The sequence below is a fragment of the Meles meles genome, chromosome 1 (genome assembly GCF_922984935.1).
Source record: "Meles meles chromosome 1, mMelMel3.1 paternal haplotype, whole genome shotgun sequence".
NCBI classification, from domain to species: domain Eukaryota; kingdom Metazoa; phylum Chordata; class Mammalia; order Carnivora; family Mustelidae; genus Meles; species Meles meles.
Window position 1 is genome coordinate 197,519,397 of NC_060066.1, and position 139,369 is coordinate 197,658,765.

The window sequence follows — 139,369 nt, forward strand, 5'->3', positions numbered from 1 at the left end:
AGTTAAATTTGGGTCTGCTGACTCTGATGCTTACTCTCCTCACTGCACTCCAAAGGCCAGGCAGACAAGAACCTGGGGATCAAGGCTATTTCTCACAGCCAAAGCTCTAGGTGCCCTGGGGGTGGGGGGTTCCTATTGTACTAAACAGGAGAGGTAGAAGCTTGAGGGACAATGCAGTGTTTAGAAGGATAGACCTAAAGGCCCAACTGCTCAGGTTCAAGCCAGCTCTGCTGCCTCCTATACCTCAATTTTCCCTTCTGCAAAATGGGATGAAAATAGTACTTGCCTTACTACAGGTATTGTAGGGATGAAATGAGGTACATAGAAAACACTGTGTGGGGGCGCCTGAGTGGCTCAGCAGGTTAAAGCCTCTGCCTTTGGCTCCGGTCATGATCCCAGAATCCTGGGATCGAGCCCCATGTTGGGCTCTCTGCTCTGCGGGGAGCCTGCTTCCTCCTCTCTCTCTGCCTGCCTCTCTGCCTACCTGTGATCTCTCTCTGTCAAATAAACAAATAAAATCTTGAAAAAAAAAAAGAAAACACTGTGTGTCATTATCTTCTTTTCTGTACCCCTCTGCCCGGTCAGGGGCTCCCGTTCCTCCAAATCTGGCCAGGGGTGTTCACCAGGGAGTTCGGGGTTCCTCCCTGCTCTGGCCTGGGGACCAAAGACAGGAGGAGGTACCATTTCTTATCTCCATTTTATTAATGAGGAAGCCAGGCCTCCGAGAAGAGAGATCACTTGCCGAAGGTCATGGTCAGGGACAGAGTCAGGATAAGAAAACCCATGTCTGGGATTTGGCCACTGCACTGCCTGCTCCGCACCCCCCCCCCCCATGGTGCTGACCCTCTGTGGGCAGGATGGAAAGACCCAGAATCCCCTTTTTCCAGGCCCAAGTTAGGCAGAAAACCCATTATCTTCAGGAATGAGTCTCATCCCCTCCCCCATTGCCTGTCCTGGGCCAGACCCTAGCCCCACACTGTCGCTCAGGAGCCTGTGACCAAGCCGCCCTCTCCCATGCCAGTGACCCCCGGGGATGTCCAGAGGTGGGCAGTCGGGGCGCAGAAGGCAGGCCGACACTGGTAAGGAGAGTGGACCGTGGGTTCTGGAACCCCGTGGCCCTGGGTTCTTCAACCATGGCCAGCTGTTCTAGTTCACTAGATCACTCCGTCGCCCTGAGCTGCATGTCATCCAGCCGTAAACTGATGGATGGAATAAAAGGTCTCATTAGGACTCTTGCAAGGTGGGTATCTTGAGGGTGGTGCCCGTCGGCAGCCGGGACCTGTCTGTCGAGGGGCTGCCCGACTGACCAGCTGCAGAGAAAAGCTTGGTTAGCCTGGGGCCTGGCGGGGCACTGGCGGCTTCTGGGGCACAGCTTCTCGGGGCCGGGCCCCACCGCTTACCAGATCTGACCTTTTCCAGCCCTTCTGTGCTCTCTTGCCCGGGCCCTCAGGCTGCCACCCCGGGAGCTGCTGTGCCCCCCACCCCTGTTCCTGGGCAGCCAAGCCCACCCCCAGCTTCTGAACATGACCCTCACTGTCCCAGCTCTGGCCCTGCTTATGACCTCAGACCTAAGGCTTGTCTCTCGTCAACATCTCATATTCGCCTAACCCCAGTTCACCTGTTCTCAGAACAGGTACTGTTCAGTTCCTGCATAGCCCGCAGGTGAAGGGGCCGGGATGGACACGTTATAGCACAGTCCCACAGTCCAGTCGTGGGAGATCCACAGTCGTACATGATGGTGGCACCTGCGGGTGGGCTCAGAGTGCTTGAGTTCAAATCCCAACTTGACCACTTACTTACTCTGTGACTTTGGGGAAATTATCTAACTTTACTCTCCCTCAGTTTCTTCATCTACAAAATGGGGTCATAATAGTATCTACCTGATAAAGTTATAAGAAGATTGCAATCTAGAATGGATGTTTGGTAAGAGTGGGATTCTGGTCTGTTTTGTTGGGCGCGGTATCACTGGTGCCTGACACAAAGACGCTTATTCAACAAATATTTGTTAAACGCGTCTGTGCCCTAGTGAGGTAATACATAGGAAATGGCGAAGAAGCACTAATAGAAAGAAATACAACACAAGCCACATATAATTTTAAGATTTGCAGAAGTCATGTTTAGAAAAAGTAAAAAAGAGAAAGGTAAGATTAGTTTTAATAATATATGTTTTAACCTAATGGATCATTGCAACATGATATCAATATAAGAATTATTACTGAGGATTTTTTTATCTCTATGCCCAACATGGGGCTCAAATTTACAACCCTGAGATCAAGAGTCTCATGCTCTACCGACTGAGCCAGCCCAACGCCCCTGAGATATTTTCTGTCCCTTCTCTCCTACTAAGTCTTTGAAATCTGGTATGTATTTTACCCCATGACATCTTTCAGCTCTACAACAATACTGTAAGCGATGTCCTGCCAAAAAATAAAGCATATTTAACAAATATTTTTGTTTCCAAATTTAAAGTAATTAAAATTAAATTAAATTAAAAATTTGGTTCCTTTCTGGTACCAGCCACATCTCAAGGGCTCTGGAGCCTCATGTGGCTCGCGGTCACCAGGCTGTGATGGTACAGGTACAAAGTGCCCAGGGCCTGAGTTAGGTTCCCCGGGGAAGTTCAGCTATGATTATTAGTGACCTGGAAGATGTCTGTGCTTTCAGTTGAGTGGAACAAGAAAGCCACTGAGCACCGTGAGCACCGTGCACAACATGATTTCACTTGTGCAAACAAAGAAAAACTGCACCCCCACACTATTTCTGTTTGTTAAATATGTGACCCAGATGTAAACAGAAGCCTCCTCCCCTTGTGGGAGCTCCAGGCCCAGTCCGTGAGAGCAGCAGGAGAACATGAAATGCGCCACAGATGTCTGCTCAGGAGAGTGGGCCCAGAACAATGGAGGGCCTTTGTGTTAGGGCCAAGAGGGGCTGACCCAGGTGCTGGGGGGCTGAATTGCTTGGGTTAGGAAGGGAGGAGAGTGTGAATTTCCTGAGGGTCAAGGTGGTAGAATGAATGGGGCAAAGAGCCAGGGAGCACCCCTCCATGGGAATGGGGAGGCCTGAGAGGGCATGAATCCATCACAGAGATGATACAATGGTTTGCCATGTGGGGTACAATGTGAACACTTCTGGGACCCCCAAACCCTCTGGGAAGTCTGTTTGACTGACCGATGTCTGTGTGCGTGAGTTTTAGGGTAGAGTGCAGAAAGAAGCTGACCTTTCGTCCGGGTCAGAGAAAGGAGATGGCCAGGGCAGAAGCAAGAGCCGGAGACTGAGGAGACCGGACACATAAGGGTCCCCTTCTTTCTCCCAACACCATTCTTGGGACTCAAAGAGGTGACTGTCGACCTCTCATGATTCACGGGGGTGAAGGTAGGAGTCCCTCTCAGCATGTCTCTATATCTCAGAGGCAAAGGGGGCCTCAGAACACATCTGGACTCGTCCATGTTTGTAAATAAATGCCCAGGAAAAACCCAGAAGGGTCCGTATCCACATGATGGGGGCTGCCTCTGGGAGGAGAGTGGGTTTGCAAAGGTGAAGATTTTCATGTTTGCCTTCAGTATGTCTTTATTGAGGTGTTTCAAAAAATGTTTTTATACTGAGCCAGCAATACTGTTATGTTTAGAAGGAAAAGAGAACACTGCCCTGCTCCTTGCTCCAGGCCCACCCAAGGAGTACAGGGCCAGTGTGGAAAGTTCAGGATGTATGGGTAGGTAAGTAGGAGTAAGAAGCACGAGTCATTATAACTCACTGCCTAGCAGGTAGTGCTAACTCTCCCAACTGCTGCTGAAACTCTGGGGAAATGTCTGGCCTCTGGGCTGGCCCTCTGTAGTGCAGGCCCTAATAGGCCTCGCCATCTTGCCCCAACCTCAGACAAGCCAAAGGTCAGAGTAGCCAAAAATGTTGCCTTAGGGCCCAGGGCCATGAGGGGTCTCGGTATTGTGCCTGGAGTGCCCTGGTGAAAAATGGGACCTTTGCTTTGGCATGGGGACTGCTGTGGGCCTTGGGCATGTCTCTGTTCAATTTGGGAACTATGCAGGGAACCCGGGAGCCCTCCTGTGGCATTGAGGACACCGCCTTCTCATGACATAGAGGTCAGGAGTTTGGTCAACTCACTGGGAGCAAGTTACTTAACCATTCCAGGCTTCTGTGTTCTTTTTTGTAAAATGTTCTGAGGGTTAAATGAGATAATGCCTGCCATACGATTGGCATAAAGAAACCTTAGGAAGAATAAGGATATTCTAAGAACAGTCTTTGCTCAGCTAAGTCCTCTAGCCCTCATGAAGGAGGTGAGAGGGGATGAATTTTTTTCTCCTAAGGGAGTGGGAGATGGAGATCGAGGGCCAGTGTTCTGTCCGGTTGGAGTGGGAAGAGTTGTGACTCCCTGTCTTGGGGCAGCAGCACCAGCAAGGAAGCAGGACACTTCCAAAGGTTCATTGGTAGAAAATGGTGGGTAGTGGGGTGGCGGTTCGCTGCTTTAAAGTGTGGTGCTGATCCGGGGACCAGACCAGTGTGGAGGCAGGTGTGGATTCTAGTCTCCACTCTGCCCTCAGTGTGGCCCAGGACGTGCCACTGGGCCTCAGAATAGTGTGGAGGTTTCTTATTTTTTTTCTAAAGATTTATTTATTTTGGGGGCGCCGGGGTGGCTCAGTCAGTTAAGGGTGGAACTTTGGCTCAGGTCCCGGATCCTGGGATCGAGTTCCGCATCGGGCTCCGGGCTCAGCTGGGAGCCTGCCTCTCCCTCTCTCTCTGCTGCTCCCCCTGTTTGTACTCTTCCTCTCTGTCAAATAAATAAATAAAAATCTTTAAATTAAAAAATTGTTTAAAGAGAGAGAGAGTACGTATGAGTGGGGGTAGGAGGCGGAGGGAGAGAATCCCAAGCAGACTCCCTGCAGAGCCCGACATGGGGCTGGATCTCACCTCCCTGTGATCATCTGACCTGAGCCAAAATGAAGAGTTGGATGCTCAACTGATGGAGCCACCCAGGCGTCCCGTGTGGAAGCTTCTAGAGCCGCCTTCCTTCAGGCTCATTCCATCCAAGTCAGATGAGGTTTAGTCCCTCACCAGCTATGTAATCTGGGGCAAGTTACTTAACACTCCTAGTACTTCAGTTGTCCCATCGGTAAAGTGCGAGGCATGATGATACTAGCTTGTTGTGAGAATTAAATGTGCTAAGTCCGGCACGTTCTGCAGAGGCTGGGAGGCTTCCGGCAAGGGCTCGCTAACCATGCGGACTCGTTGGCATTGGCTGGTTGCGGCATGGATGTGGCGGGTGATCCTTGGGGTTCTTTCTGGTTTGGGAAGTCATCACCTTTCATGTCTGACCCAGCTTCTCCGAGGGCAATCTAAGAGCAGTCTCCTCCGGATCCATCATCTCGCGTGCAGCCCGGAAGAATGACAAAGCTCTCCGATAAATGAGCAAACCTTCTCTGCCCCCTGCGTTGCTGTGGGAGGAGGAAGGGAATTTTTCTGCTCTGGCCAATCGTTAATGCTCCAACTTCTCGGTCCAGAGCCCAGTGCAGGCTCTGATCATTTACGTTCCCATCTTCAAAGCCAGCTCACTCATTCGCATCGCAAACGCCCTCTGAGTATCTGCAGAACTGAGTCACGGGTCACAGAGTGGGTCCTGGAGCCAGATGGGCCTGGACTGGACTCACGGCTGGATCCCACTGGCTCTTCCAGACCCTGTTTCCTCACCTGTAAAATGGAGAAATTGTTTCCCACTTCTCACGTGAATGTGAGGATAAAATCAAACAATCTCTTGAATCCTTTGGGGTTGTCTTTGGCTGTTAAGTGATGGGTTACGTGACAAAACGAATCAAGGCATTTCATTCTCTCCCAGAAGGGTCTGGATTTGGTAGCTCTGAAGCTGGCTGGGCAGCTGTCTCAGGCCTGCTCTTTTTGCTTTGCCGTCCTTAGGGTCTTGAACTTATGATCCCAAAGTGGTTGCTGCAACCCCACACTCCGTATCCTCATTCAACACATTCAAGCAAAAGGGCGCCTGGGTAGCTCAGCTGGTGAAGCATCTGCTTTTGGCTCAGGTCACGATCCCAGGGCTCTGGGATTGAGCCCTGGTCAGCAAGGAAGATGCTTCGCCCTTTCCCTGGCGGCTCCCCCTGCTTATGCTCTCCTGCTCTCTCTCTCAAATAAATAACTAAAATCTTAAAAAAAAAAAAAAAAAGAAAAAGAAACCACACTCAAGCAGGACCAGCGGGAGTAGGGGAGAGCAACAGCCCTTCTCCTCTAGAAACTCCTTTCTTTCCTTGAACAATCTTTCTCCAACTTTAGCAGGCACAAGACTCAGCCAAGCAGCTTGTCAAATCCCGGAGTCCCAGGCTCCTTCTCTAGAGATCCGGACTCCAGGAGTCTGGGGCAGGACTCAATAACCATATGCTAAGCTCTCAGGGCTGCGGAGGCCCCAGAGTTCACCATGGCTTGCATTGGGGAATGCATCTCCCCCTAGTGCTAACTTTGGTCCTTAAGAAGGAAGAGGCTGGGGCATCTGGGTGGCTCAGTAAGTTGAGCGTCTGGCTCTTGATTTTGGCTCAGGTTGTGATCTCATGGTCCTGGGATTGAGCCTCATGTCTGGCTACCTTCTCAGCAGGGGGTCTGCTTCTCCCTCTCCCTCTGCCCCTTACCCCTGTTCATGCTCTCTCTCAAATAAATAAACAAAATCTTGAAGGAAGGAAAGAAAGAAAAAGAGAAAGAAAGGAAGGAAGGAAGAAACAAAGAAAAGAAAAGAAAAAAGGGAAAGAAAGAAAGAAAGAGGCTGAGGAATGGGTCCAAGCGCTGGTCCTTTATTGGGAAGGTGCAGGCCCAGGGAGCTGGGGCGGGAGCGGGGCAGCGGGGAGGGTGGGAAGGAAGAGACAAGCAATGAGCGGTCCAGGCTGCTGCTTCCCGCAAGCACAGAGAGGCGGGGCTGAGCACTGAGCAAGTGCAATAACGAGCACAGACCCTTTTCTGGAAAAGTTGAAGGGAGGAGTTTTGGAGAAAAGGAGGCAGTTAGCCCTGTTCCCTCCCTTTCCACCTACCATTTGCCGCTGGGGAGCTAATGTCTCCACAGTTCTGGACTGAATCACCTAGGCATTGGCGGCCTCTGAAGAAGTCGGATCTCATGGCCCCTTGGAGTGGTTTTTCATCCAAAACCGAAAACGGAGGGGGGACTTGGTGCAGGTTGGGATCCAACAGGGAGCATTAATGAGGCAGCTGAGAAATCTGTGGGAAGCCACAGGCTTCGTGTCCGCTGCAGGCGGGATCGGGCAGACCGTGGCAACTAGTTGGGTCCAAGGCAGATTTAAGAAAATTGAGCCAATAGGATTTATTGATGGGTTGATAATGGAGTGTGGGGGAGAGGAGGAAATTAAGGTTTTGGTGGATGATGGTGCTGTTTACTTAGATGGGGAAAGCCTGGGCTGGGGCGGGGGGAGTTCCTTTGTGAGGAAAATGAATTTTCTGCCCGTGTTCAATGCGTGACGTCTAAGTGATCTAAGCCTGGACCTGAGGGGGGAGGTTCTACCTGAGGATCAGAGTTTGTGTCCCTGTCACATCCATGGTATCTGAAGTCAGACTACTGGTCGTGGTCACCTAAGAAAAGAGGCTGTTTGAACAGAGGAGGGAGAGACGAGGCGGAAACTGTGACTCGGTCGAGCTGCACACACGGTGGCCTGATTCACGGGTGGTGGGAGCAAAGCCTCCTCATCTGGGTGGGCTGAGGAGAGAATGGAGGGTTGGGAGTGGTGATGGGGATTATACTTCTTTGGGGAGCTCTGCCAGAAAGGGGAGCAGAGAAATGGGGCAGGGGCTCAAGAGGGCCAAGGTAGGATGCTTTTGGTGTCTGCGGGTGGGAATGAGCCAGCAGGGAGAAGACGGATAATGCAAGAGGAAAAGGGGAAGGCTGCCTGCATTGAATCTCAAACCTAAGAGGGATGGAACCAGACCACAAGTTGAAGGCTCGGCTGTAGAGAAGAGAGGGGATCCCCCCACAGTGGGGGATGAGGGGTGTGGGCACTCTGCCCTGCAGGCAGGGAGCAGAGGAAGGGGATGATGAAGTCACTCCGTTCTGACTCTTCTGTGACTGAAGTTGGAGTCACTGAAGTCATTGAAGAGGGTGTTGGGAGATGGGAGAGGAGACAAGGATGAGAAGCAGGCTTTCCGGGCGAGAAAAGGTGACTATTTCAGGGAGTGTGGCAGGAGAGCCTGGTAGCGTCGGGGCCCACTTGAAGTGCAGCCCAAGCTATGAGGGGAATCGGGTTAGCATGGTTGGCGGGTTCAGCTGCTTGGGTGGAGGGAGCTGCCGGAGTGCGAGGGGGAGCCGGGACGGAGTGGCCAGAGTATGCTTAGAGCTGGGCAGTGAAATCTGAGCCCAGGAAGGGAAGTGGAGACAGGAGAGAAGAGGTGACTGGTGCAGAAACGTGCAAAGAGGTCGGCTCGGTGGGCTGGAAATCTCAGTGAGGCTGGAAGAGGGGAAGGTTCTTCTAAAAGGCAGTGATCAAAAGTTAACCATGGGCCGGGGCGCCTGGGTGGCTCAGTGGTTTGGGTCTCTGCCTTCAGTTCGGGTCATGATCTCAGGGTCCTGGGATCGAGCCTGCGTCGGGCTCTCTGCTCAGTGGGGAGCCTGTTTCTCCCTCTCTCTCTGCCTGCCTCTCTGCCTGCTTGTGACCTCTCTGTCAAATAAATAAATAAAATATTAAAAAAAAAAAAGTTAACCACGGGACAAAAACACACCTTTCAGAATACCAAAACAAACAGCTAAAAGAAGAATGAAAAGAGGGGGCACCTGGGTGGCTCCTTTGGTTAAGTGTCTGCCTTTGGCTCAGGTCATGATCCCAGGGTCCTGGGATAGAGCCTGGTGTTGGGCTCCCTGCTCAGCCTGCTTCTCCCTCTCCCTCTGCCACTACTCCTTGCTTGTGCTATCTTTGTCAAATAAAGAAAAAAATTTTTTTTCTTTATTTGAAAATATATATATGAAAATATATATTATATATTTATACATAAATATGTATTATATTTGAAATATATATATATTTATTTATTTTTAATATTTTATTTATTTGACAGAGAGAAATCACACCTAGGCAGAGAGGCAGGCAGAGAGAGAGGAGGAAGCAGGCTCCCTGCGGAGCAGAGAGCCTGACCTGGGGCTCGATCCCAGGACCCTGGGATCATGACCTGAGCCAAAGGCAGAGGCTTTAATGCACTGAGCCACCCAGGCGCTCCCTATATTTATTTTTTAAAATCAAAACGGGGTCGCCTGGGTGGCTCAGTTGGTTAGGCATCTGCCTTTGGCTCAGGTCATGATCTTGGGGTTCTGGGATTGAGCCCCACGTCCGGATCCCTGCTCAGTGTGGAGTCTGCTTCTCTCTCTCCCCTGACCCTCTCCCCTGCTTGTGCTCTTGCTCTCTCCCAAGTGAAAAAAAAAAAGTTTAAAAAAAGAAAAATGAAAGGAGGAAAAAATAGGCAACAGAAAACTGTATATAAAAGACTTGGGATACATGTAAATATAACAGAAAACAGTATGATGGATCGAGGCCAAACATATTTACCATTTTGTGCCGCTGTAGAACTGAGGAGCCTCTACAATGGATTTCTAGAATATATTGGCTTGTTTTTGTTTTTTTCTAAGGTTTTATTTGAGGGAAAGAGAGAGCATGTGCAAACTGGGGGTGGGACAGAGGGACAGCTGCTCAAGGAGACTGTTGTAGGGTTCAGTCTCACACCCCCAAGACAGTGACCTGAGCCGAAATCAAGAGTCAGATGCTTAACTGACTAAGCCACCCAGGTGCCCCCCGGATATACTGTTAAGTGGACATGCAAGACAGAGAAATGTATTGTATGCTTTTTTTTTTTTTTTTAAAGATTTATTTGAGAGAGAGAGGGCGAGTGAGTATGGGGTGGCGGTGGGGCGGAGGGGAGGAGCAGAGGGAGGGAGAGTCTTAAGTAGACTCCATGGGTGAGCCCCGTGGGGCGCTTGATCCCACCTCCCTCGGATCGCAGGGTAGAATCCAAGAGTCGGGTGCCTACTGACCACGCCCCCCAGACACCCCTAGATGCTCACTTTATATAAGAAAGGGGAACAATAACATATTCATCTCTTTAAATTAAAAAAAAAGATTGGAATAATTAAATCAAATAAAAAAGGCCACTAAATGGGAAGGGAGGGAATAAGGTGGGAAATTAGACTTTGAAGAGTTCTTGTTTTGTAGATTAAGACTTGGAACTCTAAATATTTTATGTATTAAACTAGGAGAATTTTTTTTTTTTAATTCTGTAAGGAAATGCAAGTTGACATTTTCTCATGTCCGAGACATGTAGGAAGGATGGATCTGCACGTACATTTCCAGGTGTAACTCCACTTTGCTCACGTGTCACAGACGGCTTTACAGGAATATTTTTATCGTGACATTTCATCATTTCCTTATTCAATACCGCACATCGTGCTTTGGTTCATCGTTCCCTCTGCGGTAACCCACTGAGTGCGGCACGGGGCATGGAGCCCCTCCCGCATCTGCGTGGCATCCTCCCACAGCGCCTGTGCTAATCTTCTCTGGGTTGTTCCAGTTCTAGTCTGTGTGCTGCCAAGGGCAGCCCGAGAAATTCTTTTTATTTTATTTTATTTTATTTATCCATTTGAGCAAGAGAGAGAGACAGAGACAGAGACAGAGAATGAGAGGGGAGGTCAGAGAGAGAAGCAGACTTCCTGTGGAGCTGGGAGCCCGATGCGGGACTCGATCCAGGGACTCGGGGATCATGACCTGAGCTGAAGACAGTGGCTTAACCAAATGAGCCACCCAGGCGCCCCAACCTAAGAAATTCTTTAAAAAATGGAAAAATACATAAAATGGGTTAATGTAAATGCGCATCCAGTGAGTAGCAAGCCACACAGAGGAACCACAGTAAACTGGAAACACCGTGAACCGACTAGCTGTGTCGCAGGAAATATCCCCCAAACAAAGAATTACAAACAAAAACCTTAAACTCCCTTTTGTTATTCTGATACTGTTGTATGATATGGAATATAGCAACTGAGTAATTGTGATTATCTATTTCATAATTCAGGGTACAAATGGGAATCGGGATTCTCAATGTTGGGGGAAAACATACAGATGGAAGATACAAGAGTTAAGGAAAGTCTTTTTTTTTTTTTTAAAGATTTTATTTATTTATTTGACAGAGAGGTCACAAGTAGGCAGAGAGGCAGGCAGAGAGAGAGGAGGAAGCAGGCTCCCTGCAGAGCAGAGAGCCCGATGCGGGGCTCGATGCGGGGCTCGATCCCAGGACCCTGAGATCATGACCTGAGCCGAAGGCAACGGCTTAATCAACTGAGCCTCCCAGGCGCCCCAAGGAAAGTCTCTTAAGTCTTGAACTTGAATGGAAAGTACAGATGTGTTTTATCTTAAGAAGAAACCATGTCAAAAAAAAAAAAAAAAAAAGAAAGAAAGAAACCATGTCCTAGCTTCATCTACCAAAGGCCATAAATAATGACCAATAAAGCAGCAGACTTTCTAGACCTTCTTAGGACCTTGATTTTGGTGTTGCAATGCCATTCACCACTAAACGGAACTAGGATTTTGTTTTTTTCCTGGAAATAGATGACCGACCCCAGGTCTGGAGCAGGAAATGTACAATCTAAATCTGGAATAGCCTATCATACTAGTTAGGAGGGGAGTTACCACACACTACCATCAAAAGCGTTCTTATCAAAAGGACTCGGCAGCCACTTGAGGCCCCCCACTGGACAGAAAGAACAGTTTGAGCATCATTAAGTGTAATTAAACTACAATGAACTGAAACATATAAAATGTTTTAATTCAGTGACCATGAAACTAACAACATTAAAAAACCACCCACTGGTCACTTTCGTTTGGAGGATGCTAGTAAACCCAACTCATTATTTTGGAAACTGGCCAAAGATTTGGGCATTTATCCTTTTTCCGATACGAACTCTAATTCCAGCTAACCAAAGAGCAAATGAGTCAAAGTTTCTCTTCACGCTGGTATTTTAAGCATTATGTGAAGAAGGGATGGTAGAATTAGAGGATCCTCATTTTGCAACCCTTGATGAATTAATCAATCTAGGAACTGATCTTCAAGGGCCACAGTATCTAGAGACAACCAGGCGTGATACGTCTCCAGCACACACCGCTGTGCGGTTTTCTTACCACTAAATCTGAGCCCAATCACACATCTGGATCTACTCCTATTTAGCAGGAAATACAAAGGATAAAGAAACCTGTGAAATAACACCATGGAGACAGAAGAGCAAAATCCACACTGGGAGAAAGATGGAGGGAACTTACAAGTGCCAAGAGATAAGAAATACGCCAGCCATTTGCAATACAGAGATGCTTGTTCATACAAATAAATTACCAAGAAAAAAAGCAAAAAGACATCCAATTAGAAATTTGAGAGTTTGAGGACTTCATAATATTAAGGAATTAATGTTATTTGGGTATGCTAATGGTATTATGTTTTCTACGAAGTCCCTATTTGTGGGTGAAATGGTGTGTCACGTTATGGTAAGGGAGAGGAGCCAGTGGATAAATTAAGGGAACTTAGCTACGAGTTGATAATTGCTGAAACTATGTAATAGGTACATGGGGTCTTGCTCAGTCTACTTTTGCTCCTATTTGAGGATTGTTTTTTTTTTTTTTTCTTGGAAGATTTATTTTAAAGAGATAGAGAGTGCACATGGTGGGGATGGCAGAGGGAGAGAAGCAGACACCCCACTGAGTGAGGGACCTGATGCAGGGCTCCATGTCACCACCCTGAGATCATGACCTGAGCCCAAGAGTCAGACGCTTAACTGATTGAACCACCCACACACCCCTAACTGAAATTTTCCATGACACGAAAAACAAGAATTTCCAAAGTCAAGTCATCCTGATTTAGGCTGTCCCTGGAAACTTGTGATGATGGGGAGGAACGAAGGTATCTGGGCTATCTTTCAGGTTTCTTGCTTGAGGAACAGAACGGGTGCTGGTTTACTAAGTTCTGGAAAAGTAGGGAGGTGGGGTTGTGAAGCACAAGAGGAGTTCCACCCCGTCATGCTGACAGGGTGCCTGTGGGCCATCAGGGTGGGACCGCACAGGAGCTTGGTGGAAATACTGAACTCGAGATGTGGGCAGGGGATGAAAACTATGAGTCACTGGATGACATCACAGGGAGAAACTGCAGAGAAGGGACTTGAGACGAGGTCAATCAGACAAAGAGTATCTTGGGAACTGGCGGGCCCCAGAGAGGTCTAGAACGGTTTTAAAAAAGAGGGGAATACTTGAGCCTTACCTCACACTGTATATAAAAACTTAAAAAAAATTTTTTTAAAGATTTATTTATTTGACAGACAGAGATCACAAGTAGGCAGAGAGGCAGACGGAGGTGGGGGGGGGAGCAGGCTCCCTGCTGAGCAGAGAGCCCGATGCGGGGCTCGATCCCAGGACCCTGGGACCATGACCTGAGCTGAAGGCAGAGGCTTTAACCCACTGAGCCACCCAGGCGCCCCTAACTTAAAATGTTTTAAAAAGACCTCAGTTTAAGAATTAAAATTATTTAAAACTCTTAGGAGACATCAGTATAAACCTTTATGACCCTGGACTGGGCAACGGATTTAGACAGGACACAAAAAATTGAGTAAAATTGAGTAAACTGGACTTCACCAAAACTAAAAACTGTTGTGACAAATGACACTATCAAGTAAGTGAAGAAAACCCAGAGAATGGGAGAAAACATCTGCCTATCATAAATCTGGTAAGACTCTAATACCCAGAATATATAAAGAACTCCCGCACTGCACCAATGACAAGATAAATAGCCCAATTAAAACATGAGCAAAAGGGGCACCTGGCTGGCTCAGTCTCCGGTCTTCTCCAGGCTCAGAGTGTGGGCCTCTTGATCTTGGGGTTGGGAGTTTAAGCCCCACGTTAGGCATAGAGTTTACTTATCAAAAAAATGGGCAAAGGTTTGAATACATTAAAAAAAACAAAAAAGATATACAAAGGTTCATTAAACATGGAAAGATGGCATCCTAGGCGTCCTAGGACGAGGAAAATACAAATCAATACCGCACTGAAAGATCACTGCATACCCACCCGGATGCTTATAATAAAAAAAGAAACGGGAAAGTGCGTGCTGATGAGATGTGGAGAAATCGGAACCCTCGTGCACGGGGGCTGCCAGGAGCGGAACCCAGTGCAGCTGCTGTCCCAACATGGCCCCGCAGCTCCTCGGGGAGTGGCGGAGCCTCAAGACCCCACAATCCTACTCCAAGGTATAGGCCTGCAAACTGAAAACGTCGCTCCATGCCAACAGTGTGTTCCCGGTAGAGAAGGCGTCAAAACAGCCCTAAAGTGGAAACAACCCAAATGCTCTCAACTGATCAGTGAATAAACAAACTCTGGTAGAGGTCTGCCCCACTATCCGGAAGCGGAGCTCTCCCATGAACTCACAGACCGAACAAATCCCCACTCATATAGATGGACACATTTGTGAGTTTTCCTGGACCCCAGAAACACCACCTCTCAGGCTGGTCTGAGACCCGAGGACATGCTAACGTATACACAAATTGAGATACGGCACGGATGCTCATGCAGTTCAGGTTATGAGACTGACGCGCTGCCTACTGCGCTAAGAAGGCACTGTGCTCACGCAGTTCAAGGGTGTTCTGGTGCTTTGGTCTGGAGTGTCGACTGTGGGGAGGGAACTTGGCAGGGCCACCCCCGCAGCTCAGGGGGAGCATTGCCTGGAGAAGGGCTCAGGAATGGCTCAGTGCTGCTTTTTCACATTTTTTTAGGTTTTTTGTAAAAGCAAGGTGACATAATGTGAACTTTCAAAAAGCGGACGAGTGTTATCTGTAAAAGGGAGTACTTGACAAAAGGGATCGAGCATGCGCTGCAACACCATGAACCTCCAGAACCTCGTGCTACGAAGCCAGTTACAAGCCTACACTTTACGGAATTGTCCAGAATAGGCCAATCTAGAGAGACAAAATAGATTCGCAGTTGCCTAGGCCAGAAGAGGGAATGGGGAATGACTGCTAAGTCTGGGGTTTCTTTTTTGAGTGATGGAACATTCTTCAATTATATAGTGTTGTTTCACAACCTTGTGAATATTCTAAAAACCACCGAATTGCATGCTTTAAAAATGGTGAATTTCTAATGCAAATTCTAGTTCAACCTCGGGTTTCTGCTCAGCAAATGCTGCAGTGAGGCCAGTCCCGGGGAAGCCTGGAGACAGCGCGGGCCCTGAGCCCGGGCAGCGGCTGGCCACTCGTGGCACCTGTCCTCTTCTGTCATCTCTCCCCCGCCCCCCAGTTAATTCCAGCAGCTCTGGCCAATCCGAAGGAGAATCTGTGGTTTCATCCCTCTCACCAGGATTGGTTTAGGGGCAGGCAGGTGGTCCACGTCTGCCCAAAGAAACCCCGGTTGCTGAGAGGCTTCTGGGAAATCTTCAGGAGAAACCAGTCTTCAGCCTCTGGACACCAGAGTGTCGAGCTGAGGCCTGGAGCAGCTGGGGGGAGGTGGGGCGGGGGGTGGGGTGGGCTGGACAACATGCCAAGGCCAACAGGGCACAAAAATTAGAATCAGCTGGGTACTTAGAACTACCTGAGCTCAGGACTTCATTTAGGGAGATCAGTCTTCCTCCTTGCAAGCCATTTTCTTTTACTTAGAGCCCAAAGCACCCATTCTATCTAGTCCAGGTTATGGTCTAGTCCCCAGAGATGGGATAAAATGGGCTTGGAGACACGGACAGGGCTGGCACGAAGCCTTATTACAGCTGGCTCAAACAGCCTCACCAGATGTTCTCAAGATTGGGTTCCTGGTCTGTAAGCCCAGGTACTCTCACGGTCCAGGGCTAGTCCACTCATCAAGCATTTCCCATGAAGGAAAAACGAAGTTCAAGCTCACCCTACTCATCCTAATTCCTAAGGAACAGGAATAGACGGTTACTACTGGGTTTAACGTCAGCCAGTCACTTTGCGTTTTAACTGTAGAATGGGGCTAAACACCGAATTTTTGACACAAAAATTAAGAGGCTTGGGCTGAGGTCCTAGCATGGTCCACAGCTGAACACATCTGACTGAATCTGAAGTCCTGCAAACACTGATTAAAAGTAACCCCAGCGGTGGCTCCCTCCAACTCTGCAACTTCTGCTCCAATACCAGGCTGTTGTCTCCCTGACAGGGGTAATGTCCCCTCCGCAGAGGACACCTTCCCCGGAATAAAAACTAGGTGTACAACCTAGAACGATTTCAGCAACAGAGAAAGCAAGTGGCTGCAAGTTGCCTAAGCGGACAAATTATCCAAAAGGTGCCCCCAAACAGAAGTCAGAGGTTATTTTTGAATAAAGCTGGGAGTCTGAACCCTGACTTTGCTACTCACTCTTGTACACAGGACCCTGAACCAGTTTCTTCATCTGAGCTCATTTCCTCACTCATAAAAAGGGCGTTAACACTTGTGTTACACAACTGTCCCAAAACCGGAGACTAGAGAAAATGCACCAGAAAATGATCAAGAAAGTGCTTCATGGAATAGTGCTACCTTTCCAAGGGGATAGACAAAGCAATGTAAAGTTGCTTTTTTTTTTCATCTCCACTTTGCTTTATTTCTCCCGAACGATAGAGGTGACTTGTGAAAGCACATTCCAATTGTGAGCATCCATTTATTACAAGCTCTATTTCCCAAGAGTTTAACTTCTTGCTCCTTCCTCTGGAGGAAAGGGGGTTCACTGCAGGGTCTCTAAATGGAAGAAATCAGAGTCTCTGGTTTGCAGTTAGAGGAGTCACGAGCAAGGACAAGAATGTAGTTAAGCAGAGGACTTGCGCGTCTGTTTTAAGAACAGAGTGCCAGTCGGTCTGACACGTCTATGGCCGATTGTACAGACACAGAAGCACTTTTTCCTGACACAAGGACTGTGGTTGGACCTACTAATTTTCTAGTTTTGGGAGATTTTAAATGTGAATGAAGTGGAAAGGCTCTTCTGCTGTCCACTACCAGGCCAAAACCTCAGACCTACCCAAACTCTGCCTTGAGAAATACACTTCAGGTAATGCTGCACAACCAGGTACAGAAACCGCTCCTCTGCTCCAGGCCTCCACCAGCAGTCCACTCCAGGGACCTTTCCTAGCTGCACCTAGCACTGTGTTCTCAGACGGACTTGAGAGCAGATCGGCTGGACCGGAAAACCTCTACACCTCACACCAGAATGCGTCCTGTCCCAAGAGACCTGGAGAAACCAGGCTCCCCCACTCCTGGGAAAAGATTAGAGGCAGCATTCCAAGCCAAACTGTATCCAGCTTTATTAAAGATACTTTTCATAAACAATCATGGTATTTCAGGCAGGACATGGGCAGACAATCGTTAACAGTATACAACAACTTTCAAACTCCCTTCTTCAATGGACTACCAAAATCAGAAAGCCACTATAAAACCCAATGCAGTCTTCATGTGATGCTCGGAGCAGGGAAGTTTAGAGTGAGGGCGGACAGTTCACATTTAGCATGTTGTTTAACAACTTTTCACAAGCCGACCCTGACTTTCAGGAAATGAAATGAAAATGGCAGGATTATCCATCTGAAGATCCACGAGCTAAAAAAGGAACTCTTTTGAGGGACGCCGTCTCAGTGGTGACACTTTGTCAAGTCCAGATTGCCTGACATACTGGGAACCATGTCTTGGGGGTCAGGTTCCAACAGGTCTCTGGGTTTAAGGGAGTCAAGTCTATGTTGAAGGCAGAGAGGGAGAAGAGGACATAAAAACTGAATTTTAGTTTTTTCCACGCCACCAAGGGATTGGTGCCCAGGCGGTTCACGTGTGTCAACGCCAAGGAACCCCTCCTCCTGGGAGCCAAGAGGAAGTTTCTCATAACTAGGAGGGAAAGGTGTTTTTCCCTTTGTGTCAATCTAGCTTCAGAGATAGTCTATTAGTGACATATGCCCTTCCCCCAAAACAACAATGAAGTGTTCTGTGTGCTAACAACATAGCTTTAAAAAAAAAAAAAAAAAGGTAAAACAAAATTCTGCATTTTTATAAAACTTGATAAAAAATAGTATTTCAAACTGTACAGTCACCAGAAGTACACAGTTATCAAAAATGCACACCCTTCACTTGGCATCTCCAGCACCTTCAGCTTTCTGTGCCTAGAAGAAGAAGATCAATACAATGTCACCACCTACAGATTTGACACGATTTTCATTCACATCCCATCCCTAGCACTACAGTTGCGCCCACACCCAAGTTCAGATTTTAGATCCTTCCAGACTCAGTCCTTGTTTTGACGAGCTTGGTAACCTTCCCTCTGGACCTCACTGGACAACTGGGGAAGGGGGCACATTTGCATCAGAAGGAGTTTATCCTCAGCTTGAAAACTCTATGGCGTAGCGTGAGCTCAGAACACGGAACTCACACTACAGTGCCCATTATTAGGAATCCAGAATGTAAGCTAACAGAAAAACCATAAGCAAACTCTGGGCTGAAAAGCACACTTGGGGCGATACAGGTGCAGGACAAAGATAACAGAAGCTTTTGGGATTGGTAACTAACTCCGAGCCGGCTTCACAAAAAGTCGGACAGCAGTGGTACCTGGTCTGTTTTGGCATCTCCGTTTTCTGCAGGGTTATTCCCATCCTTGCTGGCATCAGCTTTCCCCTTTTTCCCTTTGGGTACCTTCTCTCCCTTCTAAAAAGGAGAAGGGAGGGGAAAAAAAAAAAGCAGTTTCCTCAAATTTCGCCTGAGTAGGGTATGCTCTGCAAAGTTCTGTACGACACAGGTTTATCAAAGATAATACACCCACAGACTATAAACCCTCCCCCATTGATAAAAATGGATCAAAACAAGACCAAATTATCATTTGCTGTGGTCTTTAGTATACAAGTTTTTATTTCAGTGTAAAAAATAGAAGAAACAGTGCCTCGAATACTCGGGTTTAATATGTACAACCTCTTGTAAACTGTGGACTCCCCCGCCCAGAACCCTGTTGCCCAATTATTTTTATCCTGATAGAGTTCTTGATTAGAAAACCAGTACTACAAAATGTCAGGGATAAATAAGGCAAAGCTATCAAAACAAGTTAGAATGTCCATTAACGGGGTCATCAGTCTGCTGAATTAGGACACTGGAGGACAGGCCTCATCCTGCAAAAATGACCAATTCCAACATAATTTTTAAGGCCCAGTTCAAATAACTTTCTCATATCAAGTCTGTATCAATGGATAAAGCTGTTAAGACAGTAGAACTGCCACAATGTGGGAAGCCGCAGCAACTCCGAGGAGCATCCTGGTCTCTCAGTTCCACTCACCTTTGCTGGGGCCTTTTTAGGCTTGGGCTCTGGCTTTGGAGGAGCAGGTTTCTTTTATTTCAGGAAAAGAGGAAGAGAACATTAGTATGATGGACCAAAGAAACATCTACCACCAAACCACAGAACCACTGGCACAAAAAAGTTTCTCCTATCTCCTAAAGCCTCTGGGGTTGGCTTTCCGTTAGGAGTTTCCAATCTCCAGGAACCCATTTCAGGAACATGCCAAGGTGTCCCACTTTGGCCACAAGCCACCTGAATTTCAGAACCAGCAAATATCAATTGGGTGACAGCCCACAAGAGAAAAGATCATTCAAAAGCTGCCACTAACCATAACCCACGGGAAACAAAGGGAATTTTTAATGCTTTTTAGTTTCAGGGATAAACATAGTTTAACAGCAGACACTTACAGCAGATAACCTTGCAGATCTTCTCTGTGGCTATTAAAAGAAAAAAACAAACAAACAAACAATTAGAAACAGGACAGTTAAGGAAAACCAAAAGGAAAAAAATTCTGTTATCAGTTTGGTCTAGACTACAGGAAGTGCAGAGAGCGCAGGGAAATTCCGGACTAGAGGTGTGATTAATTATCAGTAAAAGGAGTCCCAAAGCTGTTTAAGACTCACCTCGTCCTTCACCTTGGCTTTATCTCCTTTAGCATCCCCCTCAGCCTGTAAAAGACAGACCAAACCTAAGAAAGTTGTAGCTTCGAAGGCAATTCTTACGGACTCACTAAGCGTTAACAGTCCTAAGGAAAAAAACTGAAGGGTTAAGTCTTGCACACAACTTTTCCAAGACATACAAATCTTCCGGTTTTAGCATCCCCAGCTCCTATGAAAATGCCCTGAACGCTCAGCAATCTGACTGCTCCTCTGTGCAAGCATCACGCCCGAGATGGCCCAAAGCGTGCAGGAAAATCGGGTGTCCGAGCCCCAGGCGGCCTGGAGCCACCGCCGAGCCGCCCCGGGCGGCGCGCGCTAAACTGGAGCTCCGAGCTCGAAGGAGCGCAGTTCGTGCCGCGGCGCCAAGCAGAAGCAACAGCTGCAGATGGTGCAAACAAACCCCTCCGGAGGCGGGGCCCGGCCGCCGTTACCATGGCAGCCGTCGAGGGCGGGAGACTGGAGGCGCGCGCAGCCGGGGGAACTCGTGGGCGGCAGTGGCGCGCACCGGCGCGAGTCTCGTGCGCCGGGGCCGTGGGCGGAGGCGGGGCCACACAGCGAAGCCCCGCCCCAAGGGACACGGGCCCCGCCCCCTCACGGCGGCGGTTTTTTGGCGGCAGCGCGCTCCCCCGCCCGCCAAGCCCGAGCACCGCCTTCCCGCCCTTTCGGGTTTGAATTGCCCGCCCGCGGGGAGGGGAGGGGGCATGGTGATGGGGGAGGGGGCGCGGGGCGGGCACGGCGAACCCGAGGGGAGCGGGATAAACAGCCGCCAACATGGCTCCTCCCGCCGCGGCCGCCGCTCCTCCAATATGGCCTCTGGCGCCCGCGGGCAGCCGAGCCGCGCAGGGTTAGCCCGGGGCAGCCTGACACCGTCTCGAGCTCCTGTGTAGGGCGTCTGAGCCTGCTCCAGCCCGGCACCGATTCTCGCGCCCCGAAGCCAGTGAAACGGCGGCGGCGGCGGCAGCAGCAGCGGTAGCGGTAGCGGCGGCGGCAGTGGCGGCCCAGCGCCTGGGGCCCTCGCGCCACGTACCTTTCTCTTGGGCATGGTGGCGACGGCGGCGGGACGTAAGCGCTGGACGCGGGGATGCAGCGGCGCGCGGGCTTTGGCCGGTCCGGGGGTCGTTCTCGCCTCTTCTTCACACTGCTCGGGCTCCGGGGGGTTTATAAAGTTTTTATAGCGCTGGGAGCCCCGGACCGGTTAGAACCGGATTTCACCTCCCGCCGCCGCTCATTGGCCCAGCTGGGGTCACGTGGGCGGGGTTTAAACTCACCTCCTCTGAGGGAGTGAGGAGGGGGGTACGGGGGGGAGGGCGCGCGAGACGGCGGCGCGCCTAGGGGGTGGGGGCGCAGTGGGGGAGGCGCGCGTCGATGGCAGTAAACGAGGAGGGGGTGTGCGATTCGGCGGGCTCTGCGTTACAGCTCCCGCCAAGCGCTGGCTTTTGCAAACTACCAAGTTCCTTCCACCTTATGCAACCCAGCTACCCACTTCTCCAAGCCATGCGACACTTAGGGCGCATCTCGGCCGCTTTCCTTCCTGTTCCCGCTGGGGGCCCCAGAAGAAGGGTTTTCGAGGCCTGGCCGCACCGCCCTTCTCCGCCGGAGGCGGGAGGAAGCGCGCGGCTTGGAGGCACAGGCTCCAGTTCCCAGGGCCAAGGCTGACGCTGAAGTGGGGAAAGAGCGGGGAAGCCAGCTTGGCGCACCCGGACGTGCATCCTTCCAAGCTGCCCACTCCGAGGAATCCTTTCGTGCTCTTCACCTGGAAGGCGGTCCGCTCGAGGTGGGGTGGGGGCTCGAGGGGGGAGACTTTACACGCAGAGGTCCCCTTCGGGTGCTGTGGGGCAGGTAGGAGCTGTCCTTTCAGCACCCCTTTCCCAGCCGCCTCCCCAAATGCCAACGAAGCCCCCCCACCCCAAAGCCTGTCGAGTGGCTCCCTTAGGTCCCTGTATTCTCGGACCTCGGAACCTCGCCACAGAATGATGGAGACCAGCCGCCTAGGCCTACTAGCACTCCCCTCCCCCTACGCTCCACCCGCTCTGGAGACATCAAGCTCAGCTGCCCCCACCCGACGCGGCCACCAAGCCTGGGCGCTGCAAACGCAGCTGGCGAAATCCCTCCTTTCCACACTGGCAGGCTGGCTTCCTCTCACTTGCGGGAGGACAAGGAGGGTGGACGACAGCGACCCGGGATTAGGAAACAAGTAAAGGAACAGGTGTTGCAATGGCAAAAGGGCTCTTCCACTGGCTCCCCCACCTCGCACGCCCCCCAAAGCTGGGGATCGTGGAGGTAGCCAAGCGCACCTGAGGGAGGGCAGACAACTGCAGCGGCAAAACCAGGTGTTCTTCTGTTGTACTGTTTGTAGACAAGTTTTACATCTAAGAATTTTTAAAATTCTATTTGAAACCCAGGAGAACACAAGAACACAATAAATATCAAGTGGGGGACTAGCTCACAGGTGAGAGGACATTTACACAGGTCCCATCTACTTTCTTGAGGCAAGGATTGAGCCGGTTTGTACAAATTCTGCCGGTAGGAAGCAATCACAATGAGTTCCTATCTGCAGCTTCTGCACCTCGGCAGTAGTGGTCCCTCAGGCTCTGCCCGTCCCACTCTGTGTACCTTACCCCGAGAATACAGGACCTAAACCCAGAGACATCAGCTTCATTCACCATCTCTGCTGCACCCCAGTCATATTAGGGAAAGTCAGACACAGAACGGAGACAGGACTCAATAGTCAGGCTCACTGGGCAGATTCCGTTTGTTGCCTCCAGCCCCTCATTCCCGCCTTAATTGTAGGGCTCTGCATTATAGCCGCATAATTCATGCCTCCCTAATTAAGGCTGTCAACGGCCCCATTGTAAAGCTGGAAAATGTACAGCACCTGCTCTCTGGGAGCCCTGTGCCAGGGATTGGTTATGGGGAATGCCAGGTGTGTGTAGGGGGCTTGCCAAAGGGTGCATTGATTGACTTCTCAATCGCAGTGTCTGGCATTTCTGCCTGCTTCTGGGAGCAGGGATGATGGCCAAGGGTCTCTTGTGCCAGGTATCCTGGGAAGTTAGGTGTTTCAAGACTGCTAGAAGCACTGCTTGCAAGACCCCACCGCTCCCCTAGAGGGAGGTGCTGAGGAAACAGTTTGCAGAAAGTAAAACGGGGAGACTGAACAGAGCGGTGGTGTTTGGTTGGTGTGAAAGGCTGGTGCTTGCTGCTCTGGGCACCTGAAGCAGAGCTGCTCAGGCAGACAGCTCTTCAAAGGCACTAATCCTCTCAGCAGCTCTGCTGCAAGACCTGGCCGGGAGACGTAAGGGATAGGACACAGCCCTTGACTTGGCCCTCCTCTCCCTGCTGGACAGCGTTGGCCCCCTGACAAGGTGAGACTCTGCCACGCTGAGAATAAATCGTCTTGGGAGCTACTCAGGGGGCTGGGTCAACAACTGAGAAGCCTCAGAGACTGAGGTGGCAGGAGGCAGAGTCTGAGATGGTGAGGACAGCAGTCAGTTGGGAGAAGTGCTTGTTTCTACCCTCTGGGTCCTGTGACGTGTTCCAGGGAAGGAGGCCTGTCGTGGATCAGACTCACCAGGGCCTATGGGCCCTTCTGTTACCCTGTAGTCATGGACTGGGCGGTCTCTCAGGGGCGTGGAGCCTGGCCCCATCCCCGCAAGAGGAGGAGAAAAGCTTGTGTGGGCTGAGTCGACAATAGGTAATTGGATTGTAATCACCCGCCTGGCTTCCGCGCGCCATTGGGGGCGCTGAGCTTTCAGTGAGCAATCAGCACTGTGCGGTGGGAGGGGGGTAGAGATTCAATAGCAAATCCCAGGTGGAGAGCCCAGGGGGAGGAGCAGCAGATGGGCAAATTTTCTTTCTGTCTCTCCCTCCCTTTCCTTGCCCAAATAATGCTGGCTGCCTATTAGCTATTTACCAGCGAATCCAAGGTGGAGCCAAATCTTTTGTGAAAGTCGGGCAGAAGGTTAAGATGGATTGATAAAGGGCTAGGGTTTTGGGGAGACCTCTGCCCTGAAATTCTGTGTGTTGAAGGATGTGCTGGTGAAAAAATAAAGTGCATTTGGTGGCAGAAGCGGCAGAGGCGGAAGGATCAGGCAGCGAAGACCTGGGGCTCCCTGCTCTCCAAACCTACTGGTGACCAGATCTGGCTTTAGTGTACTTGTGGAGACTCTAACCTCAACCCTCCCCAGGGGCCACTGGGCCAGGCGGTCCAAAAGGTGTATCTATGGCCAGCAGACTGGGCCTCTGGGGCTCCCTTGCCAAGCAAAGGAAACACAATTCATCATTAGGAGGGAGGGGCCTTTCACCAAGAAAAGAAAGGGGAGTGGGGCCCTGGAGGCAGAGGGCAGGGCAAAGTGGCAGGAGGCCAGCCTCACTCAGGCTGATGCAGTGCCCAGACGTGCCAGCCAGTCAGCCCGCTTGAGTTCCAAGGCCTGCAGGAAGCCCTGGACCCGCTCTTCCCGTCTGGCTGTGAGTTTGTGCAAGCGCGTCCGTCGGAGCTGGGCGTCCCCACTGGCCTGGAGCCCCTCGCGCAGCAGCTGCTCTGTCACTGCAGCCTGGTCCCTCTCCAGCTGCTGCCTCTTCCGCTCCTCCGCATACATGTCTCGGGCCTTCTGCTGGAGAAAAGTGGGGATTGGGTGGGGAGATCATTTTTAGGTGTGAGTGCAACTGGGATGGAGGCGGTAGGGGGGTGGGGCACCCAGCGGGCCAAGTTAAGCGGAACAATGGAGAGTTTGTATCAGATCGGAAAGAGCTGGGGAGTCGGTGTGCATGGGTGGCACCCAGGAGGCAAGGGCCCGGGGCCCTGGCCCTGGCAGCTCTGGGTCCAACGTGGTTTGTTCGGGGTGGGAGCCTCTGTCTTTCATGAAATTCTTCTCAGGCCCATACCTGGAAAGGAACCAGGCGAACGTGGGTCTGACTTCTGGTTCCCCCACCAGCTAGCTTTGTGGCTTTGGGCAAATCCTCTCCTAACCTCATTTCTTCATCTGTAAAGTGGGGGTTGTGTCTACCTTGAAGAGTGGTTTTAAGGATTAGAGATAATATATGCAAAACCCTCTCCCGCATATTAGCAGGCTCTCACATGGAAACAGCAATTTCACAAGTTTACTTTCTATTCTCTGCCCCAGAAAAGGACCTATTCTGCCTGGGGCACAGCCACTGGGTCATCTCCTTTGGCTTCCAGGGTCACTCTACAGGTGCCATTGTCCCAACCCCCTCAACTGTTTTTTCAAGTTTGGCTCCAGACTTGCCTCCTGTAGGGAGACGGACCTGACTCTTCCAGCAAAGGATGCTCATAGCAACATTGTGAGAAAGAGCTTCGGCTCTCTTAAGCCACTTACTGCATTCTACTGAGTAGAACAGGTGTTAGTGTCCACAGTCCACTTTCCTGTTAGAAAATAAAGCACATGAAGGCTTGCCCGAGCGTCCAGGGCTTCTGGAACCAGCTCTGACACCAAGGAAGGGATTTATGCTCGCTGGCAACATTTCTCATTCACCTGTGTATCTTCAGACAAACCATCAACTCCCAGGAAGCAGAGACCATGTGGCCTTTCCTCTCTGGCACCTGGGCACCCGCTCAACTGACTGACCAGGTGACCCTAGAAGGGCGGGGAGGAAGCTCCTGGCGAGGGGAAAATCCCCCTGGAGCTGGACCAAGGCCTTGCTGTGCCTCCCTGACTGGCCATGGAGCCTTGGCACCAGAGCTCCTCCTCCAAACCCATTCCACGTGTAAGAAACCACACTCTGCCGATAACTTGGCATTCTACACCGATGACCCTTACCACATGCTACCTTCTAGTACAGTACTTGTGTACCTGTGTCCTGCTCAGCCTGTAAACCTGGATTGCTCTGTCCTCTCCCCTTTAAAGACTATCTTACATATGCACAAGCACTTGACCCTCTCAGTGGAGCTACTTTTTATCTGTTGGAGACAGACATAGAAGGTCAGAGTAGGGAAGTGATTTGCTAGGGTCTCAGCAATAAAGGTTTACTGCAAGGAAAGATGACAAATGGAAATTCTGGAAAATCCCTCCCTAGGCTCCTGTACAAACGTAGGCATTCAAGGGCACTCTTCTGCTAGGGTGATGAGCTTATACATGGAGCTACGAAGACCAGAAGGGTTTGAGAAGCTGCTGTGAAGGCCCTCCATCTTGCTAGAAGGGCTTCTTCCTGGACTTGGTTGGGAGGAACCCCGGGTTTTGCGTATAGGACATTACTAGGCTATGATGTACAGGATATCGTCTCAGCAATCCATGTGGGATTGGCTCCTCAAGACCCTCTGCCCATGTGGGCCAATTAGGACACGGATCTAAACACAAAGTCCCATAATACAAGGCAGAGAGGCAAAAGAAAAGGTCAAGCAGCTCAGAGAAGAGAGACATTGTTGCTGATGAAGGTCAAGGAACAGTGACGCTTCATGGACAGGCAGAATATGACCTGGGCTTTAACCAACAGGGAGGATTTGGATAAAGTTGGGGTGTATGGGCGGAGGAGAGTATCAGGTAGTGGGAATAATGGCAAAGACACACGGAACTGACTGAAGAGCTTGACCAGGCCAGAGTGAGTCTTCTGCACAATGGGCGGCTTAAGGAAAAATGAGAAAACGGGAGCCAACGTGGCGGCTGGCTAGTCACGGTCAGCTGCTCTTCTCTCACCGCTGCTTGTGGCCAGAGCTAAGTAGGTAAGTTTTGGCAGGACAGAAAGGAGGAGAGCACCAAGCCACAGAGGGAGGAAACATGGAGCTGCTTCGTCACTGTGTGAGGCTCAGGCTTCTTCTGACGGCAACCCCAGACTGGGTGCCAGGCAGGAAGGCTGCAGTCAAGGAAGAGTGCGGCCCCTAACTGCCAGGAATCAGAGTCACTGTTAGCATGACAGAGCCAGGGGAGCTCCTCAAGACCCTCTGCCCAGCTCCCCATTGTACAGACAAGGACACCGAGGCTGGGGTGGGGAGGGACATGGCCTAGATCACAGCAGACTGAAGTTCCACTGGTTTCTCCACTAAGGCAGCTTCCTGAGAGATCGATGGGCAATGTGTCTCTGGAGAAGCAGCACTGGGTAGGGGTGGTGTGGGGCATCGGTGCATGTAAATGCCGTCTGTCCGGCCTCCACATAGTCTGGATCTACTGCCACGTTTCAGACGTGTTCAAAGTCTTCTCAGGCACTCAGCCTCAGACAGTCCAGGCTCAAGAAGTCCTAGCAGTCAATTTCTCTCTCCCTGACCGTACTCTGTACTGTCCCTGGGTAACACCCAATCAGGTGTGGGGGTATTAATAATTTCCTTAGAGACTTTTTGTACAGACCGTATGCCATCCTGGTGCAAGGGCTCCACGGAGCTTGCTTGGAGAAATGGGCTCTGACCTATTCATCCAGACCTCTCCTGAGCATTAAGGCTCTCTGCTCTTGTTCTCTCCTCAGTAGAATTACGGAGCAAGATGTAACAGCCCCTCCAGAACATAGATCCTCCAGTCCTCCGCTACACTGTCTGGGCCTGCAGAGAGGCTGTGGGCACTTGGTCACAAAACATGCATGAGCCAGGGACAAGTCCTCCCAGAAGTCCCCATTTGCTGCCGCCAGCATGCCAGGGACAGGGGATGCATTTTGGAGGGCTGCCTAGACAGCTACCCCTGCCAGAAACACCACATACTGAAGCACCCAGGGTCTCCCTGCCTAAGGAACTGTACCGGGACAGGACGAGAAGGGTGCTCCGAGCCTATGGCTTTTCTGAGGCCAGGAGAACTCTGACGAAGAGCTCAGAGACACAGATGCGAAATGATACCGGTCACACCATTCTCTTAAGACAAACTCTGTTCCAGCAGGGCTCTCGGCACTTTTGCTATATCAGCTTACCACACCCTAGCACAAACCTGAGGCAGGCCTTCTTCTTCTTCTTTTTTTTTTTTAAAGTAGGCTCCATGCCCAGCGCAGAGCCCAGTGCAGGGCTTGAACTCACGACCCTGAGGTCAAGACCTGGGCCAAAATCAAGAGTCGGACCCCGAACCCATGGAGCCACCCAGACGCCCCAAGCAGGCATTCTTACTGACACCACTCCTCTCATTTTACAGATGAGGAAAATGATACTGTGTCGGGTGAAGTCACTGCCAGTCAGCCCCAGAATGAGCAGGATTAACAGGCAGCGCCATGATGCAAAGTCAGGGATGTCTGAGACAACAGTTCAAGCTTTTAACTTTTCCTAAGGAGAAGACAGCGACGACCTGAAGAAATAAAGTAGAAATAAAGCAGTCGACTGATCCAGCCCCCTGTTTAATCTCTGACAAATGCATCAAAGGAAGTGTGGTGGGAACACATATCTTCTGTAACACCACTCTTACAGAGGAGAGGGACCAAACACTTACTGTTCACATCTGTCTGTGACCCCTCATGGACCTTCCATCCCTGCAGCTTGTAACGGAGGCTCAGTGGCTCTGCACTGCCACCCATCCCTCCCCTGCTGATGCTCCCTCTGTCCCACTGCATCTGAGTCAAGACTTCCTCCTTTTACCAGCCCCCATTTTCCACAGCTGATGGGTGATCACCTGAAGACTGCCAAGGTCCCTTCAGGTACCAAGGTCTAGCCCCACACAACTTGTGGCTGAGTCCCTGCTTCGCTTAGCCTGCACCAGGGATGATCAGCCCAATGAGCTACTCTAGGTCTAGAAGTCACCTCCCTGGCCTCTGCCCTGGCTCCCTGCAGGAACAGAGACACACTGTGCGGGGCTTAGAGATAGAGCAGCTCAGATTTTCACAATGGGAATTTGGGAAATGGGATAGGAACACAGATATGGAGGTTGGAAACTGAAGGGCAGGATCCCGAACAAGGAACCACGAAGAGTCTAGTTTGGTCATGAGACAGGGTACATAAGAGGGAGACCCTGGAAAGACCGGCTTTCTGGTCTGAGGCCAGACTGGTGAGGATGTTGTTAATCTGGAATCTACCTTAATGCTTCTGCTGAGGTGCTGAGATTTCTAGAAACAGAGCTTTGAGGACTCCTGGGTAGATAGAGCCTGGCCAGGATCCCCAAGGGGCCCCCTGAAAAAGCGTTCAGGACGGTCAATATCTCTGTTTTAACTTTGGTTTCCTCACTTTAAAAATGGTGGCAATAACCATGGTATTGACCTTCTAACACTATAAAGAATCCATGTAAAGGATGCCTGACATGTGGTAAGAACTCAGTAAATGTCTGCAATTAGGGTTCCCAGGTACAGGATGGGACTCTTTAACGCTTGTCCTCAAACATGCCCCCCTCACCCCAGGAAGGAGAACCATCCTCCCAACCATCTAGGCCAAAACCTACATGTCTGGATTCCTAGTAACATTAATATTTGTACTCACTTTGTTTTATCCTCCGAGATCCATGAGTTTCAAAATCACATCATCAATATTACCACTAACAAAAACCTCTTAAAAGTAATGGTTAAGTTTCCTTTCAGTTTGTATTCTAGTCTCTCTCACTAAAGATGTACAGTCCGAGAACTATGTTCAGATAATCTGAATTAACTCTTTTCTCTAGGGGTTATATTATTAACTTTCATTTGTTTCTGTTTTAACATTTGTTTTTCCAATCTTGGTCCACTCAGCCTTCCCCCTCCCTTACCGCCAACCCCCAACCTCGCGGCACATCCTTTCACCTGGACCACGGTAGGAGTTTGGTCCCCCTGACTGCTGCCCCCCACGCAAAAATCCTCAATGACTGTTACAAAATAAATCAGATCCTGTCATTCCTCTGATCAAAATTCTTCAGCTGTGTCACCATGGCTCATAAGGTCCTATACAACCGGAGGCCTAACTCACACCCAGCCTCATCTCACACCCTTCTTCATACACGAAGGCCTCTTTGCATGTTCTTCCAAGATCCAGACTTGATAACCTCAGTGTCCTTGCACTGCTGCTCCTCTTGTACAGAATAATTCTTTATCACCAGATTTTCACACATCTGGCTGCTTCTCGTCTTTTGTATCATGGCTTAAAAACCACCTCTAAGGAAAGGCCTTCCGTGACTGCTCTGTTTAGTACCTCTTGGTTCCTTCATTACTTTCTAGCATATCACTCTGTCTCCTTCACTGCCTTATTACAGTCTGAAATTATCTTATATACTTGTTTATTATCTATCTCAAGGAAGACGATAAGCTCCACGAAGGTAGGAATCTTATGTTTAATATAGTCCTTGACTCATAGTTGGTATTGTTTGTGCAATGAATGAAAATAAGTCCTCTGACAGCCATGTAGGAAAGCACCTGAGAAACCTGAAATGAGGGGCGCCTGGGTGGCTCAGTGAGTTAGAGCCTCTGTCTTGGGCTCAGGCCATGATCCCAGGGTCCTGGGATCGAGCCCCACATCGGGCTCGCTGCTCAGCAGGGAGCCTGCTTCCCTCTCTCTCTGCCTGCCTCTCTGCCTACTTGAGATCTCTGCCTGTCAAATAAATAAATAAAATCTTAAAAAAAAAAAAGAAAGAAAGAAACCTGAAATGACTATAAAGGGCTTCTGAGCAGCCAAATCTGAGATAAGAGTATCCATGCACCAAAGCTCACGCACCAACATCCTCTGGGCTTCAGAGCCAGTTTATTCTAACTTTACCGACCTTTTTCTAGCAAGCCGGACTGACTGGTTTCCTTGACTATAGCCAATTTAAAACAATAAATAGGAAGAGGAGGAGGGATGCTGTCAAAATTAGCCATTGACGGTGGTAGAAAATGCGACGGAGGATGTACGGAAATATACACGAAATCCCAAAGCCAAGTATTTGGGGGCCATCTAGCTTAGGGCAAACAGTCCCACCCTCCATGGACATCACTGTCCAGTGAAGAGCTTTAAGATGGCAGTTGCCATCGTCATTATTGGCAAGTGCCTGGTATGTACCAGGCGTTGATGATTATGTACAAGACACATTTCGAAAGTTTTCCAGCAAAAAGGGATAGAAAAAAAAAACTCTGGTTCTTAAAGGAGCTTTGGTCATGTGGAAAAATATGATACTCATTTCTCACTGATGGTGGATAATTGAGACTCTGCTGTTTTTCCTTTCACTTGAACAAAACCCCCTCTTTCAATTCTTCGTATTCTAATGACCAAGCACAGGACCAAAGCTCCATGAGTTGACGGACTTATTCCAGGAGTTCTGGACTTGGGATTAATGGACAGACTCCAGGGGTTATGTAAACCCCTGACATCTGTTTCGGTGATGAGTACAATTCTATGCAAAACGCCGTGTGTTAAGAATGATCTGTGCAATTTTTCTAGGGAGATGGTCTACGGTTTCCATCAGATTCTCCAAGGGGATTAAGAAGCCCTGAGTTAAATCATTATTTCCTCCTGGTCATTGTCTTTCTAGACTCAAGAAACAGCAGCAGCATCTTTGGGTTTAAAAGCCTGTGGCATTGAGACAGTGATTCCGCCCCTCTGTTTCCAGATTTGAGAAATGCAGATACCAAACCTGTGAGACTGCTGGAAGGGTTAAGTACGGAAACATACCGGAATACATCTAACGCACTAACAACCACACACACTGCCCTTATTATCAAGAATTCTAATCAGATGCAGGTGACTCTGCCTCCTATTAAAACCTGTTTCCAGATGTGGTGATCAAAACCGAAAGAACTTCAAATGTTGGCAGAACATATTTTATATAATAGAAAGACAGTGCCACTTTGTTCTTAATCCCTTCTGGAAGAGGATTGAATTTTGCATACTTTCACTTCTACAATCTTTTACTAGCGTAATACCATGAGGGCATAGCCAGTCTCTCTGAGAAGTCTCCTGTGTTTCTGTGCAAAGAGATTAGAGACATGTAACTTGAATCCCAGTTCTGTCTCTTATTGGTTATACATCCTTAACAAAAAAATTTTGCTGCATTCACTTAAACAAGTGCGGTGGATGATACCTAGCCCATTTGGGATCTGGGGAGCATTAAATGAGATAGTACCTATAAAATGTCCACAGCGCCTGACATGTAGTAAACAAGGAGTAGCTCCTATATTCATTTACATGCCTATTAGCAAGTGCCTCGTGTAAGTAGTAGGCGGTCAGTTGAAGCTAACCTTTTCTTCCATCACATCCAGTCAGACCAGCCCTGAACTCTTTCTTACCTGGAGCATGCTGTGGTTCATCTGGTACTGCAGGATGGCCTCACAGAGGTTCCAGAATGTGTATTCTGGCCACAGAATGGGTTGGAACACCAAGCAGGAGTGGGAAGTCTGGGAAAGCAGGGGGAAGGAAGACAGGATAGTTTAGTAGAATGTTGCTGGAACATACTCCTGGTTCAGGCTTCCAAAGAAGGAGCAGGCTGAGCATGACCCAGGGGCCCAGAGCTGAGAGGGCCCAGGCGCCCTGAGCTGCAGCTACCGCCGTTACCAGCCCCAAAGTGCCTTGCTCATGGGGAGGGGTCATCTGAGGCACCTGTGTAGTGAGGCAGAACTACAGCAAGACTAGATCAACATTCCCACCAGGATTTTTCTAAGAGCCAATTTTAGGACTATGAAATAACATCTGGATTATGTTATTGGCTCTTGGCCCTTAGAGGTCATCTGGGAGATGATATAAGTCAGCAATGAACAAATGGTAGCCAGGGGTGTTATTTTTAAGGAACAGAGCAGGGCACAGTGGCAAAGAGCTTGGGCTCTGGGGCCAGACTACCCACCCGCCTTGGATCCTGGCTCCACCATTTATCATCCATGTGACCTGAGGCAAGTTACTTAACCTCTCTGGGTCTCGGTCTCCTCAACTGTAAAACTGGCTGACAGGAGTACCTGGTTTTTAAGGTACGATGAAAATTAAACAAGATAATGTACACAAGGCAGTCAGACTACAGAGCTGGGTGAACCCTAATAATAATCAGTAATGTAAGAGTTCCTTCTGGAACATTCTTGACAGCCACTGCTTGATACCTTCAGTAGTGAGGAATTCAGTTCCTCAAGAGGGCTGACTTTAGGGGCGCCTGGGTGGCTCAGTGGGTTAAAGCCTCTGCCTTCGGCTCGGGTCATGATTCCAGGGTCCTGGGATCGAGCCCCGCATCGGGCTCTCTGCTCTGCGGAGAGCCTGCTTCCTCCTCTCTCTCTGCCTGACTCCCTGCCTAGTTGTGATTTCTCTCTGTCAAATAAATAAAATATTAAAAAAAAAAAAAAAAAGAGGGCTGACTTTAGTTGTCCGATAGCTTGTTCTGCTAAACCAATGACACCTTCCCTGGAACTTCTACCAAAGTCTCAGGCCTTTTCTCTGGAACAGGTCTGTTTCTTCTTCAAAGTGACATTCTTTCAAATATTTGAAGGCAAGATTAGAGCTGCCTGTTATTTGTCCCCAAGGTTGTCATGACTTGTTCAGTTTGCCTTTGCCTACAAATGATACATTTTAAGGCAGCAGGGATTATCTCTGACTTGGTCATTGCCATATTCCCAGCACACAAAGGAGGAACTCAGTATTTCCTTCTCAGAAAATGAACTGTCACCATGCCTCCCTTTTTCAGACCATTATCCTTCACTCATTCCTTACATGGCATGAGTTCCGGATTCCTTGCTATCCGGGTTGGCCACTTGTGCTAAGTCCTCCAGTTTGCCAATGAAGTCTTTTAAAACTCAGTGCCTGGGGGCACCTAGGTGGCTCAGTGGGTTAAAGCCTCTGCCTTTGGCTCAGGTCATGGTCCCAGGGTCCTGAGATTGAGCCCCGCATCAGGCTCTCTGCTCAGCGGGGAGCCTGCTTCCTCCTCTCTCTCTGCCTGCCGCTCTGCCTACTTGAGATCTCTGTCTGTCAAATAAATAAATAAAATCTTTAAAAAAAAACAAGGGGTGCCTGGGTGGTTTAGTGGCTTAAGCCTCTGCCTTTGGCTCAGGTCATGATCTCGGGGTCCTGGGATCAAGCCCCACATCAGGCTCTCTGTTCAGTGGGGAGCCTGCTTCCCCTCCCCCGCCCCCCGCCTGCTCTCTGCCTACTTGTGATCTCTCTCTGTCAAATGAATAAATAAAATCTTAAAAACAACAACAACAACAACAAAACTCAGTGACCGGAAGTAAACTTTCTGGACATCATCTGACCCACAGAGCAGGCCACCGAACCATAACCTGCACATTATTTCTTTCAATATAGCCAAAGACCAAAAGTATCTTCAGTAGCTAAATCTTTTAAGACTATGGTCCATCAAAATTTCCAGAACTTGCTACAAAGCGGAGTCTCTCCAACCTCTCCTTGAATGGTCATGTGCTTCTTAGGGGCCAAGTTAACAGATGATGGGAGATGTTCAAGCAAAAGCAAACTGGTCTGGCTATGAGCTTTCAGGGGACCACAGGGGTAACCGAGCTAAAAGGCAGCAGCAGGCCCCTAAGAAAGAGTCTACATATAGTTTCTATCCCTTGTGGACTGTGCTTGCATAGACACGGCTGCTTTCTCTGAAGGAGACAGACCTGTGACTGTAAGGCCAGGTTCTAGCCCAGAGGGGCTGGAGTAGCAGTTGGCAGATTACCAGGGCAGTAGCTTATGCTCAGGAACACAAGATAGAAGTCCAGTGCTTTGAATAGGGGCACAAGTGAAGTTTTCACCATAGCCCGATAGCCTTGATTTTCTTCTAGGCACTTCGGAGAGCAAGAACATCCGGGCTGGCAGAGCCAGGGACAGAAGCAAATGTGACCAGGCACAGCCAGATTTCTCCAGATTCCCGCCCCCGCCCCCACCCCCACCCCCGTCCCAGTTCTCTGGTGCCAGCGAGGCTACAAGTGGGGAGGAGCCCTGCTACAGCCATCGTGCGGGTGCGATCACAGTTCTCAGGCTGACACAAACACAACCGTGGTTGCAAACTGCTTACCTGCCAGAGCAAGAAGTCGCTGAGCCTCACTTCCCCAGAAGTCCGTATCAAGATGTCAGGGTGCGGAGAGTGGTTGGTATAGAGGCACTTATCGAGCAGAGACTCAGAGATATCACTAAAGCGAGTGGGAAGAGACAAGCGTAAGGACACACCTCTTTTCGGATTATTCTCTTGGTGAACTCCTATGTCAGGCTTCCCAGTTATCAAACACCATTAGCCAATATAGGCGGAGGCCCTAAACGTTCAAATGAATGTATGATTTTCGTCCTCACAACTACAGAAAGTATTTCGATCCTCATTTCATACATAAGGAAACAGGCTCAGAGGAGATAAATAATTTGCCCAAAGTCATTTCACTGCAGGCCTAAAACCAGATGCACCCACTAGAATGTGTCCTTCACTTAAAACACCTTATTTTCTAAAATGTATACATCCGGGGCATGTGGGAGGCTCAGTCAGTTAAGAGTCTAACTTCAGCTCAGGCTATGATCTCAGGGTCCTCCGATGGAGCCCCGAATTGGGCTCTGAGCTCAGCAAGGAATATGGTTCCCCCATTCCCTCTCCTTCTGTCCCTCCTCTGCTCATCTGCATACAAGCACACTCTCTCTCTCTCAAATAAATAAAATCTTTTTAAAAAAGATTTTATTTATTTATTTGACAGAGATAACAAGTAGGCAGAGAGGCAGGCAGAGAGAGAGGCGGAAGCAGACTCCCCACTGAGCAGAGAGCCTGACGTGGGGCTCGATCCTAGGACCTTGGGATCGTGACCCAAGCCAAAGGCAGAGGCTTTAACATACTGAGCCACCCAGGCGCCCCTAAATAAAATCTTAAAATAAGTAAAATAAAATGCACACATCTGACCTTGCAATTTGATACAATACTAATTAATGCAACTATTTCAATAAAGATAAGTCTAAATGCACTGACTGGGAAAGATCAGTGCTAATATTAAATGAAAAAACAAGCTTCAGAAAATATACAGTGCAGAGGTGCCTGGGTGGCTCAGGCAGTTAAGCGTCCAACTCTTGATTTTGGCTCAGGTCATGATCTCAGGGTCATGAGATCAAGTCACATTTTGGGCTCCACAATGGGCATGCGTAAGCCTGCTTAAGATTCTCTCTCGCCTTCTTCCTCTGCCCAACAACTCCCTCTAAAAAAAAAAAGAAAGGGAAAAAGAAGAGATATGAGTACCGGGACATCTGGGTGGCTCAGTTGGTTAAACACTTGCGTTTGGCTCATGTAATGATCCCAGGGTCCTGGGATCGAGCCCCACATTGGGCTCGCTACTCAGTCCGGAGTCCGCTTCTCGCTCTGCCCTTTCCCTCATGTGTATGCTCTCTCTCTCCCAAAAATAAGTAAATAAATACAAATTTTAAAAATAAAAATGAAAAATAAAGAAAGAACAAAGTTTAGAAAGACATAAACACCATACTCTCAATGGTGATTACTTTTGGAAGGCTAGATAAAGAAGGAAAAACTATCTGTTTTTTACTTTACGTACTTCTGTTATTGTTTGAATTTATTATAAAGAACATTTTTTAGGAGCACCTGTCAGTTGAGTAAGTGTCTGCCTTCAACTCGGGTCATGATCCCGGTGTCCCGGGATCGAGTCCTACATTGGGCTCCCTGCTCTGCAGGAAGCCTGCTTCTTCCTCTGCCTCTCTCTCTCTCTCTGTTTCTCATGAATAAATAAATAAAATAATTTTTAAAAAAGAACATTTTTAAAAAGATTTATTATTTGAGAGAGAGAGGGAGTGAGAGTGTATGCGCGCAGGGTGGGGGGGGGTAGCAGGAAAGAGGGAGAGAAAATCTCAAGCAGACTCCCTGGTGAGCGCAGAGCTTGACCCAGGGCTCCATCCCAGAACCCCAAGATCATGACCTGAGCTGAAATCAAGAGTCAGCTGCTTAACTGACTGAGCCATCCAGGTGCCCCTGAATAGCACTTTTAAAAACTTCTAAGTCATGAGAATCTTGAAACACTGCAAAAAATCCATGTTCCTTAAGATTTTAAAAAACAGCAAAATGATCAGCCCCTGTTAATAGCTACTTTCCCGGGGCGCCTGGGTGGCTCAGTGGGTTAAGCTGCTGCCTTCGGCTCGGGTCATGATCTCAGGGTCCTGGGATCGAGTCCTGCATCGGGCTCTCTGCTCAGCGGCGAGCCTGCTTCCCTCTCTCTTTCTCTGCCTGCCTCTCTGTCTACTTGTGATCTCTCTCTGTCAAATAAATAAATAAAATCGTTAAAAAAAAGAGCTACTCTCCCAAACAGACAGACATTTAGAAAGGAGATGGAATGGAAGAAGAATGGGGACTGCTACCATTTATCCGAAGTAAAACACTCCTGTCCGTGGAAAGAAGGTATTTGCAAGGCTGGTTGTCTGCTGGTTCTAAGACCACTGTTCACCTGTCCTACCAAGCACCAAGAGGCAGAATTTGGAATCTGTTAAGTGGTAAGACTTGTATCTCGGGAGGATCTAGAAGATAAAATTTCTTCATGGGAACATTCTTCAAGTAGCACAGTTAAAAAAGCAGGGATCTGGGTTGTCTTTTTCCCAACCCCCATCCCCCCCACCCCGGTAAGATTTATTTATTTATTTGAAAGAGAGAAGAGAGAGGGAGCACAAGCTGGGGAGGGGCACAGGGAGAGGGAGAGAATCTCAAGCAGACTCCCTGCTGAGCAGAGCCCAACCTGGAGCTCGATCTCGCAACCCTGAGATCACGACCTTAGCTGAAATCAAGAGTTGGACACTCAACTGACTGAGCCACCCAGGCAGCCCTGGGCTGAGTGTTTAAAATGAGACTACATTTACCCACTGTGTGCCTTTAGGTCCTCTTTTTGCAAATCACAGAGGGAGTTTTATTTTTTGTGCCATCACAAGGGAAACAGTTTTCACTAATGAACTGTAAGAAGAATTTCCCTGAAAATCAGATTTCCCTGAAAATCTGATAGTCTCATCTTAGCAGCATGGTCTTAATTCTCTAAGAAATCTGAGACACTGTATAATAAATCTAATTTCTCAGCTCTCTTTTCTTTGAAATGGGCATATTTGTCCTATCTACTTATAGGTTACTGTGAGGGTCAAATCAAATGAAGTAACAGGGACACCTGGGTGGCTCAGTTGATTAAGTATCCAACTCTTGGGGCACCTGGGTGGCTCAGTTGGTTTGGCGTCTGCCTTCAGCTCAGGTCATAATCCTAGGGTCCGAGGATCAAGGCTCGAATCCGGTTCCCTACTCAGTGGAGAGCCTGCTTTGCTTCTCCCTCTCCCTCTGCCTGCTACTCTGCCTACTTGTGTGCTCTTTCTCTGTGATAAATAAATAAAACCTTAAAAAAAAAGTATCCAACTCTTGATTTCAGCTCAGGTCATGATCTCAGGGTTGTGAACTTGGCCCTGTGTCAGGCTCCTCGCTGGCATGGAACCTGCTTAAGATCTCTCTCTCCCTCTGCCCCCAACCCTAAAAACCAAAAACAAGTCAAATAACAGATCTGAGTGTACCTTAGGAAGTAACTATAAAGTATTATATAAATAAAGAAGAAATGTTATTTCCCAGTCCCACCACTTTGCTGTGTGACTTCAGATCCCCACTTCATCTCTCTGAGTTTCAAATATGTATGCAAAAGGTTTGCTCCATCTACTTCAGACAGTGGGCAGAATTCTTACCGAAAATGAGGTAACTCTAAGGAGGTAGGAGGAGATAAAATCAACAGAGTGAAAACAGAACATCTGTGCTATGGCCAACAAAAACTCATCCTTACATGGCATTAGCTGTCTGCATGAAGACTTTAAAGAAATGTTTTTCTTTTCTTTTCTTTCTTTTTTTTTTTTTTTTTTTTTTAAGTAATCTCTACACCCAATCTGGGGCTAGAACCCACAACCCCAAGATCAAGAGTTTCATGCTCTACCGACTCAGCTAGTCAGGTGCCCCAAGAAGTAATTTCTATTAAATAAAGTAAAATATCAGCTTTCACCGACGAAACTAGAGTAGTTTACAATTTTGTTTGGCAAGAATAAGATGAAATGGACACACCCAGTCCTGAGGTAACAAAGCAAAATGCTTTTAAGAGTTAAGTTTATAGGGGCGCCTGGGTGGCTCAGTGGGTTAAAGCCTCTGCCTTTGGTTCAGGTCATGATCTCAGGGTTCTGGGATCGAGGCCCACATGGGCCTCTGCTCAGCAGGGACCCTGCTTCCCTTCCTCCTCCTCTCTCCCTACTTGTGATCTCTGTCTGTCAAATAAATAAATAAATAAATAAAATCTAAAAAAAAAAAGAAAAATAGTTAAGTTTATAGACTTCCTTGTAGCATTATTTGTAATAAAGACAAATTAGAAACAGCCTAAGTAACCAACCACTTGAATGATTAAGTCAATTAAAGTAAGATACATTCTGCAGCCATTATAAATAATGGTAAGACAAATGATTAAAAACATGAGGCATAGAAAGGCATAGAAAAGTGCTCATATTACAACATCGAGTGAACAAAAGCATGATGCAGGTCGTAATGTGTTCACAATGTGATTTCTTTTGTTATAAATATTTATGTCATTATTGGGATTTATGTTTTAAAAAGATGATTCTGGGGGTGCCTGGGTGGCTCAGTAGATTAAGCGGCTGCCTTTGGCTCAGATCATGATCCCAGTGTCCTGGGATCGAGCCCCACATCAGGCTCCCTGCTCAGCGGGGAGCCTGCTTCTCCCCTGCCTGCCGTTCCCCCTGCTTGTGCTTGCTCTCGCTCTGTGTCAAAAATAAGTAAAATCTTAAAAAATAAATAAAACAAAACAAAATAAAATAAAAAGATGACTGGCTGAACTTTGAACAACTGATCACTGCTTTCATCACATCAGCTTGTGCCCTGCACATCCATTAGGGTGACCCAGCAGCACAGGTGACTTATGTGTGTACATGAACCAGACTGGGAGCTGCCCGAGAGCAAACCCCATGAAACATTCAGCTCTGTGTTCTTGCCCTTCTAGCATGGCACCTTCTTGGGACAGAGAAAGACCTGATACGTGTTTGAATAAATGAGTGAATGAATCACTGAAAACAGATCTCAGAAACAAATACATGTTGGTTTTCTGAATGTGAGAAGCTTATAGGCTAAAAAAGTTTTTGACAACTTACTTGCCAACAACCTAGAACGTACACACAGGTAACAGACATTGTCACAACTTGATGGGAAAAATCAACTCAGTTCATTAAACTCACACACACATATCTAAGCAAACACGAAGACCTAAAACAGTAAGACATCATAAAAATCAAAGTGTTACCAGGAGTGTTGCTGATCCTGGAAGACCTAAATTTTCATCTTTCTATATTCAGTAGTTTGTAAATCCTCTCTGATGGAACATGCATGACCTTTATAAAAGTATGTGCATATTGGGGCTCCGATTAGCCCAGTTCAAGTAGAACATTAACCTTTCTAAGCTTGCAGCCTCCTTCCCTGGCAACCCTGACCCACTCACACTGTATCTATCTGCTTGACTAATCCCACGTAGGCAGGTTCCTAAGCCACGCAAGGCAAAGAAAATTAATATGGGAAAACTTCCTGGGCAAGAAAGATGAGATAAAGGTCAGTGGTTGTCGCTGTGGTATGAGTAACAAGAATACTGAACTTAGAGGCATGATCAGAGTTCTATTCCCAGGCAAGAATACACACAAATCTACTGGCCAAAACCTTTCTTTCCAGCATAAACATTTGTCTCTTTAAATGAAACATTAACTGTAAAGCACAATAATACTGTGAACAACTACGAAATCACCCCACAGGTCAAGAATCAGAAAATCACAATAACCTGCATCTACTCATACAACCCTGTTCGTCTCTCATCTTCCTGCCCACCCCCCACTGACTTAACCAGCATCTTAATTTCTTCCCCAACACTTCACTTTCAATCCATAGCTTAATTGACCTCTCTATAGCATTCGACACTGTTGCTCCCACCAACGCCCCCTTCCTCCCAACTTGTACCAGCAAACTCCCTCTTCTCTTGGCTTCCATAATACCGACTGCCCGGTTTTCTTCCTGCCTTTCTGGTTGTTCATCCTCTTTTTCCCTTAAGGTTCCTTCTCCTCTACCCAGCCGGCACAACCCAGAGTTTCTCAAAACTCCATCCTTGGCCCTCTCCCCCTCTCATTCTAGACTCTCCTCGATGTCCTCATGCCCTCTTTGCTTTGGTTACCAACGACTCACAGGTGACCTCCACGCCATCAGGTCCAGCCCCCACCTCTCCTCGCAAACTATAGACCTGACACCTACGTTCAACATCTACAGTTCATCCCAAATCAAACTGCTGACCTTCTTTCTCAAACTGGATCCTCCCTCAGAGATCCCCAGCACAGGGAAAGGCACCGCTATGCACTGTTTCGGAAGTCAAAAACCCCGGTGTCTCACATAACACATCTTTTCCCCAGACCTGGCCCATGAAGGCCTCTCAATTTTATCTACTTCATAACACTCGATGCAGTCTACTTGACTTCTTCCTCCTCCACCAACACCATGCAAGCTCCATTCCGGGTAATCTCTACCTGAATTATCCCAACAGCCTTTGTGTAACCGACAACCTCCTCAGACTATTACTGCCTCTTCCCTGGGTTATTGCTTTTCCTTCCTTCTCTGGCCACTTATCGTTTCCCTGGCAGAGCCTTCCCTACCAGGTCTATTCCTCTTACTCTACATTCTTGTTAAACCACGCACTGATGCTTTTGTAGCATTGGTCACCATTATAATTGTATGTCAATGTGTATAATATTGATTATGGTCTGTTTCCTTTACCAGAGCTCCCTGAGCACAGGAAATACATACTTTTATTTTTGCCACTGTACCCACTCTGTACAACAACGTGCTTGGCCTACATGTATGTGGCATTTTTAAAATGTTTGTTGAGTGAATAAATGACCGATTGAATGAATGAGCTATGTGGCACAGAAAACCGCCCAGCTTTTGGAGGGAAAAAGGATTTATAGAATAGCCTTAAAAACAGTCTCCTTTTGTGCTTATCTAATTCCACTCTCACTGAGCAACTTTCTGATTGTTAATTTAGTTTCACAGAAAAATTATACCCAAGAAAGAAATCAAATTCCTGAGTCCCAAGGTCCAGGTGACAGGGGAAAAGGACAGGCACTCTGGGATCAGACAGCTCTAGAGATAAGCCAGCTCTGGCACTCACTAGCAGAATGGCCTGGGGAAAGCCGTTCAATGCTCAGCTCAGTTTTCTCACCTATAAAATGGAGAAAACACCTGAACCTCTCACACATGAGATCAAGGACTAAATGAAATACAGAACAAAACACATCGCCTGCATTATTTTTGTTGTTATTTTAACCTTGCTATTATTAGCTGATTAATATTACTACTAAATGTTACACTAGCAATAACATGAAGGGACTGAGAGACTAGATGGCTTCCAAAATCTCTCAAGCTCTAATAGTTAGGATTCCACATGCTGCTTGGAAAGAACAATTGTCTTTTTGGAAAATACCTGAATTTTGCATGAAACTGTAAAATGAGAGACCTAAAGGACTATACCCGGCACGAGCTGCATTCCTGAAAAATCATTCGAGGGCAAACACTGACAAAGGGCCAGAAAGATATCTTTTTTTTTAAAGATTTTATTTATTTATTTTTTAAAAGATTTTGCTTTTAAAGTAATCCCTACACCCAATGTGGTGCTTAAACTCACGACCTCCGAGATCAAGAGTCCTATGCCCCACTGACTGAGAGCCCGATGCCCCATGGAGGACATCTTTTCCTTTCTTTTCTTTCTTTTTTTTTTTTTAAGATTTTATTTGAGAGAGACAGAGATAGTACGCATGAGCAAGAGGGAGAGAGGGAGAAGCAGACTCTGAGCAGGGAGCCCGATAAAGGGCTTGATCCCAGGATCCTGAGATCATGACCTAAGACAAAGTCAGACACTCAACCTACTGAGCCACCCAAATGCCCTGGAGGCCATCTTTTTAAAAAAATTTGTGAAGGCATCTGGGTGGCTCAGTCGGTGAGACATCTGCCTTCGGCTTAGGTCGTGATCTGGCAGTCCTGGGATCAGGTCCAGCGTTGGGCTCCTTCCTCAGTTGGGGGGTCTGCTTCTCCTTCTCCCTCTGCCCCTCCCTCCTGCTCATTCTCTATCTCAAATAAATAAATTTTAAAAATCTTTAGAAAAAAATTATTAATTCCAGAGACACTTGGCTGGCTTGGTCAGTGGAGCATGAGACTCTTGATCTTGGGGTCATGACTTCAAGCCCCACGTTAGGTGCAGACTTACTTAAAAATAAAATCTTAAAAAAAAATTAATTCCAATATAGTTAACATGAGTGTTGTATTAGTTTTGGGTGTAAGGACATCATTTTTTAGTGAATGCCACAGCTTTGCTACCTGCTACACCATTTTTCTGGCACTTCTTAGATTATGGTGAACACAGAAATTCTGAAGTAGACTATGGTAAGCCTATCCTAAGCTCTGTGTGGGGGGGTCATGCCCCTCACTCTGTCTACATGTGTCCCTCATTTGACTTCCAGCCCAAGGACATGGCTTAGGAGGGGCAAGCCTGGCTTCCCTATCGGTTACCATGTTAAACAAGTAGGGGTACCTGGGATCCAGCAGGCCCTGCTCCACTCCCCAGGCCATCTCTCTCACAGCATTACTGATCTCGTGACGGGATGTGTAAGCAAAGCAGACATTCAGGAAACACCTGAGGAGGGAAGAAGAGAATAATTTACCAGAGGAAGGGACTAAGTCACTGTCTGTAGAGTACTGCTTCCCCAGAAGAACACACACACACCAAGTGTGAATCGTGGATATCTCTGAAAGGTGAGATCATGAATTCTTTGTGTTTTCCAACTTTTCTTAAAATAAACATGTTATTAATTTTGTAATAAGATGAACACTAAATGACCCTTTTACTCCTAACCCTCTCTCCTACTGCCAACCAGCTTTCAGAGTGCGTGAATTCACTCTGATACTAGTACAAGCGAAGTAGAACAGGAGGGAAATTTCATGCAATCCAGTCCACTGCCAAATAGGTATTATATTCCAAAGGCACACCTCATGAAATCTGATTACTGAACTGTGGTCACCTCTGCAGCTGCACAACCTCCCAATGTCAGCCTCTCCATGGGTTAAAGGAGTGGGACAGAAAAAGATTTTCTCGAAGGATCTGCCTTCAGGGACAGAGATGTGCCACAGATGGAAACAGAATATATTATAATGCAGGATATCAGACAGGTCCTAGAGAACTCTGATCCAGAGCTCAAGGCCACGTCCGTAGCTTATCCACCCTATAATGCTCATTTCCACCCTGGCCCGTCAAGTAAAATACTGATAATGATTATTATTCCATATATGTGCATATGTAACCTATGTATATGTATATCATGGAGGGTAGGTGCATGGTGGAGAAGAGGATGAAACACTGTATGCGTATGTTCGCACACATTTGACAAGGTAGTAAGAACCATCTCTGGCCTGCCCTGCAGACCGAAGAGGTCTCTAAACATCCCCAACCCCTCCTGGCCTCTTGTACCAAATGCGTACCAAGAAAGTCAGGGAGAAAACTCCCTGAAGTTAGCAGGGAGTCCGAGACCACTCTGGGACGCCCCGGGGAAGTGGTAACACTTACTTGTTATAGTTCTTGGTGGCCTGCACTGCCTGTGCAATCAGCTCCTGGAGATCCAAGGGCAACAAATGCAGATCGCCCAGGACCCGGATACACACCCCGTGCTTCTGCAGTTTCTCCCTGATCAGGAAAAGGAGGCAGGGTTGGGACAGAGAGCCCACAGACCTGGAGAACTGCTTACACTCAACTCCCAGTTCCTAGGTGGTGCCCTGTGTGTCGGGCACTGTCCTGGGTGCACTGCGTCACTGCATCCCCTCAATGACTCTGACCCGAGTCTGCCACATTCCCCATTCTACCGCAGGAGATGGACGCTCAGACAGGCAGGCAGACACAGCCCAAGGTCAGCCGGCCATTAAGGGCAGTATCAGAACCGAAAGCCAGGTCTGCCTGATTTAAGAACCTGAACCCAAATTCTTTACCACACATCACACTCCTTCATGTGTCCTTCTCGGCAAGTTACATTTTATATATCTTGTCCCGTTCTGACAACGGAATAAACTCAAGGGCAGGAGCTATACTGTTCGTTACTTCTGTACCTTCTGGTAAAAAGATGTTAATAACAGCAACATCTCAAGTTAATTTTATTTATTTAAGATTTTATTTATCCACCTGACAGAGAGAGAGAGAGATCACAAGTACAGAGCAACAGAGAGAGTGAGGGAAGCAGGCTCCCCGCCGAGCAGAGTGCCCGACGCGGGGCCCGATCCCAGGACCCCGAGACCACGACCCGAGCCAAAGGCAGAGGCCCAACCCACTGAGCCACCCAGACGCCCCCTCAGATTAATTTTATGTTTACTAAGAGCCAGACACTGATCTAAGTGCTTTACACGCATCAGTACGTTCTATCCTTACACCTTTAAGGCAGACATTACCATTCCTCTTTTACAGATGAGGAAACTGAGGCACAGGGAGGCTAGGTAATTTACTCAACATCAGACAGGTGTGAGTGGAAAGCTGAACTTGAACCTAGGGAGCCTGGTTCCTGGGTCTGTCCTCTTGGATCATGGCATCTTGCTGCCTCCATACAGTTATTCCCAAACTCTGCACAGTGGGCATGAATTCAGTTACCCAACCAGCTCCCCTCACCTGGGGACACTATGGAGAAACTGAATGACAAGTGTTTGTTAAATGGGAACTTAATAACAAGAAGATTCTGTAGGGCAGGCAGGTCCTTGAGATCCCTGATCTGGAGTGCAAGGCCACATCCACAGCGGGTCCACTCCGTAACCCGCATCACTCTGTTTGCAGAGTGATGTTTCAAGAATCCACCGAAGCTGCTACAGTAGACAAATGAATACTCGGGATCAAGGCAAAACCAAAATGAAAAGAGCTAGATTCAAATCCTAGAGGCAGCACTTACTGGATGACCTTGTATAACAGCCTCTCTCAGCCTCAGTTTCCCATACCCTGTGAACTGGGGTAATAACCATCCCTGTCATACTCTCCACACTGGCCTGTTGTTGAGGGAGAGAAGGTACCTGAAAGTGCTTATTCTCAGACAACAGTCGGGTTACTTGAGTGAGGTCTACAGGGAAGGAGAGGCAAAAGCCCTGGCAAGGAGCCAGGAGACCTGGGTTCCCAACCTGGTTCTGCCATGAGCTGGCTGGGGAGGTTTCCACACCATGGGCATGCCTTGTGCTTCTACCCACTACGGTTGTCTCCCAACTGATGAAACTGAACTAGTCCCGTGAACTCATCAAAGAACTCATCCTTTAAGTCATACATTAAACAGAAGCCCAGAGGCGCCTGGGTGGCTCAGCTAGTTAAGTGTCTGCCTTCAGCTGCGGTCATGATCCCAGTGCCCTGAGATCGAGCCCCGCATAGGGCTTCCTGCTCAGCCAAGAGCTTGCGTCTCCCTCTTCCTCTGCCTGCCACTCCCCCTGCTCGTGTTCTTTCTCGTTCTGTCAAATAAATAAATGAAATCTTAAAAAAAAAAAAACAAAAAACACACCAAAAAACCAGAAGCTTAATATATAAAATAGGTAAATGCCAACCAGCACCCTGTGCCCCCTTCCCTCTGGCTTCTTTGCACACCCACTCCTCAGAACTCTGAGGTTCTACTGCACATTGCTGGAAAACCACTGATAACATTTCTTCTTGTTCTGTCCAGGACTTTAGAACTTAAGATCATTTTCTCTCCTGCTGACTGATTAGAGCAATCTCAGAGGCACCTCTACTGCCATGCATTTTGATCTCTCAGGAACTGTAAGATTACCTCCTGTCTTTCGGACCAGTGTAGCAGACAACAGCTCAGCTCTAGAGTTGAAAAGGTCTTGTCTGTCTTTCCTCTGCCTGTCTGATAGCTGTGTGACCCAGGAGACGCACCTAAACTTCTCTGGTTTTCACTTTCCTCCTCTCTACAACTGGGGTAATAATAATCTCTTTCTCACAGGATAATGTGAATATTAAATGAAAATACACGCCAGGCTTAGGGCCTGGCACACAGTATAAGTACTTTAAAAAGGTCGGATCAGAACAATTTCTGTACATGTTAGGTACAGAAGAATTTGAATATCTGGGAAGTGCCCCCAATGCCTCCAAATCCAGCCCTTGGGTGGGAACTCTGAGCCACACAGGCTCTTTGGGGACCAGGGAGCTAGATCTGTGGCCAAGTCTCGTTATCCTATTATGGACAGAGAGAACCCTGGCTACCCTCCCCAACCCAAAACCCACCCTAGAACAGAAATGACAAAATTGGGCCACCTGGGTGGCTCAGTGGGTTAACCCTCTGCCTTCGGCTCAGGTCATGATCTCAGGGTCCTGGGATTGAGCCCCGCATCGGGGGATGAGAGAGAGCCTGCCTCCCTCTCTCCTTCTGCCTCTCTGCCTACTTGTGATCTCTCTCTCTCTCTCTGTCAAATAAATAAATAAAATAAAAATCTTAAAAAAAAAAAAGAAAGAAATGACAAAATTGTTCTAGGCCCAGATCCACGGATGCCCTAGGCTCTCTGTTCTCTCATCCCCCTGGGTCCTGGTACAGGGAAGAGCGGGGCAGAAAAGGGTTGTAATGAAGTTTGGAGCAGTCCTGGCTGGGGAGGTTTCCACACTTTGAAGCAAATCACTCCATCAAACTTCCTCTTTGTCCCTTTCCAGCCTTGCTCCCTAAGTTAGTTTAAACTTAGTGATAGCTAAGAACAGTACTGAGTCTTCCCCATAAAGGCCTCATACACATCATCCTGTCCCTTCCAAGAGACTATATAGGGCAGCATAGTCATGTTTTAGGATGATTACATGGCAGAAAAAGACTTTTCCAACATTTCTCTGATGCTACTCCCCTGGTCACAGTTTATTGGTTGCGGGATAGAAATCTAAAGTGGGCTATTAATTAAGGGCTTTAGTTCATTCTGGGCTGTTCTCTTGAAGCGGTGAAAGGTGGAGTACAGAGAGTAGGAAGAGGCCCTATCTAATGGATTTCAATTCCTGGTTTCAGTTTTGTTTGAGGCTGGTTATACCTGTCCTTGAATTCTGTGAAATTCCTCTATATCATCGGATAAATGTCTACTTTAAAAAAAAAAAAGGGAAGAAAAACTAGCTTGCATTGATGCCATCAGAGATCTGACTAACATTAAAAGGGTTTAGAGTTCCTTAAATAAGCCTGAGATAAGAGGGGTGAGGGTTATGGTGTCCGAGCACACGCCCCACTCCGATAAAATCTTACTGTTCTTCCATCAAGCGGCCGAACTTCTGCCGGGCCAGATCCATTAGCCCGTCTACCTCACTCTTGGAGCGTTTGAAGTTCTCAATGCTGAATGCGTAGACCGTCACCTCTAGGATGCCCAGGTTCAAACACCAGCGCAGGGTCTGAGAGGGAGAAGGCAAGGAGCTAGAGTACGAGGAAGAGCAGGGAGGCAAATAAGGGATGCCTCTGCTCCCACTCCGCACTGGAGGCGAGAGGCAGACTCTTCTCCTCCCCAAACCAGGTAAAGCTAGGATAACCCCAGTGTTTCTGTCAGAATAACAAATCAAGTAAGCAGAAAGCCACCACTTGAGAAACTGAAAAATGTGAACTTAATGAGTAAACTGTGGTTTACTAGCAAGAACTCTTTACCGACAGAGTCAAGATCTGGTTCCAGTCCCCAACTCCAACGTGCACTTGCTATGTGACTGTAGGCAAATCATTTAACTTCTATGGGCCTAACTCTCCTTATCTGTAAAACAGGAGCACCATCCATCACTCGCAAGGAGGCTGAAGGACAATATAAAACACAAGGTATTAGGGGCACCTAGGTGGCTCAGTCAGTTAAGCATCTGACCTCAGCTCAGGTCATGATTTTAGAGTCCTGGGAATGAGCCCCACATCAGGCACCACCCTCAGTGAGGAGTCTGCCTGTCCCTCTCCCTCTGCTCCCTGTCCCCCGATCATTTTCCCCCTCTCTAATAAATAAATAAAATCTCAAAAAAAAAAAAAAAACCCACACACAAGGAATTATTACTCTCAACATAAGCTCATTTTTCCTGTTAGATTGAGAGGCTGATGAGTTATAAGAATCAAGGCATCGAGTACACAGCTGTGTAGCATTAAATCTAGAAAGGGTTTTCACATATATTATCTCATTCGATTCTCTGAAAAACCTCTTGAGAATGGCACTGCTGACTTCATGTCTACTTTATAGAGAAGAAAAACTGAGGCTCAGACAGTAGAAGAAACGTGTCAGAGGGCTACAACTCCACTGTATGAATCCATTATATAAGGTTCTAGAACAGCAAAAACTCTAGTGATAGGAATCAGAATAGTGGTTGCCTCAAGAGGGGAAGAGGAGGTGGGACAGGGTTTGACTGGGAGAAGAGGGGCACAAGGGAACTTTCTGGAGAGATGGAAATGTTCTATATCTTGACAGGGGTAAGGATTAGACAGGTAATGCAACGGTCAAAACAAAATGCACAAAAATGTGCATTTCACCGTATGAAATTATACCTCATTGAAGAGAAGTGCAACTCATATTTAAACCCAGTCCTTGGGGCACCTGGGTGGCTCAGTGGGTTAAAGCCTCTGTCTTCGGCTCGGGTCATGATCCCAGGGTCCTGGGATCAAGCCCTGCATCAGGCTCTCTGCTCAGCAGGGAGCCTGCTTTCTCCTCTCTCTCTGCCTGCCTCTCTGCTTGCTTGTGATCTCTGTCTGTCAAATAAATAAATAAAATCTTTTCAATAAATAAATAAATAAATAAACCCAGTCCTTTGGGGGTGCTCTAACCCAGAACCACTAAAGGCAGAGAACTAACTAGAGCTGAGACTAACAGTGTTGAGATAGGGAGCCTGGAGGTTAAGGGTAAGGAACAGAAGACATTCAATCAGAACTGAACCTAAAGAAACAAGGCTGAAGCGAGCTGCCTTTCTAATCCCTTAACAGACATAGACACAACCCAGTTCACTGCCACCTGGGGGGAACTACCAGTAAGAACCTGACACTTGAACAGACTCAGGCTCCACAGACAACAGGGAAGCCACCTTTTGGCTGGCACAGCTGGGGCGGAACCTACCACCGACCAGTCATTATAGCGGCGAATGGTAACAACGCCAACTTTTTGGGCACTTTATGCCAAAACTGTTGTCACACACTCTTCATCGTGCCATCTTATTTCATCCTTACATAATCTCCGAAAATAGAGATTATTATTGTCCTCATTTTACTGATGAAGAAACAGAGGCAAAGGGAAGCTGTCTAACTTGCTGCAGGTCACAGAGCCGGGAAGTGGTAGCGCAGGGGTGCCCACAAGTTCTGAGTGATTTCAGAGCTTAAGGTCCCAAGCACTGGGCAAAACTGCCTTTTACTTAGTCACAAAAGAGAAGCTGGGGTCAACAAACCTAAAGACCTCCTCAGGGTGTTCAAGTGAGTCCCACATCCACTCACTCAAGGCAAAAAGTATCACTGCCCTGGCATCAGGCCATGTTCTTGTGCTGGGAAGCTGAGGGCTGTCCATACCGAATTTCCATCCTTCTTGAAGTTAGCTTCACAATGACAGACCACATTCTGTTCTTGTTAAATTTAATGTTTTCCAATTTGCAACATGCATTAAAGGCATAAAATCCTCTTGGCCTTTGCTTCTAGTGATGACCCAGGCTCTCTGGCACTCTTCCCAGTTTAAGCATTAAAAGGCCTCAGTCAATCCAGGATAGGCAGTCACCCTACCTTTGCTCCAGAAATGTGACATCCAAGAATTTATTCTAAAATGGAACTATTTATAAGATCAGATAATAGTGGAGCAGCTAAACAAATTACATCAGATCCTGCTAATAAAATATTCTACAGGCATTAAAACATATAGTTCGAAAAGCTACATATCAACCTTGGAAAAGGACTTGCCAAAATATCCCATAAAATAAGGTTACTAAAAATACATGTGTAATTTCACAAATATTAAGTCATGTTAGAACATATTACAAGGACTGGGGTGATGCATAGAAAACTATAAACTGTTGGTTTACTGAGGTGGTAAGAGAAGTCAATTTTGTTCTTATTTCTAATTTTCTGTGATGATTCACTATATAACTTAATTTCTGTTCATGCTGATATGAGACCTAAGCAGGCAAGCAAACAACAGACAAACAGCTATTAAAAAAAAATACGCTCCATAGTAAACTCAGGGCCTGATTCTGTAGCTGTTGTCTGATTCTCCACACACTGTTCCTACTGGGTTCTGCCGCCCAAACTCACCTCGGCCAGCTTGTTGAAGCCCTGTGAGTGGCCTTCCTGCTGCTCTACCTGGCACTTCCTGGCGTAGCGACGGTTTCCATCCATTATAAAGGCAATGTGTTTGGGCACTGGGCCCGCCTGTGAAATAAGAAGACAAATGATGCACTCAGGGAGACACTAAACCCCTGGCTGATAGGCTTGACTTAGATGATAAGAGCCCCCGTGAGGAAGGAACTGGATATATTTTGAGCTGCTGGCTCAATAAATTGGTATTAAGCACTTTTGCCTATTTATATAAATTCATTTATATTGAGCACTTACTACATGCCAAGTATTATACAAGGCTTTTTATACTTCATCTCAGTTTTTCCTTCATATAAACCTATAAAGTAAATAGTATTAGCTTCATTTTATAGGTGAAAATATAGGTTCAGAGAGGTCAAGTGACTTGCACAAGTCACACAGCTAAGAAAAGTCCAAGTGGTTATTCAAACTGAGGTCTGTATGCTTCCAGAGTTCATCTTTTAACCATAAGCACTTGACCACCACTTTGGTTTCATGTCTCCACCTGGAAGGCACAGGAATGATATTGATGGCTACAGTCCAGTGGTAAGGGTATCCTCCACAGACAAGAGGAATCTACTCTATCCGACTGCAAAAAGGGGCTCAATGTTGTTGCTCCCCTAATTACACATGAGAAGCTGAAACTGGGATTTTCATCAAAATGTAAATGTCAGGGCGCCTGGGTGGCTTAGTGGTTTAAGCCGCTGCCTTCAGCTCAGGTCATGATCTCAGAGTCCTGGGATCGAGTCCCGCATCGGGCTCTCTGCTCGGCAGGGAGCCTGCTTCCCTCTCACTCTCTCTGCCTGCCTCTCTGCCTACTTGTGATCTCTCTCTGTCAAATAAATAAATAAAATCTTTAAAAAAAAAATGTAAATGTCAGAAGCAAACAAATAAGACAGTCTGGGGACCCAATAAAATGTTTTATCTGGCTTAGAGCAACCTTTTGTTATCCATCACAGCAAAAATATACTCCTTAGCCTAATTTCCCTCACTGAAGGGCCTCATCACTGACTACTTCCCCTACACCTCTCCAACATTTTTAGCTTTTGTTCTCCACGGGTGGACTTTTTTTTTTTTTTTTTAAGATTTATTTATTTATTTATTTGACAGAAAGAGAGAGAGAGAGATCACAAGTAGGCAGAGGCAGACAGAGAGAGAGAGGGGGAAGCAGGCTCCCCACTAAGCAGAAAGCCCGATATGGGGCTCGATCCCAGGTCCCTGAGATCATGACCTGAACCGAAGGCAGAGGCTTAACCCACTGAGCCACCCAGGCGCCCCTCTCCACGTGTAGTCTTAAAAAAAGAAAAATTCCAGTCAAGTCATGCAGCTTATTCTTCCTAACATGTGACTGCAGTGCTCCCCTAGGAAGATGCTTTCTATTTCCCGGCCTGCCAGAGATCACTTGGCATTTGTGTATAAATGTGCGGTGGGGGTTGGGGTACAAGGCTTGCTGACTCACAAGTTCACTGCTACACACTGCCCGACAGATTGCTGAAAGACAAAACCAGGCTGACTGTCTTCAATCTCAAACCTGTTATATGCAGAAAATGTAACATTGTTGTGATCCCCAGAGAAAAACGGAGGCAAAATCTGGGGAAGGGGTGTAGGAAATAGAATGACCATAGTCTTCAAACAGCTGAAAACAGCCCCAATAACAGCAGTCATTAAAAACCGCTAGACACTGTGCTGTTTTCAGTCTATGTTTCATCTCATCCTCAAAACAACCATTTGAAGTCACATGGTTAGTAAATGATAGACGAAGACTTCCATTCTGCTTGTCTCCAGAATCCAAACTCCTAACTGTTATGCTCTACTGCAACATCAAGGAATGATTATTCAATCTAAATCCAGAGAACAGTGCAAGGAAAAGTAGATTAAAGTTCCAAGTTAACAAATTTCAGCTCCCTATAAGGAAGACCTAACAGTCTAGGTTACTCAGTGATATTGGGAAGTCCTGGGGTTCCTAAAAGTGTGAACGTTAGGACAATAATCTGCCAAATGTAGACCTGGAAGTTACCTTGCAATTCAAACACTCATTTGTTCCATTATTAAATTCCACTTAACGTCATGTGTTACTCAATTTTAATAACAGGTTTTGACACAAGATTACCCAACTAATCAGGAGGCCAAGTGGCACTCACCTTTATGATGTTGGCACAGAACCGTTCCCAAAGTGACAGCTCTCCTTCCTTGATCCATGACATAGCTCCTGCCCTGGCAGATGTGCCCAGAACAAGACGCCAGATGGGTAATCCTGGATAAACAAGAGAGAATAAATCACCAGAGCTTGCAAACTGCCTCGGATGACTTCGCAGAGATTTATCTGGACTGTGGAAAGTGGCTAGGTTTAGGATCCAAAGACCCTGGTCTGTAATTCTTCACTACCCAGAGTTTATAAGCCAATGAGACCTTTGGGGCAGAGGCCTTTCCTTGGTTTTGGCTTCGTGGACCTTGCTGCTATGCCCTTTTCCTCGGCATCTGCACTGACTGCTCCTGAACATCCCAGTCCGCTTCCTGCCGCATCGTAGTGCCTACATCCTGATCCTTCCCTGATTTCTTCTCCATCTTCCCCGAGACCGTTTCCCATTCTGCGCACCAACACACTAATCCTTTCAGGTGTCGCCTCAGTCACCTCCAATCTCAGTATTCTCCAAATTATTTATTCCCTCACTCATCTCTTCCACTGTCCCCTCTGTTTCTCCCACAGCCGCCTCCCCGCCCAGCAGTCTCCCCTCTCACCCACCGCTTGAACACAGCACCTGCTCAGAACCGCCGGCGCCTTCCAACTGCTCCACTTCCTCACGACGTGGCGCTGGAAGACCACGTCATCGTTGGGCGCTGGAGCACGCCCCCTCTGTCAACCAATGGGCGGGGCTCAGCCCTGCGTCCGCGGGCTGGGAGGAGGGGCGGTGCTAGCGTTGCGGGCGAATTTGCACTCCCGGGATCGGAGAAAGGAGGATGGAGGGAGAGAGGTGGAGAGGTGGAGACCTAGCGAAAAGACCAAGCGCCGCGCTCACGTGACTGAGGGGGCGGGGGAGCGGGCTCTGGGCCATGTGGCGGGAACCCGGCCGGGAAAGGCGGGGTCCAGATCACCTGGGGGGACACGGAGGTCTGTAGAACCAGATCAGAGGCCTCCGGCAGGCTGCTCCACAGGGCAAGAATTCGGGGATCCCCATGCCAGAAGCGCAAGGGCTCATCAGCAGCTGGTGGCAGGTTAGGACTATTAAGAAATGGGGCTGCTTGCTGGAAATCCTGAGAAGTGGGCGTTGGAGTCCTGGTTCAAGTCTTAAATTCTGTATTTCCATGTTGCAGTTTTATTTAGTGGATTTAATCGTTTGGTAACTTCCTAGCCCTAGTGTCTCACAGACGCACTTGCTATCAATGCATCTTGTGACTTAAAGCACTTAACGTTTTAGGCTTTTCAGATTCAGGACCTGGGGTTGAGGCTGGGAAGAGCGCTAAGAATTACCAATGAAAGGCCAATTAACCCTTTTGAAAAATCAAAGGCATTAGGCTCTGTAACCTTTAAGGAAAACTGTTGCAAGAACTTGAGGGATTCACAAAAGAAACTAAAGAGTTCAATTTTCTCAAAATTAAAAAAAAAAACAACCTTTTCAATTTCTAAAGAACCTTCTTGTAGTTTCTCACTTTGTAGTCTCATCAAGGAAACAAGGCCAGGAAGAGTTCTTGCACTGGTAGCACCCAGTTCATCATGTCACGTGAAAGGGTTACTTTTAACACACGTGATCAAAGAAAGCCCTAGCGATAAAAAAAAAAAAAAAAAAAAGAAAAAAAAGAAAGCCCTAGCGATGAGTAACCCACCCATGAATAGTCTTAACTTTTCCATGCTTCCTGCTTTGCATCCTGAGAACTAAGTTTCAGCCTAGCTGATTAGATCAATTTTGCAGGAAGACCATTTACTGAAGCCCTGCAGTTTGCTTTCAGCTGCTTCCGTGGTCAGTTTTGACTTTTGGTATGAGGTTTCTGGAATGAAACTTCTTACCCTTGTTCTGCCATTTCTGTGCACTTTGTGTACTAGATGGCACACCTCCAATCAATTTTTTAAAAAATCCCCTCCCTTTTTGGGAAGGAGGGGACTAGATGTTTTAAAATACAATGTTCATTAGAAAGCTAGCACACTTGGCCTCAAAGAAAATGTTAACGTTTTTGTATAGCTAAATCAGTGTTACTTCCTCTGGCCTCAATTTCCCTAGTTTCGCGTATTTCCCTCCCTGGGGTGCTGCAGGGGGCTAATTAATTAAGACTTGTAAAAGGCTTTGAGGAGCAGGGGAGAAAGTATTAGGGTCTCATGCCCCAAGCCATGGCCCCATCCTTTCATCCCAGCCAGTGGCACAGGCAACCCCATTCTTATGCATGCCATGCTCCTAATCCCCTCTTGAATGTGGCAGCTTCCAAGGAACAGGACAAGAGGCCTTAACTAGAAACAAAATCCACTGTAATGAGGTGCTAAGAGGACTGAATTTTCAAGATTCATTTTTAACAAAATGGCTGAACAGGAAATGTAATGGTTCTTCCCTGACTTCTGAGTCCCAGTCCAAGAAGGTAGGAATTATTGAAGAAAAAACAGCCTAAAGACCCAACAAGAGGACAGTTTCAGTACCAATAAGTTTTTATTTATTCATTGTATTTTCCCAGGGTAAAGAGAGAAGGGAAAAGGGTCAGCATGTGTGTTACAAAACAACAGCAAGTGGGAAAGGAATTACCTGGCACAGCAAAATCAACCATCAAATCAACACTCCCCAGAGATGGAGTCACTAAAGCCCCAGGGGGCTCAGTCTCCTGTAGTTCAGGAAAGAGGGGAAGGATCAGGGAAAGAACAGATAGGTACAGCTTTCCTACCACCCCCCCATAAATTCAAAATTCAAGATTTCACACAAAGCTTTGGTTTCTAGCAGTAAACATGGAGTTACATTCGTCCGTCTCCTATTAAACAATCTTGTGGCCGCTTTGACATAAGTTTCTTGCACCTGCATAAAAGTTCCTGAGTGACTTGGATATACATTCATCTTCCCTTTCTTGGTCTCCCAACCCTACTTTCTACATGGAAGGCCCCCACCCTTCATTGCTTCTGCTGCTCTCTACCCTAAGACTGGAGATTCAAGTAGGTTTATTCCAACCAAATACAAGCATATTAATATGAATCACATCAAGGAATGGTTTTGGCACAGGAGATTGGGAACGAGGGAGAAAGTGTTCTTCACTTCTACCAGATGGAAATGTGTATGTGTGGAGGCTTTTTGAGGGGAGGGGAGATAAATGAGGGGTAGGGTAGGAGTCAGGTTTTTAGGACAGAAGATCTGGCGCAAAATAAGAAATAGGGGAAGGGAACACAAAGGAAAGGCTGGCTCAAGACTGCCACACTTGCAGAGGGTCACCAAGCAATGTTCCAGATTCTTTTCCTGGTGCAGAACTTTTGTCAAAGATGCTTTGGCTATTTTTCTCAATACAAAGAGAAGTTTGTAAACAATAAAACCCCCAAAGAACATGGAGAAGACCAACACATTCTATTTACACAAACCAGGCCACCTAGCAATCGCCCAATCTGCTATCTGTGAAGTCCTACGAAACCCAGACAGATAAGGTAACTAGGGGGGGCAACGAGCAAGGGAGACAAGAACCGAGGATCAGACACACATCACCCAATGCGTTCTATTGCATTTGCCCCGTTTCAACAGTGAGGTAGGTTTGTGGTGATCTCACAGCATGTAAATAGAAAGTTTCTCCTTTAGCTACCACGACACTAATCACTGCTACAGCAGGGCACTGGCTCTGGGCACCTCGAGGAAGCCATGGCTTATGGACTCTCTGGAAGCCAACGAGAAAAGCCCAGAATTTATAAAGGTTAAGAAATTTAGCCTTTGTTTCATACACCCATCTCTGGGCAGCTCAAGATGGGTCCAGAGTTGTTCTTCTTAAACCCAAACTTACCAACTCATTTTAAAACACGCACGTGCACACACACACTCACACACATACACCCTGTTGTGCATGGTAGGCCTAGCCCCAATCCAGTGGAGGATGGATCTGGTATGTAAAGTGAGTCCTGTGCCCTGGGGTTAGAAATCTGGAACAGGAATCCCTTATTACACGTATAGACAACTAATCTGGGCTCCCCCTCGGCACCTTTCAGCGGGTGCAGCTCTCCTAGTACTACTTCCTGGACCATCTTTTCCTGTTCAGACCGATTTCCAATCTTTCAGTAGGAGGTCAAGTCATGGGGAAACGGCGTTAAAACCTAGTCTCCCACGGATCACTGAAGGTAGAGGGGTTTCAAGAGAACACTATGGCAGAAAAGCCAGCTTTAATTGCCAAAACTGAGGTAGTTCAATAGGCTATGCACTCCAACTAGATGTTCGCCCTGGTACTCAAACAGCAAACATTCCTGCTGTGTAGACCCGGAGCTGCTGCCGACTTATCCCTGAGATCGCTCATGTACCTGAGAACACAGTGCAGGAATGAGGGCCTTAAGATTAAAATACACAAAAATACAAAACCAGAATATTTATATTACGAAAACAAAGTTAAAATGCACAAGATACGTCATTCGCACACAGCTAGTGCAGTTGGCATCCTGGAGAAAGTGGGGCCCAAGGTGCGCTTATCCACGGGAGCAAATAAATAAAATTCTATTGGCCCAGAATGGGGCGGAGTCAGCTTAGGAATAGGAGGTCTGTAGCCGATCCCCCAACCATCCTGTGGCTACTATCACAACCCACTGCTTGAGACAGTCCTCAGCACCCTATATCCCAACAGTGGGTTACGAGACAAGATGTGGAAAAACCCTGCCTTACCCCCGAGAGACTCCTGCCCACAGAATGTAGTGGTTCGTGGGTTGGGCCCATCAATCTGGTCTCATGCTTAATCTCTACATTCTGGCATGGGAAAAATTACTATTACATCTCCTTCTTCAAAAGGAAAACCATTTCCCTCTCCAGGCCATGTTCAAAAGCTGGAGTTCCGGGGGTGGACACTCAGATAAAGCACACAAGGGCGGGATTTTCTCCAAAACCCTCGAGAGCATCTGGATAGAGCGCGGTTGGAGTTCATTGGCCTCACCCCTTCCCCCCTACCCTGCGCCAAGAGGGAAGAGGGGGTGATGCTGTGGACCCCGGCCTGAGATGCACGGCAGAGCCAGCTGCCCCCTACCCGCCCTGCCCCCCACTTTCTCCACTCTGCCGATTGCTGCCTCCTCCTCAAAACTTCCTGATCGCAAAAAAAATTGCCCCCACCCACTGTAGCTCAATTCTGGGCCTCTGGGAGCAGGGCAGGGCTATGGATCTCTTCTTCTTCTTCCTCCCGAAAGTAGGCAGGCTTTCCCTGTGAGCTGGGGGCCTGCTGGGCCTTCAGGGGACACGAGGCCACCATGTGGCTGATGCTTTGGCAGAAGTGGCACTTCTTGGGCTGGGGTGGCAGCTTGCATTCCTTGGCATGGTGGTCTAGACCTCCACAGTTGTAGCACCTGGTACAGAGCAGGACGGGAAAGTTGAGAAGGGGGCTAGAGCACAAGTCTACCTCTGAGTGAGGACACCTGGGCTCTGGTCAGTTACTGTACTCATTCCCCTTCCTGGAAACTAATTTCTCCACTTAGAAATGGAGGAATATGACCATGACTGACACCTCGAAGTTCTTCCCAAATCTGTAATTGTCCAGATGGTATCTTCAGATTCAGGTCAACCTGAAAATACTGAAATACCAATGGAAATCATGGACCCCAATTAGGAACTACAATTTGGGAGAGAGGTAAGATGCTACCTACCATACTCTTAAGAAACGGTACCTGTCCTTCACTAAAAATAGGGATAATAAAAAGGAGTCAGACTATATGGTCTGCTCCAGGACACAGGGAAGACAAAAGAAACCAGCCACTTGTGAGAGACCTAGTGAAGAAGCAACAGGGACATACACCAGTTTGTCCCCATCACTTGGACTTTCACATTCGTGGTCTCCTTTGCTTCTAAAATCATCACATGAGGCCAGCATCACTGCCCCTAATTAGCCATGGAGGCAAGAGCTCACAGAGCACAATTACTTGTCAAGTCAAAGAGCTAGGTCATCAAGCGCCCTTCTCACCTACAGCCCTTTCCCCACCTCCCACATCCTAAGGCAGAACCCCAACACCGAACTGTTGCTTCACTTTGTTCTTTGGTGTCCTGGTCCAAGAAAGGGGCTAGATCGGGAGAGCACTCCCCTTTCAAGCCCCCTTCATACCTGTCTCCGCCTTCATACCTGTCTCCCTTTGATCTGCGCTTCTGCATGTTCTTCCCTTTGGGCCGCCTCTCACTCCCAATACAAAACACCCCACCAGGGCCGGTGACCCTGATCGATTCTAGGCCCTTAGCAGACTTCTTAAAGGTGAACTCCACTGCCTCACCCTCCTTCAGGCTCCGGAAGCCCTCCATGTGCAGCTTGCTCTGGGGAAGGGAAACATGATAGATTTTAATGTTAGTCTCCGTTCTTATACCAAAAAACTGCAGACACACATTCTTATATAAGTTATGAAGAACAAGTGTAATATTTCCATGTTTTCAGTAAAGAAAACGTCAACCCAAAGAGCCACCACAGTTAAGAATGAGGGATCTAGGTTACATGAACAAAGAACAATCATTACATAAACAGATGCCGTAAAATTTTGGGTAGTTATTCTCATTTAAACTAAAATAGAACAGATGGCAAGTTCTTAAACTTAGCTTTCATAAGGCATCAACAAATAGGGGCCCTGGCTGGCTCTGTAGGTGGACTGTGTGGCTCTTGATCTTGGGGTCATAAGTTCAAGCCCCATGATGGGTTTATAGATGGAGGGAAGGGAGGGAGGGAGAGAGGGAGGGAGGGAGGGAGGGAGAGAGGAAAGGAGCAAGAGAGGAAGGGAAAAATCAACAAATATAAAATTGTAAAATATAACAGCCTTGCACACTTTAAAAATACTGAGGTGTGAAAAACAAAGTTTGAGTAAGTACAGAAACCGAACAAGTAAATGGGATGCATGTTGCTGGACTGGTCCTTAAACGGGGCAAAAAAACCATTAGGACAACTCACAAAATTTACATATGGAATACAGATAAATGTTTCAATATTAAATGCCCAGGTGTTTTTGGATCTTTGTACCGAGATTGTGAAAGGGAATGACCCTAGTTTCCAAGATACACACTGAAATATTTAGCAATAAAGGTGCCTGATGTACCTTATGATTAAGGAGCCAAAAAGACAAACCATAAGAGACTCTTAGTCTCACAAAACAAACGGGTTTGGGGGCGGGGCGAGAGGGTGGTTGGGTTATGGACATCGGGGAAGGTATGTGAGTGCTGTGAAGTGTGTGAACCTGGCAATTCACAGACCTGTACCCCGGGGGTAATAATACATTATATGTTAATTAAAAAAAAAAAAAAAGGAGCCAAAAAAGTGTATCTGTACATGAAGAATGGCAAGGCAAATGGGACAGAATATTAAGACTTGCTTAATCTGGGTAAAGGTCCTATGGGGAGTTCTCAGTATTATTCTTGCAACCTTCTTCCAAGAATTCCAAGTCTGGAATTCTACCAAAGTACTGTTCCTGCAAGGTCAAGGGAAAAGACAGTAAGCAGATGGATCAGTAAGCTTAGCCCAAGAGATCCAAGTGTATATAGAGAAATCAACAGGTGAAGAAAACAGTTCAAAACTGTTGAGAAAATTAGCTACCCATTTTGGGTATTGAGCCAGACTTCTACACTGTCTATCACATTTATGCAAAATATATTCCAGAGGGTTTAAAATCAAAATGTTAAAAAAAAACAAAAACAAAACCTGTGAAAGTCAAGAGATAGACTGATAAAACTTGCTATGAACCAAGAGGTAAATAAATCTGAATTATCTGACTTGGAAAGATGACCAGATACTACCGGGTGAAGGAAAAAAGATCTAGAATGTTTGAAACAACCCTATTAAAACACCACGTTTATACCATTATTTGAAAATATTGACACTTGCCCAGCAGCCTTCCCCCAAAAAAGGGAGTTCTCACATAGCTGAGTGACAATAACAGGATCAGGAAAAACCCAGGGATCCCCATTTAAAGCTCAGTCTTGCCACTTAATACATCAACACCTCCATGCTGGTGGGAGGTGACCTCCTTCTCCCATACCCTCCCCAGGATAGACCTCATGATAGTTTACGCCATTACAGTCAAACATCCAAAGAGTGTATCAAATGTTAACAAAGTGCAGTCATCGAAAATAGGGTTCAGAGAAGCAAAAAGATCAGTGCGCCCAGTCTTGGCTTGCGGGAGCTTGAATAAGTAACATTATGTTACGCAGGTGGTGGTTGGTAGGAGAAATATTTCAAACTGGGACTTGGGCCTTAGGGGCAACATGCCAGATGGGATTACCAATTTATCCATAATTTAAATTGTTTTAATTCAGACGGCATTTCTGGACACAAAGGTCCCACTGGGATCAGTGGCGAAGAGCCTAAGCTTGAGTGCCAGACACCGTAGTTCATGAAATGTTGGTTTTACCATCTGTTGGCTGCATGACCTTAGTCAATGTTCACCTTTGGGCCTCAGTTCCTTCAGAGACTGGGGCAATAGGTAAGTTGCCCAACTAAGTTTCTAAAGAAGATTATGTGGGTATGGAAACATCGAGAATGTGCTCAGCTAATATTTCATGTATTATTACCTGTAGCTTTTGTCCCCCCAGTTCCATCATAGGAATAGCCTCTCCCTTCTTTTCCTTCCCACAGGAACAGCCTGGGACAGGAGGACCGCTCCCCTCCCCCAAGGCTGAAGTGAGGGAAGGGGCAGAGAGTCAAAGCCGGAAATAAAAACAATGCAGAAAGGTGAAGGGCTTTCCCCTTTGCTCTTGCACTGAAATGACCCTGATATGCAGCTACGGAAATAAAAACAATGCAGAAAGGTGAAGGGCTTTCCCCTTTGCTCTTGCACTGAAATGACCCTGATATGCAGCTACGTTTGACTTGTTTCTTACTCAGCAAGGACAAGCCAATCTGCCAGGATGTAAAAGCACAGGTCCTCCCATTTGCTTAGTGGGCTCCGAGGCTGGGACACTCCTAGCTCCAGCTGTGATGGTGGAGCAGGTAAGTGATTAATAACAAGGGTTTGGAGTCTGAGGGTCTGTTGTTCCCTTTCTGTGCTGACCTATAAAATAGAGCAAAAAGTAATTTTATGGAGGAGCTCTGAGGTTTTGTGCATGAAGAGTAGTTAACACGGAGCCTGCACACACAAATCCTCAGTGAGCGGAAATTATCATCAACCCCTTCAGACTAGACCAGGGCAGGGTCACAGTGAGAACCAAGTTACCAGGAGCCTCAAAATTTTAACTCTGGTTTTTGTAACTATGGAAACTCGGGGAAAAAAATATCCATTTACACCTCCTAGGCAATGTGAAACTGACTGGTCCTCTCAGATCATCCACTCCCCAGGACTGGAGGATCTGAGGTTTATAAGACTCTCAAAAGTTAAAAAAAAAAAACAAAAAACACACACCAAAAAAATAACCCAGCAGGCACCTTACCATAGCCGGTCAAGATTTAGACTGGTGGTCTCCAGGGGTGGCTCCCTGCCCCCCACCCCGCCCCTTTCTACAACACATAGTTTGAATTCCTCTCTTATCAGATAGGTAATCACCGTGCTGCCCCACTGAGCTGGCCTCACAGGGCCTGCATCAGAAAGGAGCCTGAAATTCTTGCTACCACCCCCATCCCACCCCCAACCACACACAAAGCAGGGCCCCGCCCCTCTCCCCGGTCCCCTCCAAAAAAAGAAAAGGCCTGGGGGGGGGAGGGGCAAGGCTTGAGCTCCCCCAATAGAGCCCAGTCCCAGGAAACAAAGAGTTGACACTGGTTGGTTCTGGTGGTCAGATTCCTGGAGTTCCTGAGGCTGCAGCTTCCCCCCCACCCCACAATCACCACATTCATCAGTTCCTTCCTCTCCACGTTGGGGTTATGGTCACCGAGAGAAATGGAGAGACACCTTTCTTCCCCAGTCAAGTGTGCTGGGTCTGCCAAAGTCACCACCAGTAGCCATCCTTCCTTCTTCCTGACCTGCCATCCCAGCCTTCCAGGGGCAGAACTACATAGGACCCCCGCCCCCCAACCCTCGCCTCTGGTCAAATCCTTTATGCAGGAACCTGAATAAGGGTTATTTATTCTGATCAATTATTTCAAAGGTTTGTGGGGGGGAGAAGAGATAAGCAGGAGGGTAGGCAGTTCCCAGGGGACCCACTGCACTGGGGAGGATGGCATTTCTTTTGGGTGGAAGGGAAGGACTCAGGCCAATTCAATATTTAGACCCTCTGTTTCCTTCTTAATACCTCACCACTGTCTCCACTAAGCTTCCACTCTTCAAACACTCCAGCCCAGCATCAATCTGGGGCTTCCCCAGTTCACATAAAAGGAGTGACATTCTCTGTCATTCCAAGAATGGGGTGGAGTAAAAAGGACACTTGAGTTTCTCTGGGACTTGCTCGATGAAGGTGGGACACACGCGGGTTTTTTGTTGTTTTTTTTTTAACCATTTGTAAAAGCAAGGCCATCCCCTTCATCACCAGCTTCGACAATGCCCATGTTTAGCAGCATTGCTCCTTTCTACAGAAGCGGCACTCAGAATTTCAAGGAAACTTGTTTTGGTCTAAGGGAGGCAAGCATGAGTTTCTGGTTTTTCTGCAACTCTCAGGGCCATTCCAGCAAAAGGCTGTCTAGTATGCCGTCTATTCCCTCAGTGCTAAACACCTAGCAGTACACAAACGTTTGGGGAATAACCCAAGTTCTCCACTATCCAAAGTCACTGATATTTACCCATGCTTACTAGAAGAGCTCTAAGCACTTAACCCGTTATACCAAGACTGCCAAGTAGGCCTCATTATCACCCCACGTTACCGCTGAGATCAGGGAAGCAGAGAAGGGAAGCATCTCATCCAAATTCAGTGAGCCACAGAGGTGCTCTGATGCCAACTAGCCTGACCCTCCAGCCAGTGCTATGCACTATAATGCAAATCACATATACATATTCTAGAACTTTCTGATGGCGGCCCAGAAGTAAAGGAAGCCGATGAGAGAAAGGACTCAGTCCTGAAGTGTCATCATAGTCCTCCTACCTGGGCTTCATTCCTGAAGGTAGGGCTTGGTAGGGGCTAGGAAACCAACGGTTTTACCTGAAACAGCTTGTCTGGTGATGTGTCAGGGAGGGTTGAGGAAAGAGATCTGTCCAGAATCAGAGGCTGCCAACACACGGACAGCCCCCACATGGCACCTCTGCTCAGATGCAGCCGGGACCCCAGGTCCTGCGTTCTCCACCAGATGGCGCTGTTCAGCACCCTGTCTGCACTGAAAGGCAGAGCGGGAGACCGAAGGAACAGCCAGATTGGGAACTGCGAGGCCTTATCTCCCCAACTCCTGGGGCAGTAATCTTCCATCGTCAGGAAGGAGTTTCAAGGGGATCACACTTTCAAGGATAGGGAACTGACTTCTCACCAGGCCCCCATCCACCCAAGGGGTGCAGAAGAAAGGGTCCTGGAGTTTTCACGCAGAAACCCAGTTGTTCATTTACTCTTCTTGGAATTTTGAGTTCCTGCTTGAATTAAATAACTCCAAGCTGAGATCATTTGAAATGGGTTTGTACACATGAGGTACTATCCCTGAAAATTTTCTCCTCCTCCCCAGATAGTAACTGTTACTCATGCCTGCAGGAAGAAGGGAGGGTGGAGGCTTTCCCTAGAGTAACTCGCACCATCCCCCCCCTCCCCAAAAAACAGGCAATTCTAGTAAGGTGCTTTGATTAGGAATGTTCAAGAAACAACCTTGCCCTGGGGAAAGTCACTAAAAACCACCTACGGGCTGAAAGGTGACAAGTTTCTCAGACTGAAAGCTCACTCAGGAGTGTGGCACAGCCTTTCCTTGGGACACTGTCTAGAAAGCATGTCTCTTCAGAAAGAGAGAGACACGAGAAGATCCCGTAATGCTCAAACTAACCTCTACCAACTTCCTGAAAATTAGGGGGATTCACTTACTTTTTTAAAATCTGATTTGTCCGGTTAAGATGAAGAACTAAGGAATGACCAAACCTGTGGCTTCCAGTCCACAAGCAGAAACTACAGGATCCCATCTGGGTCTTGACGCTGTGACATTCAAGCCACCAACTTGTACCTCAGAGCCCAGCCCTATTTCAGACCTCACTCCGGAAAGAGCAGTTATCAGCATAACATTCCTTCCCTTATCTCCAATCTTTTTCTCTGGAGGAAGATTTCTGCTGACAGGGACCCCAAACTGTTAATGTCCTCCTGATTCGGGAGCTCCTTATTTCTTCATGGGCCCACTGAGCCCATACTAGCATATTAGGAAGAAACTAACCAGACAGCTAGCTAGTCCCACTCTTCAGAAGAGCTTACAGGTTAGAGGAGAGATAAGACAAGCACATCACTAACTAGATATGAGGTGAGTAATCGAGGCACGAGTAAAGTTATAAACCAGGTGGGAAATATCTCTTTACATTCCTGGACCGCAGCATCCAGGAGTCCTAATCCAGACCCCGCCTGAGGTAGCTCTCCCACTCAGCCTTTGCAGAAAAAAGCAAGCCACGTGGCTTCAGTATTGAAATTTTTTCTCCTAACCCAAACCTGGTCCCTTAGTCAGCTTGGGGCTCTTCTTTTGCTCCAGGCCTTCCAATGCCGCTTTTTAGCTAGAAAGCCATCTTAGACATAGTTGCGATCTGAAGAGCTAGAGAGTAAGCAGGGAGCCTTTTCTTGCGCTCCAATTTCTACAAATCTTGGGGGTTTGGGAGTTGAGCCATAGGAAACATTGAGTTAAGACAAAACTCTTACAATGGCTACGAAGATCTCAAAATTCTTGGTGAATCTTAGACAAACAATTTGATGGCTTCTTGCTCCTGCTTTCCCTGTGTAACTATTTCTCAGCTGAGGGGGGATTCTGCCTCTGGGACGGCATGGTCTGGAGATGTTTTTAGTTGTCACAACCAAGGGATGCTCTGAGCAAAGGGTTATCTTTCTCAAAATATGTCAGTTGAAGTTGAGAAACCTTGATTTAAGGGCTGGCCATCTGCCAATACTATGATTCTTAAATTCTCCTAAGCACAGGGTTAAGCAGAGATTCTGGGTCTAAAGATGTGTCTGAATGAATAGAAGTGTTGTTTAGAGAAATCTCTTTTACCTTTTTTTTCTTAAGGGTAAGGGTAGGTTTTCTTTCCTACTCATCAACTCCTGGGGAGGCCTGAAATGTTTTGAGAGGGAGCACAAGAACAGTTGTGAATAGTGCTAGGAACCAAGTAAGCCCAACCTTGGAAAGGAAAAGAAAATATTAAATTGCTTTCCCTCCTTTTCCTTTCTTAGAAAGGGGCTTCCTGACCCTCTCCCCTGGCAGATGTTTAACGCGACTATTATCCTTCTCATCATCTCGGGCTCCAGGATACCCACCACCAGCAGCCAAAGAAGGGGGGGTTTTCTTCCTAAAGAGAGCAGCCTTACCCCCTTCTCAGTTGCCCCCCCCAACACCCAGACTTTGGGAACACATTCCTTCCGAAGAACAATCTTTAGGGACCATCCTGAATCTACTCTACATTAGATCCCCAAAGAAATAGTTCAGATTTCTCAAGTGCAGGGACTATAATCACCAGTCTACCACTATCGTAGGGTTTGAGGATCAACCCAAGCCCGGGCAGCATGCTATCCTACCAGGTACCGTTCAGGGAATTTCCACTCATTGTCCTCTGTGACTGTTGGTAGAGGGCATTTAGGAGACAAATTCTTGATACCTTCTCCCTGCTCAACTCCCTCTTGATAACTTACTCAACAGTGGCATGTCCCTGGACATTCCAAGACCTGAAGTCCAGATTATCTCCCAACTGACCCATCTGAAGGAGCTTGATGCAGATTCCACTCCCCAAACCTGAAGATCCCGGCTTTCCTCTAGAAAATCCAGTATTTTCCAACTGCTTTTGATCCCAATGTTAAGTGAATCGGGGCACAGATTCATCTGTTCAGGAACACCTTCCTTGGGACTGGGACAAGCACTAACGAACCCCAGATGAGGGGCTACATTCCTTCCAGCCCCTATCTGGCAGCCTTTGGAAGGGACGCAAGAAAATGTTGGGTCTCTTTATTTCCAAGCCTCCCAAAATTGGGGAAGCTGTCCAGTCAGTCTCCAGACCAAGAGATTTTAATCTCTTTGTGATCAGATAAATGGGAAAGTGGGAGAGCTGGCTACCCCGCTGAGGAGGGCCATTCAAAGCTGGTTCCTGTAATAAAGTGATTTAATAGATCTAAAGAGGCCAATTCCCTTCATTCTCCCGCAATTACTTCCTGTGGGTTATCATTCACATATGTAAATGAGACAGGGAGTTGGGGGCAAAGCCTGAACAAGTTGTTGGGTGGTTGGGGGTGGGGGTTAAGCGTGGGAGGAGATACAGAATAAGGCAAGGAGGTGGGTAAGCAAGCTGCAGCGTACAGGGCAGATGTTCCAGTAGCCCAGTGACCCCCCTCTCCGCCAAGTACCCCAACATGAACTGGCTCCTGGCACCCCCCCACTCCGTGTCCTCGTGTGGAAGGCCATGCTCGGGAGACTTCCCTGTAGCCTCCCACCAGTCCACCCAGGATCTCCCTTCTCCACCCCTCCCCCTCCAGAATACCATCCCTGAGGCTCCAACCCTTAATCCCCACATCCTCCTTTCCCCTCCCCCCAGGCTCCTAAAGCCAACCTCTCCAAAGTAACCCCTCCCTGCCCGGTCTGGGTGTCAACCTACAGGACCCGAGATGATCAATTTCTCTCTTCCACGTCACACACCAAACCTCCAAAGGTGGAAGGGACCCAAACAGCAACTTCCTTTCTGTGGTTGTTATGGGTGGCTGGTGTCCCAGGACCACCGGAACACTTCTAAGATATACAGGAGGGGGTGAAAGGAAGAGGAAGCCGGGGAGGAGGGGAACCTGAAGTCTCTGGCTCCTTGTTCGAGGCTGGAATGTTAGGACAGCAATCAATGGCCGTCTGGGGCCATAAATGCCAAGCAGAGAATAGGTCCAGAGGCTAGACTCCCTCCACCCCCTGCCCTGCGACACTGAATTTCACCCCCACTGGGCTGCCTTGCTTTAACTGAGAACTTGGGGTTGTGACCTAACTCCCTCCCAGCCTGGACTAGGAATCTAAGGCCTGGACTCCGGTTTTCCTTCCTGGTAGAACTCCACAGCCAAAGCCCCGTAGGTTAATTATGTGTCTGAGACGGGTCCGCTGGAAGAGGTTTCAGGTCCCCAGAGTCTTCAAGGATCTGCCAAACTCACTCAGGCCCCAGTGCTTGAGTTTTGGGTGACCACCTGGGTGAGGAGACCCAGCTGACTTCTCAGTTTTACCCCTGCTTGATCCCAGAGAGGTCTGCCTGCCTCTCTCCCGCCAGGCAGCTCCATTCACACGTTAGTGAAAGACGCTGGGCGCTCAAGGCCCTGCTCTGAACGCGGCATGTGCTTCCCTGGCTGGCCTGCTCGCCCTCCCCCCACAGGCAAGCACAATACAACCTTAGTTTCTGCCACATGGGGTCACCTCCCTGCCCCCTGCCCCCTTCCCAAGGGAAAGAGGTAACAGACACGTGGTAAGCCAGAGGGGTTCCGGGAAAGGTTGGGGGTACTGTTCATAGACTCAGCACCCTCCCCGTCCCGTTGGAGTTAATGGGGACTCAGAACTGGGGTGCCACGACACAGATGGGAGCGCACAATGAGGGCCCACGATCTCCCTCAATCCAACAGCCGAGTAGGTCCGCCCAACCTTGAATATGCGCGCCAACATCCCCTTCCCCCGGCGAAGTTCCCAGCGTCGGTCTCACCTGGTGCACAAAGACATCCACCGGGGGGTCAAGCGCGACCCCGGCGCGGGCGGTCATGGACAGGAAGCCGAACCCCATGCGCACGTTGAACCACTTACAGATGCCGGCACCGTGCAGCAGCTGCGGCTCCTCCGCGGCCCGGGCGGCGTCCTCCTGCGCCTCCTCCGGCGCCTTGGCGCAGCCACCTGGAGGTTGGGAGGACGCTCAACTGGGGGCCCACGGAATCGGAGGGTGCTCTCGAGACCCAGCAGAGAGACCCGAGTGTCCAGCCCGCGGATGGGCACCCAGGTGGCTGCAGCTACCAACCAGCTGGCGAGGAAAGTGTCCTGGCCGCCTCCCGCGCTCCCCAAGCTTACACTGAAGCCAGTGTTGCCCCAAAAGTTTTGCTCCTCTTCCCACAACACGTTGCCCGGGGATAGATGGCCGGACAGGCCCCTCCTCTTCTCTCCCTCCGCCCCCGTAGCCTCAGCGTGCACGCCACTGGGACACCAGGGTTCCTTGGTCCAGAAATGGCCCCTGAAGCAGGAGGCCGCACAGACTTAGGGTCCTTCGGCCAGTCTGGGGGACATTTCCCCACCTCCCTTTTATGTGGCTCCTGGGCGCCCCTGAAGCCTAAGGTGTCCCCAGTAAGTCCCGAGCTCGAACCTGCAAACTGCTGGTTTGACACAGAGCCCATGGTAGTCGGCTGAGCCCGCGGCCCCGGGCCCCTGGTCGGGTGGCTGCTGGCCCCAGAGAAGTCCGGAGGCAAAGGGGTGGCTCGGAGAAGAGGCCGCTACATCTTCCCCAGCACAATAGCGGTGGGAGGGCCCACGGCTTTTCAAAGGCTCCCAAATTCTAAAAGACAATGACCCAACCCCCCGCGGGCAGCCCCCTCCCCTCCCCTCCCTCTTCTTTCCCCTCCCTTTCCCTCTGGCTCCAGCTCCGGCCCTCCCCCATCGTTGTGGTCTCTGACACCTCTGGGGTGTCTCTTCTCAGAACCTTGAGGTTTGACACCCCCTCCCCACACACACATCTGGAGATGGGGGCCGTCAGCCCTAGAAGTCTTGAGTACCCCGGAATTTGGAATCCTGCACTTTAACGACTTAGTGGGGACCCCCCAAAGCAGCATACAGGTGGGGGGCTTATGGAGGGGGGTAGTTCTAAAACCATGTGACTGCTCCCACACACACTCACACACCACCCCCACCCCCCGCGCAGATAATTATACATTCCAGAGAGTTGGGGGAGGGAGGTGTGAGCCTGGCAGCTCTGGCCAATCAGAGACTCAAACCACCTGTCAAGGGAGAAATGGATGAGCCCTCCCCCTCCCCCAGCTCTTGAGCGCCCCTCCCCCTCCCTTCCCCTTCAGGCCTCCGAGCTGACCCGGCTGCTTGGCGCTGACCCGCTCTCACCCCCCACCCCCGTGTGCTTAGATAGACCTGGAGTTCAGGACATTAGGAAGCCTGGGATGGGGAAGCGGGGGGGAGGCTGGAGACGCAGCAGGGCTGATCTCCAGTCCTGACCAAGACGCTGCCTCGCAAGGGGCTGTCCCTGACTCACTGAATGTCTCTGCCTCCATGAGTTTCGACTGTTTCTCTAGACCTCTCAAAGTACTCCTAATTGATTCTGTGTAAAAAATCCTTTCCTTCCAAATCTGTGTCTAAAACTGACTCCACGTGGTGCTTCCTGGGCGAGCAGTAGGAATCCAAAAAGTGTTCCTCCCTCCTCCAGCTGTCCTCATGCTGTCTCCATCCCAAACGCGTCCCTATCCGTTGCTGGGAGAGGGACTAGGTGGGTAGGTGGATGGAGGCATTTCTTCAGGTACTCCGGACACTTGGGTTCCCAGACCCTCCTCTTTTCAGAGTCCCCCTTAAAGTGCACTTCCCTCCCCAAGGAGTGGGGTTGGTGGGGGAACTGAAGTATAGGATCTCCTTACTTGAAGAGGTAGCCTCCCTTTCTAAGAGATAAAGAGAGTTGGTCAAGGGGGTGGCTAGTGCCCTGGTCGGAGATGGACAATGGCCGGGGGCTCAGTGCACGGCCCTGGCCCTGCCCCTTCACTTCCGGTGCTCAGTTCAAACTGGACAATGCCAGCTCCGGCCAGTTCCCCTCCCCCACTGCTACAACCCATTTAAAGAGACAGAGCCCGCTTTCGGGGGCATCCGCTTGCTTGGAATTCAGTCTTCTCCACCAAGTGTGCAGAACCTCTCGCGCTTCCCACCCTGAGCCTGTGTGTGCGTGTGTGTGTGTGTGTGTGTGTGTGTGTGTGCGCGCGCGCCCCCACATGTGTATTTGAGAAAGAGAGAAAGGGAATGAGTGGGGGTAGGGAAAGGAAAGAGAAGAGCAAGGGGCTGTGGAGGTTTTATTTTTTCTCTTTTCTACATGGAATGCTCTTCAAGAGACTAAAACTTGAGTGTAAGAGATGGTGAATTGGACTTTGGGTGATAAAGAGGACAACCGCGGCCCTTTGCTACTCCGCCTAAAAAATATGTATCATTAACAAATATCTTTAGCAGTGCCCCACTCCCAACTGAGAACCTTACATCAGCCAAAGCCATTTGTATTTATATAATCCTCCTCACCTCAGAATCTTACCTCCCCTCGTTACTAGCGCCTTTAAAATATAATGCACTCCCTGCAGCTCTGTCCTTAAGATCCAAGAGCAGGTGACTGAGGTCTGGCTGAAAAGATGGAAAAAGTAGTTTAGTGGTTTGGTTTCACTTGGTCCGCTCACTAATGAGAGTTGTTCCCTCGGCAAACGTGACCAGCCTCTCTGTCCAAGGTCCTGAGAGTGCCGGGAGCCCTGTCCACGGTGCTGAATGAAGCCAAGCTTCTCCTAGCTCCCAACTCCCAGCTTTGAGCCTTCTTGACTTCCCACCTCCAAGTCCTTCCCAGAAAACCTAATTCTTCTCAACCTTTCAGTGATGCTGACACACTTGAAACAAGTGAAGGGATTCTCTTGAATGCCAAAAAGAGGGCATTTCCAGCAGTACGACTCTGTGAGTTCAGAGCAAGTATCTCAAACTCCCTTTCAGAAAAATGGATATAACTATTCATTTGGCCACCAAGGATGAGGAAGAGGAGATGATATTTTCTGATTCAAAGGAAACCAGAGTAGGGGCACCTGGCTGGCTCAGTCAGTAAAGCATCCGACTGTTTATCTCTGGGTTGTGGGTACCAGGCCCACATTGGGTGTAGAGATAACTTAAAAATAAAAGATATTTTTAAAAATAAAATAAAATCTCTGGGGCACTTGGGTAGCTCAGTCATTAAATGTCTGCCTTTGGCTCAGGTCATGATCCCAGGATTCTGGGATAGAGACCCCGTCAAGACCTGCATGGGACTCCCCGCTTGGTGGGAGGCCTGCTTCTCCCTCTTCCACTCCGCCTGTCTGTGTTCCCTTTCTTGTTGTGTCTCCCTGTCAAATAAATAAATAAAATCTTTTTTTAATGATGTCTTAAAAAATAAAATAAAATATTTTTTAAAAAGAAACTAGAGCAGAAAAAAAAAAAACAAAACCAGAGTAGAAGAGAGACTAATCTTTGTTTTCAATTTATTTTCCTAATTAATAGGAAAATAGGAGCACAGGTGGTGGAATCAGCTTGCCCATGTTTGAATGTCGAGTCTACTTTCACAACTCTGTGAAGTGGGGCAAATTCTTTAACCTCTCTATACCTCAGTTTCCCTCTCTGTCTGATGGAGATAATAAGAATATCTAACTCTTACAGTTATTATGAAGATAAAGTTAGATCATACATGTAAAGCTTTTAAAATATGTCTGGGGCACCTGGGTGGCTCAGTGGGTTAAAGCCTCTGCCTTTGGCTCAGGTCATGATCCCAGGGTCTTGGGATCGAGCCCCGCATTGGGATCTCTGCTCAGTGGGGAGCATGCTTCCCCCCACCCCCACCTGCCTCTCTGCCTACTTGTGATCTCTGTCTGTCAAATAAATAAATTAATAAAAATAAAATAGTGTCTGTGATGGTTTTTAATAATATAAACTATGACTATTATTATAGCTACTGTACATAAGATTGTCTCTATGAGCCAGAACCTCCTGGATCACTTGCTTCTTAGGACTAGGGCCATTCATGTGTTCTTTCTTTCTTCATTGTCTCCCACATCCTTACCAGTATCTAGCACAGTGCCTGGCTCATAGAATACCCTCAAGAAGAGTGTCGTGAATAAGCTTTAATTGACTTTAATAGTATTGACTATTGATAATTAATTGACTTTAATTGAATTTAATAGTAAACATCGTTATAATACTCCTAATATTTATTCCCCTGGACTGTCTATCTCAAGTCTAAACAATGCAGCACAGGAGGTACTCAAGACCTCATAAAGTTGCATGTGTAGAGGCAGAGGATGCTTTAGGAAGGGACATATGGCTCTCAACATAATTGGCTCTTCATCCCCAGTGGGTTGATTCTATGTGGAGATGGGAACTCCTGACCAAACCCTTCTTCTCTTGGGTCCTTATCTCAGTGAAAACTTGTTAGATATCTACTGTGATCCAGTCAATGTGTTAACTCACAAGTTTGGTGGAAGAATCAGATAAGTAATATGCACTAAATAATAGGATGAACAAAAATGTACCCCCCAAAAGTAAACCAGAAACATGCCCACAACACCCAGCTGTTTCAGTTGGTAGAGCATGTGGCTCTTGAGCTTGGGATCCTGAGTTCAAGCTCCATGTTCGGGGTAGAGTTTATTTAAAAAAAGAAGGAGGAGGAGGAAGAGGAGGAGGAGGAGGAGAAAGAAGAAGAAAGAAAAATTGATTCTCTGTTTTCCAAGTTACAGTCTGATTAGGGAGACAAGACTTCATATAGCTAAGTATTACGAGTTTCTTGTGCTTTTCTGGGAATGATAATATCTAGGCAGGAAGAAAAAGGACTCTTTATTTTTTTAAGATTTTATTTACTTATTTGAGAGAGAGAGCACAGAGGGAGAGAGGGAGAAGCAGGCTTCCCACTGAGCAGAGAGCCCGAGGCGGGGCTCAATCCAGGACCCTGAGATCCTGACCTGAACCAAAGGCAGGTACTCAACCGAGTCACCCAGGTGCCCCAAAATGGCTCTTTGGACAAAGGTATTATAGTAACACAAAGAACATCTAAAGTATTTTGTCCAGTTTCTCTTGTGTAGGTTCATATCTTCATAAAAGGAAGCGCTGGAAGAAGTCTAAGTAATAACTCACTCAACATTTAAAAAATATTTATTGAGCACTCCCATGTGGCAGGCATTGTTCTAAGTGTTGGGAATACATCAATAAAACAATAGGACAAAAATGCCGCCTTTGTGGAGCTTATATTCTGACAGGCAGTAATAACAACTATTATTTATCAAGAATAAAGGGGGGTACCTGGGTATCTCAGTGGGTTAAAGCCTCTACTTTTGGCTCAGGTCATGATCTTGGGGTCCTGGGATCAAGCCCCACATTGGGCTCTCTGCTCAGCGGGGGGCCTGCTTCCCCTTCCATCTCTGCCTGCTTGTGATCTCTCTCTCTGTGTCAGATAAATAAGTGAAATATTTAAAAAAAAAAAGAATACAGGCACATTTCTTTTTTTTTTTAAAGATTTTATTTATTTATTTGACATAGAGAGATCACAAGTAGGCAGAGAGGGAGGCAGAGAGAGAAGCAGGCTCCCTGCCAAGCAGAGAGCCCAATGTGGGGCTCGATCCCAGGACCCCGAGATCATGACCTGAGCCGAAGGCAGTGGCTTAACCCACTGAGCCACCCAGACGCCCCTAGGCACATTTCTTTACCATATTGCACATCTGAAACTCACATAACATTGTATACTAACTAAATGGAATTAAAATAAAAAATTAAAAAGCCCAAAAAAAGAAGAAGAAGAAGAAGAAGAAATGCACGTTTCTTATCTCATTAAAGCCTGTCAATAACTCTGAGTAATAGATACTAATATTCCCACTTTGTAGGAGAGGAAGCTGAAACTCAATGAATCAATATAACCTGCCTAATGTAGTTCAGCCAATACAGCAGAAGCAAATTTAAACTCACATGTTTGACTCCAAAGCTCATATTCTTTCCATAGTCCTAGCAAGGTGTGACTGGTGCTGTCCCCATTTTATCAATAAGGAACAAGATATGTATAAGAAAAAAGCCTGTGGAGAAAGACTATCTATTCAATATGATTAATAAATATGACCCAATTGTGATTCCTTTTCCCTGAGCCACAGCTCCTCTGTCATTTTATTTATCAACATCCCCAAAAGTCCTTGGCTTTGTAAATCAAAGAGCTGGCCAGAGCCAAAGCAAGGTCTTTTTTGGGCAATCATCTACACCCAACCCCCATTTCTGAAGTGTTCTGAGAACTCTGTGGTAAGGTCCAGGGTGGTGGTTTGGAGTTAAAGCCCGGACCGTGTGCTAACATGTGTGCATTTGAGAAAAGCATTTCCCTCAATGTGTCCATCAGAAAACTAGTTCCAGGGATGATTATTTGGAAAGATGAAATATTTGGAAGATGGTATGTTAACTAGATTTCCTATGCAGGACTTTTCAAAGACTTTAGTGTGATTCATCAGAAAGGGAATATGATGTGTGCAGTGTTCCCGTGCATCTACTCAATCACCTAACAAATATTTATTGAGCATCTATTATTTGTCCGGTGGCACTGTTTAAAGTGCTGATATGTCAGTGAATAAAACAGATGAAATTCCTACCCTCATCGAGTTTACATTCTAGAGGAGAGGGACAGACAATAAAGAAGTAATTAAGTAAAATGTATAGTATATAGAGTTCAAACCTGTTAATTTGCTCTGTTACCTCAAGAAAGGCACCCCGTTTTACCCTTTAAGGGTAAAATGAGGGAGTGGATTAGTTGTTAGACAAATGTTTCTTCCAGTTCTGACCTTCGAAAGTGTTATCTGCACGGTGTGTGTGTGAGAGAGAGAGAGACCCCATTCCTAATTACAGAGAGAAGCAATCTGTTTTCACCCAAGCTGTCATCTTCATCCCACTCTAGGGACTAGGGCTTCCTACATCAAGTGGGATTGTGTACCTCTCACCTCCTACGCCTGTTGAATTGGCAGAAGGAGGATGAGCCAAGGGAGTCCCCTTCCTTCTTTCAGTCCTGCTCCCCATGCGGGCCTTGCTTCACAGAGCAGGACGCCAGGCACTTGCTTTCACCAATAATGGCTTCATTACATTGAAAGGAGACGAGAGTGACCTCAGCGAAATAGACTTCCTGACCCCAGCTGACCTCTGACCCTCACCCTGACAGCCTCTAAATCTTTTCCTTCTGACACATCCCCCACAAGGTACAAGCAAGAGGAGGAAATGATGAGCCTGCTTTAGCTCCCTGTGCAGTGACTGTAACTCACCAGATATCCTGTTGCATGGAACTTGCCATGACCAACCATAATTTACTCCATGGCTGCTGATCCTTTCAGTGATCTTCACTGTGACTCTAGTCTGGCCCATGGGTCACAAGTCATACAACTGTCATTCACCTGGTATCCATTTGTATGTGCCCAATGATTGTCATGTATCATGGAGGCAGGAGGCAGGGTATCTAACCAAATGTTGTCATTTTCTTTTTTTTTTTTTAAAGATTTTATTTATTTATTTGACAGAGAGAGATCACAAGTAGACAGAGAGGCAGGCAGAGAGAGAGGGGAAAGCAGGCTCCCTGCCGAGCAGAGAGCCTGATGCTGGGCTCGATCCCAGGACCCTGAGATCATGACCTGAGCCGAAGACAGCGGCTTAACCCACTGAGCCACCCAGGCGCCCCCAAATGCTGTCATTTTCTAATACTACTTCAGCCTCGGCCTTTAACCTACCCTTTCCTGACTCTGTAGGTACTGTTTATTGAAAGCTGATTATATGCCAGGCGTGCACTAAGTGCTTTGCGTGTATTGTCTCTTTCTGTCCTCAACCACCCTAATCTGACCCCCCAGTTCCCTGGAGAGGAAACTGAGACTTAGTGAGTGGAGTTAGGTGATTTGCCTTGACTCACAAATCACAAAGGGTGCACCCCAAATCTATCTCACTCCAATAGTCCACGCTTTAAAAAAAAAAAAAAAAAACAGTTAAAATAATGCACGTGGTTTAAAAAATCAATTAGTATTGAAAGAATTATCATGAAAAACAATAATCTGCAGACTACTCTACCCCTTCTGCTCCCATAAAGCAACCACTCTTTGAGTCCTTTTTTTCTGGAGGATATTTCCATATCTCTAAATAATATGCCTGCCCTTCTATTCCTTGATTTATCAATTTTAGATATTATGGATTTCCTGTTATAGTAGATGAGGATTTACCTCTCTTATAAGACTTGCCTCCCCTTTCCCTTCTTCCCAGTACAGTTAAATCACTACTTTCTTTTTTTTTTTAAGATTTTATTTATTTATTTGACAGAGAGAGGGAGAGCGATCACAAGTAGGCAGAGAGGCAGGCAGAGAGAGAGGAGGAAGCAGGCTCCCCACCAAGAAGAGAGCCCGATGTGGGGCTCGATCCCAGGACCCTGAGATCATGACCTGAGCTGAAAGCAGAGACTCAACCCACAGAACCACCCAGGCACCCCTAAATCACAACTTTCAACCAAACTGATAACCAGTGTTTATATTATTATGATTATGGATGGAAATGTTCACCATATTGCTAAGTTGTATACTAAGTAGGACAAAATTTCTTTTCTTTACCACGTTTTATTTTTCCTAGGCTCTCTAACCACCTTTCTTTCTTTCCTGCAATAGTTGTTACTAAAATATCCTCAATTATTTTCAAGGGATCCATCACATTATCTTTTCCACTTAGCCCTCATTTTTCCCAGAGCCTCTCTCTTGAGGCCTTCCTTCCTGGTTGTTCTCTGGGCATGCTTCTCCGGACAGACTGTCACTCTGTCGCCTTCATCACAGTGGTTAGAGCCACTGATTGCTGGACCCATGTCAATGTCTTTCTTGGTCACACTTAAGGAACACATTCTCAAGTAACTGCCTATGAAAAGGTCCATGGGAGAGAAATTTTCTGAACCTTGCAAGTCTAAGTGTGTTGTTTTTTTGTTTTTTTACCCTTGCCTTTTTAAAAAAAAATATCTTTTAAGATTTCATTTATTTATTTGACAGACAGAGATCACAAGTAGGCAGAGAGGCAGGCAGAGAGAGAGGGGGAAGCAGGATCCCTGCTGAGTGAGCAGAGAGCCTGATGTGGGGCTCCATCCCAGGATCCCGGGATCATGACCTGAGCCAAAGGCAGAGGCTTTAACCCACTGAGCCACCCAGGCACCCCTCTTTTTTTTTTTTTTAATTTTATTTATTTATTTGACAGACAGAGATCACAAGTAGGCAGTGAGTCCGGAAGAGAGAGGAGGCGGAAGCAGTCTCCCTGAAGAGCAGAGAGCCCAATGTGGGATTCAATCCCAGGACCCTGAGATCAAGGCAGAGGCTTAACCCACTGAGCCACCCAGGTGCCCTACCTTTACCTTTTGATGTTAACAAAGCCATACCTTTTGCCTCTCTGCTATGCTGACCCCTAGCAAAATGAGAAAGATACTTGGCTTGCTTTGAGGACATTGAATTTGGAGATGACTTTTCTAGATTCTGAGGTTGTGAACCCAGTTATCAGTGGAATAAAAATATAATAGTTAATGCTAATTTTGAAGGTTCACCATGTGCCGGACAAGTGACGAGTGGTTTACATAAATTATCTCATTTAACCCTCTCACCAAAGTCAGAAGATAGGTATGGTTATTGTTCCCCTTTAAAGATGAAGCTGAGCACAGAAGGGTTAAAGTAACTGGTGACACTCATGGAGGGAGTGACAGACTCAGAATTCAAACCCTGGTAGATAGGTTGACTCTGGAGTCCATGTTCAGATTCAGTAATTTACATTAGAAGAGGCTCAAAAATTAGTATCTTCAGACTTTATCTTCCTCCCATCCATTCTGTCAATATGGAAAAAAGACCTAAAATCTAAGTGACTTGTTCAAGGTCCCACTGCTGGTTAATAACAAGAACTAGAGGGTGTCTGGGTGGCTCAGTGGATTAAAGCCTCTGCCTTTGGCTCAGGTCATTATCTCAGGGTCCTGGGATGGAGCCCCGTGTTGGGCTCTGGGGGCTCTCTGCTCGGTGGGGAACATGCTGCCCTTCCTCTCTCTCTGCCTGCCTCTCTGCCTACTTGTGATCTCTGTCTGTCATATAAATAAATAAAATCTTAAAAAAAAATAACAAGAACTAGAAACCCAGGTTTCCCAGTATCACCTTTTCAATCAGGGAGTGGCGGGGGCGGGGTGGGGGGCGGCGGCGGTGGTTTCAAATTCAGGATTCGTTTCTGAAATTTGGTTTCCCTGTCTGTTTAGTGGGGAAAAAAACTCTATCTATATCTATAAAAGATTTATGTCCCATCAGATTGTGACTGGGACATACAACAGAAGCATGCATGATGCACTGTGGAAACAGTGAAAGCTAACTCATAGGATCTGTTATGGAAGTCTTCACAGAGAAGTTGTCATTGCACTAGACCTTGTACAGGACTTTGAAACCCAAGGAGGGCAGGCCATTCCAGAGGAAAGGCACAGCAGAAATGAAAGCCAGGACGATTGAGAGTGAACAGCTTTTTTGAGCAACCATTGCAAAGTTTGGTTCCCACATTGGCAAGTCCTCGGTGTTCCTGTGAAGACAGACAGACAGACACGTCCTCCTTGCATTCAACCTTCAATGACACATTCATTCAACCTTTGTCCGTAAGAGAGATAGAAAGATACAGTAAGGACGTTCCGGGTTCTAGTCTTAGCTCTGTCACTAATTCACCAAGTGATCTTGAGGAATTCTCTGGGCCTTAGTTCCCTCGTATATCAAATAGGAAGAGTAGACATATGGTCTCTAAGATCTCTTCCTGCATTTGTGATAATTGGAGAGTGAGACTAGGGCAAAAGATAGCTAAGCATCATTGATTCCCCTCCTTTGGATTAAGGAGGAAAATAACTTTTGTTAGTTTCTGCTAAGTGCTGGGCATGGCCCCCTCCAACCACCCTGCGAGAGAGGTGTTATCTCCCCATTTCACAGAAGAGAAGACTGGAACTCAGACTATTTGAAAAATTTCCTCAAGTTCTCCCAGCAATTAACAAGAAAAAATAAGAGCTAAAATGTTTACCATGTGCTGGACACTCTTCTGTCAAGACCTACAGTAGCTCATATAATCCTCCAACAACCTCATGATGTGGGAACCACTGCCTCTATTTTCAAGATGAGGAAACAGAGATTCAGAAATTAAACAACTTGTTCGGGATATCTCCGATAGTAAGTGACCCAACTGGGTCTACCTAATGCCACAATCTCTGCTTCTAATTACTAGGTTATACTGCATCCCAGTGAAGACATCTGAGTCTGCACCACACTGCCTATAAGACACTCCAAAATCAAGGCTTCCAGATGACAAGGGACTGGCCCTTTCCTCTCCTTACCACTGGGCACTTGTGATTTGGCCATGGTAGAGGAAAAATGACAGAAGGACAGATACATAGAAGCTGTCCTTTCTCGGGCACCTGGCCCGAGCCAGTTGGTAGGCCTGCAACTCTTGATCTCAGGGTTGTGAGTTCAAGCCCCATGCTAGGAGTAGAGATTACTTAAAGATAAAATCTTTAAAAAAAAAAAAAAAAAACAACAACGGGGAGCCTGGGTGGCTCAGTGGGTTAAGCCTTTGCCTTCAACTTGGGTCGTGTTCCCAGGGTTCTGGGATCCAGCCCTGCATCTGCATTGGGCTCTCTGCTCAGCGGGGAGCCTGCTTCCTCCTCTCTCTTTCTCTGCTTGCTTCTCTGCCTACTTGTGATCTCTATCTGTCAAATAAATAAATATAATCTTTAAAAACAAAACAAAACAAAAAAACCCAAAACCTGTCTTTTTCCCTTGTCTGGCCTCTTCTGAATGCAAGCAGCCCATTTTGGTTCTGAGAGGAGATGCCCCCACTGTTGTCCAATTAAAGGAGAGAGTATAGAGCTAAGAGAATGGAGACCCAGGATCCTTGATGCCAAGATTCTCAGGCCAAAATGGACCTTGCAGATTGGTCAATGCTCTCCTAGACCCTGAATTTGACACTTTGACACCAGCCATTTTCTACACACAGATTGCAAACCTCCAGCAGCAACAGGGAGTTTATAGTTTCTGGAAACCTTGCCCATCCCCCTACAGTTTGGATTGTTAGAAAGTTCTTTCTTACATTGAATTGAAGCTGATCTGTATAGCCTTTAACCAACTTGACTTTAGAACAAGTCCCCTCCCTCTTCTGCAAAAACTCTAGGACCAAGTTTTCTATTCAAACCCCAGCACCACCCTTCCCCAGTTGTGTGACGACAAATTTGTTAGGGGCTCAATGCCTTAATTTTGGTTGATTTCCCCACTGTTCCTCTGGAAGCTAGCCTGAAGCCAGATTCACCCAGCTTGATCCTCAGCCTCTTTCCATCGTCTGTATTACTCTGTACAATGCTTTAGCCACCACAAAGTGTTTCCTCATGCATTGTCTCACCAGACGCTGGAAAACAGGGCTGCTGAGAAAGGAGGGAGGAAGGACGGGTGTGTGGTTATCTCAGTTTTGCAGATGACACAGGTCTCTACCCCCAAATACCAGACTTACCTCCAAACTTTCACTCCTGACTCCCACCAGTGAGACTTTGGGGGCCTCCATACCCTTGTTCTCCCTTTCTTCCTAGTGTTTTTACATGCTTACCTCTCTGCTCAAAGCACCATTTCCCTTGCTTCACTTTTCCTTGACTTTGTCATTCTTTAGGCTCCAATATAGATATTACTTTGTTCAGGGATCTCTTTGCCTCTACCCACTCACTAATCTACCACCCCTTTCACTTGTTCTTTTTTTTTTTTTTTTTCGGAGAGAGATCACAAGTAGGCAGAGAGGCAGGCAGAGAGAGAGAGAGGGAAGCAGGCTCCCTGCTGAGCAGAGAGCCCGATGCGGGACTCGATCCCAGGACCCTGAGATCATGACCTGAGCCGAAGGCAGTGGCTTAACCCACTGAGCCACCCAGGCGCCCCTCACTTGTTCTTATAGTACCCTATACTTCTTCTTCTTTTTTTTTTTTAAGATTTTATTTATTTGACAGAGAGAACACAAGCAGGGGGAACAGCAGGCAGAGGGAGAGGGAGAAGCAGGCACCCCCTTCTGAGCAGAGAGCCCGAGGACTACATGGCACTCAATCCCAAAACCGTGGGATCATGACCTGAGCCAAAGGCAGGTACTTAACCGACTGAACCACCCAGGTGCCCCAGTTCCCTATACTTCTACAACAGAGTATTTTCTCCACTTTGTTATATTTGGCTATTTGTCTTTCTTTCCCATTGACTACCATAATGTAACACTATGAAGTCAGGGACTATGTCTGTCTTGTTCATTGTGTGCCCAGCATACAGCACCAAGCCTGGAAAAGAGGGACCCCTGGGTGGCTCAGCAGGGAGCCTGCTTCTCCCTCCCTCTGCCTGCTGTTTCCCCTGCTTGTGCGCTTGCACTGTCTGGCAAATAAATAAATAAATAAAATCTTTAAAAAAAAAGGCTTGGAAAAGAATTCCTTTTACCATCTTTTGAACCTAACTTAATTCCTACTCTTAACCCCCACTGTCAGCCCCTGTCCCCACTTAATTCCTTAGAATCTTAGATTGTTTATCTGGAAGAAATGTTAGCGCTCATCTGATTCAACTCCTTTTTTTTAGATATAAGAAAATCATTAAAAAAAAAAAAAAGAGGGGCGCCTGGGTGACTCAGAGGGTTAAGCCTCTGCCTTCAGCTCCGGTCATGATCTCAGGGTCCTGGGATCGAGCCCCGCATAGGGGCTCTCTGCTCAGCAGGGAGCCTGCTTCTCCCTCTCTCTGCCTGCTTCTCTGCCTACTTGTGATCTCTGTCAAACAAATAAATAAAATCTTTAAGAAAAAAAAAAAGAAAAAACAAAACAAAACATAATGGTTAAGAGTTTTGCCCAAGGCCACACAGCAAATTGTAGTGGTCCTTTCCCACCGCCAGAGCGAGTTTTCCAGAGCTCAACCAGTGAGTTCATGGACTCCCAGGGCTTTGTCTTTGGGGTGGGAGTACTTGCAAACAATTCCGTCAGAGTCCCTGCTTTTATGCTCTTTAGCTGTTCAAAAGTCCAGATACCAAGAGTTTTTTTTTTTTTCTGAGACATCTCACAAGCAGAAGTTTCAGGCAAGACAGGATGGAGGGGGCACGTATGTGTTGTGGGGAGGAGTGGGTCATGCAGAGCCAAGGATGCAGACATGAAACCCAGGCTGTGCAGCACAGCCCCACTCTGTGGGGTCCCTCGAGGCCCCCACTGTGGCAACACCACTCCCTCTGCCCCTGATGCTGACCTTTGGGGCCAGAGATCAATAACCTGGGACTTTGGCTTCAACCCCCTTTAGCCCTCCAGTGACCAGAGGCTGCTCAGAAGAGCGAGCAGGACTCAGGGTCATTAAGTAACTGTCACTCTTGCCCCAGCCCCACTTGGGGCACTGCTGGGGGAGGGGCCAGGAATGGGAACCATTATGGAGAGACATAGGAATGGTTGCTTCTCCTCCCCACCAGAGGAGTGACTTCTATCTCTTCTTGACCACGACCCTTTCCCTGAGATTAACTCCTGCCCTTTCTCTCCCATCCCCCATATTCTCAGCACTGAGGCTCCACTCCCCTCACTGAACCTCCAACTCTCTTCAAGCCTCCATCCTGTTTGCTGAGCCCCATGCCTTTCTCGCTGATACCCTGTATTTCTCTTAGCCCAATCTCCCATGACTCCTCCACCACACACAGACTGCTGTATAATCTGGAGATGTTTTACCCTTTTTCGGTGAAGGCAGCAGGCAGGAATCCCTCAGCCATCGTTGGTTAAATATCTCAGGTATCTTCTCCTCCTCCGCCTCTCCCCAAGAGCATATTCACTCTTCTGGCCCTAACACTAACAGGATCATGTTTCAGAAACACACTCACCCACCCCAGCCCCAGCCCCCCCAACTTTCCATGATCCCTGCCCACCATTCCTTCCCCACATCCACCCTAAGGCCCCAGCCAATCACTCCTGATTGATTGATTAAGGAGGAGGAGAAAAGAGGATCGATGGAGAAATCTGGGACTATTCGTATTCAAAACTAAAGGTCCAGGGGGGAGGTTATTAATTGCGGGGAGGATCGGAGATCGGCGCTATGCAACTGGGAGAAGGGTGAGGTGGTTCCCGTTGTGGGGAGGATGGGCGCAGGGCTCGGACTGTTCCCTGAAGGTTGGGAGCAGAGTTGAGGTGGAACTCACAGAAGTTAGAAGGCATAAACCAGCAGGAGTCATAAATGAGGTTAGAGTCCCCAGGACTACTCCTCTGATGAGAAATTTACCACCCTCATTCTTCCCCAAAGGAGTCCTGGGTCCCTGCTACGCTGGTGTCCAGCAGGGGGCGCTCTGCATTAACATTTCCCCTCTATTCACCCACCAGAACCGAGCTCCTTTGTTCATTCATTCATTCAAAAATACTAAGCCCCCACCGTGTACCAGGCACTGTACACCAGACGCTGTGCCACGGGATGTCAAAAATGCAAGCACGAAGAAACAGACAGACAAACAAGGTCCCAGACTTTGTGGTGCTGTCAAAATAGAATTACAGTGAATAAATAATTATAGTGATTTAATTTCAGGGAAAGGAGATCAGGAAAGCTTTCCTGCGAAACTGACTTTTAAACTGAGACTTAACAAATGCCTAAATCTTGACCAGGTGGCAGTGTGGAAAAGAGGGTTAGATGGAGTGTGTAGGGGGTGCGTTTCAGGCAGAGAGAACAATGTGCAAAGACCCTGAGGCAGGAAAGATCAGGACCCCTTCAGAGGGAAGGAAAGAGGCCCGCATGGTGGCTGCATTCAGCTTTGGTCAGAGGTTTAACCCTTTGTATTGTGGAACACACACAGCTGGAGCCCTCAGCTTTCCAAGGCTCAATTTTCTTGATAATTGCTTTTTTTTTTTTTTTTTTTTGAGAAAGGGAGGAGGGAGAACCAGCAGGTTTCTAGGGCCTTTCTAGAGTAGCCAAGTTGGAAGAGAGAATTTCTGTTCATCCCCTTCCTAAGCTCAAAACTTTTTGTCTAGAAGGAGCGGAAAAGAAGCAGATTTAGTTTTAGTAGATTTAGTAGATCTAGAAGTAAACTGAAGCTCGGAGCCCCTCCCACAGCTTTGGGGAAGCCACATCACATGCTCAGGTATTTTTATAAAATGTGCACAAATGAGTGGCACCTGGGTGGCTCAGTCAGTTGAGCATCTGCCTTCAGTGGGGGTCGTGGTCCCGGGGTCCCACGGCAGGCTCTCTGCTTGTCAGGGAGCCTGCTTCTCCCTCTCCCTCTGCCTGCCGGTCTGCCTACTTCTGCTCTCTCTCAGCTAACTAATTAAAAATCTTTAAAAAATAAAAAAAGTACACAAATGAGATATTTTAATCACAGGTGGAGATTTGAAATGTGACATACCATCAGCTAGTCTGTTAAAAAATAGTATAGAAGTGTACCGGGCAGTTAAAAAGTACGAATATTTTATGGCATTTGTGGTATTTCTCAGCTTTTACACGATGTGATTTATCATGACTTCTTTTTTTATTTTAGGATTTTATTTATTTATTTGTCAGAGAGAGAGCAGAAGCATGGAGAGCTGCAGGCAGAACAGGCAGAGCAGGCAGAGGGAGAAGCAGGCTCCCCACTGAGCAAGGAGCCTGATGCAGAACTCGATCCCAGAACCCTAGGATCATGACCCGAGCCAAAAACAGATGACCAACCAACTGAGCCACCCAGGTGACCCTTATCATGACTTCTTTTCTCATTCTAAATAAATATTCACTAGGGGCATCTTATTTTCCTTTGTTTAAAGAGGACCTCCTAAGCTGTAAAAGCTTCCAGCCCAGTAGACCTGGATCTGCCCGAATAGGACTCCAGAGCCCCGTCTTCTGGCCCCCCATCTTAACTGGCCCCTGAACCCTCCCTCTCCCTTTGCTCAGTCTCTCCTACCTCTGTGGTCTACACCGCCTGGGTGGATGGCTCATGGGTAATTAAAATGCCAAGGGAATAGAGCAGCCCTTTGGTTCCCAGGGAGAAGCACGTGGAGGGGTACACAGTGTTGGACTGCCCCTCGCCAGCCCCTCCTGAGCTGGTCCCAGAAGAGGAGCCATCTCGTACTATCCAAGGTCTTTAGGCTGAAATGAGAGACTGTGGGAGTGCTGCTATCCATCCCCTCATTTGTTCCTTCCTTCATCCTGTTGACCCATCCAGCAGCTCAAAGAGGCCTCGTTGGCTTTGACGTCCACTTTACAGTGTGTGTTAGTCCTGAGTCAGAGGCGTCTCAGACAGACCTATTTCCAGGTTGTGCTGCAGACAAAGGGGGCTGAGTGTACTCACTGGAGTCCTGTAGGTATTTTGAGATGGGGAGAGGGGAGGTGAGAATGGTTTGAATGATGTGATTTCTTAGGCTCTGAGCGAGGAGTGCATCCCCATCAGGCACTGGGGGATACTGATCCTTCACACCCACATGCAAGACCCTTGGACCTGAAGCTTGGAGATCTGGGTTCGAATCCACCACTAACTTAACAACCTGTGGAAGTACCCTCACTTCTCTAAACCCTCGGACCCACATTTGTAAAATAAGGATGTGGTAAGACCTTCTTTTTCAACTTCTACCTGAAGAGCCAATGAGATCATTGAGGGTCGAATGTTTCAATTTTTTATTTTGAGAGCATTCCAGATTTATAGAAAATCCACAAGAAGAATAAAAGAAGTCCTGTCTCCCCTTTACTCAGATTCTCCAAATACTAAAAATCTACCCCAGAGCGCCCGGGTGGCTCAGTCATTAGGTGTCTACCTTCGGTTTGGGTCATGATCCTGGGGTCCTGGGATTGAGCCTGGTGGGGAGCCTGCTTCTCCCTCTCCCACTCCCCCTGCTTGTGCTCCCTTTCTCGCTGTCAAATAAATAAATAAAATCTTTTAAAAAATAAAAATAAATAAGTAAAAGTCTACCTCATTTGATATTTCCTCTCCTCTCCCACTTCTGCTACACTCAACTGTTTCAGAGTAAAATGCTGACCTCATACCCTTTGTCCCTAAATACTTCAGAGTGCTTTTCCTAAAAATGCAGGGACATTCACAAAGATAATCATAGTACAATTATCGAAGTCAAGGTGCTATCCTCCAATCTACAGACCTTACTCGAGTTTTTTTTTCATTTTTCCTACCAAGATTCCTACCAATGTTTCCTACCATTTCTAACTATGCCATTTCTTGTCTAGAAGCAATCCAGAATTTAATTTCCATTCAATTCTCACACTTCTATCCCTTTAATCTGGAATAATTCTTCATATTTTTTTGGTTTCTCATGACCTGGCATTTTAAGGTTTATTTTTCCACCCCGAGTGGGGATCAGAATTCACTAAGCCTGAGAGATCAAGAGTCATAGGCTCCACCTACTCCTCAGGAGTCCCTCCTGACCTGACACTTCAAAAAATAAGAAGCCAGAGGGCGCCTGGGTGGCTCAGTGAGTTAAAGCCTCTGCCTCTGTCATCTCAGGGTCCTGGGATGGAGCCCCGAGTCAGGGCTCTCTGCTCAGCAGGGAGCCTGCTTCCCCCTTTCTCTCTGCCTGCCTCTCTGCCCACTTGTGATCTCTGTCTGTCAGATAAATTTTAAAAATTCTTTTTTATTTTTTTAAAAGATTTTATTTATTTGACAGGTAGAGATCACAAGTAGGCAGAGAGGCAGGCAGAGTGAGAGAGGAGGAAGCAGGCTCCCTGCTGAGCAGAGAGCCTGATGTGGGACTCCATCCCAGGACCCTGGGATCATGACCTGAGCCGAAGGCAGAAGCTTTAACCGACTGAGCCACCCAGGCGCCCCTAAATAAAATTCTTTTTTTTTTTAAAGATTTTATTTATTTTTTGACAGAGAGAGAGAGATCACAAGCAGGCAGAAAGGCAGGCAGAGAGGAGGGGGAAGCAGGCTCCCCGCCGAGCAGAGAGTCCGATGCGGGACTCCATCCCAGGACCCTGAGATCATGACCTGAGCCGAAGGCAGCGGCTTAACCCACTGAGCCACTCAGGCGCCCCTAAATAAAATTCTTTAAAAAAAAATAATAAGCCAGTTATTTTGCTGAATAACTACCCTTCAGTTTGGGTTTGTCTGATGTCCCCTCATGATTAGATTCAAATTTTGCCATTTGGCAGGCATATCACAGAAAAGATACCCCTCTCTCAGTACATTGCATCAGGAAGGAAATGCGATTATTTGAACCATTACATGTTGAATTTGAATTGTTTGGTTGAGGTGTCAGATTTCTCTACTGTAAAATGCCTATTTTTTCCCTCTAATAATTGTGTAGGGACATATGTCAAGATGACATAAATATCTCATTTATCACAAACTTTTACCCAGTAGTTTCAGCATCAGTTGGATGCTGAATTGTTTTTTGTTTGTTTGTTTTCTTTTCTTTTGTTTGTTTTTTTGTGATGGATGCCAAATGGTGATTTTCTTTCTTTCTTTTCTTTTTTTTTTTTAAAGATTTTATTTATTTATTTGACAGAGAGAGGGAATACAAGCAGGGGGAGTGGGAGAGGGAGAAGCAGGCTTCCCACCGAGCAGGGAAACTGATGTGGGGGCTCGATCCCAGGACCCCGGGATTATGACTTGAGCTGAAGGCAGAGGCTCAACGACTGAGCCACCCAGGTGCCCCCAAACGGTGATCTTCTAATTGCGTTATATCTGCATTTACTAGGAGAGATTTGCCTTCTCCATTTGTTTACTCACTTATTTATATCAGAATGGACTCAGGGATTCCATTTTTCAATAACTTATAATCCATTCCTATCATTTATTTTTTATTTTTTTATTTTATTTTTTTTAAAGATTTTATTTATTTATTTGACAGAGAGCGATCACAAGCAGACAGAGAGGCAGGCAGAGAGAGAGAGGGAAGCAGGCTCGCCGCTGAGCAGAGAGCCCGATGCGGGACTCGATCCCAGGACCCTGAGATCATGACCTGAGCCGAAGGCAGCAGCTTAACCCACTGAGCCACCCAGGCGCCCCTTATCATTTATTTTGATGCTTTAATTGTCCTCAGTTGGGTCAGTAGGAACTGGTGCCTGGGTCCTGGGTCCCCGTCTTTCTTGGAGCACTTCCTTGTTTTCTGGCCCTTCAAGCCCTTCCAGGCTTACCTGAACTTTCCTAGCCCAGTGCTCTTCTTCCCAGCTATCTCTTCAAGGAGCCAAGTGTTTAATAAGCTGAAAGTGATTGGCAGGAGCTGTGTTCCTACTCATTTAGGACATTACGTTTATAGGACTCAACATCTCAAATTTCTTAAAAAGCCTTTGACCTTAGAAAAGGGCTGAGTTTTCTTTTTTTTTTTTTTTAAGATTTTATTTATTTATTTGTCAGAGAGAGAGCACAAGCAGGGGGAGCAGCAGGCAGAGAGAGAAGCAGACTCCCTGCTGAGCAAGGAGATTCCCACTGAGCAGGGAACCCGGATTAGGGACTCCATCGCAGGACCCTGGGATCATGACCAGAGCTGAAGGCTGACGCTTAACCCACTGAGCCACCCAGGCATCCCAGAAAAGAGCTGAGTTTAAATGTCAAGTTTGCTTACTGGCTTTAGGAGCCTAGTTCATATGAAACAGGAGGAATAATGGCGAGCCCCCAGAATTGTTGCGAGGATGTCAACTCCAAGAGGGTAGGGATCATAGTCTGCTTTTGACCATACTGTCTCCAGCACCTAGCCAGGGCCGGTGTGCACAAGAAGCTTGAAGGGATGAGCTGAGATGACAGGTGTAGAGTGTTAGCGTCGTGCCTGGTGCTCAGCCAGCATACAGGCAAGGGTGGCTACTTTGGTGTTTACTGGGCATGGTCCACTTTATGGACTGTTTGTCCATGCCCGGAGTTAGAGCTGATGGTCAGGAGTGCGCTGGTCGCCTGGAGGCCTCTGCTCCTTTCAGCCTGAGTGTGCTAGGAAGAAGGCAGGAAGACGGCCGGTGCAGTCCAGGGGAGGCTGCCGGTAGCAATTAGCCGGCAGAACTTCCAGAACTGGAAGCGGTGTGGCAGAGCTGGACCCGTAGCAGAGGACAGGGTGGAGGGCACGGAGAGAGGCAGACTTCTGGGAGGTGGGAAGAAGTTTTGCACTAGTGTTGGGGAAATACGTGGGCAAGGCTGCATTTTGGAGACCCCGTATTAAACTCCAGATTTAATGCATGACACAGAGCCTACCCTGAGGGACCTCCTCATCTCGAAGGCAGGCCAGGACAGGACAGTCTAAGAACTCCTGGTCAGATGGGGGAGACACAGACCCCACTCTTGGGGATCTCACACCCCGATCTTGTCACCACTAACCTTGCCCCCTCCTCCTCATTCTGCTTCCTGATCCCCCTCCAAATCTGATTGGACTTTTAGACTCTTATCTTGTCCCCTATCTGTCCAAGAGGCCTTACAGTCTTGCACCAGACAACATTTCTTAAAAACAGCCTCCTTCACTTAGCTTCTGGGGGTTTCCTGGAAACGGGGTGGTGCTGAGTTGGCTTCAAAGTGGCCAGGGGTTGTTTTGGAAGGTGACACCCTCCCCCTGTCTACCACAGCCCCCTTCCAAAGCCTCTACTAGACCTTCCAGCACCCACAACTGCTTTGACAGCGGGGACCACAAGTGCAGAAGCTGAGTCAGTTTGCTCAGGAAGGCCACAGGTGGAGGGGGAGGGGAGCTAGGTCTCTGCTTGGCATGTCCTAGTTGGGCACAAGGTGGGAGAGCAGGACCAGCAGGCTCTGATGCTACAAAAGTAGTCACAGGGTCGTAGAGTTCTCTGCCCAGGAATCTGTCTCTAAGGGACGCTAAATAGCAGATCCCCAGAGAGAAGAGAGAGAGAGGCATGAGCCTTTCTTCTTCGCATCCATTTAAAGGTACGGAAACTAAAGAAATGACTCGAAGAAGCTCTCAGAGCAAGTCAGTGACAGAATTAGGCCAGCACCCAGATTTCCCACTCTGTCCTGTGTCTTCTTTTCACAATCCCGGTGATCCTTGGTTAGGAATCCATGGAATGCAGAATTTTCCAAAATGTTTTTTGAGATTTCATGTAGTATTCTAAAATACAATAAAGTCTAGTGATATTTTTTTCCCTTTTAAAATTTATCGGAAAAATATGTCCATGATAAAAACGAAACACATTTCTGTGATTGGTCTTGCGGTGACATAATCCTTGCCTTTAATAAATAGTATGCTATACCCAAGCATTGTGCATGCCCCAGCTGTAATGGCAGAAATCCCTCGCCACACTCTCTCCAACGCCGCACTTGCAATGACTAGCCCCCAGGCAGTGACTGAGCAGGCAAGGACTGGAAGCCACGGCCTTGGGAGATGAGGAGGTCCTCTGATGGGCAACTTTGGATTGTGGACACCCGCTTGACTCTGCCGAAACTTTCTTAGAATTGCACCACAGTCTAAGACTTTTTCTGCCCAACCTTCCTTCCTGCCTTCCTCTGTCCTCCATCCGGGTCTCACCAGCGCCATCTTCTGACAGCTCCCAGCCTCCTCCAGATCTTTACCCATTTTCCCTGACAAGTCTTTTCCCCAATAAACTTGTCCCACATCTAATCCCCTCTTGACGTTTACTTCCAGGAAGGCCTGAACTAACACATCACTAACGCATCAAGAATTCCTACAAGCTTCGTGAACTATTCCCCAGTGCAGAAATGCACTGTTTCATTCAACAAATATTTCCTCACTTTTCTCTGACGGCATTCCCCAATCACATACTGACTTGCATTGAAGATATTTGATCAATTTACTGTGTCTTACAACTAGTCTTATAGTTTCAGTGACTGTGGTACTCAATGCTTACTGTCTATTCAAAGTAGGGATACATTTTTTATCATTTTTTTAAAAAGGATTTTATTTATTTTTGTTAGAGAGAGAAAGCACAAGCACAGGGGAGGGGCAGAGGGAGAGGCAGAAGCAGACGCCCCGCTGAGCAGGGAGCCCTCCTCAGGGCTCCATCCCAGGACCCTGGGATCATGACCTGAGCCAAAGGCAGCCGCTTAACCCACTGAGCTACCCAGGTGCCCCCATTTTTTATAATTTCTTACAGCAGTTAATTTGTGATACCTGTTTTGTGAGACCCTGGGATGTCTCCTTTAATCTGAAGGTCAAGACCTTCTGGTAGTGTTCTAATATATTCTTATTTTATGAGTGCTCTATGGGAAACAGAGTTTGTGAAGAACGGGCCCAAACCCATTGGGAACACGTATATCTTCTCAGTTCCTGACACTGCTCAGGGCAATGGGCTTTAGCTTCTTCTGGTTGAGGGCAGAGTCTGGCATTGCCATAACCCCCAGGGAACAAATCTTTCAGAATCTGCCCATCTGGGGCAGAACAGAGGATGATTTTGTCAGCCACCTTGTGTTGACCTCTTTGGTTTTCTTTGATGTGTTAAGAATGACCAAATCTGGGCACCTGGGTGGCTCAGTGGGTTAAACCTCTGCCTTCAGCTCGGGTCATGGTCTCGGGGTCCTGGGATCGGGTCCCGCATCGGGCTCCCTGCTCAGTGGGAACCTGCTTCCCTTCCTCTCTCTCTGCCTGCCTCTCTGCCTGCTTGTAATCTCTCTGTCAAATAAATAAATAAAATATTAAAAAAAAAAGAATGACCAAATCTAGTGGTATTAATACCGTTGGATGCCTTGGGGGTTTTGATCAAGATGAGGAGTTCTATTATTATTATTATTATTATTTATTTATTTATTTTTATTTTTTAGTAGACTCCACGCCCAGTGTGAACTTACAACCTTGAGATCCAGAGTCACATGCTCTACCGACTGAGCCAGCAAGGTGTGGAGAAGAATTTTTTTTTTTAAAGATTTTATTTATTTAACAGAGAGAGGAGCGAGATTACAAGTAGGCAGAGAGGCAGGCAGAGAGAGGGGGGAAGCAGGCTCCCCGCTGAGCAGAGAGCCCGATGCAGGGTTCCATCCCAGGACCCTAAGATCATGACCTGAGCCGAAGGCAGAGGCCTTAACCCACTGAGCCACCCAGGTGCCTCAGGAGAATATTTTTGAGTTAACTCAAAAGTTTTTTTGTTTGTTTTTTGTTTTGATTTTTTAGAGAGTTCAAACAGGAGAGGCAGAGATTGGAGGTACAGAAAGAGAGGGAGAGAGAATCTTAAGCAGCTTCCACAACCAGCACAAGCCCAACATGGGGCTCAATCTCACGACCCTGAGATCATGACCTTAGCTGAAATCAAGAGTAGGACACTTAACCGACCTGAGGGGACCCAGGTGCCCCACAAAAGATGTTTACTGTGAATAGTGTCTTTTAATTTCTCTCATATATTTTCCAAGGAGTTTTCACAAATTGTTCATTTAGTTCTTAAAAGGACTGATTCTTAGAGTATAGGCTCTGGAGTTAAGGCCTGGGTTCAAATTCTTGCTTGTTATGTAACCTTGGGCCAATCATTTAAAATCTCTGAATGTTATTTGTTTTTCTATGGAATAGAGATGCCACTTCCTCTGGCAGGCTGAAGTGAGGTCATGGACATTAGTAGAGGGAGTAGGGTAGGGGCTGCCTCAACAAGGCCTCACAGGCTAAACCAGGGTGTCTGGGAAGCCACTGAAGTGTTGAGTCATTGTGACACAGAGAGTTGGCCTTCTCTGACACAGATGGGCAGAAGTAAAGCTCTCTGCTCTGTACTCCCTCAACACTCTCTCTGTCTCTTAAGGCTCTTCATCATCACCCCTTATTGTGGTCTTTTCTCCCCAGGCCAGGAGATTTGGGGTGGCCGGAAGGTGTGGAGTTTTCTCCCCAGGCCAGGAGATTTGGGGCAGCCGGAAGGTGTGGAGTCTACTGAGGTTCTTACATTGTGGGCTGACATGAATCCAGGAAGCCACTGAGTACAAGGACTGCCCCCAGGAGGATGAAATGGCCAAGATGCTGAACAATAGCCACTGGGTCTGATAGGCCAGCAAACCTGCTTGCCAGAGCTGAAGGAGGGGCTCTGATATGTCGGAGAGCAAGCGGTGCCATGTTTGCTCCCTTTTGTTGACAGAGGGGGACCCAGGTATGAGAGGGACATTCTTCCCACTACTGAGAGCACAACATGGCTTTGGTATGGTAGGCATGACTTGTTGGCTCTGTGCTTGGGGAGCCCCAGGAGACAGTGTCCTTGGCTTCCCATGGAGACAACTGGTGGCATCCCTCAGGTGGCATGTTTGGGAGCCCACAAGACCATCCCCAAAACTTCCCAGAAATGATCCCGCTAATAGTTTCCATTCATCCAGCCCTTTTTGTGGGTAAGGGGCTGGGTGAGGCATTTTCCATGCACAGCCTGCTACAACCTTTGTAACAACCCCAAGACTTGGATCTGTTACTAGTCCTATTTTGTAGATAAGGAAACTGAGGCTAAGACATCTCACAGAGCTTGCTCAAGGTGCAAGCTAGAATGGAAGAGATGTGATCTGAACACAGTCTGGTTGACTCTGGGACCTTGGGCTATTAATCACAATATTGAATTACCTACCCTGAGGAGAAATAACTGAGGGAGGTTTTAAGGTTGGGTTGTAGTGCCTTACTCACCTCGCTGGGCTGTTGTGAGATTAACAGGCTATGAGGGGCATGAAAACATTTGTAAGGGGTCAAGTCCTAGAAGAGATTATTGTGTTTTGTTTTGTTTTTTTAAGATTTTATTTATTTATTTGACAGAGATCACAAGTAGGCAGAGAGGCAGGCAGAGAGAGAGGGGGAAGCAGGCTCCCTGCTGAGCAGAGAGCCCGATGCGATGCGAGGCTCGATGTGGGGCTTGATGCGGGGCTCGATGCGGGGCTCGATGCGGGGCTCGATGCGGGGCTCGATGCGGGGCTCGATGCGGGGCTCGATCCCAGGACCCTGGGATCCTGACCTGAGCTGAAGGCAGAGACTTAACCCACTGAGCCACCCAAGCGCCCTTATTGTGTTTCTTAAAAGAAGAATAGGAGATGCAAGAACCCAGAAGAGCTAAGCTGTGTCCTGCCTCCAAGCCTCTGCCTAGAACTCTTCCTCCTCATTGCCGGCTTCACTTTTTCATTCAACATAAATTGATGGACATCTACCAGAAAAAAAAAAAAATGATGTCTTAATTTCGACTGTGCAGACACTGTTGCAAAAATGGCTGACCTCTTCACTTTTACCTTCCAAATTTTACTCAAATGTAGTAGAAGAGAACCATATTCACACACCCAAGAGTCCTAGCTGCAAAGGAGTCTGGGAAATGTAGTCCCCCCCCTCCCATGATCCACCTGTGTCCGTCCACTTGTGCAGTACAGGAAGGCACGCTTGGAGGAAGCGAGGGCTGTGGATGTCAAATCACTATTTCCACCACCATTTCTGCCCGTGCAGAGTCTGTGCCTTGAATTACTCTGTCCAGGGCCTGCTTTTGCTCACCCTTAGATTGATGGTGTGGGGATGCTGACATGTAGGTTTTAATGGAGACCTCATTGAGGACTCATTTCTTGGAGCTGCCCTTCCCGCAGGAGGCATTTATGGGAAACTCCAAGAAGACATTCCCATGTTAGGAAAATAAGAGTATATTCATTTTTTTTCTTTTTCTTAACAGCTTTAAGATACAATACATACATTTTGCAATTCATCCATTTAAAGTGTGTAATTCATTGGTTTTTCGTGTATCCACAGAGTTGTGCAACCACCATGATCTATTTTAGAATATCTCCATTACTAAAAGTAGACACTCCCCATTTTCCCCCAAAACCCCCTGCCCTAGGCAACCACTAATCTACTTTCTGCCTCCATAGATTTGCCTGTTCTGGACATTTCACACAAGTGGAATTGTATGTCACCTTTGTGACTGGCTTCTTTCTCTCATTCCACACAATGTTTTCAGTGTTCATATTGTAGCACGTGTAAACACCTCATTCCTTTTATGGTTGAAGAATATCCCGTTGTATGAATATACTACATTTTGTTTATCTGTGCATCAGTTCATGGATGTTTGGATTGTTTCCACTTCTTAGTTTTATAACTAATGCTGCTATGAAAATGTGTGCACAAGCTTTTGTGTGGACATATGTTTTCAATTCTCTTAGGTGTATCTGTCTAAGTAGAACTGTTGGGTCATATGGTAACTCTGTTTAACTTAACCCAGGCTGGGTATGGAGCCTGCTTGGGATTCTCTCTCTCTCTCTCTCTCTCTCTGCTCCTCTCCCACTGGGCGGGGGGAGGGGAGAGGGAGGCATCTGGGTGGTACAGTCAGTTAAGGGTCAGACTCTTGGTTTTGGCTGGGATTGTGGTCTCGGGGTCATGGGATCAAGCGCGGGGTCAGGCTCCAGGTGGAGTGCAGGGTCTGCTTGAGAGTTTCTCTCTTTTGCCCTCTGCTTCTCTTGCTTGTGCTCTCTCTCTCTAAAATAAATAAATCATTTTAAAAACTTACAGCCATCCTAGGGGGGAGCGAAACAGTATTCATAGTGGTTTTGATTTGCTTTTTCCAAATGGTGTGTGATATTGAACATTTCTTTATATTGTTACTGGCCATTTGTATATCTTCTTTGAAGAAATGTCTGCATGAACATTTCTGCCCATTTTAGTTGGGTTGTTTGTCCTTTATTTATTTTAAAAGATTTTATTTATTTGACAGACAGAGATCACAAGTACACAGAGAGGCAGGCAGAGAGAGAGAGGAGGAAACAGGCTCCCTGCTGAGCCGAGAGCCCTATGTGGGTCTTGATCCCAGGACCCTGAGATCATGACCTGAGCCGAAGGCAGAGGCTTGACCCACTGAGCCACCCAAGTGCCCCTATTTGTCCTTTCTTATTGAGTTATAAGGGTTGTTGATGTACTCTGGGTACAAATTTCTTATTAGATATATGATTTGAAAATATTTTTTCCCCATTCTGTGAGTTGTCTTTTCACATGTTTAAACACAATAAAATTCTGGGATGTCTGGGTGGTTCAGTTGGTTACCCATCTAACTTCAGCCCAGGTCATGTCCCTGGGTCCCGGGTTGAGTCCTGCATCCCATGGGCTCCCTGCTCAGTGGGGAGCCTGCTTCTCCCTCTCACTCTGCCTGCTGCTCCCCCTGCTTGTGCTCTCTCTGACAAATAAATAAATAAAACCTTAAAAAAAAACCAAAATTCACATCACATAAAATTACCCATTTAGGGGCGCCTGGGTGGCTCAGTGGGTTAAGCCGCTGCCTTCGGCTCAGGTCATGGTCTCAGGGTCCTGGGATCGAGTCCCGCATCGGGCTCTCTGCTCCACAGGGAGCCTGCTTCCCCCTCTCTCTCTGTCTGCTGCTCTACTTGTGATCTCTCTCTCTGTGTGTCAAATAAATAAATAAAATATTAAAAAAAATTACCCATTTAAAGTGAACAATTCGGAGTGCCTGGGTGGCTCAGTGGGTTAAAGCCTCCGCTTTTGGCTCAGGTCATGATCCCAGGATCCTGGGATCGAGCCCCGTATCCGGCTCTCTGCTCAGCGGGGAGCCTGCTCCCCCCCACCCACCGCCTGCCTCTCTGCCTCCTGGTGATCTCTCTCTTTCTCTCTCTCTGTCAAATAAATAAATAAAATCTTAAATAAAGTGAACAATTCACTGGCATTTAGCACATTCATAATGTGCAACCATCAGGTGTATCTAGTTCCAAAACATTTCCATAACTCCAAAGTAAGATCTCTTAGCCATTAAACGATTTCTCTCCATTCTCTCTTTCCCCTGGCCCCTGGCAATGACCAGTCAGCCATCTCTGTGGGTTTATCTATTCTAGACATTCATATAAATGGAATCATATAACATGTGACCTTTTGTGTCTGATTTCTTTCACCTAGCATAGTGTTTTGGAGATGTATTCACATTGTAGCATGTATCAGTACTTCATTCCTTTTTAATGCATGAATAATATTCCACTGCATATGTATACAACCACTGTTTATCCATTCATCTGTTGATGGACAGCTGAACTCCTTTATTTTTTGCTACTGTAAAAAATAGTAAAAAATAGACTTTATAAAATTAAAAATGTTTGTGCTTCAAAGGATTCTACCAAGAAAGGAAAGAGTAGCTGTAATTAAAAATTAAAGTAAAATAAGTGTTGGCAAAGCTGTAGAGAAATTAGAACACTCAGACATTGTTGGTGGGAATGCAAAATGGTGCAGCTGCTGTGGAAAACAGTTCAGTGGTTTCTCAAAAAGTTAAACAAAGAATTACCGTATGACCCAGAAGTTCCCCTTCTGGCATGTACCTCTAAGAAATGAAAACAGGTGTTCAAACAAGCACCTGTTTGTACATGTTCGAAGGAGCATTAGGGTGGTTGTAATTTAAAATATATATATATATAATAAGGGGAAGCTGGCTGGCTCAGTCCATGGAGCATCTGTCTTCTCTACATTGTTGCCAACACTTGTCTTTTATTTTATATATATATATATACACACACACACATACATTTTAAAATAATAATCTCTATACCCAGTGAGGGGCTCAAATTCATGGACCTGAGATCAAGAGTCAGATGGGGACGTTAGTAATTCTTACTGTAGAAGATTTTTTTTTAAACCTTGAAAGATTTTGCAGAAGATTAAATGAGATGACTGTCAAGCGGTTTAGCATGTGGGAGTCACTCAGTAAATGTACCCCTTGGCTTTTCCAGGCTGCACAGTATTTTGTTGCATGGATGCACATAATATGTAGCATTCTTCTAATAGTGGATAGGTGGACTTCAGTTGTTCCATTTCCTACAAGGGTGCAAAGGACATCCATGTGCACGATAGGTAACATGCATAGTGGTTAAGAGTATATCAGTCCTACTGGATTTGAATCCAGTGCACGTGACCTTTTTTTTTTTTGCCTCCGATCCTCTTGGAATGGTTGCGATGAGAGGATGGGTGGAATGAATGCACATGTTGTTTGAAGACACCTCTTAATTTCTTGTATCTTCCCCTGCACCCACTTGGGAGGTCACAGGTGGGGGCAGGGGAAGATACAAGAGTCTTGAGGCCCCTTCTGCAGATGTGAAAGCTGGTGCACCCTATCTCAGGATCTCCCCGCCCTAGGGTGTGAAGCCAAAACGAACTCATTGCATTTGACAGACTGTCCAGGGAGATGAGATAAGTGGGTGACGGGCAGGGGTAGGAGGTGTCAACCACAGAGCAGAGTGAGGTGAGAGCATGGAGCTCACCACCCTTAACCTTGTCTAGAGTCACCTACACAGCTGCTTAACCCTCTGAACCAAAGACAGTCCCAGATCCCCTCTCGATCTAAATTCCTAGCTGGTGTCCTTCAAAAGTATCCATGAAAAACAAAGCTTCCATGCACTGAGCCAGCTGGGAGCTCAGCTGGCTGGCCTCAAGGTTGGTGGTGGCCCTGGTTGTGGATTGGAGAAGCTTTTGAGGTTTTCAAAGAGGAAGTAGGGCATTTGCCTGTGGTTCCATTGTTTCTCTCTCTTACTGCATGAGCCAGTTCGAAGCCCAGAGTAGAGTAAGCCTATTCTACTAATAATAAGTCCTGAGAATTGCATCCCACTTTCTATTTCAGCAGCATTTCAACAAGCCTTCAGATAACTGAGCTGTGAATTTCCAGGGACTAGGTCATATTTCCATGGGTAATAATCCCAGTGACTAGTCCAACGCCTGAGACAATAGTTCTCATAGTCCTGAAAGGAATACAGACTCTACTGTACCACACCGGTGGCTCTTTTTACATCCTCAAGGTGTCCCCCTAGCAATTCTTCCTTGAAGTCTCCTTCCTCTCTGCGACATGGCAGTCCCAACATGGGGCATGTGATCTTGAGTCAGTCACTTTCTTTCTCTGAGTTTCAGTTTTCTTGCCTGTAAAATGGGAACAAAAGCATTCATCTGGAGGGTCATTGTGCTGATTGAGTTAAGCAAAACATGTCAAAATGCTTGGCAGTGGGGCGCCTGGGTGGCTCAGTGGGTTAAGCCTCTGCCTTCGGCTCAGGTCATGGTCTCAGAGTTGTTTGGGATCCCAGAGTCCTGGGATCGAGCCCCGCATCAAGCTTTCTGCTCAGCAGGGAGCCTGCTTCCCCCTCTCTCTCTGCCTGCCTCTCTGCCTACTCGTGATCTATGTCTGTCAAGTAAATAAATAAAATCTTAAAAAAAAATGCTTGGCAGTGTTCCTGGCACACGGTGAGCACCCAAATGCCAAAAGCTATAATTACTATGGTGTGTGGACTGGCGTGGAGGGGTAGAACAGCATTGGGTGAGTACAGTGGTCTCCAACCAGGAGCTAAAGAATAAAATGGAATGTAGTTAATCTTTCCAGGTTTGATGCTCAAATTCTGGTCTTCCAAAGTGAGTCAGGAGCATTCGTCACTTTAACACTATTAGGAAGCTGACTTGCAGATACTTGCCTAACTAGGCAAAGATTAATGTACAATACTAACATTAATCCACATTTGTCAAGTGCTTTCTTTGGGCCAGGCACTATTCTAAGAGCTTTACATGAATTAACTTGAGGATTTCTCAAAAGAACACTGTGAAGCAAATACTATTATTATCCTCATTTGACAGATGAAGAAACAGGCACAGAGAGGTTAAGTGACTTGCCATAAGGTCACAGAGCTGGGATTAAGTCCTGCAAAGCTAATATTCTGAATCACTCCACATATTACTTCCACATGAAGGTCTTTTCCAGTCTTGCGTGGAACAGGCAAAACTGGGAGTCCACAATACAGGAATGCCACATAGATTGTCCATCCCTTCAGAGGAACACTATATTGTCAGGAAAAAGCAGAGGGCAGCGGTGTATGTTCTGCATGAAATGATGGCCACAACAGACAGCTGGATAGAGAGAGCTGCAAACAGTATATGTATGGTGTAATCCGTGTTGTATAAAAATAAAATAAAGTTCATTTACTTGTTTGTAAGTTCATACATAAATGTCTAGAAGGATAAACACCAAAAAATTCACACTGGCCATGGGGGTATTGCGAAGGAGGGGAGCTTCCATTTTTGTCTTTTTATTCCCTGCTGTTTGAAATGTTTACCCTCAGTATGTTTTATTTTGTCATTCACAAAAGAGGAAAAAGTAAGTGTGCATGAGCTGGGAGCCTGATGACCCTTGTCCAGCCTTCCAGCTCTTGTCAGAGTCCTCTCTGGTGTCTCCTGCTGACCTCAGAAGGACCCGAATCCTATTTCCCCTCCACAAGCACTTCCCCAACTCCCTCTGCTCCCTGAGGACTTGGCTCAACCTGAGTCCAGGCATCTGTGCAGGTTCCCTGGATAAGTGGCTGTGGTCCCTTGCCTGTGTCACCCACCCCAGGGATGTCAGACATGGCGACATCACAGTTGGGATAACGACATCATAGTGGACCCAGAGGCTGACAGGACAGAAGACCTAGCAGGTCCCAAGAGATGGGAGCAAGGAAGGGGTTGACAGGTAGAGGCTGTTTGGGATGGGAACTTGAGGGACTGTGTCCTCAGCCCGCCTCCCAGGACATTCCTAGCCAGGCCTTTCAGGGATCAGAGATCCAGAAATCTCCAAGGCTGATTCCCTTTTTGTTTGTAATCAAGAGGTTATCCAGACTATTTTGAGAGTTGGGAGCAGAGTGTGGAGCCAGGAGGAGGTGGAATTGGCAGGTGGAAGATGGGAGCCAACCGTGTGTGTGACTCCTCCTCGGGAGATGAGACTGAGGGCTTCTGTGGGTGCTCCCCTGTGATTCCAGCAAGGAGGTAAGGGAGGCAGGCCTGTGGCCTTGGAGGCTGGGAAGGCCCTGGCTTTTGGTGCATGGAGTTTGGGTGGATCAGACTTCAGGGGGTGCTGTGGGAGGAGCTCCTCCACTGATCTGGAAAGGCAGGAATCTGTACAGGTAAGTCACCACTCAGATCCTTGACTCTTCCAGCCTGAAACCTGTGGCTTCATCTTCTGTTCTGGGCATATATTATGCAGGATTCTCAGTTTAAGCTATAGAAAACCTTTCAGGAGGATTTAGGAAAAGCAATTCATTTAAAAGTTGTTGGGGAAACTCACAATATCTGGAAAGGCTGCGGAGGCAGACTTGGAGAACAGGCTGGGTCAGGGGAGTCTGGGAGTCCCAGGACCACACGCCTCAGAATCAGCGTCAAGAAGATTCTGCCACCTTCTCTGAACTCCTTTCTCTCCTCTGCCGCCCCGGAAGCCCATGTGGCATCGTGTGCAGAGTGGACTCTCCACAAACTTGTCACTTCAGGGCCACTGACTTCTGATCCCATCTGGACAGGGACATCCAATCAGCCCAGTCCATGTCATGTGTCTGCATCATGTGCTGGGAGAGGTCGGAATTAAGTGTGTGGCCATTGTGGCTTTCACTTTTTTAAAAGATTTTATTTATTATTTTGGCTTTTATAGTGGGAGGCATCTTCTGCCTCCCCCCAGACTCATGTCAGGGAAAATCTCCCCAAGCTGGGCATACAGAAAACCCAACAGATGTCTGCACGGGAAACAAAAATGCATAGACAGTGGTCCCTGTCCTTGAGACACTCCCAGACATGCAGGAGTCAGTTATGTGGGAAGATAATCATGATAGGAAGTGATGGAGGCCACAGTGGAGGTGGTCAGCAGCCAGGGGCTGGGCGGGCAGGAAAACACCAATAACATGCCCCAGCCCATGGCAGACAGTCTAAGATGTCCCCATGTGCTCCAGGCCACCTAGATGGTGGAGTCTGATGACTGGTTGGGGCTGTGTGTCACACGGTGCCAGACATTGTGTGACACAGACACACCCACTGGGCAGAATTTGAGTCTCTAGAAATGATGCACCTTTTCTCGCTCACAGAAATAATGAACTTGCTTGGCCTAAAAAGCTGCTTCCTGGTTAACGGAGCTTCCCTTTCGCTATCTCGTCATGCCCTACAAGCATTTTGCAATGTCCTTGAATTACCTCTTGTCCCTGTTGGGACCTCAGTGCTGTATCTGGATTGGAGAAAGGCTCTTGGGATAGGCAGACCAGAGTCGGGACAAGAAAGAGGAAGGTGTATCTGCTGCCTTGTGGGCTTCTGCTCTGTGGCACCAGATTCCTACTCTCTACCCCATATCCTTCTGGGTTACCTGCTCTGTGTCTTTGCCCATCCCGTCCTTGCATCACCATCACTGTCTTTGCCATCAGCACCACTACCTGCCTCTGTCTCGGCTGGGCCCCCACCTCCAGAGGGAGCCCAGATCCAGCCTTTCAGCCCTGCTCTGTCCCTCTTGGACTCAGTCATCTGGGTTCTCTAAGAACCAGACATAGCAACCCTCTACCCCCCAGCCCCCCACGCTGACCTTCCAGTAGCCCCAGCGCAGGGGGTCCAAAATCAGCACCTTGTCCTGTGGAGTTGCCACAGGTGGGTGAGGGCTGGTGGGCGGCTCCCTCTTACCAGGTCCTGCAGCCCCCCCCCCCCCCCGACCCCAGCCTGCCCGCCTACCCCCTTCTTCCTATTTGTGGCGACTTCAAGTGTAACACCTTCCTGTCATCTCTCACACTCCCTGGGGCCCCAGCCGCAGTGGCTGCCCGCCTGCCCACTTCCTTGCATCCCCCAGAGGGAACCTGTGCAGAACTAGGTGATGAGCCTCGTGCAGGCGGGTGACAAGCCTCTGCTGGGCAGGGCTGGGAGGAGTCGGAGAGGAGAAAAAGGAGCCTGGGTTTTGGAAGGCTGAGAGACCCGAGGCAATGCGCTAGGGTCCCGGGTGCCCTGGAGAAGAGACGTGCCACTCCTGAGAATGGGAAGGAACCTTGGATCCCTTGTTGAGCTGAAGTGGTCCCTGTGCTGTGTGGCCTGCAGTGAGAGAAGGTGGAGAAGGGGGGCGCTGGCTGAGTCGGCAGCAGAGGAATCGGCCCATTATCCTGTCAGGCCAGTCAGGGGACCCAGAAGGTTCTTGGCCTACTCCCTCAGACTCTTCCTGCTGAGGGAGCTGAGCCTGGGCAGCCTGGGTGGCAGGGCCCTAAGGGTTCCTCAGCTGCCCAGAAAAGTCGTGTGGATGATCGAGGGGGCAGGGGCACCCGCTGGTGGGGAGGCTGTGGTTGGCAGAGTCACGGAGGCAGAAGCCTTTCCCAGCATGGAAGGGAGCAGCTTCTCAATTTTGGTATTCTCCAGGAAATCTGGAATATTCCTTCAGGTCTCTGAGTTCGTTTAGCAGTAACCTCCATGAGGATCTTCCTTTCGATCCTCCTCTTCCCTAGGGACCGAGGATAAGGCCAGATCTTCTCCTCACCTCTGAGTGTCTCATTCAGTCTTCTTCCGGCGCCGACCAAGAAAGCTGTCACTGGCCTCTACGTGTCAGTACGAGTCCTTACAACCTGTCCACCCCTCGTGTTTTGCAGGCAGGGAAGCAGAGGCCAGGAGGGGCAGCAACTGGCTCAAGTCACATGATGGCTTGGTGGAAGGGCCAGCTCTAGAAGCCAGGCTCCTCTTTGGAGGTCTTTCCTGCTCACCGGGGACTGACCTGTCTTCCCAGGTAGTGAGGGCATGAAGGGGGAACCTGCTCCAGACTTGCATTGTTGCCACAAGGCTCAGCCTCTAGGGCAGACAGGGGGCTCCCTGTCCTCCAGCCTGGACTTCCAGCTCTGCCAAAGCGACCAGGTAAGGAGGGATCCCAGCCCCCTCTTTGAGGTCAGCCTGATTATGGAAGGGAGAGGATGTCAGGATGAAGTGGGGAAAAAACTGAAGGAACCAGATTCCCATTGTTCCCTGGTCCTGGGCATCCCTACCCGACCCAGCACATCGTGGCAATGGGCCCTTGAGGTGCCAGAGGTCCTCTCACAGGCCGCAGGGGCTGGACTCCTCCTGTGGGGCATGATAAGGGATGGGGCCTGTGGGATGCTTGGCTTAGCATGTGGTTTTAGCAGAAGGGGAACCCAGGGCCACCCTGGGGGCTTTCAGTCTTTGATGATGATTTTCTCCAAGTTCATGTTGGCTCCATTCAAAGCACAGTTGATGGTCTGAGACCCAGTGGGGCCAGGGTGGTCAGGAAGGGAGGGTGGGAGAGAGCACATGGCTAGTGAGGGGTTCTAGAAGGGAGGAGGAGGGCAATCCTGAGATGGGCACGAAAGTCCCTGAGGAAAGACATTTTCAGCTGAAGGCTAGGGAAGCCATTTGAGTGACAGACGTGGTGGAGGGCAGCTCTTAGCTTTTCTTCTCCTTTCGGAAATCAAACGAGAGCTGGAACCACCCCGGGGACACAGGTGCCCCAGCCCCACACCCCGAAGCCCTTTGCCTCCTGCCCTGCAGGTCTTCTCAGCTTGCAGGCCACTCTCTGACACAGTGGACGCCCGTGGCTCATCCTGGGCCAGCTGGTTGCGCCCCTTGCCACTGGCACCAGCCCCCCAGGGTCTGGACCTGTACCTGTGGACCCTGCGGCTGACACCACTGAGCACAGCCCCGCAGAGTCTCAGAAGTGACGTCTTGAGCACAAGTAAGCCCAGGGCAGAGGGCTGCACGTGGCTGGAGGCGGGAGGTGGGAGGCGGGAGACGGGAGAGGACTCCTAGGTTCCAGGGCAGGAAAGGGAGGGGACCCAGTGTCACCAATGAGGACAGAGCCTCAGGCACGCTTTTCTTCCACATTTTGGCCTGGAGTCCTAGCCTTGGTGGGGGGTGGTTTCAGGGCGACACCTGAGCCACAGGCGGGGGACAGGGACTTTCTCAGGCAGGGAAATCTGGAGTACGTGTAGCCAAAGTCCCAGGCATTGACGATGGCGCTTTGTTGGCCTAGAATGTGTGAGCGACAGGGGTCCTTATTATAGGACAGGAGCGCGGACTGGGAGCCGGCGAGCGGAGGTGGAGTCCCAGTTCTGCCCTTTCTGGCTCTGTGACTTCGGCCACATCGCTGAGGCCAGTTGCTTCTTGCGGGAGTGCGGGAGCTGTTCTAGATTTGTTGCACTGTAATGCACCTTTTCATTGCATACTTGTGACCTCGGGAGGGTGGGAACCATGCGACCACATTCCTCATTTCCCCAGCACTGAGCGCGGAGTTCAGCGAGGTTGGCTGAGTGAATAAACGAGGATCCAAGCAGACAGTCTATTTTGTGGCATTTTTTTTTTTAAGTATTTCATTTGATGTCCCTCCTAGCTTATCTCCCTTCTCCCTGGCTGTTGCATCTCCGTCTCCCTTGCTAGCTCCTCTCTACTTAACCTCCTAAAAATCCCATGCTCCTGAACTCAGTCCAGAGCCTTCTTTCCTCCCCTCCCCTGCTCTGGTCTCCTCTCTCCTCTTCTTTCCCTCCTCTCCTCTCTAGTCCCCCTTCCTGGAGAGTAGTATGGTCTGATAGAAAGAACTTCCTGCAATCAGGGACACTCGTCTATTCTTGTGCTCTTTGCTACCATACCTCCTGAGCCTTTTAAACACTGCTAATGTGAGTGAGGAGCTGAGTTTTTGATTGTACTTATTTTAATTAATTGAAATGATGTCACATGTGTCAAGCAACTACCCATTTTGGACACAGCAGATCTAGCTGACCCTTCGGTGGTCTCATCAGGCAGGGTCGCAGGCACCCAGACGTTAAGTCTTCAGCTTGGACCTCTCTTTTCAAATCTAAACCAGCCAACCAACCAACCAAACTCCAAACCGATTCATCCAGCTGCCTACTTAACTTTTCCACCTGGATGTCTAATAAGCTTCTCAAATCATTTTCTCTCCCTTAAACGGTTGAGCGCTGCATAAACACTAGCTTTTGTCGGCAAGTGCAGACCAGGGAGGCTCCGAGAGGGGGAACTTCTGTCCGAGTCATCCTGCAGGCTGGCAGGCCAGAGTGGTCCCCCACCCCGAGCTAGCTAGTGGGCCGGATAGATGGGGAGCAGAACTTTCCACCAGGCTGCTGGGCCTTGACCGTCTTTCTTTTCCTGCTCAGAGCACCAGCCACCAGGGCCGCAGGCCGGCTCCACTGATGATGAGAAACTCACGGCTAAGTACCCTGCGAGCAAGGACAAGAGGGGAGGCCAGCAGGAGAGAGCTGGCGAGGGGGCCCTCTGCCCATCCCTCTCGCCTCACACCAGCTCTTCCCCAGTCCTCTGGCAGAACAGGAAGAGCCCTAGGCCTTTGGCCGTCTGCTCCTGCCCGCTGCCTACTCCCATCTCGGAAGAACTCCCATTCTGCTTCTACCCCTTCTATCCCAGGTATCCACTTCTTCCTCCACCTCACCTGTTCACCTATGGGGCCCTACCTTCTGTCCAATGTCCCCCCATCTTCATGCTGCCCCCAGATCCCTCCTATGCCACCAGCTTGCCGATGAGTGTCAATGAGGCTGGGCACCCCGCTGCCCAGAAAGAGACCCTATATCCTTACCCAGGGGCCTCCCAAGCCTCTGGCCAAAGCCAACCTTCTCCGGCCTGGGATCGAGGTCCTGGAACTGCCAGGACTCTCTCCCCCGGGCCAAGGCTCGTGGGCAGGGCAGCTCCAGCAAGGCGGGCACCCACAGGCTCCCGGCCAGGCACCACAGCTCTGCCTTACCCGCTGAAGAAAGAGAACGGCAAAATCCTGTACGAGTGCAACGTGTGCAGCAAGAACTTCGGGCAGCTCTCCAACCTCAAGGTATCCGCCTCCTGGGCTCTGCTGCTCCCCTCAGCATCCTTCCATGGCCCCCTCCTATCCTGCTTCCAGAATCAAGGACCTGAAAGCTGGAGCAACTTCTGGGCAGCCCCCCAGGCTGTGTGCTGGGATGGTTCACTGGACCCCTCACTGTCATGTTTGCAGAAAGGGGATACAGGACAGGATGGCCACCAAAGTCCTCTCCACCCTAAGACACTGTCTTTGAGAGCATCTCATTTCAGTCAATAAAGGGGGAAACTGAAGGAAAGGTTTGTCCGAGGTCACTTGGCCTTCAGGGTGAGGTTAGGCCTTGATATTAGCCTCTCAAGGTCTAGTGCAAACCCCTTTCCTGAACAACTATCTTTTTGGATCTCCCGTTAAGCCTCCTCCTGCTTCTTTGTTTGAAGGTCCAGTGGGGGAGTGGGTAGATTTTAGTGAGTCTAGAGCATGGATCTGATGACCTGACAACCAGCCTTTTGCACCCTACAAAGCAGCGTGTCGCTGTGGGCGTTGTCATCCACATCGCCCGAGTGGGGGGCACCAAGGCCCTTGTCTGTGTGTCAGCAGAGACGGGGCTCTCTGCACGTGCTGGCCACACTGAAGTTGACAAACGGCCCCTGGCGGTCCTCCAGGGTGTGAGTTCTTAAGCTTTAATGAGATTCAAATCTGGAGAGCTGGGAAACATGCAGATCCTGGGACCCAGCCCTAGAGATTTTGGATTCATCTAGTCTGGGGCAGGGCCTCAGAATCTGCATTTACCACACGCTCCCAGATGGTGCTGATGCTGCTGGTCTGTGGATCACACTTTTTTTTTCTACGATTATTTGCTTTAGGGGGCATCTGGGTAGCTCAGTTGGTTAAGCATCTGCCTTCGGCTCAGGTCATGATCCTGGGGTCCTGGGATCAAACCCAGCTTGGGGGGTGGGGTTCCCTGCTCAGCAGGGAGTCTGCTTCTCCAACTCCCTCTGTCTCTTCCCTCTGCTCCTGCTCGCTCTCTCTCTAATAAATAAATACATGTTTTTTGGGGGGGGACGCCTGGGTGGCTCAGTGGGTTAAAGCCTCTGCCTTCAGCTCAGGTCATGATCCCAGGGTCCTGGGATCCAGCCCTGCATCGGGCTCTCTGCTCGGCAGGGAGCCTGCTTCCTCCTCTCTCTCTGCCTGCCTCTCTGCCTAGTTGTGATTTCTCTCTGTCAAATAAATAAAATATTTAAAAAAATACATGTTTTTAATTAATCGATTAATTTAAAAGATTTTATTTGACAGAGACACAGTGAGAAAGAGAACACAAGCAGGGGGAGTGGGAGAGGGAGGAGCAGGCTTCCTGCTGAGCAGGCAGCCCAATGTGGGGCTTGATCCCAGAACCCTGGGATCGCAACCTAAGCTGAAGGCAGATGCTCAATGACTGAGCCACCCAGGCACCCCTAAATAAATGTTTTTTAAAAAGATTATTTGAGAGAGAGAAAGAGAGAGACCAGGGGGAAGGGTCAGAGAGAGATAGAGAGTCCAGGCAGACTCTGTGCTAAGCATGGAGTCCAATGAAGGGCTTGATCTCACGACCTTGAGACCACGACCTGAGCTGAAGCCAAGAGTTGGTTGCTTAACTGACTGAGCCATCCAGGCGCCCCTGTGGACCACACTTTGAGCAGCGCTGCTCAGGGTAGATACACGTGGGCTATCCCTCACCTAGCCTTCTGATCACTGTCCCCTCCCAGCCCATAGGGCACCAGAAAGAGTGAGGGCATCCTGAAAAATGGAAGAGAGGCCATGAAGGCAGTGATAGGGTAGCAAGGGCTCTGAGAAATCTTGATGCCAAATAGGGGTCCTGTGCGGATATGGGGAGAGATTTAGACAGGACCTGCTGGAGGCTTCCGGGCAGTTGGCAGCCTTTCTCCCACACCTGGCTCAGGTCCATCTGCGTGTGCACAGTGGGGAGCGCCCTTTCCAATGTGGCCTGTGCCAGAAGAGCTTCACCCAACTCGCCCACCTGCAGAAGCACCACTTGGTGCATACGGGGGAGCGGCCCCATGAATGCCTGGTGAGACCCTCCTTCCCCTTCCCTGTACTCCTGCAGGCTGGTGAGTAGTTCCAGGCTCTTGGACGGGTGGCCCCTGTAGCCTCCTCTCCCCAGTGCTCCCGAGCAAGTGGAAACAGGACTGGAGGCAAGGGTGGAGGCAGGGAGGGAGGCGGAGGGAGGTGACAATGACCCCTGTCAGCCTGGAAGGGCCAGATTGTGAACCTGGAGGTCCCTCCCTAGGCCTGGAGCGAGGACCAGAGAGATGTGTGTCTAAGGGAGGAGGATAATAATGCTGGGAGGTCCCAGGGAGTGGATACCCGTAACCTACTTCCCAGGGTTGCTGGAGAAGTAGAAGGCCTGGTGCCTGCGAAGTATGCAAACAGTACAGATAACAGCAGCTGGGGGTTAGCTCCTTCTCCCTCTGAGTCCTGATACATCCCGTGCGAGGTCAGAACAGCAGGAATTCTTTCCCCAGGCAAGAAAGAAGCATCGTGGTTCTAAGTGTGGGCTACTTGGGTACAGATCCCAGCTCTCCCTCCAGCTTGTGTGACCTTTGGCGAGTGGCTCTCCTCCTCTGAGCCGCTGCTTTCTCACTGTATTAGAAGAGTTACACTAGGACTGAGTCATGCTTCTCCAGGGTCCCGGGGAAGACTCTGTGAGACCAATTCCTGGCATGTGGCAGCTCCCAGTAAATGTTAATGATGCCCACAAAGGCTGTAGGCCCGTGCTTAAGGGTCCTGTGTGATGATCTCATTCGGTCCATCATACCTATGAGGTTGGGTGTTAACAGTCACATGTTACCAATAAGGAGAACAAGGCTCATACAGGAGATGCCACCTATGCGAGGTCACACAGGGAGTAAGAATCAGGATACTAACCCAGGTCTGCCTGGCTCCAATGTGCCAGACACTGTGCGTCCCAGGAGAAATCATGGGGGGGGGGGCGCATTTGGGCAGGCACACGGAGGTGGTGGTGGTGGTGTAGGAGAGGGGTGTCCAGGGTGGGGAGTGGGAGCAGAGATCTGGAGCCAGCCACATGGGCAGAGCTGACACCTGTGCCCATTCCCAGCAGATGTGCCACAAACGCTTCAGCAACTCTAGCAACCTCAAGACCCACCTGCGCCTGCACTCGGGGGCCCGGCCCTTCCGGTGCAGTGTCTGTCCCCGGCGCTTCACCCAGCACGTCCACCTGAAGCTGCACCACCGCCTGCACGTGCCACAGCCTCCCCGCCTAGCTCACGCCCACCTGTCCCTGGCGTCTCTTGCCTGCCTTGCCCGATGGCACTAGGAAGCCCTAGATCTCGTGGCGCTGCCATCAGAGAGGCAGACGGCCTGGGATCTGGAAAAGGTCAAGGCGTCCTTGGCATCTGGGGGAAAATGGGGGCAGCCAGCCTGAGCCCTGGTGCCAGGACTGCTCTGGGGAGGGGGGCAGGAGCAGAGCAATTAAAAGATTTTCTTTGCGACAAGTTGAGGCCTCCGGGACTTCATCGGGGGCGGAGGGGGAAGCCCACTGTGTATCTGTCAGATTCCACACCTCGCCTGGAAGCAGGTCAGGAAACGCAACCAGAGAGAGCCTGTGATGCCCGCTCATGGGGTGGGCGCTGGCAGCCATCCACATCCGGCTGGATTTGGTTCCTGCTCCCTGACCTGGTCCTGGCCTTCCCATCTCAGCTTGCCAGCGGGTGGTCCAGCCTTCTGGGACTCAGCATGGTACAGACTGTGCTGCCAAACACTAGGCACATTGCTCTCTTTCCTGAACAAGGGTTCCAGCACCTGCCCAGATGTACGTCTGCTGCTTCCCATCACTTTCCTCTCAGTTCCTAGGAAGCCCGTGTGCCTGCTTCGCTGGTACTCCCTGCCATGGTCCGGTGGGGTGTGCTTCTCCCTCTGAACATGCCAGGATCTAAGTCCCCAATCACCGTGGGGGTGGCGGGGCAGGAACACAAGGAGGTCAGCGTCCGTTCATAACCTTTCCAGCAAGGGGCTTCGTTTGCGCCCCCGTGGGTATGAGAGCTGCTTCCCCGCAGGGGACTGAGTGATCTTCACGCTCAGTCTTTCGCCCTCCAGGTGCGCGCGAGAGAACGTTCAGGAGCCCACCGCGTCCAGGCAACCGCAGGGTCGGCTTCGGCCTCCTCCGCCCAGTAATTGAGGTCACGGAGTAAAGCCCACCAGGTCACCAGGGCAAGGCCCCACCCACTCGACAAGACCTTGCCCCCTCTGGTCTTGACCCCGCCCCTGCGTTCTAGCCCCTCCTCCTAGGGGGGTAGGGAGAGACCCCCGGTTCAGCGCCGCCTCGCGGCCCCCGCTGGCCCGGGGCTCCTCCTTCCCGCCCACCTCGTGCAAGGCCACCGTGGGGGCCGCCGGCACGCGGTGTGCCCCTGGAGCCTCCCGAGGCCTAAAGAAGTAGCGCAGTCCATGCGGAGAGCACGGCAAGAGCGGGGAGAAGTGGGGCTCAGGCTGTGCGACCCCTGCAGAACACACCCCATGTCCTGGGGCAAGGGCAGCCTCGGGGTCAGTCCCCCGCCCGAACGGACTGCGGGCGGGGCCGCTGTTTGTTCAAGTGGGAGGGCCGGAGAAGGCGTTTCTCTGCGGAGGAGCGGAGAGGAGCGGATCCGGGTGGCCCCCGTGGTCCCGGAGCGCTGTGGTGCCCGGGAGCACAGGGCCTTGCCCTTGCCATGGCCGAGCCGCACGCGGGGCTGGGGGCGCGCCTGGCCCGCGGTTTGGCCAGGCTAGGGCTGCGGAGGGAGCGCCGGGGGAAGAGGACCCCGGAGGAGGCCAGAGCTCGGGATAGGTGAGGGGGATGGAGGAGGTCTGCAGGGGCACCCCTGGGCTCTAGGGGTGTCCGCGCGCGCGCGCGCGCGTGTGTGTGTTAGAGGGTAGTGAATGTTCAAATAAGCGTGTATGAGTGTCTGAGAGCATAAAAATACACGTGACAGGGTACTACGATTTTGGATATATGACTGTGAATATGGTTTTTAGAAACAACCCGCGCTCTTTTGAAACTTTAAAACAACTTTTGCAATTCCTGAAGTCAGGCGGCGGCGGGGGGATGACTTCCTCTCCGGAGACAGTTTAAAGGCAAACGTAGGCGCCCCCCTGCCGCTATGGACTTTGTCACATCCCAGGCCAGCTTCCCTCTGGTCTTCATTCCCTTGGTCATGAACGTGACAGGCCCCTGAGGTGCCGCAGACCGCGCTGCGTTTGCCCTTAGATGGGACGATTTCCCCTGTCGCCCCAGACTGTAGTGACAATAAACCTTTCTTTGCCACTTGCTTCATGCCTTACCTGGATTATCTCATTTAATCCTCACAGCAGCGCTATGAAGCAAGTAGTTCGTGTGATTCAGATGTGGAAATGGAGGTTCGGAGAGGTGAAGTCACCTGCCGAGTCACACAGCTGGGAGGAGGTGGGGCTAGGTTATGAGCTTAAGCAGTCTGACTCCAGAGCCCATATCCTGCAGCCCTGGGCTGCTCTGTTGCCCGGAGAGATTCCAGGACTGCAAGCTGGCGGTGGGGGGCGGGGCAGAGCTCCGTCCTAACCCCAGCTGCCACTGGCCTGGTCGCCTTGAACGTACTCTCTGAGCCCATTTGCTGGTAGCCACGATCGGAGTGGAAGGAAAAAGGCTCCGTTTGGCAAAGCTGAATGGCCGGGAGGGGGACAGTGAAGAGGACCCCAGTGGCTCACAGGCCCCGTATCGGAAAAGAGCATGGAATGTGCTCGCATGGAATGTGCTCGCAGGCACTGGGGTGTTGTGTCTCTAGGTAGTTACCAGGCAATTTGTTCTGATCTTATCATGACACGGCTGTCTTTAGCAGCTGTGGGAGGGGTGGGGTACCTGAGCACCAGGCGCAGAGGGAGAGGAGGGGTTTGTGCTGTTCTCTCACCCCAAAGAGAAAGGGGGAGGGGAGGGCCTAGCCACCCTGGAAAGCCTGGAAGCCTGGGTGCCCCAGGGGGTACCCACACTCTGCCACTGCCCTGCCCACCCCAGCAGGGAGACACGCCCTCTCCCATTACTTGGTCTGGCAAGAACCTGCCCTATAGGGCCCAGGTAGCATGGCCCCTCCCTTTCCGCCCTTGAGAGGAGGCAGGGTTGGCCTGCTGGTGAGTCAGGGGTTGGGAGGACAGGGGAGGGACTGCGCATGCTCAGGGGCCAGCCTGCTGATACAGCCCATGCGTGCGCCTTTGGACGCAGTTCTCACCACATATGGAAATGGGACTCCAGCACTAAGGAACAGGCCTCTCTGATCCCTGCTGATTGCCCGGGATTCGGGGCGGGGTGCACGGGGGAGATGGTCAAGGCACTTCCCCATCTTGCCCCCATTAGTGCCACGATGTCCAACCAGCCTTTGGAATGGGATGGTCCTAGTGTCCTAACTCCAAGGCTCACCAGCTGTGTGACTCCAGGCAAGTCACTTCATCTTTCTGGGCCTCAGTTTCCTTATCTGAAAAACAGGGGCATAATATCCACCTTCTAGGATTATCGTGAGGCTCAAAGGAGATCAAGTGAGCACCATATCTAAGGTTAAGCCTGGCCCCCGGAATGCCTCAGTGCATGGCAAGCTTTTGAACTACGGAGACGCTGTCCTTTTTCTATATTCTGATTCTACTATAGACCTAGTCCCCACTCTTGTCCCAGGCTCATCTGTCTGTCCTCTCATTTGGGGAGTAGACAGCTGGGGAAGGGAGCAGAGGGGAGGCTGCTGTGTAGACCTTGCCCCACTCCTAAGGTTTCAGAAGCTCAGCCTGCCTATGTGTCCTGAGAAAAGGAGGGGAGGGCCCCAGGGTCCAGTCTGAGCGTGGGAGTGGGGAAGGCTACTTCACTCCCTTTCCTGTGCTTCCTTCCTAGGCCCTGGGGTGGCCGGAGCTGCCCTGACCTGGCCCAGGACCTGGCCAGCACCAGCAATGTCAGCCTCAAGGTAAGAGAGAATCCCAAGAGGTGGGAAGGGAGTGGGGTTAGAAGCTCTGGGAGGGGCCGGGCTGGCCCTGAGAACCCCGACTTACAAGTCATGCACCTGGAGTTCTCTAATCCTCCCTCTGCCGCTGATTCACTGTGTGACCCTGCGCAGATCACTCCCCGCATCAGTTTCTCTATCTGCAAAATGGGGACAATAATGCCGCTCAGAGTTGTGAGAAAGAAAGTCGTCGATGTAGAACATCCAGCAAGGGGCCTAGATGTTCTGGAAGCCTGAGCTTCCTAATGCTCAGGCCCTCGGGGAAACCTGAAGGGCCAGTACCTGTACCCAGGAGCCCCCTTTCTACACTCCCTCCTTTAGCTTGACCCTGTCTCCTCTCTGGCCTCTTTTCCCCAGTTCCTGGCACGCAACCCCAGGGGCGAAGCTGGGCTGGTGGTTTAACCTTCTGGGCACAGTTCCCCATCTTCAGTGGTCCTGAGGCATGGCTCGAGCAGTGACAGGGTGTCCTCTCTTTGAAGAAGCAGAAGGCCTCCTCGAGGTGGCTCAGCAGCCGTGTGTCTGTGGTCTAGAATACCATTCATAATCACTCACATTTAATTGAGTACTCATTAGGTGCTGGTTACTCTGCGTGGCTTATCTCATTCAGTCTTCATAGCACTCCCAGGAAGCAGGTACTGTTATTATCATACCCATTTTACACACAGGGAAACTAAGCTTGTGGCTAGGAAGTAGCCGAGCTGTGATTTGAGCCTGGATTGCCTGGCTCCAAGCCCTCGCATTAGGTCACGGTGCCCTCCTGTCTCTTGAGGTATTTAGCCCCTGGGGAGCAAGAGGCTGTACCTGTTTTTCAGATGAGTAAATTTAGGTATTTGGGATCAAGGGCCCCTGCTTGGAGGATTTTTGGCCACAGACTTGGCTCCTCTGTTGCCAAGTACACAAGCCTGCTCCCGAGAATTCGTGGTTTGGGGAGCAGCGTCCATATGGGCCCGGGATCGCTGGCCCTCTCCCCTCCCTCCCACGGCTAGGCTGGGCCCCAGGGGAAGATAGTAGGTAGAAGTTAGGTTTGTCTCACTTTCGGGGGAACCCTCTTCCCCAACTCCCTCATGACCCAGGTACATCTCTTTGCCCAGGTGCCTCCTCCCAGGTGTGCTTGGCAATCTCAGGCTGTGAGGGTCCCGGGGGTGGGGGAGGTAGCTACAAGCTCTCTGGAAGTTTGCAGGGGGCCGAGGCCCTAAACACTCATACGGGGCACATCCATGCAGCCTCTAATCCCCAGAGAAGCTGCTGCTAAAGGGCTAGAGGCCTGTGGATGCTCAGGAAAGTGGTGGTTGGCCTGAGAGTGGGGCCGTTACTGAGTTACTTTGGTCAAGTCAGTGTCCTCTCTGGGCCTCACTTCCCTCATATGCAGAATGGGAGGGCGTGAGTGAAATACTGAGCGGCTTCCCAGAGCTCTGCCCTTTTGTCCAGTTCTCGTGCCAAGGAGGGCCGTCCAGGCTGTTGAGGGGTACTGGTAAGAGGTGCTGTCACCAGTCGCCTGCCTCTGCTTTCCCTAGGCCCAGTCCCACAGCTGCTCAGAATGGGACCTTCGGACAGGCAGCCGTGGTTCCTGGCTTTGGAGGAGACGACACAGCTCAGGGGAGCCCCACCAACCCCTGGGGCGCCTGCAGAGGCCAGCCGTGGGCAGTGCCTCTGACCTGGCCAACTGCACCTCCGTGGGACTGGAGAGCCCCTCATGCCCGGCGCCAGCTCCCAGATGTGTGGAGCAAGGGACCCCAGGCTGCATTTGTCTGCAACCCCCGTGCCCTGCCCCAGGGGTTCCTGTGAGGCCCGAGCCACCCGGCAACCTGGGAAACCAGTTGTCCCGCCCAGCACCCTTCCCCACAGGAGAGGGGGCAAAGGGCGAGCCTGTCACACCGGGGCCAGTCCTGCCCGATCCAGCCCAGACCCTACACGAGTGTCCCTCTGCCAGGAGGACCCGCTACCACATCACTATCACCCTCCAGGGCCACAGGCGGGCACCTGGGGAGGAGCGTGGAGAGCCTAAACCTGCCCAACCAGCTCTCCACCCCTGCGGCCCTGAGGAATCCAGGGGCTGGCAGGAGCCTCCCCAGGGGCCCCGCCCCATCACGGGGTGCCTGACAGACCAGCCCCAGGAGCCCCGGCTGAGAGCCCCACCGCATCAGGAGGTCACAGCCCAGCAGCAGGAGCACCAGGCCCGCTGGACGCCCGGCTCCCCACACAGACAGTGAGTAGACGTCAGGCCCCACATGGGGCGATGACGGGAGGCGAAACTGGCCTGGCTGCCCGCTCTTGGGTCTCTGCCTGGTGTCTGGGCTTTTCCAAACCAAGGCCCATTCATTTGGCTCCCCGAGCACGAGCTAACTCTGCCATCTTCTGCCCACTCAGCTCTGCCCTCCTCTCCCTCCCCTCACCCACAGGCTACATCGGGGGAACTGTTGCCGCTCTTCCCTGTCCGCCGGAGGAGAGGGAGAGCTTGTCATGGAGGGGCTTGGGGGAGAGTGACCTTCTCCTCAGCAATACCCACCACAGACCCAGACTAGGAAGAGGTGCCCAGCCAAAGTGCTGGGTGTCCTGGGACCAGCAGCTTAACCTCTCTGGGCCTTGAGTTGTTGAGTAGATTTGGTAGCTGGAGGTGAGGAAGGAGGAGGTGGTCACAGGACGTGCTTTGAACTCCAGGAAGCTGGGCCGCCCAAATAGCAGGGATGCTTGTCATTAATGCCTCAGTCCCAGTGATAATGACCCTACCTGGCTCTGGGGTGGTGACCTCGGGAACAGGCAGAGGGTCGCAATCTTTGGTGTTTATTTGCATTGAAGTGACTCCCCTGGATCTGCCTCTTAGGCCCAAAGGGGGAAGGATGGGTCCCCTAACACTCACTGAGGAGGAGTGATGTCTCTAGGGTCACCAGGAAGGGGCACTGGGGCTCAAATAGGGCTCCGAAAAGTTCCTAATGATGATGGTGGTGGCTGTTATTTATGACTTTTTTTTTTTAAGATTTTATTTATTTATTTGGTGGGAGGGGCACAAGCAGGGGGAGCGGCAGGCAGAGGGAGAAGGAGAAGCAGGCTCCCGCTGACTAGGGACCTCCCCCCCATGCAATACAGGACTCGATCCCAGGACCCCGGGATCACGACTTGAGCCAAAGGCAGCGTGTCACTGAATTGACTGAGTCACTGAATTGACTGAGCCACCCGGATGCCCCATGGCTTGTTTTCTAAGCACAATTCTTACTTTTAAAATTTTATTGTTTTAAAAGATTTATTTATTTGAGAGAGAGAGAGAGAGCATTCTAGCACAAGAGGGAGAGGGAGAGGCTGAAGGAGAGAGAGACTGTCAAGCAGACTTCCTGCAGAGCTTGAACCCATGACCCTGAGATCATGACCTGAGTCAAAACCAAGAGTCAGACGCTTAACCGACTATACCACCCAGGTGTCCCATAAGCATAATTCTTTTAAATCCTCGGAAAGCCCCATGAAGCAGGAGTAATCTTATTGACTGCCCTCACTGCAATAGGGAAACTGTTCTAGGAGGGAAATCACATCACTTGCCCAAAGTCAAGTAGAAAGTGAAGGGGTCGGAACTTGAACCTGGGTGCCTGTGCTCTAACCACTGCTTCCTCCTGCCTCTCCCAGAGGACTTGCTGGCCCTGTGCCGTCCATGCAGGGTTGAGTGGTTACTGTACAGGGTTTTCAGTGACCCCATGGAAGTGGGCTTGGCAGCATCAGAAGCACCCAGGCCCCTGAGCAGAAGTCAGGGTACCTTGTCCTGTGGGAAGGGAAGGGGAGAGGTGGGACCCTGGGTGGCCCAGAGCCCTGCTCGGGTGCCCCAGCTGGGAGAGAAGGGCTTCAGAGAGAGGGAAGGTGCAAGGAGGAGGCAAGCCTTGGAGAGGAGGAGGAAGAAGCAGCAGGTTTAGCCGAGGGGACTGGGGCTCTCTCTGCCACTCCCTAGCTATTTTGGGACCAGGTAGCTAATGACAGACTCTAGTTGGAGGCTAGGGGCTTGCTTAGAGAAGCAGGAAGCCGACCTGTGGGGATACCATCCTTCTGTGACCCCTTTCTGGGGGAAGCATTCCCTGGGTCAGGACTGGCAGATGTTGGGGTGGGGGCAGGGAGGTGAGTGCACGTCCCTGTGGGACTGTGGGACACGGTCGGGGCTGCGTGCGGGGCTGTGTAAGACGTATATGCATTCATGCGTGGCTGCGTTCGAGTGCAGGCAGATTTCCCGAGCAGGGGGGAGGGCTGTGGGTTGACCATGTGTGTTGTAAACCTGGGCACATGTCACTGTATCTGTGTGTTTCTGTGTGTGTGTGTGTCTGATGCCTGTGTCCACTGTGTGTCTTGAGTGTGTGTAACGCTGTGTGTCTGACCGTGTCTGTCTGTGTAAGCGTGTAGGTCTGGTTTTATGCCCGTGTGACCCGGTGGGTCTGTGCTTGTGTCTGTCTGGGTGTCGGTGTGTGTCTGTGTGACGCAGCATGCGTTTGTGGGCCTGTGGACTGGTTTGGCCTAGTTTGGGGGTGACTCACAGGTAAGCGGGGAGAACCTAGGACTTGTTCGGTTAGACCAGGCTCTTTCCCACACTCCCCCCGCCCCCCGCCTCAGCCTCTCCCTTTCCCGGCCCCACACACCTTGTTTGGAGGTCACAGTCAGCCTGCCAACAGATCCATTTCTGGTCTGGGGCCCTGAAGAAGAGAGGGCTCTGGGGCTGAGGGCTTCTGCTAGCCTCGGAGGCGTCCTGGGCCATGGGGGTGTGTTGTGTCTTCAGAGCAAGGATGAAAGGGGGCGGCTCTGGGCGTTGGAAGAACACGCTAGCGGTCATGACTGTCCAGGGATAGGACAGGTCAGCTGTCAGATGGTGACCTCTGAAGTGTGCAAGCAGAAGCCAATGACCACATGTTTATGGAATGAGTGACTGTCCGGGGTGTTGTTCAGGGGCTGGGCTGGCTTGAGAAACGTGTGGAATTTTGATTGCTGGGAGGTCATTTACAGGATCTGCATCTGATGACCAATGGCTTCCTTTGAAGCTGTTCTCTTGTTGCTTTGCCAAAACCAATGTGGTTCTTGTTTTTATGTCTGGTTCTTTGGACCATGGACTCCTAGAACACTGCCTTTGGGTGAACCAAACCAGGGCCCAGCGCATCACCTAACACAATTAGCCCTGAATGAATGAATGAATCAATCAATCAATCAGTCGATGACTTAGAACCCAGGCTCGGCTACTTAATAGCCTCAGGGGCAGGGAATCTCAGGGAAATCCCAGTTATTATTGCAGAAGTAAAGAGAAAACTCAGTGGGGGGCTCAGTCAGAAGGTGGGAGTTCCAACAAGAAAACTATGGTTCTGTTGGTAGAAAAGGGGCTCCTTAGTGAGGATGGGAGGGGGTCGTGGCCTCAGGCAAAGAGCCCTGATCTAGGGCCTCAGGTGTCTGGTTGTGCCCTGCTCCCAGGAATTCTGGTCTGGGGAAAGGTCTGGGATTCATGTCAGCTCCCTTCCTTCCCCAATATGCCACTCAGACCCTATCATAGCTCCCAAGGTTCCTGGAGTCAAGTCAGGCTTCCCTGGGCCTCAGTCCCTTTCATCTCTGTTCCTCATAAAACCTGAGTCATTGCTAGGGCCACAGAGCGGGATCAAAGTTCTGGGTTCCACTGGCTTCTCAGGAGAGAAGAAGATAGAGATGGGGGAAGGAAGTTGGGGGCAGGGGTGCATTTCTGGCCTTAGCTTCCCTTATAATGGTCTGGGGGCTGCCGGTTGGAGGTAGGCAAGGCCCTGATGGCAGGCTGGCCCTGAGGCTGAGGATGAACAGCCTGACCTCTTGGGTCCTTGGGATCTGATAATAGGGATCTGTCCTGGTCAGCACAGCCTGGAAGTGGGAGTAGGGGCTGGGTGGTCCCTCCAGGACTACTGTGGCCCCCTTTAAAAGTAAATCTCTAAACCACAGAGCTTGGTTTACCAGATACTTACATTAGGGAGTTTAGTATGGTGGTCAAGTGCTTAGGGTTGGGGTTCAAGTCTTGCCTCTGCCACTGTGTGATTCTGGGTAAGTTTCTTAACCTCTCTGAGCCTTCTTTGTCCTCATCTGCAAAATGGGAATGTTTGTTTATAATTGATTCTTTGAGGTATCAAATGCATGGGATTCTTTTGAAGATTCAGAAGGACAATGAATATTAAGCAGTTAGCAAGGTGCTTGGTCCATGAAGCTTGAAGGGGAGAAGTGGCTGGCCCAAGGTCATCCAGTTAGTAAATGATAGGGTCAGGGGAAACTTAGCTTTGCCGGAGACCATAGCCCATCTTTCCTTTCCTCCCTTTATCATGGCCAGGAACAGGGTCAGAACAGTTGCCCGGTTTTCTAGTTTTTGGCTTCCGGAGGACTAGACCCAGGGTTCCTTGAGCAGAGTCACAACCCCACCCATATGCTTTTTTGCTCTCTCCCTTCTCTCTCCTTCCAGGCTCAGGCCTCAGCTTCACCCCTTGAAGGACCCTGGCATTGGGGATCATCTGAAAGTGGGGAGATGGTGGGAAAGCTGGGAGTATCACGCCCATTTTACAGATGAAGAACCAAAGGTCCAAAAAGTCCAGTGGGTTGCCTGGGGTGACCAAGCCTGAGCTTGGCAGGGGTCGTTACTCTGTACTGCCGAGAGCCACCCTCCTTACACCCTGACCCTGTCTCTCTTCTTCCCGGCACCGTCTGCAGGGAGCTGGAGCACAGTGAGCCAAGGACACCTCAAGACAGGTCGCTGGGGCCCGACATGGAGGAGGCAGGTGGGCCCCTGGCTCCGGCTGAGACTCCCGTGGTAAGCACCACGCTGACATGGCGGCGGCCGCCCCCTGCCCACGAAGAAATGAGACACCGTTTTCACAAGGTGTCCCTGGTGTCGGGGGCGCAGACAGAAGCCCCCCGGGAGGAGATGTTGGAGCACAGCCACTGTCGAGAGGAAGTCAATGGCTTTGTGACATGGGAAGAAACGACTACAAATTACCAGGGACCCCGGGATGGGGCCGGCTCCAAGAGCTGTCAGAGCCACGGGCCCATCTTTTCCAAGAAGTACACACTACTCCCCAAGGAGAAAAGGCGAGTGGGAAGGCTGAAGGAGGCCATAGACCAGGGTGATGGTAGCCCCCCCGAGCCCAGGACTGAGCCAACACACCTGGGAGCCATGGCCAGGAACGAGATTTTGGTGCCCCTGCCTGGGCCCCGAGAGCCAAGCCCCCACCCAGGTGTAAGTCTCATCAGCGGGAGCCCCCGGAGCCTCGAAGAACGTCGAGTGACACGCACCGTGCAGACCACCGTGGTGGTGGGAGGGCACACGGAGCGACGGGTGAACAGCTCTGTGACCGTGGGGCCGGTGCTGTCGGGCGAGGCCCTGCCGAGGGGCCGCAAAGTTGTTCGCACTGTGCGGGCAGTGGTGGTGAGCCCCGAGGCTGAGGGCTCACCCAGCCTCAGCCAAGCCCGGGAGCTGCTAAGTAGCCTTGTGCCTGCTGAGCGTAGCCCCCCCGCCAGCCGGCTTCCCAGGCCCACGGCTGTTGTGCCAAGGAGTGCGGGTCTGGGCAGCGCAGGGGGCGCAGGCTTAGGGCAGCTGCCTGAGACAGGGATGGCAGAGCTGAAGGACAAAGCTGCTCTGGTCCCTGTGGGCATCCCAGAGGATGTCCACCCACCTCGGAACCAGGATGTCCCTACAGCTCACCCAGACCAAGACCAGAGCAGAGGCCCTGTTGCCAGAGCCCGCGAGGTCCCAAGGGACCAGGGAGCCTCCAGCCTCCCCCAGCCTCCTCTCCAGATTTCCCAGGGCCATGCACTGTCACCTTCCTCTCCCAGATGCCAGACCCCTACCCCCTCCCTGGACCCAGTCTGCCCCTCGGAGCAGCCCGTGATGCCCACTCACCCCAGGACCCAGCTCACTGTCAACCCCAGGGGACCCCAGGCACTACACTCTATGAAAAGGGAAGGGCTCACGGATCCCTCTGCTGCCCCTATCCTGCCCAAGGTGAAGAGCGAGGTGGCTGTTACAGTCCCTGGACAGGCTCTCGCTCCATCCTCTACAAAAAGGAAGGCTGTCCCCAGCTCAGGAGGGCTTTCTGCTCCCTCCTCCCCACCGAATAAGTTTGTTGAAGACTCTAAAAATGTCCCTAACTTCTCCCTTACCCAGGAGGAGGTAGCGCAGGGCCCTGGGGTCCCTGCCAACCCACCCGTCACCCAGAAAGAGGCTGTGCAGGGTCCTGGTGCTCCTGCTGCCTCACCCCCCAAGCCCGCCCAGGTTGTCCAGGCCCCAGAAGGCAGCCCTAGCACCCAAAAAGAGGCTGTCCACGGTACTAAAGGCAGTCTTGCTTCTTCTCTCAGCAAGGACGAGGCTGTTCGAGGCCTGACTGCTTCCTCTGTCCCATCCCCCCAAAAGGATGAGGTTGTTGAGGGCGCTGAAGGCAGTCCCATCTCATCTCCCACCCAGAAAGAGGTTGTCCAGGATCCCAGTGCTTCTGCTACCCCCTTTTCCACCCAGAAGGTGATTGTCCAGGATGCTGTTCTCCCTGCCCCCTCTTCAGGGGGCGAGGTGTCCCCCAGCCCCGGAGCCCCTCCTGCCCTGGCACTGATGGTAGCAGAGGCCAGCCCGGAGTCCCGGCTTGTCCCTGATTCTACCGAGGGCGAGATGGTCCCAGAGACATCTCTGGAGGAGGAGGTGGCCCTGGCCGCCGACCTAGAGATTTTCCTGGATACGCTGCGGAGCATGGAGCCTCCTGAGATCCTCCGCACTCATCGGCTGCCACGAGCCCCCCGCTCCTCCTATCTGGCCATGTACGCTACGCTGCCCGCCATCGAGGAGGACCAGCCTGGACCGTGGGTGCTGGGACCCAGCCCCCAGGAGGTGCCCACACTAGAAGGGAAAGAGGAGGAAGAAGAGGAGGAGGAAGAACCAGAGAATCCCTACCTGAGCGATGACGAGAAGCTCCAGCGCAGGCAGGAGAAAGCTGGGCCCAGCCCCTCTTGGGACTCTCGCCCTGCAAGGCCCCCCCAGGTCTCTCGTTCTCCTCTGGAGATGATGAAGAAACATGTGGCAGATGCCAGGAGCGCCCCCTCAGCGCTGGGGCCAGACTGGCAAGCAGGGAGCAGGCCCACTTCCCGTCTCGGAGGCAGCCTTCTCTTCGGTGGGCTGGTGGCTACCCCCCAGGAGGGCCCCGCCTCAGAACCACTGGGTACAAAACTATCCGCCCTGCCACCCCACGGGACGCCGGGACTCAGGAAAGTGCCAGGACAGCTGCCCCTGCTCTGCAGCGAAAGGCCACCATCGGAAAAGCCTGCTTGTGCCCGGCCTCCAGAGTTGTGGGTGAGTGAGGCCTTGGATGAGCAAGGTGGTTGGGTTGGTTGGCGCCTGACCTCACCTGGGGCAGGGTTTGGATGGTATCAGGACTGGGACACTGGGAAGAGAGTCTTGAGAAGCCAGAGCCTTGAGTCTGATGTCTAGTTTAGTGTGATCTTATACAAGCCACATCCTTCTGGGCCTCAGTTTCCCTATTCACACAGCAGAAGGCTTGTGCTGTGGAGCTCAAAGGGCTTGGTGGCTCTGATCTCTTGGAAGCTGGGGGAAAGGAGTGATAGGTACCCACACCCCTGGGGTGGGGTAATGAGCTCCCTGGAGGTTGGTGACATCCTCTGGGCCAGTGGAGTGGAGGCCAGTAGGGAACATGTGGGATCCTTGGAATGACAGATTATGGGGAGGCAGTAAGGAGGCCACACCATAAGACTTTTTATCACCTCCCTCCATGCCAGAGCCCAGCATTAAAGACCCAGGGCAAGCTGAACATCAGGCCTGGAAAGGTAAGGGGGGGACGCCATGTGGGGATGGGTGGGGGGAAGGCTGTGGGGGGCAGCAGGAGGCGGGGGTCTGGGGATGGGGCCTGAGGAGTCCCTTTGTGTCCTCTTCAGATGATCTTCTTCTCAGAGCCTGGCTGTCAAGGCAGCCGCAGGGAGGTCTGGGAAGACATTGCCGACACCTCCAGCTGGGCCCATGTGGCCTCCGTAAGGGTAGTTCGAGGCTGGTGAGTGCGGACTGCCAGGGCGAGGCAGGGGGCTGCTTGTGGACCTGGGGGATGCCAGGGCGGTGAGATATGCCTAGGCCAACCTGGCTGAAACCCCCTCAGCCACCCTCCTTTGTGGCTGCATCCTCTCCCTGCCCATGACCCTGGGTCTCTGTGCCCACAGCTGGGTGCTCTACGAAGAGCCCGAGTTCCAGGGCCGGAAGCTGGTCGTGGCTGAAGGAAAGGTGGATTTAGGAGCCCCGGAGTCCGCATGGAGCACCCAAGGCATTGGTTCCCTGAGGCGGGTTGTCCGGGTGAGTGGCTGAGAGTGGACACCAGATGCTGCCCCATCTTCCCCAGGCCCCAGTCCTTGAGGACGGGGACAGTGTCAGGTGTCTGGAGTTGGAATGGCCGGGAGAGCTCACATGGTTGAGGAGCCTAACAGGAGCTCACTGTGGGCTCACCGGTAGAGTCCTGACCTCAGAGCTCCACCTGGGGAAGAAAGGAGTTCTGGAGTGCTTGACCTGCCTTGGAGAGGCGGGGGGGCAGACAGAGGCCAAGCCCCAGCTTGGGAGAGCAGCCTGGGGAAATTGGAGCTGTCTTGGAGAAGGGTCTGGTGAGAGCAACAGAAACGGATGGGAGTGGCTCCAGGGGCCAGCCCACCTGCCCTGGGCCCGGATCTCAGGCCCAAGGTCAGACCCGGGGTGCCACGGATGTTTGTTCATTTGCTCACAGATGCTGGTTAATGTCTGCTGTGTACCAGGCACCGTGCCAGGCAGCGGGTGGGCGGGGGAGACCTGCTCTCTGCCCTGCCGGACTCATGGTCAAGCTAGGGTATGAGGGTGGCATCTAAGGCACGAAAGCCATATAATCAGATTAGGGATTTATAAATATCCCTCTGGCTGTGGGGAGGAGAAATCTGGGACTCAGGAAGACCAGGCAGTCCTGTGATTTCCAGATGAGGGACACCTCTGAATTTGGAGGGAGAAATGTGTGGTTTGAACAGGCCCAGTCAATATTATAGTGCCATATCAGTAAAGTGGGGAGAAAAACAATACAGTTTTTGTTACACAAATGTACAGAGTACTGATATTAAGCTTGACAAAACTGTCTTGGCCCCTAGGGAGACACAGAAGAGAAAGCCCAACCCTAAAAACAGGGCCTATCAGACTTTTTTTTTTTTTTTTTTAAATTAAAGCATGAGCACCTCTAAGACAGAGCTGTTGCAATCCTCCCAGTAAGAGGGCGAGAGCTGACGAGTCTTAACCAGGGCAGAGGCCCAGCTATGCAAAGGAGGGGATGGTTTTGAAAGCCTCTCCAGAAACACACAAATGTTTGTGGACGATTTATTGTGAGCTTCTCACAATAAACTCATCTTCATGTAGGAGGTAACGAGGTAGAAGAGAAAAAAAACGAGAGCTTTGAAGTCGGGTGGACCTGGTTTCATTTCATTCATTCAGCGTGGACTGGGTTCCTTGTGTGTGCCAGGCACGTGGGAGGGGTTGGTTGCAACAGTGAACACACACTCCATGGGTCTGTTCTTTGCTCTGCTACATCCGGGCTGTGTGCCCTCAGGCAGGCCGCCCAACTGCACGGATCCTCACTTTCCTAGCCTGTGAGTGAAGTAAGAGCGCCCGCTGGGAGGGCCGGCTGAGATGGAGTAGGACATGCCCTTTCCATGGTGCCTTGCCCTCAGCAGATGCTTCATAAGCGTTTGCTGAGGGAGCAAGGGAATGAAATGGTCTTAGCAGGAAAGAAACACCCAGGATGCAGAGAGCATCCGCTGCTGCCTGGGATAAGATGCAGGTAGAAGCCAGTTCTGGACTAGAGCAGGAATGGTTTACAAAGGAAGAGTCCAACTTAGACCTCAGGAGATAGCTGTCCATCCTCCTTCTCTCTGGGTTGGATTTTCAGGCTACCCAGAGGCAAGGCGAATGCCATGGCACTTGGCAGGCTCCCGCTGGGAACTTTGGTCACAGGTACCAAAGGTCCAGGGCCAAAGAGAGGGCTTTGGTCTCAGGCGTGTCTGGCCAACCTTGCAGAGAACACCCCAGTCACCCTCCTGGCTTCTGTGGAGATGGCCACGGAGGTCTCCCAGAAGTGCCCTGGGACCCTGGCTGGACAGGCTTGGGGAAGCTTTAGGGACGGGGGGGGGGTCGTCTCTGAGGGGGGCTGTTTACATACCCCTTTCCACCTCTCTCCTTCTGCAGGACTACGTTACCCCAGAGATCATCTTGTACTCTGAGGAGGGTCTCCAAGGGGAGCAGGTGAAGCTAACGGATGCCTTGGAGGACTCCCAGAGCCCGGACGGGTCCCTGCAGGTGGCATCTGCCGCTGTCTCTGCAGGACTGTGAGTCGGGGCAATTCTGGAATCCCTTCCTTTAACATTCATTGTGCTGGGTGCTGGGGACACAGAGCTGATAGGACACAACTCCTTCCCTTGGGCAATGCTTAGTCTACTGGAGGGGACAGACAAGTAAGAAGGCAGTGGTGATCAGAATCCTGGGATGGGGGAGTACAGAAAAGCACCAAACTGGCCTGAAGTCAGAGAAGCCTTCCTGGAGGAAGAGACACCGCAGCTGGGATGAGTGGGCCGCAGGAGAATCTTAGCATAAGGAGAACAGGGCAGGAGGAATTGCCCTTGTTTTGTTCATCACTGTCTCCCTGATGCCTGAAGCAGGGGCTGGCATAGGATAGATGCCCCTAAATATTTGTTAATTGTGTGGGGAAGAGTTTATCTAGCAGAAGGAACAGCACCTGCAAAGGTCCAGAGGCAATAGAACTAAGCCTCAAAAGTTCAGTCTGGCCTAAGAAAGCAGAAGGTGAGGAGATGTGAGGAGTCGGGAAGGGAGACAGATCAAAGGGCCTCTGTGCTGGTGGACTATATTGTGGGGCTAATAGGGAACTACTGGGGGTCCCTAAGCGGGTATGTGTGCAGGAAAGAACTCTCCAGCTGTGTGAAATTAGCCCAGGCCAGAGGAAGGGGGTGGATGGAGTGGCTACTGCAAGAGATTATGGAGGTCTGAATTGTCCTCCTGCATCGTCTTGATGCAGGCCTCTTTCCCTAAACCTTCTTCTCCCCTCTCAACCTTTCCCCCAACACCAATCTGTGTCTCTGGGTATCCGGGGTACAGCTGTCTCTCTACCTCTCCCCCCAGGTGGCTGCTCTACCCCAAGCCCAACTTTGAAGACACTCCCTGCATCCTGGAGCCTGGAAAGTACCCCACCGCAGAGGCGTGGGGTGCCTCGGACCCTACGGTGGGCTCCTTGAAGCCCATGAGATTGGTAAGGGGCACGTGGTCACAAGTTACCTTGCCCTGCAGTTGTGGGGAAGAGGCAGGGCCTGGGGGTGCTCCTGCTGAGAATGGGATCGAGGAGAGGGGGAATTAGCCCAACAGCTGGGGCAGAGGGAAGACAGGGGGTTGGCCATTTTTCCTGGATCTCAGGACCAAGTAAATCCTGGGTTACCCGTCCTCTGTCTTCTTCCTCTACCTCTGGGCTGGTGTCTCAGCTCTGTCTCCTCTGCAGGGCTGCCCAAATGTGGAGAAGCCAGGGGAGCCCAAGGTAAGAGTCTGGGCTGCAGGGTGGAAGACGGCCTTTGGGTGGGATGTGTATATGCGTGTGGCTATCACAGTCTGGACGGGAAGACAGGGGAGGAGAGTGCGGGGGAACAGAAGCTGGGTTTGGGAAGGTGGAATCTTATGGGATCGCTGGGAACTGGCTTTTGATGTAAGAAGCAGGTTAGAGGTCAGAGAAAAGAAACAGGAGTTACCTAAGAGAATGGAGCTCAGTGAGAGTGGGAGGACTTAGCTCTGGGCTAACTAAGGCAGGGCCTCCCTGGCTGGCTGGGTGTGTTTCAGTCCCGGTGGCTCCCCAGCACCCTCACACCACCCCCTTTCCCCCAGGTCGTGGTTTACGAAGCCACAGGCTTTCAGGGCTGGAGCTGGGAAGTGAGCAGAGACATCTACAACCTTCAGCAGCCAGAGGACAGCCAGAGCCCCCACCTGGCCTCTGTGGGGTCCCTGCGGGTTCTTGGGGGCTGGTGAGGACTCAGAACCTTTCCTCCTACTTCACCCTCCCCTCTGGCCTCTACAGTGGGGGAAATGGTCCCCGCTGCGCAGGGGAGGGGGGCAGCTGTCCTACACAGCCATGGGCCTTCCGTGACCAAGTTTGTTTGTCCCTTCACCTTCCCCCAGCTGGGTGGGCTACCAGAAGGCAGGTTTCCGGGGCCACCAGTACCTGCTGGAGGAGGGGGAGTATGCGGATTGGTCACACTGGGGAGGCTATGATGAGGCGCTGACCTCCCTGCGGGTCATCCGGACGGTAAGCAAGAACAATTGGGCCATCTCTCTGCCTGTGGCCACAGCCAGATGCCCCCCACCCTTGTCCCCAGTACAGTCTGTTGAAGGAAGAGTTTGTGCCATCTCTCCCAGTTCTCCAGAGCACCTGGAAGTGTTCCCTGAGGTCTAGCCTCTTGCCTTTCTGCTGTTTTTTCCCAAGCCATACTGATCGCCTCACTCCAAAATCCCCTGGTGGGCTGCGTCCCCGGGGTCTGGGCACTCCCGGGGGTTTCCGTGGGTGGGCAGGAGAGACCTGACTATCTCTGGGGCCCAGGACTTTGGGGACCCGGCCGTGGTGCTGTTTGAGGCCATGGACTTCGAGGGGCATGGAGTGGAAGTGAGAGAGGCATTGCCGGACGTGGAGCTGGCGCGACACGGCCCCCACACGCAGGCCATCCATGTGCTCAGCGGCGTGTGAGTGACCCGGGCTCCGGGAGCGAGGCGGGCCAGGAGGGGTTCCGGCGGAGGAGCCGGCCCCGCCCCGCTGACCCACGCCCCGCCCTCCCCGCAGGTGGGTGGCCTATCAGAAGGTGGGCTTTTCCGGGGAGCAGTACGTGCTGGAGAAGGGCGTGTACCGCAACTGCGAAGACTGGGGCTCCGGCAACAGCTCCCTTGCCTCGCTGCAGCCGGTCCTGCAGGTGCGCGCCAGCCGCGGGGGGAAGGGAGGGCGGGGGCCCTGGGGGCGGGGGCTTGGGTCCTGGGCGGAGCCCACCGCTGGGGGCGGGGCTGGAAGGGGTGGGCCCGGAGCGTGGGGCGGGGTCTCTGGAAAGGGGGAGCTACGGGAGAGCTATGAAAAGGGTCGGGAAACTGAGGCTAGAGGTTGGTGCCCTCCCTAAGTCTCAAAACTTTGGGCCCTCCCTTTAGGTCGGCGAGCACAATCTGCACTTTGTCTCAAAGGTAAGGAGCTGGTGGGGGGGGCCCATCTCCTCTTCTCCATTCTCTCTCTCCCAGTCCATCGCCCTCCATTCTCTCTCTCCCAGTCCATCGCCCTCCATTCTCATCTCTTCGTGTCTCTGCCTGCAGATTCAGCTTTTCTCCGGCCCCGACTTCCTGGGCGACCACATCTCCTTTGAGGATGACCAGGCCTCCCTGCCCGCCTCCTTCCAGGCCCAGTCCTGCCGAGTCCACGGGGGCAGGTGAGGACATGGGGAGAGGGTAGAAGCCGGGCACACTTGCCCAGACCACTTAACTCAGCTTGGAAATCCAGGCTGCAGGAAGGTCTTTCTGTGAAATGATTTTTCCTCCTCGAGATTAGCTATTCTGTCTCGAATCATTCAGTCTTAAAACAAAGCAAAATAAAGTTTTAATGGAAAACATAAAACTTGTATAGATCCCCAATCTTGTTTCATCTATCTCTCTGCCTTTTTTTTTTTTTTTTTTTTTTTAGTGGAACATTTAAAATCCCGACCCAACATAAAATTGCACAGGCAAATACTTAAATATATATCTCTAATAAGAAAGGACCTTCCGCAGGGCATCTGGGTGGCTCAGTGGGTTAAAACCTCTGTCTTCAGCTCAGGTCAGGATCCCAGGGTCCTGGGATCCAGCCCCGTATCAGGCTTTGTGCTCAGCAGGGAGACTGCTCCCCACCCCCCACCTTGTGATCTATGTCTGTCAAATAAATAAATAAATAAAATCTTAAAAAAAAAGAAAGGACCCTCCCCACATAGCCACAATTTATTATCACATCTAATAAAATTAACAGTCGTTTGTTAATATTACCTAATACCCAGTCCATGTTCAGATTCTCCCACTGTCTTAAAAAAATGCCTTTGTGAAATTGCTTTATTTTTCTCAGGATCCAAACAGGGTCCACACACTGCTTTTGGTCGATTTGATCTTTAATTTATAGCCATTCCACTCCTTTATTTTTGTTTTATACCATTTATGTGTTTAAAGAAACCCAATAGGGGGTGCCCGGTTGACTGGGTTGGTTAAGCCACAGACTCTTGGTTTTGGCTCACGTCATGATCTCAGGGTGGTGAGAGAGAGAGAGCCCCGCGAGCCCAGTATCTGGTTCCACGCTGGGGATGGAGCCTGCTTAAGATTCTCTCTCTTTCTCTCCTTCCGCATCCCCCCCTTCTCTAAAAAGAAAAAAAAGAAAGAAAAGAAAAGAAAAGAAAACCAGTAATTTGCCCTGTAAGTTTCCCTTCTTCTGAGTTTGGCTTATTGCTTCCTTCTGGTGCCTTTTTTCCCTTTGTGTCCCACATTTCCTGTAAACTGGTAGGCCTGGAGGCTTGATGAGAGTAAGGGTGTTTTGTTCCGTTGACAAGAAGACTATATAGGTGGTACCCTGTACTTCTTACTGCATTACGTCAGGCAGATGCCTGGTTATCCCACTTTTAATGATATCAAGATCTCTACATTGGGGGTACCTGGGTGGCTCAGTGGGTTAAGCCTCTGCCTTCGGCTCAGGTCATGATCTCAGGGTCCTGGGATCGAGCCCCGCGTCGGGCTCTCTGCTCAGCAGGGAGCCTGCTTCCTCGCTCTCTCTCTCTCTCTTTGCCTGCCTCTCTGCCTACTTGTGATCTCTCTTCTCTGTCAAAATAATATAATCTTTAAAAAAAAAATCCCTACATTGTAAGATTTGCCATGTAAAAAAAATAAGATTTGCTATTTATCTCTCATCTAATGGTTTTAGCATCTACTGATAATAATTGCCTAGACTCACTGTTTCTTTAGAGATTACAAAATGATGATTTTAAGATTTTTGGTATTCCTTCTACATGTGTTAGCTGGAATACATCTATAAAGAGCTTTCCCTTTTCAACTATTTGTTTACCCAAAATCGTTTATACAAAAAGGGCAGTTCTTTGCCAAGGATCAATTTCTCTTGACCAATTTTGAGAATAATTTCTGGATTGGTGCCCTAGCAACCTCCAGAGCTGTCTAGAGAAATATTTTTTTTAAAGTATTGTTATGAACTCATGGATTTATATGTAATTGAAATGCCTCCATCCACTGGAGTTACTAATTCTCTTGTGTGCCCTAATCATTCTGTCTTTGGCAGTTGGGAGCCCCTTCAAATTGTCTGCTTTTGATATGACTCCAGCAGTTTTTTTATAACTTCCTTGTTTTTCTGCTACAATAAGACGCTCCAGGATTATTTTCTACATTTCTGCCTTAAACTTGAAATCAGTTATCTACCAAGGGATTCCAATTCCAATGATATTTAGATGGAACCTGAATGTTTCAAAACTATAATACTAATATTACTACTAATGCTGAAAAGCATTGAATGCTGTTTGAGGTTTCTCTGTGGTTCTTTTTGTCCTCAGGACATTTTTTCACCAACATCCCACTTCAAAATATCATTGTTAAGACATTTGAAATAATACTTCTCGTGTGTGTGGTTACGCCACCAACCATACTGGTATACACTCAGGTTCATTAATTTAACTTAATTTATTTAAATTTTTGGAATACTTTACAGTTTTACTTAGCTGTTTTTTAATTAAATAAAAAATTTACAGTGTCCCTCTCTTAGCTTGGGCTGCTATAACAAAATATCATACTCTGGAAGACTTAAACAACAGGAATTTATTTTCTCACAGTTCTGGAGGCTGGGAAGTTGAGGTCAAGGTGCAGGCCCATTCTCGGCTCCCTGGGGAGGGCTCACTTCCTAGCTAGCAAAGAGCTGATTTGTTCCTGTGTTCCCATGTGGTGGAGAGAGTGGTCCTGTGTCTTCCTCTCCATTTTTTTTTTTTTAAGATTTTATTTATTTATTTGACAGACAGCGATCACAAGTAGGCAGAGAGAGAGGAGGAAGCAGACTCCTCACTGAGCAGAGAGCCTGACGCAGGGCTCCATCCCAGGACGCTGGGATCATGACCCGAGCTGAAGGCAGAGGCTATAACCCACTGAGCCACCCAGGCGCCGCCCCCCACCTTTTAAAAAACATTTTATTTATTTGTTTGACAGAGATCACAAGCAGGGAGAGAGAGAGGAGGAAGCAGGCTCCCTGCTGAGCAGAGAGCCCGATGCTGGCATGCTGGGCTCGATGCTGGGATGCTGGGATGCTGGGCTCGATCCCAGGACCCTGAGATCAAGACCTGAACCAAAGGTGGAGGCTTAATCCATTGAGCCACCCAGGTGCCCCGGATTTTCCTCTTCTTATAGGGACACTATTCCCATCATGAAGCTCACCCTCCTGACCTCATCGGAACGTCCCAAAGGCCATCATATTTGAGGTTAGGGCTTCAACATATGAATTTTGGGGAGGCACATTCAGTGTAGAGCAGTTCCAAAGCAAAGTCCGTCAGTAGGACCTATCCCTGTCTCTGTGATCTTTTCCCCTCCCTCCCTCCTTAGGTAATCTTTTGTTTTTTTCAGTGTTTAGTTAATTCGTCCATTTAAAAAAAAATACAAACAAATATACTCTCATATATAAATTTGCATATAACTATAGAAACCAAACATATTTGTTGCCCTCCCCCCCCATTTTCTTACACAAAAAGAGGTACACTCCAACCTGGCGAATATACTAGAGACCACGGAATTGTACACTTGAAAGAACGAATTTTATGCTATGCGGATCCTATCACAGTTTTTCAAAAGGGAAGCATGCTACAGGCACTGTTCTGCCCTTGTCTGTTTTCCCTTAACAGTGTGGAGATCTCTTCATATCACTTTAAGAGCTCTTCCTCATTCCTTTTTACTGCTGTGTTATTATACTCTATATTCTTAGCGGGTTTTTGTTTTGTTTTATTTTTTGGTGGGCTTTTCGGGGTGCAGAATGGCAGTTTATTAAGGCACGGGGACAGGACCCGTGGGCACAGAGAGCTGCTGATCTACATTCTTAGTTTAATTGACTGTCCCCTCTTGATGGGCCTGTGGGCTGCCTCCCCTCGGCCTCGGCCAACAGCGCTGCATGAAGAATTTTGCGCATGTGCCATCTCGGGTTTTTAAAGGTTTCAAGATTCCAAGAAATGGCATTGCTGAGTGACTGTACGGAGAGCTTTACTTCGTGTTGCCTGATTTTCCTCCCTAGGGGCCGTACGATTTTATCCAGTCATTTCTGAAGTCTTTTTTTTTTTTTTAGATTTTATTTATTTATTTGATAGAGAGAGATCACAAGTAGGCAGAGAGGCAGGCAGAGAGAGAGGAGGAAGCAGGCTCCTGCTGAGCAGAGAGCCCGATGTGGGGCTTGATCCCAGAACCCTGGGACCATGACCTGAGCCGAAAGCAGAGGCTTTAACCCACTGAGCCACCCAGGTGCCCCCCCTTTTTTTTTTTTTAGATTATTTATTTATTTATTTATTTGACAGAGATCACAAGTAGGCAGAGCGGCAGGCAGAGAGAGAGGGAGAAGCAGCCTCCCCGCTGAGCAGAGAGCCCGATGCAGGACTCGATCCCAGAACCCTGAGATCGTGACCTGAGCCGAAGGCAGAGGCTTTAACCCACTGAGCCACCCAGGCGCCCCATCATTTCTGAAGTCTTGACTTCAGTCTCTTGCTGCAGGGCCTGTCCACCCTTGGCTTCCCGTGGGCTTGGGAGCATGGGGGTCACAATCAAATCTTCCTCCACTCTGCTGCATGTCAGAGGGTCTGGCAGGCCAACTACAGGATGGGCCAAGCTCAGATACCTACTCACATCCCCCTGCTTTGCCCCTTCCCCAGCTGGATCCTGTTTGATGAGAAGAACTTTGAGGGTGACCAGCACATTCTCTCCGAGGGCGAGTTCCCCACTCTCACGGCCATGGGCTGCCTAGCCTCCACAGTCCTGGGCTCTCTCCAGAAGGTACCCCTGGTGAGTTACCATGTCCTGGTCCAGGCAACCCCTGAGGCAGCAGGTGCTGCTGGGGGCACGCTGGGTCCTGGGGCTTTTCTCACTGTGGGTGAGGCTGCCGGAGCTTGGAGCCAGTCTTCGTCAGAACCGCCCAGGTCCTCCTGAGCCCCTGGCTTCAAAGGCCAGTTCCCCTCACTAGAGATTTATGGAGGCCCCACCATGACAGGTCCTGGGGACGCTGAAATGAATCAGACCCAATCCTGCCTTCCTGGAACTCACGGCCATACTGACATAAAGATGACATTGCAGAGTGGTGTGTCCAGATATAGAGGTGGTGTGGGGACAGGAGGGAGCAGCACTCGGGTGGGCTGGGGGCAGGGCCTGGAGCGCGGGCTGGGGGTTCTGTGCAGGGAGGCGGACGGAGAGCCGGCTCTGCTGTGTGGGGAGGACGGGCGGGCAGGGACGAGGCAGTAGGGCTGCTTCTCCCGTAAGCAGGAACAAATGATGATGTCCTGGACCAGGGAGGAGATGGAGGGAAGTGGCCCATCCACAGTAAGGAACCGGAGTCTGGAGGACAGGGTGGCCAGCCGTGGCAGCACCGCGGAAGCTGACCGCCGAGCACAGACCGGTTCCAGGCGGCGTTTAACAGGCTTCCCGGGCACTAAGGCACTTAACCCCATGAGGGTCGTTATCTCCCTTCTCCAGATGTGCAGCTGAGGCACAGAGAGGTCATGCGGCTTGCTCCAGGCCACAAAGGTGGTAACAGGCAGAGCTGAGTTCTCCCAGAGGCAGCCCAGCTGCTGAGTCCAAGCTCCGCAAATATACACTGGGCTCTGAAGGCAGGCAGATGTGGTTCTGAAGCCTAAGCTCTAGGGACTTGAGCAAGGGGTTTAATCATCTCCAGACTCAGTTTCCCTTCTATTAAGCAGGGATGATAATACTAGCACCTACCTTAGAGGAATGTCGAAAAGTTGTAAAGAGATCAAGTAAAGCACGTTGCGCAGAATCCGGCCAGTGGTTAAGCCCTAAACACTTGAGAACTGATGTAATTACTGCTGTCATCACTGTTCTTAGAAGTGCCATTCACTGAGATTTGAGGAGTCAGTGGGGGTTCCAGTCTGGCACCTGCTGCATCTGAGAGTCTGCGGGACACCCCGCTGCCAGTGTCTGGGAGTCCAGGGCCCTGCGGGGCGGAGCTCAGGAGGGAAGAGAGCTTGAAATGCGGGTCTGGGGGGCGCCTGGGTGGCTCAGTGGGTTAAAGCCTCTGCCTTTCACTCAGGTCATGATCCCAGGGTCCTGGGATCGAGCCCCGCATTGGGCTCTCTGCTTGGCAGGGAGCCTGCTTCCTCCTCTCTCTCTCTCTGCCTGCCTCTCTCCCTACTTGTGATCTCTGTCTGTCAAATAGATAAAATCTTTAAAAAAAAAAAAAAAAAAAAAGAGAAATGCGGGTCTGGGAATTGGAGTATCCGGAATTGGGGGCCAAGGTGGGGGCGGTTCTCTCTGGGCCTCAGCCCTTCTCCATGCCCCCGCCCCCCCGACCCCAGCACTTTTCAGAGCCCTCCATTTTCCTGTATGGACTGGAGTGCTTCGAGGGGAAGGAGATCGAGCTGGACAGGGAGGTGCGCAGCCTACAAGCCGAGGGCTTCAACAACCACGTGCTGTCCGTGCGGATCAGGGGGGGCGTGTGAGTGTGTTGAGGAGGGCTCAAGGGCGGGGGCTGCCGGGGAGTGAGGACTGGGTTCCTGGCTTCTTGTCCCTTCCCACTTCCCTTCCACTCCCCGCCCCACAGCGAGGAGGGAGGGAATGAGGCAGTGGGAGGAGGGCCTTGGACCCCCCCAGCCTGGATCCTCTAGGACCCACCTTTGTCCTGCAAACCCCAAATCTACTTCCCAGCACCCCTTCCCCACATTTGGGACCCTAATACCAGGCAGAGGAGTCTACAGTGTGAGAGAAAAGGAGGTGGAGAATGTTCTAACATCTGTGCCTCCTCCTCTGTCTGTTTGTCTGTCTCTCTTCCTCTCTGCATCTCCGGCACCTGTGGGGCCCAGCTGGGTGCTGTGTGAGCACAGTGACTTCCGGGGCCGCCAGTGGTTGGTGGGCAGCTGCGAGATCACCAACTGGCTGACGTACAGCGGGACGCAGAGGGTGGGCTCCCTCTACCCCATCAGGCAGGTGGGTAGCGCGTCGGCTCGCGCGCGCCTGTGCCGCTCTGTCGGGCCGTGCGCTTCCCGTGTTGCCCAGACTCAGCCCTGGGGTACTTTTGTCACAATTTTGCCACATTGTTGTGCCTCCTGAACCATTATCTACTCTGTATTTTTCTCTCAACTGACTCACTTTTTGTTTTCACTTTATCCTTCTCCTGAGGAGTGTTATCCATAAAATCATGGGTGTGATGTGTGATGCGTGTGTGTAGGATTTTTCTTTCATTGGCATTATAATAAATGCATTACCGTTGAATTTTTAGCAGTACGTTTATCCACTTAGGACTAAAAATCTCAGGTGCAGAGATTACTTACAAACAAACAGAAAAATCTTAGGAGAGCAATAAAATGGGGATAACACATGTTGTCTTAAGGACTGAAAATAAATAATGTTTGCAAAGCCCTGAGGAGGGTACTCGTGTCGGTAAGCATTCAGCACCCATTAGGTGCGGTTCTTCTGTTAGTGCCGTCACCACAATCCAGGACCCCTGGCTCATCTGTGGCAGAACCCGGTCTGATGCGTGGTGTCCGCCCCACCATGGTTCTTCAGCCCAGTGTGTGTGAGTGCATGTCCGTGTGCCTACCTGCGTCCATCCTGTTAGCAAACACGGGGCGTGGAGGCGGCTGGGGGCAGGGGGCTGTGTGTGTCCGTGTGTTTGTGGCTGCTGCAAACCTCTGCCCAACCACGGGGACCTGGGGCATCTCTGCCAACGTGTCCCCGTGCACGTGGCCGCAGGTGTCTGTGGTCACGGGTGTGCACCGCAGTCGCCCCCCTGATACCCGTGTGTGAGAGAAGAAGGGACTTAGAAGCAGGGCCAAGGAGGGGTTCCGGCAGGGAGGAGGGACTAGAGGGCTGGGGATCCTTGCAGCTCCCCAGCTGAGGGTGTCAGGGGCCCAGCTGGGAGCAGCCATGCTGGGGGGGGGGACCTCTCACTCTTACCTCTTCCTCTGCACCCCCCCCCCCCCAGCGCCGGGTTTATTTTCGCCTCTGGAATGCCGCCCTGAGGGGATTCCTGGCAGTACCAGACCATGTGGAGGACATGAAGGCAGGCCGTGTGGTGGTCTCCGAGCCCCAAGCGGGAGGCAGCTGCGTCTGGTACTATGAGGATGGGCTACTGAAGAACCAGGTACTGGCTGAGGGGCTGGGAAGGGGACCCCAGAGCCCCAGGCCCTCAAAGACTCCTTGTGTGGGGAAGTCCCAGCCAGTGGGGACCTGCCCTTGGGCCAGAGAGACAGAGAGACACACACACCTGCCAGGACCCTGGGTGGGGAGACGGCAGGCTCTGCTCCCCACAGAGACACACACACAACCTGTTAGGACCCTGGGGAGGGGGAGATGGCAGGCTCTGCTCCCCTGGGTGGTTTGGGCTCTTCTCTGGGCCTCTCTTCTCCATCTGCAAAATGAGAGTGTGGAACCAGACACTTCTAAGGGAATTCCCGGCTCTGATATCCTGGGACAGAACTTGGATCCTATTAATAAGGGTAGATTCGCTCCACAAGCATTTCCCAAGCACCTACTATGGGCCAGGGGCCCGGAATAGAAATGACTCATGCCTTCCAGAGCTGACATCATAGTGGGGAGAGACTGAAACCATTTAAATGAGTAAAACATCTCCATACATTGGGGGGCAAGAGGTGCACTAGGGGAGAAGAAATGAAAGGGGGAGAGGGAGTGGCTGTAGCTCTGACAAGAGAGGGCCTTGCTAAGAAGGCAGCATGTGAGGGAGGCAGCTGTGTAGGTGTCCGCAGGAAGCGCTCTCCTGGCAGAGGAAACAGCAGCAGCAAGGCCCTGAGGTGGGAACCTGCCTTGCAACAGGACCAGCCAGCTCACGTCATGGGCTGGAGTGGAGGGAGGGAGGGAAGTAGCAAGAGAGGAGGTCAAAAAGGTTATAGGGGTGTGGGTCTTTGTTGGCTGCTGAAGGAGTTAAGCCTTTTGTTTGAAACGAGAGAGAACCTGTGGCAGGTGCTGTGGTAAGCCCTTCCCACGAATGCCTTGTACGATCCTCAGAGGGCCCTGTGAGGCAGGTCTTGCCATACTCTCCATTTTAGAGGTAAGGAAACTAGAGCACAGAGAAGTTAAGTAACAGGCTGAAAGTCACACAGGCGATAGTAGGTGAAAGCTCGTCTTAGGCCAAGTCTTATGCTTTGGGAGTCAGTCATGAGAGGCTTCCTGGAGGAGCCATTTTTCCAGACCTTTTATGGTTTTTCACATTGAATGCTTGCAATAGCCGGCACGCAGAGATTCCCATCCCCAGGGAACCCAGTGCGCAGAAGGATTAAGAGATTGACCCAGGGTCACAGTCCGTGAGAGCCAGGATTCAAAGCCGGGTGTATGCTAAGGGTGTCGGGTTTGGCGGAGTCACTGATGACCTCCTGGGGCCTCAGGTGGCCCCAACCATGAGCCTGCAGGTGATCGGGCCTCCCAGCACGGGCTCCAAGGCGGTGCTGTGGGCTGAGAGCCGCCTCCCCCGCCAGACGTGGAGCATCAGCGAATCGGGCCATATCTGCAGCCAGATGTTTGAAGGGCGGACCCTAGATGTGAAGGGTAAGGGGGCTGGTATGTGGGAGAAGGCACCTGAGCGGGGGTGGGGGGGTGGGGTGTGCAGCCACTGGGGTCCAAAGAAGCATCTTCCCATATCTCCCTCCTTCTGCCAGGTGGCCGGGGCTACGACCGGGACCACGCGGTGCTGTGGGAGTTGGCCGAGGACCGGGCGTCCCAGATCTGGACCGTCCATGTGCTCTGACACCCCCACCCCATTCCCCAGCCCTGGAGGCTTTCCATGGGATGAAATGTTTTTTGTAGGTTTTTGTTGTTGTTATTGTTGTAACATAAGCTGTTTTCTAATATGCTCCCAGGTATCTTCATCTTTGTGCACCTTGATATTTGTGGCTGGG

General features: G+C 49.6%; 5 protein-coding genes across 10 annotated transcripts; 2 read left to right on the plus strand and 3 right to left on the minus strand.

Moving 5' to 3' along the window:
- Positions 1 to 17,265: 17,265 nt before the first annotated feature.
- Positions 17,266 to 21,166, minus strand: HMGN2 (high mobility group nucleosomal binding domain 2). Its single transcript, XM_046009518.1, has 6 exons — positions 20,974 to 21,166; positions 19,911 to 19,955; positions 19,695 to 19,724; positions 19,288 to 19,338; positions 18,573 to 18,668; positions 17,266 to 18,130 (listed from the first exon to the last, which is right to left on the minus strand). Exons 1-6 carry the CDS (start codon positions 20,986 to 20,988, stop codon positions 18,095 to 18,097), a joined length of 273 nt encoding a protein of 90 aa, XP_045865474.1. The 5' UTR covers positions 20,989 to 21,166; the 3' UTR covers positions 17,266 to 18,094.
- A 2,450-nt stretch (positions 21,167 to 23,616) lies between these two features.
- On the minus strand, positions 23,617 to 53,824 carry DHDDS (dehydrodolichyl diphosphate synthase subunit). 3 transcript variants are annotated; one of them, XM_046009500.1, is made up of 9 exons: positions 53,778 to 53,824; positions 53,160 to 53,272; positions 50,977 to 51,093; positions 47,983 to 48,125; positions 44,328 to 44,444; positions 43,299 to 43,400; positions 34,718 to 34,832; positions 32,016 to 32,123; positions 23,617 to 24,556 (listed from the first exon to the last, which is right to left on the minus strand). In XM_046009500.1, the coding sequence occupies exons 2-9, from the start codon at positions 53,220 to 53,222 to the stop codon at positions 24,317 to 24,319; spliced, it is 1,005 nt and encodes a 334-aa protein (XP_045865456.1). In that variant the 5' UTR covers positions 53,223 to 53,272; positions 53,778 to 53,824; the 3' UTR covers positions 23,617 to 24,316. The 3 variants fall into 3 exon arrangements, with proteins under 3 accessions (XP_045865456.1, XP_045865462.1, XP_045865449.1); XM_046009506.1 differs by having other exon boundaries at positions 23,617 to 24,553; positions 53,762 to 53,810; XM_046009493.1 differs by having other exon boundaries at positions 53,762 to 53,810.
- Positions 53,825 to 58,278: 4,454 nt separating this feature from the next.
- Positions 58,279 to 69,521, minus strand: LIN28A (lin-28 homolog A). Its single transcript, XM_045979835.1, has 4 exons — positions 69,491 to 69,521; positions 68,846 to 69,030; positions 59,266 to 59,450; positions 58,279 to 58,498 (listed from the first exon to the last, which is right to left on the minus strand). Exons 1-4 carry the CDS (start codon positions 69,519 to 69,521, stop codon positions 58,279 to 58,281), a joined length of 621 nt encoding a protein of 206 aa, XP_045835791.1.
- Positions 69,522 to 103,308: 33,787 nt separating this feature from the next.
- On the plus strand, positions 103,309 to 111,619 carry ZNF683 (zinc finger protein 683). 2 transcript variants are annotated; one of them, XM_045981311.1, is made up of 6 exons: positions 103,309 to 103,531; positions 104,200 to 104,320; positions 104,969 to 105,152; positions 106,585 to 107,264; positions 109,168 to 109,296; positions 110,347 to 111,619. In XM_045981311.1, exons 1-6 carry the CDS (start codon positions 103,461 to 103,463, stop codon positions 110,560 to 110,562), a joined length of 1,401 nt encoding a protein of 466 aa, XP_045837267.1. In that variant the 5' UTR covers positions 103,309 to 103,460; the 3' UTR covers positions 110,563 to 111,619. The 2 variants fall into 2 exon arrangements, with proteins under 2 accessions (XP_045837267.1, XP_045837277.1); XM_045981321.1 differs by having other exon boundaries at positions 109,168 to 109,336; positions 110,347 to 110,519.
- A 249-nt stretch (positions 111,620 to 111,868) lies between these two features.
- CRYBG2 (crystallin beta-gamma domain containing 2) lies at positions 111,869 to 139,321 on the plus strand. 3 transcript variants are annotated; one of them, XM_046011937.1, is made up of 22 exons: positions 111,876 to 112,065; positions 114,121 to 114,190; positions 115,741 to 116,432; positions 120,893 to 123,515; positions 123,959 to 124,006; positions 124,115 to 124,227; positions 124,391 to 124,520; positions 126,417 to 126,556; positions 127,365 to 127,491; positions 127,735 to 127,770; positions 128,112 to 128,248; positions 128,403 to 128,529; positions 128,821 to 128,960; positions 129,058 to 129,184; positions 129,411 to 129,443; positions 129,570 to 129,682; positions 134,165 to 134,294; positions 135,818 to 135,957; positions 136,322 to 136,445; positions 137,443 to 137,601; positions 138,860 to 139,019; positions 139,130 to 139,321. In XM_046011937.1, exons 1-22 carry the CDS (start codon positions 111,950 to 111,952, stop codon positions 139,216 to 139,218), a joined length of 5,574 nt encoding a protein of 1,857 aa, XP_045867893.1. In that variant the 5' UTR covers positions 111,876 to 111,949; the 3' UTR covers positions 139,219 to 139,321. The 3 variants fall into 3 exon arrangements, with proteins under 3 accessions (XP_045867901.1, XP_045867893.1, XP_045867910.1); XM_046011954.1 differs by lacking the exons at positions 111,876 to 112,065; positions 114,121 to 114,190 and adding an exon at positions 120,648 to 120,762 and having other exon boundaries at positions 116,297 to 116,432; XM_046011945.1 differs by lacking the exons at positions 136,322 to 136,445; positions 137,443 to 137,601; positions 138,860 to 139,019; positions 139,130 to 139,321 and having other exon boundaries at positions 111,869 to 112,065; positions 129,058 to 129,180; positions 135,818 to 135,947.
- Positions 139,322 to 139,369: the final 48 nt, after the last annotated feature.

What these genes read in the sequence shown, in the direction of transcription:
- HMGN2 (XM_046009518.1), bottom strand. An exon ending in GATCTGCAAGGTTATCTGCT is followed by an intron (nt 19,339 to 19,694) that starts GTAAGTGTCTGC and finishes CTGAAATAAAAG; the next exon opens with AAACCTGCTCCTCCAAAGCC. An exon ending in CTAAAAAGGCCCCAGCAAAG is followed by an intron (nt 18,669 to 19,287) that starts GTGAGTGGAACT and finishes TCTCCTTTTTAG; the next exon opens with AAGGGAGAGAAGGTACCCAA.
- DHDDS (XM_046009500.1), bottom strand. Translation starts at nt 53,222, where the DNA reads ATGTCATGGATCAAGGAAGGAGAGCTGTCACTTTGGGAACGGTTCTGT. An exon ending in TCTGTGCCAACATCATAAAG is followed by an intron (nt 51,094 to 53,159) that starts GTGAGTGCCACT and finishes CTTATTTCACAG; the next exon opens with GCGGGCCCAGTGCCCAAACA. An exon ending in GCCACCAAGAACTATAACAA is followed by an intron (nt 43,401 to 44,327) that starts GTAAGTGTTACC and finishes TTCCCTCCTCAG; the next exon opens with GTGTTTCCTGAATGTCTGCT.
- LIN28A (XM_045979835.1), bottom strand. Translation starts at nt 69,521, where the DNA reads ATGGGCTCTGTGTCAAACCAGCAGTTTGCAG. An exon ending in GTCAAACCAGCAGTTTGCAG is followed by an intron (nt 69,031 to 69,490) that starts GTTCGAGCTCGG and finishes CCCAACCTCCAG; the next exon opens with GTGGCTGCGCCAAGGCGCCG. An exon ending in CGCAGATCAAAGGGAGACAG is followed by an intron (nt 58,499 to 59,265) that starts GTATGAAGGCGG and finishes GCTCTGTACCAG; the next exon opens with GTGCTACAACTGTGGAGGTC.
- ZNF683 (XM_045981311.1), top strand. Translation starts at nt 103,461, where the DNA reads ATGGGAAGGAACCTTGGATCCCTTGTTGAGCTGAAGTGGTCCCTGTGC. An exon ending in GTGGCCTGCAGTGAGAGAAG is followed by an intron (nt 103,532 to 104,199) that starts GTGGAGAAGGGG and finishes CTTCCCAGGTAG; the next exon opens with TGAGGGCATGAAGGGGGAAC. An exon ending in AAGTGACGTCTTGAGCACAA is followed by an intron (nt 105,153 to 106,584) that starts GTAAGCCCAGGG and finishes TTTCCTGCTCAG; the next exon opens with AGCACCAGCCACCAGGGCCG.
- CRYBG2 (XM_046011937.1), top strand. Translation starts at nt 111,950, where the DNA reads ATGGCCGAGCCGCACGCGGGGCTGGGGGCGCGCCTGGCCCGCGGTTTG. An exon ending in CTGCGGGTTCTTGGGGGCTG is followed by an intron (nt 128,249 to 128,402) that starts GTGAGGACTCAG and finishes ACCTTCCCCCAG; the next exon opens with CTGGGTGGGCTACCAGAAGG. An exon ending in GCGGACCCTAGATGTGAAGG is followed by an intron (nt 139,020 to 139,129) that starts GTAAGGGGGCTG and finishes TCCTTCTGCCAG; the next exon opens with GTGGCCGGGGCTACGACCGG.